This window comes from Phocoena sinus, chromosome 15 (genome assembly GCF_008692025.1).
Source record: "Phocoena sinus isolate mPhoSin1 chromosome 15, mPhoSin1.pri, whole genome shotgun sequence".
NCBI classification, from domain to species: domain Eukaryota; kingdom Metazoa; phylum Chordata; class Mammalia; order Artiodactyla; family Phocoenidae; genus Phocoena; species Phocoena sinus.
Window position 1 is genome coordinate 32428031 of NC_045777.1, and position 135514 is coordinate 32563544.

At 41.5% G+C, this 135514-nt stretch overlaps 1 protein-coding gene, 1 non-coding gene and 1 pseudogene across 11 annotated transcripts; 2 read left to right on the forward strand and 1 right to left on the reverse strand.

The window, feature by feature from the left end:
• The first annotated feature begins 11867 nt into the window (after positions 1-11867).
• SHLD1 (shieldin complex subunit 1) lies at positions 11868-107023 on the forward strand. Of its 10 annotated transcripts, none has more exons than XM_032605843.1 (5): positions 11868-12011; positions 20507-20767; positions 22877-23058; positions 77206-77329; positions 102550-102652. In XM_032605843.1, the coding sequence occupies exons 2-5, from the start codon at positions 20715-20717 to the stop codon at positions 102554-102556; spliced, it is 366 nt and encodes a 121-aa protein (XP_032461734.1). In that variant the 5' UTR covers positions 11868-12011; positions 20507-20714; the 3' UTR covers positions 102557-102652. The 10 variants fall into 10 exon arrangements, 9 of the variants coding, with proteins under 9 accessions (XP_032461734.1, XP_032461733.1, XP_032461735.1 ...); XM_032605842.1 differs by lacking the exons at positions 77206-77329; positions 102550-102652 and adding exons at positions 61275-61406; positions 61540-61589; XR_004345859.1 differs by lacking the exon at positions 77206-77329 and adding an exon at positions 87093-87193 and having other exon boundaries at positions 11871-12011; positions 102550-102670.
• LOC116740322 lies at positions 34491-37961 on the reverse strand (annotated as a pseudogene).
• On the forward strand, positions 34508-34614 carry LOC116741069. Its single transcript, XR_004346043.1, has one exon. It is a non-coding gene; the product is annotated as a U6 spliceosomal RNA (small nuclear RNA).
• Positions 107024-135514: the final 28491 nt, after the last annotated feature.

Sequence of the window (135514 nt, forward strand, 5' to 3'; positions counted from 1 at the left end):
CCTTGTTTATGTAGGCACACGCTGACCTGGAAGGTCTAGAGCCCTTGGGATCCTAGGGTGGCCCAAGGCAAGATGGTCTATGTCTCTCTCCTGGGCAGGCCCCTCACACCTCTGGACTCGAGGACCAGGGGCCTTCTAGGCATTATTCCTAGTGATTCAACTTCGAACTGACTGCCAGTGTGGAGAGTTGATGGGAAAGTACTCTCATTCTAAGGAGGGCTCCACATGTTTCAAAGGAATGCATTTCTAAAGGTGGAACTTCACTTACAAAATGATGAAAGATACTGTGAGGCAGAATGTTCTACCTTGAGCTGTTCAAATGACCTAATAGGTAGCCTCCCATTTCACCCTCCTGAGAGGTTGGCTTTGCCCTTTGGAACTTTAGGAACAACTGACTCATTGTCTTCTTTGGAGGTTAATGGATTTCAGTCTGCTCAAAGGACTTCCTGATAATGGGTATTTATAACTGGACATTATCAGGGAACAGAAGGTAAGAGCTTCTCTTTTTTTCAGAGAGCAGTGAGGGAGCCATAACAATCACTTTGATAGCAAAAGGAGGATATGTTTACCACATTGCCCTAAGGCCTTGGAGAAGATGGGTTTTATTATCTCCTTTTTATACAACAGGAGCATCGGGAACCACAGGAACTGTGAGGCTGCTGATCCTGGAGGGTCACTGCAGATTACAAGCAAACACTGCCTCTCTCACAACAAAGGAGGGAGCCAATTTAAGAAAGTAAACCCAGTGAAAGGATGTCTTTAAATTTTTATTCTCAACATCAACTGATTTGGAGCATTTACGCTTTGTAATTACATACTTCTCATTTATGCTTTGTTAGTGATTTTCCCTCTCTTGTCCTTTAAACGGGCCACATTAGCAACGAGGCACTCTGACGTGGGGTATTTATGGCACACACAGGGATGTTTCTAAAACACACAAAGGATTTGGATCACAGATATCCAGTACAGGACTGCATCTGCTCTATTTTAATAATGTTTCTAAACAATGCTTATGAGTTCAGTGTGCTCCAGTTCAATTTTGTTTAATTAAAACTTTCTTTTAAATTATTCTCTAAAGCTGGGAATAGTAACTCTGGTTCCTTTTAGGATAGTCAGTCACATTCTTCACAGTTTATATATTTTAAACTGCATCTTTTTAGCCAGCTGTAAGGTCGGATCTTAACAAACGGCACCGCGAGACAGAGGAAAGCTTCAAGTGAGCTTTATTAGGGAGTGCTCCCGGGCGAGGTTCACTGGTGCGAGAGAAAGGGGCCAGAGAAGTCGCACCCGGGCGAAGGTTGGGCAAGATTTTATAGGGGAAGAAGGGAAAGGGGTGTGGTGAATCTGGGAGGGCGCAGGGTATTCCTTATTTGGTGGTCTTTTCGGGTATCCTGGGGGACCGTTAGTCCCGCCCCTCGAAAGGCGGGAAGGCTGGGCTGGGTTCAAAGTCCCCAGGTCAGTTCCTGGAACTGGGTGGTCCGGAATGTCTCCAGGGCAGTTTCTGGAACTGGGTGGTCCGGAGAATTTCGTTCTGATGCAAACTGTGAATCTGATTGTGTTCCCCTGCCTCGGGCCAGTTGGCCTTACACCAGCTACTTGTGAGCTCTGTCACAAGTTACCTACATTCTCTGTGCCTCAGTTTCCTCATATGTAAAATGGGCGTAATAATAGTATCTTACAGCATTGTTATAAATGATTAAGTGAGGAAATCCATTTCATTAATGCTCAAACACAGTCTAGAATACTCTACCAAACTTAGTTATTATCAGCACATTATAGTTGTATTGAATTACCAATTGAAGCTTGTAAAAAGAAATCTAAAAAGTATGGATGTTTATAAAGTAAAAACTGATATTATTCACTCTTCACTCAGCCCCACCCTATTCTACTTCCTAGAGATACTTCCCAGAGATAACTGGTATATATTGACTACAATTTTTCTATGCACGTTCATGCAACTGCCTTAGAACTTTGCTTGTCCCATCTAACAACTAACCACGGATATCCTTCCAGAACAGATCCTGTGGAGCCACCTCTTTACATAACATGGCTATTAGCTCCTTGTCTGATTTGTTTGTGGCTCCATTATGTGTTTAGGTGCCTTTCACATTTCTCTGTAGTCAAATTCTTACTCTTTTTCTCACACCTGATGGGGTTTGTAATGGTTAGGAAGACCTTCTCAGTGTTTAGTGTTTAGAAATACACTTCCCAGGACTGGAAAACAAAGAGTTGCACAACTCAAGGAAACTTTTGGAACGTACAAAGTGGACCATACTGAACTCAGGTCCACTTGCCCGACTCGCAGCAGAGCCAATCTACTGACAGGAGGTTGGGTGAAGGAAAGTACATCATTGATTGCAGGGCACCAAGCAAGGGAGTAGGAAACAAGCCTCAGATCCAGTCCATCCTGGTCTTTGATTTAAGGGGTTTTTTAAAGGGAAAAACAAAAAGGCTGGGACTAATCACTGTTTTGTGATGTTTCTGTGACAGTTCCCAGTTTTGGGAGTCAGCATGTTTCCAGTCTATGATTCTCAGGCCAGGTCATCCATGGCTCGGGGGTCTGTGAGTTCATCTTGCCCTGGAGAAAGAACCTGAGTTTGTACATTAATGGTGATGTCTATAATAGCAATTTTAGTACATTAACGATGTTATTGACAACAGCAATTTTAGTCATCTGACTCTGCTTGATTAGTGTTCAGTTAGCACAGGGCTGAGGTCAGAGGGGAAAAGAAAGGGAATAAACTTTTAGAGAGAGCTTAATCATAAACTTGGTAATGGAATTCGGTTTTAGGGGGACTCAGTTTTGAAACCAAGCAGGGCTCTGCAAGGCTCCCCCAGGTGATGCCAAAAGCTCAGCTTCTCTGTATACCGGTGCCGAATCGAATCTCGGAGACCAAGTTTTGAGTAAGGTAGAAAAGGATAGCTTTATTACTTTGCCAGGCAAAGGGGGAAACAGCGGGCTCCTGCCTTGAAAACAATGTGTCCCCACTTGCAGAGGATAGTCAGAAGTTTTACAGTAATGGTTCAAAGAGGGATGATCAGCTCGTGGACATTCTTCTGATCGGTTGATGGTGAGGTAAGTAGGAGTCAGCATCATCAACCTTCAGGTTCCAACTGGTCTGGGGTCTACATGATTGTGGGCAGCATACCATTATTAATCATTAACTTCTCCCACCTGGAGGGAGTTTCAGTATCTGCAAAACAGCTCAAAGATATTGTTGTGTGTATCCTTTGATGGGGACTGAGGACCTTGCCCTAAGGCTGCACTATTGCTTCTCTTGACTGTTTGTTTCTCCCTTGTCTCACATCCTCCCTTCCCTAATTAACAACTGCTTGAATCTGCCCCTTGGAACTTAGGGAAGGTCATGGAGGCTGAATGAAGGCTATTTTCTGTAATCAAAGAAATGGAGGACACAGAAAGTCTTTGTGTCCAGCAGCCCCACAGGGCCCTGCTCTGTATCACAGGTACAAAAGCCTTTCTGCGTTCCCCATTTTTTATTGGTAAAAAAAGGCCTCAGCTTCCTAGATCTTCCCTGAGTTCCAAAGTGCAGATTCAAATAGTTACTAGTTAGGGCACACAATAGTGCATCAATAAAGCAGAGTCCTAGTTCCTCCTCGGTGGATATACAGAACAATCTGATACAATCTCTATGTTCGACAGGAACTAAGGCCCCCGTCCAGGTGGAGGATGGTAACTTCAAGCCCAGCACAAGAGTTCTGGAACACCACCCTGTTACCTCACCACCAACCAATCAGAAGAAAGTCACATACCTATAGCCCTCACCCCAAATTTTGTCTTTAAAAACTTTCCTCCAAACCACTGGGGAGTTCGGGTCTTTTGAGCACAAGCAGCCCATACCCCTTGCTTAGCCCTTGCAGTAAACCTCTCTCTGCTCTGAACTCTGACGTTTCAGTTTGTTTGGCCCCACTGTGCTTTGGGCACATGTACCTGGGTTGACAACAGTTTCAACATTAAATTTTGTGATCCATTAATGTGAGTGTATTTTACTTTTTACTGGAAGAGGGCAAATGACTGAAATGCTTTTTGGTGTCATGGGGAATGCTATCTTCAGCTAAGGATGAGAAAGGCAGGCCTGAGGACACCACAGTCTGCACAGGTCTCTGAATTGCACCCCACGGGCTTCCTCTAAGTCATGGTGTTGGGAGGAAGGAGAAGGTCGGTAATTTGGTGCCTGATGTTTGAACCTGTGATTTAACCATCATGGTGTGTAAGAAAGTGGTTTTACTTTATCTCCTTATTTCAGAAGGTCATTGTCAAAGATAATGACAAGCAAAATAATTGGAGACTCAAAAGTGACTGATAAAGCCAGCCAAAGCCAGTAGTTCTTTGCAAGGTCCACCAAGTCCGCTGCATACTTGCTCACATCTGGGCATTGAGACTTATTGTTGAGACTATCACTCAAAGGTATATGTCAAAAAGACAAGTGGATATTTAATTTTTTTTTTTTGGCCGCCCTGTGCGGCTTGAGGGATATTAGTTCCCTGAAACTGGCCCCCTTGCAGTGGAAGCACGGAGTCTTTATTTTTGTATTTTAAAAATATTTATTTATTTATTGATTTATGGCTGCGTTGGGTCTTCGTTGCTGTGCACATGTTTTCTCTAGATGCAGCGAGCGGGGGCTACTCTTTGTTGTGGTGTGCAGGTTTCTTATTGCAGTGGCTTCTCTTGTTGCAGAGCATGGGCTCTAGGTGCGTGGGCTTCAGTAGTTGTGGCACACAGTCTCTAGAGCACAGGCTCAGTAGTTGTGACCCATGAGCTTAGTTGCTCTGAAGCATGTGGGATCTTCCCGGACCAAGGATCAAATCTGTGTCCCCTGCATTGGCAGGTGGATTCTTAACCACTATGCCACCAGGGAAGTCTCCAGAGTCTTAACCACTGGACCACCAGGGAAGTCCCAACAAGTGGGTATTTAAAAAGAAAAAAAAAAAGAGTGATTGCTGTATCTTTGACAGTGAGGCAGTTCTACTTTTTTTAAAACATGCTTTTTCCTACATTTTTCTTTTTTACTCAGAAAAAAATCATATTGTATCTGTATAAAGTCAGTTCAACTAGCTGAAAAATAGATAAATAATCTTTATATCTGGCTTACAGAGTACCAAATAATTGGGTGGAATTTAAAAAAGAAGGGCTATTTTGTGGAAAGAAATATATATTTTTTAACTCAACAACCATTTATTAACGTCTACTATTTCAAAATAATTTTGTTAGGAGTTGTGGGGTTTTTGAAAACAGAAAATCATAGTCTTGGGACTTCCTTGGCGAGCCAGTGGTTAAGACTCTGCACTTTCACAGCAGGGGGCACGGATTTGATCCCTGGTCAGGGAACTAAGATCTCACATGCCATTCGGCGTGGCCAAAAAGTTTTTTTAAAAGGAAAAAGGAAATCATAGTCTCCACTCACTATCTAGTTATTTATATTCTTTGCTATTTTCTAAACCTTTTCAGGGAATAATTTAGAAGAATACCAAGCAATTAGGAGCAAATTATTTTATATTTTATGGTAAGCACAGTTCTCTGCATGGTCTCTCCTTATTTCAGAAGGTCATTGTCAAAGATAATAAAAACATCATTTGGAGACAATCAAATGTATGCTTCTCAGACATGTTTAAACACACCGTGTGGGTCAGCCTCCAGGGTGGCCTCAGATGATCCTTGCCTTCAGCAGTCTTCAAACCCTCGTGTAGTTCCCCTTTCACAATGAATCAGGCCATAAGTGACAACAGAATACAGTGGGAGGAACAGTGTGTAACTTCACAGGCTAGGCTTTTAAAGACGCGGCAGCTTTATCTTGGTCTCTCGGATTGCGTACTCTAGGGAAGGGACCAGCAAATTAGGGCTTATGGACAAAATCCAGCCTGAAGAATGTCTTTTTTTGTTTTGTTTTGTTTTGTTTTGCTGTACGCGGGCCTCTCACTGTTGCGGCCTCTCCCGTTGCGGAGCACAGGCTCCGGACGCGCAGGCTCAGCGGCCATGGCTCACGGACCCAGCCGCTCCGCGGCATGTGGGATCTTCCCGGACTGGAGCACGAATCCGTGTCCCCTGCATCGGCAGGCGGACTCTCAACCACTGCGCCACCAGGGAAGCCCTGCAGAATGTTTTTGTATAAACTGTGAGCTAAGATTGGTTTTTATATTCTTAAAATATAGTTTAAAAAAGAAGAATTTATGACAGAACCTGGAGGTGGCCCACAAGGTTTAAAATATTTACTGTATAGTCCTTTACAGAAAAAGTTTGCTACCCTTGCTTCAAGGAATCCAGGCACTTTGCTGTGAGCACACTCTTATAGCTCTGTGAAGAAGCCAGTATGGACGCGACTGCATCTAACCATGCCACTGCCAGAAAACTGGCCCACAGAAACGCTAAGGGATAATAAGCCTCTGTAGGGAAGGAAGACATTTTCCTCTACCCTTCTAGGTTTTTCTGGCTGGTCTAGAATTAAACTGACATGAGACAGAATAGCAGGAGAAAATTAAATACGTTTAATAACATGTGTACATGGGAGAGACCCAGGAAAACTGAGTAACTCACCAAAATGGCCCAAACTCTCACCTTAAAGACTACCCTCAGCTAAAGACAAGAGAGGATGTTGAGGGTGGGGCCAGTCAGTTATTGGCACAGGAAAAGCACAGTAAACAAGGGAAAGCTTGTTATGCAGATTTAAGTCAGTGCCTTCTCCATTGATAAGAGTTTCTAGAGATTTAGTCGTTCTCTTCCTGTTACATCAAGGGAGACACTGGCCTTGCTCAAATCATTAATTTGGGAGAAAAGTGAATTTAGTATTGTTGGCCATCAGCCAGTCAATTACTCCATCAAGCAGTTTTTTTTTTTTTTTTTTTTTTAATAGTCCTGGAAAGGATTTAGAGGTGGGAAAATTAAGGCTCACAGCGGTTAAATGGCTACACTCATAGAATTGGTTAGGTTTGAAGCTCAGTCTCCTGACAGCACATTCAGGCACCTGTTGCTCCACGGTTGAGTGTAGACAGTCCATGGTGGCTCTGGGCTGTTGGTCAGACATATCTGTCCCCTTCATCATGAAATCATATTTTATTTGTTAAGTCCTCATAAGGGTCGAGTTGCTAGGAATAGATGTTTTTCTCCAGTATCATGGAATGTCCAATAAGCAGTATTTTTAAAGTCTTTACTATTTGCCTAGTATTGTGCTAGCACTGATTTTTAGATCTTAAGGTCCAAGCTTATGTTCATTATAATGAGTGAGACACTGTCCAGTGCTGGGTATTCATTGTTAAATAAAACCCAGACCTCCACCCTTATGGATCTTCCAGTCTGGTCAGGGAATATCTATCTGATATTCTTTCTTTTGTTATCAACTTATTGCTTAGTTATAGTTTTATAATATTGCATGACTGAAAAACAATAAAATGCCTTGAAATTCATCAGTTACCTAACCCTTGAAGTAAGTTTTCCTTTCTTCTTTCTTAAAGGTAAATCCCCAGATGGAAGAGCAATTAGATCACAGTTCAGAATGACAAAGAGAGATAAGGTCATTGCAAACAATATTATTCTACTTTGAAAGAGCTATTTTGGTCTTTCACCTAAAATGACTTCTTTCTGCTGAAATAGATTTGGCTAAAGTAGCTTGCTTAGCTGATGGTAGAAAAATCAACTCTGAAATATAAAAGTTTCATAAAACTGTGACATAACTCAATTTATACAGTCATTATTCAATCAATGGCAAAACAGCATTCCCTTTTGGCCCTTTTGGACTGCAATAAACTGTTTTGCCATCTCTGCAGATTAAAGGTCCCAATTATTAACTATTTTGTTTTGATGATGACTTCAATTAGTTTTCATTTCTTGTGCACTGACCAAGTGAAAGTGGTATTACCAAAAACGATGGTCTGAGGCATGCTATATGGCAAAGAAAGTCACTCCAGTCTTCAGAAATTGCTCCAGGAAATTGCTCCCATCAGAAAGATAAAACTTATCACAGAAAGGCCACAGGAGAATAAATGAGAATTAGTTTATAAGTAAACAAACTTGTTTTTCAAGGAAAGAATGACGTGGCAAAAGGCTCCAAGGGTTGTTTCACTGATAACAGGTCAGGAAAAAGTCATGTTTTTTACACTTCTTGCAGGTTGTAAGTGTTGAGTGGGGTGGGGAATGGAGGAGACCTGGGAAGAGATTTATTTATTCCTGCATATAACAGAAATTTCTTGAGTACTTCCATGTGAGTCATTAGGCAGGGCTCTAGACTAGTATGAAATAGACATGGTACTTGCCCTCAAGGCACTTACAGTCTAGTAGGGGAAACCAAAAAGGCAAAGGAGTTTAGGATAATCAGGAGGAGTGTGAGCTTTCCTGGGAGGGACAACTAACTCATATTTGACAAGTCAGAGAAGGTTTCCTGGAAGAATTCCCTAAAGCTGAGATCAGAAGCATGGGAGAGACAGAAGAAGAGGAGAGGAGAGTGTTCCTAAGGAGGAAATTGTATGGGTAAGAAGCTCAGAGATGAGAGAGAGCAAGTGTGGAGTATTTAAGGAAAAGAAAATGGTGCATATGTGGAGAGTTGGGGGATAGTAATGGGAGATAAGGAGTAGGGGTCCTCTAAGCCTGGTTAAGAGTTTCAGGGAATTTCCTGGTGGTCCAGTGGTTAGGACTCCACCCTTCCATTGCAGGAGGCCTGCGTTCAACCCCTAGTTAGAAAACTATGACCCCACATGCAACACTGCATGGCCTCCCAAAAAAAAACTTTTTTAAATAATTGAAAAAAGAAAGAAGTTTGAGTTTCAGCCTGAGGGAGGGCAAGAGAGTGGTATGATTACTCCTCATTTAAAAAAGAAAACTCTGGGGAGTTCCCTTGTTGTCCAGTGGTTAGGGCTCAGCACTGAGCGGAGGGACCAAAAAAAAAGAAAAAAAGAAGAGAAAGAGAACTCTGGCTTCAGGGGGAGATGGAAAGCTTTTGTCATCTAGGTAGTGAATAATGGTGAGCTGTACTCAGAAAGTTGCAGTGAGGATGGAGAGAATTAAGATCTATTCAGTAGATCTTTAAGAGAAAGAATCTGTAAGATTACTGATGGATATGGGACATGCTGACAAAGGAGGAGAAAAAGTTTCTGTCTTTGGCAACCAAACGGTCTGACTCACTGAGACAGGAGATTTGGGGTGGGGGTGAGTGTAAGCAGATAGGGTAGGGGTTCCTCAGAGAACCAGGCATGGCTTTCTTGACATAAGAGAAGCCATTTTTGGCCTAAGCCAATTTTGTGATCTAAGCCTGGGCACAATGCTTGCCCTTGAACGAGTCTCAGTAATTAATGATCTTAAGGGAAAAAAAGAATGCAGGAACAAATGACTATTATCAGGCAAGAGAAGTAACAATAACAAAGATAATAAATCTGTTGTAAATACTCCCAGTTCTGTTTCAATGGTAAAAATTAACCTGAAGCAATTTCTTGAGCTGTTTTGCAGAATTTAACCACTGCTCCCACCAGCACTCAACCACCAGATCAACTGGAACTTAAGGGATGAAGATATTGACATTTACTGACCTTCATGACTTCAGTCAATGAAAGCTTGGACTCTGTCAACCTTTGCCCCAATTCTATGCTAATTATCCTCTGCTCAGACCCCTACGTGAATATGCATGTATGCTTAGCTTAAAAATTCCTCAATTATGCTCTTCGGGGAGACACTGCTTTGGGAAGACACTGCTTTGGGAGAGGTCTTGATGTTTTTCTTACTTGCGGCAAATAATAAACACTTCTTTCTTACAATTTTTGTGGTGGAGGTTGAGATAAAGGTATTGGAGGATATGTCAACTTGAATCGCAGGAGGAGACTGGCTTAGAGGTTTGGGAATCATCTGCATGGGAGGGAAAAGAGAAGACGATTTAAGAACACTGAGAGAGGTCCACGTTGAAGAGAAAGAGTTTGTAAAGGTGATTTAGATGATTGAGAGGCGAAAGAGAAACATTGGAAGAAGCTGGTATCAGGGGACCTCAGGGACAAGGGCTTTCCAGAGAGAGGGAGTGATCAGCAATGTTCAATGCCATTGAGAACCAGGTGGTAGCATCAGACAAACACACTGAGAGACATTCTACAACATAACTGACCTGTACTCTTCAAAAATGTCAACGTCAAGAATACAAAGACAGAAACGGAGGTTAAAGGAGACTAAAGAGACATGAAAACCGAGAATGCAATGCATGATCCAGGATTTTCTTTTGATATATATATATATATATATATATATATATATATATATATTTATTTATTTAATATTTATTTATTTGGGTGAGCCACAGGATCTTCATTGAAGCACGGGGGATCCTTTAGTTGCGGCATGCGGGTTCTAGTTCCCTGACCAGGGATCGAACATGGGTCCCCTACATTGGGAGCATGGAGTCTTAACCACTGGACCACCAGGGAAGTCCTGTAGCAAGTTGTAATTTTTTTTTTTTTGGCCTTACCCCACAGAATGTGGGATCTTAGTTCCCCAACAAGTTGTTATTTTTAAAGTCAGTTTTAATGGTTGCATAATGAGATAATTAATTTCATTCAATTATATTTGAGTTTATCATTCCTAACACGGACGGGAAAATAATGTCATTCCAGGCTTTCTCTAATCACAATCTATCATGCTACTTTGGAAGAGTAGCATGTGTATTTTTGTGAGATACACATGGAAAAAAGTGAAAATCAAAATTATACACTGATTGGGACTTCCCTGGTGGTCCAGTGGCTAAGACTGCACTCCCAATGCAGGGGACCTGGGTTTGATCCCTGGTCGGGGAACTAGATCCCACATACTGCAACTAAGACCCTGTGCAGCAAATAAGTAAATAAGTAAATATTAACAAAAAACTTATACACTGATTATCAAAGCATAAAGCTGGAAGCAAAAGTGAAATTTACAGTCGCCTTGTTAGGTTTGTCTAAATATGGGCTTCCCTGGTGGTGCAGTGGTTGAGAGTCCGCCTGCTGATGCAGGGGACACGGGTTCGTGCCCCGGTCCGGGAAGATCCCACATGCTGTGGATGGAGCAGCTGGGCTTGTGAGCCATGGCCGCTGAGCCTGCGCGTCCGGAGCCTGTGCTTCGCAACGGGAGAGGCCACAACAGTGAGAGGCCCGCGTACTGCAATAAAAAAAAAAAAAAAAAAAAGAATCCATCTGCCAATGCAGGGGACACAGGTTCAAGCCCTGGTCCCGGAAGATCCCACATGCCGTGGAGCAACAAAGCTCGTGTGCCACAACTACTGAAGCCCGCACTCCTAAAGCCCATGCTCCACAACAAGAGAAGCCACTGTGGTGAGAAGCCCGCACAACGCAACAAAGAGTAGCCCCTGCTCACTGCAACTTATTAGAGAAAGACCACATACAGCAATGAAGACCCAAAGCAGCTAAAAATAAATAAATAAATAAATTTATTTTTTAAAAAAATTGTCTTCAAAAGGTCACTACATCAGTCAGCTTGCTTGCCATAAGCTCAAAGTATCTGGCAGGTAGTTGGTCAAACCTCAGCTAGTGTAGGACTCCTGATTTATGGGGTTCTATCCCAGTGTAGACATCTATAGGAGGCTGTGAGTGTACAGGACGTTTTCAAGAAGGTGATGAAATGGAACAATAACCCTCAACTCTTTCGCGTGGTCCTGCAGTTCTGGTAGTTGTGTACAGCTACCTGAACGCAACATGTTGAAATATTAACATTCTCTTTGTTAATTTCACTCTACATTTTATGTTTATTTAAATGTAGACGTTCAAATTTTTAAACGTTTAAAATATTTCTCCTGTTCCCTTTAGTATCCACCAAGCACATTTATCAATAAATCTCTAGAAATTGCCCGAACTAGCCATTTGCGGAAAGCAGTGCTGGCGGGGCCAATGCCCTCAGTCAAGATGGCCGTAACTGCCTTCCCTTGTTCTTTTCTGACCTCAGCAAAGATGGTTCCTGCGACTTCCTTTCAAACTCTGCTTTTCCGGTAACAAACGTGGAGTCACCGCTTCCGGTTTGAGGCGGCTGCTGTTGCGGGGCGGTGAGTGTAATCGGGGCCTGGCGACTTTTCTGGGCCAGTTTTCTCTGCGGATTCACTAGTGGATCGGATTGGGGGAAGGGAGGGGGTCTCCGCAAGGCATCAGGCTGTTCTCTCCTAATTGGGAAGTTACGGCTGCTTTCCCTGGCCTGCTCCCAAACCCCTCCCCCACCACGGGCGGCCTCTGCAGCGAACGCCTCGGGGAAGCCCCAGAATTTGCGTGCAGTGTGTCTAAATGAACTTCGGTTCTTCATTTTTTTAAAAACAACTTTCTTGAGACATAATTGACAAATTATAAAAAATTCCCATTTAAAGTGTAAAATTCAGTGGCTTTTCATATATCCCCAGAATTGTGCATCCATCACCACAATCTAATTTTAGAATATTTTCATCATCTCGAAGAAAAACCTTGTACCCATTAAAAGTTACTCTCTATTCACTATGGCTTCCCAGTCCTAGGCAACTGATAGTCTACTTTTTTGTCTCTATAGATTTGTCAATTTGCATATTTGATATAAATAGCAGCATACAGTATGTGGTCTTTTTTGACTAGCTTCTTTCACTAAGTATAATGTTTTAAAAGTTTGTTCTTGTTGTAGCATGTATCGGAACTTAATTCCTTTATTGCAGAAAAATATTCCTTGTATTCATATACCACATTTTGTTCATCCATTCATCAGTTGATGGACATTTGGATTGTTTCCACTTTTTGGTTCTTATGAATAAAGCTGCTATGACCATCTGTGTACAGTTTGTGTGGACACATGTTTTTATTTCTCTTGAGCACATATACCTACGAGTGGGATCGCCTGATCCAACCATTTGAGGAACTGCTAAACTGTTTTCCAAAGTACTTGAGCCATTTTACCTTTCTGTATGTGGATATCCAGCTGTCTTAGCGTTGAAAAGACTGTCCTTGCCCTGCGGAATTGTCTTGGCATCTAGGGAACTTCAGTCGATAACTGTAAGATTTTACTTCTGGACTCTCAATTTTATTCCACTGACTGTTTTTATTCCAATACTACACAGTCTTGATTATTGCAGCTTATAATTGGTTTTGAAATCAGAAAGTATGAGTACTCCAAATTTGTGTTCTTCGTTTTCAAGATTGGTTTGGCTTGGGCTTCCCTGGTGGCGCAGTGGTTGAGAGTCCGCCTGCTGATGCAGGGGACATGGGTTAGTGCCCCAGTCCGGGAAGATCCCACATGCCGCGGAGTGGCTGGGCCCGTGAGCCATGGCTGCTGAGCCTGCGCGTCCGGAGCCTGTGCTCCGCACTGGGAGAGGCCACAACAGTGAGAGGCCCGCGGACCGCAAAAAAAAAAAAAAAAAAAGATTGGTTTGGCTTTATGGGCCCCTTGCATTTCCATATGTACTTTTAAACAGTTTTGTCAAATGTCTGCAAATTAAAAAAAAAACAAAACAGATTTTGTAAGAACCGTATTGATCCATATACCAATTTGGGCAATATTGCCATTTTAAAATAGTAAGTGTTCAATTCCATGAACATAGGATGTCTTTCCATTCATTTGGAGCTTTAGTTTCTTTCAACATTTTAAAATAGTTCTCAGTGTACATGACTTACATATTTTTCATTATGTGTACTTAAGTATTTTATTCTTTTTGATGCTATTGTAAATGAAATTACATTCTTTTTTAAAAATTTTATTTTATTTATTTTTGGCTGTGTTGGGTCTTCATTGCTGCACATGGGCTTTCTCTAGTTGCAGCAAGCGAGGGCTACTCTTCGTTGCAGTGCACGGGCTTCTCACTGCTGTACCTTCTCTTGTTGCGGAGCATGGGCTCTAGGCATGTGGGCTTCAGTAGTTGCGGCACGTGAGCTCTGTAATTGTGGCTTGTGGGCTCTAGAGCGCAAGCTCGGTAGTTGTGGTGCATGGGCTTAGTTACTCCGTGGCATGTGAGATCTTCCAGACCAGGGCTTGAATCCCATGTTCCCTGCATTGACAGGCAGATTCTTAACCACTGTGCCACCAAGGAAGTCCAAAATTATATTTTTAATTTCATTTTTAGGTTGTTTATTGCTAGTGTATATAAATACAAATGATTTTTCTGTATTGTTCTTGTATCCTGCAACCTTGTTTAACTTTAATTATTCTAGTAGTTTTTTTTTAAGTGGATTCATTGGGACTTTCTATATACAAGATCATGTCTTATGCTAATAGAAATAGTTTTACTTCTCTCTTTCCAATCTGGAAGCCTTTTATTTCATTTTCTTGCCTAATTGTGCAGCTAAAGGTTTTAGCTCCAGTACAGTGTTGTATAGAAGTGATGAGAGCAGTTAATATTAAATTGTTCCTGAGCTTAAGGGGAAAGCATTCAGTCTTTCACCATGAAGTACGATGCTAGCTATGGTTTTTCTCAAAAATGCCCTTTATCAGATTGAGGAAGTTCCCTTCTTTTCCGAGTTTGCTGAGTGTTTTGATCATGAATGGGTATTTGACTTTGTCAGTTGATTGTGTGTGTGTGTGTGTCTGTTGTTGTTTCTGTCCCTTATCCTAATATAGTGTATTACATTGATTGATTTTCAGATGTTAAAGCAACTTTGCATTTCTGGGATAAGTTCTGCTTGGTCAGGGAGTGTAATCCTTTTTATATGTTGCTTGGTTCATTTTGCTAGTATTCTGTCAAGGATTTTTGTGTCTGTATTCATGATACTGGTCTATAGTTTTCTTGTTATGTCTCTGTCTAGTTTTGGTGTGAGGATAACAGTGGGCTCATTGCGTAAACTGGGAAGTGTTCCGTCTTCCATTTTTTAGAATAGTTATCCACAAGAGGGAAGGACAGGTGCAGCGGGAAGAAGCAAGGCTTATTGGAAAACCTGATGGAAAGATAGAAGTGGGGTCAGAGGTTGGGGGAACCAGGCTAGAAGTTTCTGGGTGGTAATTAATGTTTCAGAGGAGGAAAGAAGAGGAGAAAGCCTTGGGATATCCTTGAGGAGGTCCAATTGGAGATGGAAGATGAGCCACAGAGGAGGCAGGAAGGAACAGGCCTAGCTGGGATGTCAGCTGGGTGAGTGGCTTCCTGAAAAGTAAAGAAAGAGTGTCAGAAGAAGGAATTTCTAGAAGTTATGGTGGAGTGATTGAGTTGGTGGAGATGAGAAAATGAGCCAATTCTAGACTCTTGAGAAGTCTGTGGAAGTGAGAGGAGATTGGCTGTGAGGAAGGCAGGTGTCAAAGGTTTTCGTTTTGCTTTTCTTTCTTGACAATTTTCATATTGATATAATTTTATACCTTCAAGAAATTGCAAGACTAGTACAAGGAACTCCCAAATAACACTTTCCAGATTCATCAATTGTCTACACTTGCCCCATTTACTTTATCATTTTCTCTCTCTCATATATATATATACATATATATATATATACATATATATATATATATATATATATATATATATATATATACTGCAGACATCATGTCTCCCTAACACTAAATATTTGAGTGGTATTTCCAAAGAATAAGGATATTCTTTTACACAGCAGGTTTTATTGAAAATGGGAGTGATTTGGGCCTGTTGAAAAGTGTAAGTGAAGATCCAGTGGAACAGAAGCCAGAGAAGGGATTATCGTCTCCGAAGGCTTCTGGAAAAGTCCAGAGAGTGGAATCTAAAGCCCAGGTGGAGTGGTTGGCCTTTGCCACACAAGGGACAGCTCCCTGTTTTACAGAGAGGTAAAGCAGTGTGCGGACGTGGGAGCCTTTGTTATGTTGATAGAGCTGAAGAAGTTCCTCTCTGCTGGCTTCTGTTTCCCTTGTCAATTAGGAAGTGAGATGATAGGCTGAAAAGAGGAGGAAGGTATGTGAGTGATGGAGAGGGTCTGAGTTGAAGAAGAGTGAGAAAATATGAAAGAGTCGAGGAGGGGGTTGAGAGGAAGTTATGAGATAAATATCTCAGGATCCATTTAGCCAGATAGCCCATTCCAGGTAGGTGCTCAGACACTTAGAGAGAGCCAGTCTGCCCTGACCTGTTTGATGACTCTCATGTCCAGCACACAGAAAATAGGGAGATAGTTGAGGTCGTCTAGGCTGAATTTTGCCAAAGGAGTGTGATAAAAAGACAGAATGGGCAGGGCAGGGAAGTTCAGGGTATTAACAAGACTGTGAACCATAGAATCTACTGGAAAAGAATGAAAGAAGCAACATGGCTATAGGATGGGAAGTAGAGGGGCAAATGGGCTGGTGGTTGGCTGGGAAGAGAGGAGCCTGTGATTTGTTTTTTAATTATTACTGTTTTACTTATTGGAGCTAACCATCATGAGCACAGAGACTGTACTAAGTATTTTACATGCATTAATTTTATATAATCCTTATGACAACCCTATGAGGTAAGCATAGTAATCAAGCCATTTTTATAGATGAGGAAATTGAGGTTAAGTGACTTGCCCAAGGTGACAGCTAAAAAGTGAGAGCAGTCTCTCCAACTCCAGAGCCCCTGCACATCTCTGGACATTTTTGCAGAGCTTCTTAGCTGTGTTCCTTACTTCACGTTTACCCTCCTCTCATTTGTGTTTCACTCAGCTGACAGAGTGAGCCTTTGAAGATGCAAATTGATTATATCATACACATCTCCTCAGAAGCTTTCATTATATCAATTTTTAAATGGAAATATGTATAAAAATAAGTGAATTGATGGATGAATAGAGAGTTGGATAGCTGGTTATCTGATAAAGAAAATCATAGTAAAATGTTAATTATGAAATCTAGGAAAAGGCCATATGTGACAAGCCCACAGCTAAGATTAGGAACAAGAGAGTGATGCCTACTTTTGTCACTTCTATTTAACATACTACTGGAAGTTCTAGCCAGAGCAGTTAGGCAAGAAAAAGAAGTAAAAGGCATCTCTATTGGAAAGGAAGAAGTAAAACTGTCACTGTTTGAAGATGACATGATATTATATATGGAAAACCGTAAAGACTCCATCAACAAACTGTTAGAATAAACAAATTCAGCAAAGTTGCAAGATACAAAATCAACACACAAAAGTCGGTTGCATAATGAACTATCAGAGAGAGAAATTAAGACTACAGTCCCATTTACAATTGCATCAAAAATAATAAAATAGGGCTTCCCTGGTGGCGCAGTGGTTGAGAGTCCGCCTGCTGATGCAGGGGACGCAGGTTTGTGCCCCGGTCCAGGAGGATCCCACATGCCGCGGAGCGGCTGGGCCCGTGAGCCATGGCTGCTGAGCCTGCGCGTCCGGAGCCTGTGCTCCACAACGGGAGAGGCCACAACAGTGAGGGGCCCGTGTACCGCAAGAAAAATAAAATAAAATAAAATAAAATAAAATAAAATACATAGGAATAAGTGTTTTTCTTTTTCTTTTTAAAAGATTTTTGTTTTTACCTAGGAATAAATTTAACCAAGAAGGTGAAAGACCTGTGCAGTGAAAACTACAAGACATTAATGAAAGAAGTTGAAGAAGACACAAATAAATGGAAAGATATTCTGTGCTCATGGATTGGAATAATTAATATTACAGTGTCCATGCTACCCCAAACAATATACAGACTCAATGCAATACCGATCAAAATCCCAATGACATTTTTCACAGTAATAAAACAAACAAAAAGAAATTTTGAACTATGAATGATTCTGAATAGCCACAGCAATCTTGAGAAAGAACAAAGCTGCAGGTATCATGTGCCCTTATTTCAAACTATATTACAAAGCTATAATAATTAAAACAGTATGGTGGCATAAAAACAGACACATAAATCAGTGGAACAGAATAGAGAGCTCAGAAATAAACCTATGCATATATTGATTACTTTATGAGAAAGGAGACAGGAATGTCCAATGGTGAAAGGACAGTCTCTTCAATAAATAGTGCTAGGAAAATTGACAGCACATGCAAAAGAATGAAATTGGACCACCATACACAAAAATTAACTCAAAATGGATTCAAGACTTGAGCTTGAGACCTAAAACTGTAAAAATCCTAGAAGAAAATAGAGGTGATAAAGTCCTTGACATACATCTTTTTAAAAAATTATTTATTTATTTATTTTTGGCTGCATCGGGTCTTCGTTGCTTCTTGCAGGCTTTCTCTAGTTGTGGTGAGTGGGGGCTACTCTTCGTTGCAGTGCGCTAGCTTCTCATTATGGTGGCTTCTCTTGTTGTGGAGCATGGGTTCTAGGTGCAGGGGCTTCAGGAGTTGGGGCTTGCAGGCTCTAGAGTGCAGGCTCAGCAGTTGTGGTGCACGGGGCTTAGTTGCTCTGCGGCACAAATTGTCCCAGACCAGGGCTCCAACCCATGTCCCCTGTATTGGCAGGCAGATTCTTAACCACTGTGCCACCAGGGAAGTCCCTTTGACATAGGTCTTGATGATGATTTTTTGAATCTGACACCAAAACCAAAAGCAACAAAAGCAAAAATAAACAGGTGGGACTATATTAAACTAAAAATCTTTTGCACAGCAAAGGAAACCATCAACAAATGAAAAGGCAACCTACTGAATGGGAGAAAGTATTTGCAAATCATATATCTGATAAGGGGCTAATATCTAAAATATATAAAGAACCTATACAACTCAATAGCAAAAAAACAACCAATCCAATTAAAAAATGGGTAGAAGATATGAGTAGACATTTTTTCCCAAGAAGAAATATGGATGGCCAACAGGTACATGAAAAGATGCTCTACATCATTAATCATCAGGGAAATGCAAATCAGAACCACAATGAGATATCACCTCACACCTGTCAGAATGGCTAATATCAAAAAGACTGGTGGTCCTGGGCTTCCCTGGTGGTGCAGTGGTTGAGAGTCCGCCTGCCGATGCAGGGGACACGGGTTCATGCCCCAGTCCGGGAAGATCCCACATGCAGTGGAGCGGCTAGGCCCGTGAGCCGTGGCCGCTGAGCCTGCGCGTCCGGAGCCTGTGCTTCGCAACGGGAGAGGCCACAGCAGTGAGAGGCCCGCGTACCGCAAAAAAAAAAAAAAAGACTGGTGGTCCAGTGGTTAAGACTCTGCGCTTCCAATGTAGTGGTGCAGGTTTGATCCCTGGTCAGGGAACTAGGACCCCACAGGCCACAGGGCGTGGCCAATAAATAAATAGAGACTAGAAATAACAAGTGTTGGCATAGATATAGAGAAAATGGAAAACTCATGGCAATGTAAATTGGTGCCACTATAGAAAAGTGTGGAGGTTCCTCAAAAAGTTAAAAATAGAACTACCATATGATCCAGGAATTCCAATTTTGAGTATTTATCCAAAAAAACAAGAACACTAATTAGAAAAGATATATGCACCCCCATGTTCATTGCAGCATTATTTATAATAGTCAAGATAGAAAAACAACCTAAGGGTCCATTGATGGATGAGTAAATAAGGAAGATGTGATATATATGTACAATGTAATATTATTCAGCCATAAAAAAGAATGAAATCTTGCTATTTGCAACAACATGAATGTCCCTGAGACCATTATAAGTGAAATGAGTCAGAGAAATACAAATACTTTATATTAGGCTTATAGATACAGAGAGCAGATTGGCGGTTGTCAGAAGTGGCGGGGGGAGAGTGGTGGAAGAAATGGGTGAACTGTTTTTGGTTTTGTTTTGGTGTTTAAGTAAATTGAGTAAGAATAAAGAAATCTAGGCAGTAGCTATATGGATGGTCATTGTATTAAATTCTTTCCACTATCCTTTGTTTGAAATTTTTCATGTAAAATATTGGGAGGAAAGAGCCTTAATTGGAAAAAAAAAAAAAGTACATAGTTCGTTGGAAGTCCAGTGGTTAGGACTTGGCACTTCACTGCCATGGCCTGGATTCAGTCCCTGGTTGGGGAACTAAGATCCCGCAAGCCACATGGTGCGGCCAAAAAAAAAGAAAAAGAAAAAAGTAAATGACATTAAACTGCTTCTTATACATGGACCCTGACTGAGTTGTTTTTGTAGATTTGTAAGAATCTGTAGAGCAGTGGCTGCTTTCTCTTGGTAAGCAGGTATTTATGTACTGAGAAACTTCTTGTGCCTGCAGTCACAAGGCATAGATTGTGTAATTAAAGCACCTTTAAGAGAAGAAAATAAGCACTTCTAGAGAAGGAAGTTGAACCACATATCAAAAGTTTTGGGGCAAAGGATAATCATTGCATTCTACTTGGCCAGCCTAGGTAGTTTCAGATCATTAGAAGGGTCTCACCTGTCCCTATTATTTGATTTCTCCTGTACAAATTCATTGAATCCAAAATAATGTTTTACATGCACAGGTACTTATTTTGTAATAAACAGGATTCTGCCTTTCAGTAGATTGTTTTTTTCTTTTTTTGTTCAAATAACCAGTTTGTGATGTATTTGACATTTAATATAAGTGATTATAAAAGAAAAGATGGATATCACATCAAGGTGCTATTTGTTTAAAAAAAGGATTCCTTTTGTTCCATGTCATTAATAACGACTTCTGTTGCTGGCTGATTTCAATGCAACTTTGTAGGCAAGCAGGATACGTGGCTGTCATTTATTAACCTGTTTGTTCCCTTCCAGAAACCTCCAGAGCAGTGTTTGGTAAGATGAGGGCAGAAGGAGGAGCCACAGATGCCTGCAGCAGAGGTGTTTGCTGAAACTTCGGGCTTGGTTGGCTAAAATAGCAGTGTGCAAAGACAGGATGTTCTTGCTTCTTTGGGAATCTTGATCACCTCACTCCTTCCAGAAGCAATCAGCTGATGTCTTGGCTCACTGTCTGCCTGAGCGAATGTCCACAACAGCATGTGACTGGGTGTCCTCAAATGAGAGGTGTCTTGCCAGGTCTCTCTGTTGATTTGTTTTTATACCTCCTATCTTTGCTTGATCAGGTGGTAGTTTGGGCTGCAGTCAGGACGCTCTGGAGCTGGGTTCATCCTAGGTTGGTACTTTCTGGATAGGTTTCCTTGGGCTAGTTACTCTACTTCTCCTGTGTTTGGGGCCAACTATCTGACTGTAAATGTGGGTAATAATAAGATTACCTGCTTCATAGGGCTGTTGCAGATGAAGCTCTTAGCACAATGCCTGGCAACCAAAAAGCACTTAATAAATGTTAACTACTCGTATTATTATACTGCTCATGTTATTCTGAAATTGCTTCTGTCATTCAGACATAGATCTTTCAAGTTCTGACTGTCATTTTAACAGCTGGATAATATCCCATAATTTGGAATACTGCCTCCTCCCAAACCTATCCTTCTCTGGTCTGCTCTCACTCAGTTGATAATACAACCCTGTCACTGAAGCTACCACTCTTTGTTGACTTCTGGTTCCTCTTTAGCCCTTTTATCCATTCAGTTATTAAGTTCGACTCTTATTTCTGTTCCTAAATATCTTCTTAGTCTGTCCCCTGCTCTTGGCTGCTAGTGCCCTGCCCTCATTCACATGCTCTTCCTCTCTCACTGGGACCACAACAGTTGTCTGAATTCCTGTCACTCCTGAGATTGCCTGCTGTCCAGCTGCCAAATCTGCAGATCTGACCATGTGTCTCCTCTGCATGGTACATGGTGGCCTGTGGTAGTCACAGGGTGTGGTGTTGACCATAGTAAGATTTACTGATGACAACTTAAGAGGCAGAGAGTAGCAGAGGGTCCAGGATCTCTCCAGGCCCATAATTATTTTACAGAGAGGTGGGCAGGGCTGGATGTACTGCAAAGAGCCCTCCAGCCCACAGGTAGACATCAACCAGGAGGGATAAGGGACACCTAATTTTTAACAAGAAATGTCCAAAACTCTCAACACCTCTTGCCAGTTATGGTTGCCCAAGCTGGTTCCTCTGGGGTTCATACTGTCCCCTGGCCATGGCCTGCCCCACACTTGGGGACAGCCTCCTCCAGAAAGCCTTACTGCCCCTCTCTGGGTGCCTCTTCATCTTATCATGGTGTTAGCACTGTCTGTCTCTGTGTTTGGATCATCCCAACCTGAGCAACTCAAAGGAAGTGTCTGTCACATTCATCTTTGCATCCCTGGGGCCTGGCATGTTAACAGTTGTCTGAAGGCCACAGAAGAAGATGCAAATCACCTGTAATTTCACTACCCAGAAATTAAACCACTGAGTTAATTATCACTGGAATTAATTTGGGATATACCCTTCTAGACTTTTTTTTTCTAGCTATAGGTCTGTATATTTCATACACACACATCCCACACACGATATTTTATAAAATATGGATCAAACCCTACCTATAGTTTTTAAATCTTTTTCCATTTAATATATCATGGACAGTTTCCCATCTCATTAAATATTTGTGTAGTCCTTGGATTATAGTGCTAAACAGTATTTCATCCTTATCAGATATGCAGTTCACTTTCCAGCTGAAATGATTCATGGTTTCTTTCTGTGCTGAGAGTTATTTGTTTCTCATGATGAAGAAACATGGGGGCTTCCCTGGTGGCGCAGTGGTTGAGAGCCTGCCTGCTGATGCAGGGACACGGGTTTGAGCCCTGGTCTGGGAAGATCCCACATGCCGTGGAGCAACTAGGCCCGTGAGCCACAACTACTGAGCCTGTGCGTCTGGAGCCTGTGCCCCGCAAAAAGAGAGGCCGCGATAGTGAGAGGCCCGCGCAATGCGATGAAGAGTAGCCCCCACTTGCCACAACTAGAGAAAGCCCTCGCACAGAAACGAAGACCCAATACAGCAAAATAAATAAATTAATTAAAAAAAAAAAAAAAAGAAACATGGTAAACAAATACTGGGTCTAAAGCAAAGACAAGGAAGACCATTAATAACAGGAAAGTAAAGCAAAGACAAGGAAGACTGTTAGTAACAGGAAAGTAAATTATTTTGGTTCTACTGTTTTTTGGCCTTTAAGGTGCTTTAAGCCATGGCTGTAATGGAGGCTCCTCTTATGCAATACCTTCTGTATTGAATTGTTTTATATTTTCCATGGCAGGACTATGGCAAATCAGGAAGCCACTCCAGGAAGCCAATCAGAGGAGAGCAGTGCTTTGGACCTGCCATCAGCTTATGACATAAGGGATTACGTGTTGCAGAGACCCAGCCAGGAGGCCAACAGTGAGGCTTTTAGTTCTGAGGAAGCCTTTTCTATTCCTTGCTCTTCTGATACGGATCCAGGTAAGAAGCACAGTTTAAAACAAACTAACATTGAACAAACAAAAAAATCCTGACATATACCTATATGTGATAGTTTCTCTGTCTTCCAAAGGCAGATCTCTGAGAAATCACTCATTGTCTCGGGGAGAAAAACATCTTATCTAAGCAAAACTGTTGGGAGAGACTTCAAAGGACAGCCTCCCTGGTGGAACCAGGACAAGGAGCTGTTTCCTGGAGGCCTTTTTGTCTGAGTCCCTTTCTGATCTCCATCCAAATCCATTTAGAGGCAGGGAGCACTTGGTTCACTGGGAGAGGGTAGAATTGTTTTTTTGTTTTGTTCTTTTAAAACTTCAGAAAATAGCCATGTGGGCCTGTTGTGTGTCATAGGGACTTTAGTGTTCCTCTTATGAAGTATACTCTGGATTTAGGTAACAACTTTTCTGTAAGTTTCCCTGACCGAATTGCCGAAAAGTCTGTTTTTTAAGTTCTTTGACATAGTTAGTGACCATCTCTGGTTGTAAAGCCCATCTCCTCCCTGTTTATTGCCTAATCCAGGCCTGTAGGTCCACATATTCAAAGCTTTGCCACTTACTGGTTGTGTGACTCAGGTCATATTTCTTAACCCCTCTGAGTTCCAGAATCAGCTACAAAATGGGGATCAAAATGCTTGCTTCATGGAGTAGGTTTAACTCAGGGAACAGTGCAGGGGCACATCATAGTGTTTGCCATACATTGGTGCTCAGGCAATTGCTATTACAGTATTCTGGTGCTATTATTATTGTTGTTGTTGTTGTTAATATTAAGAAGCCCAAATATATATTTTTAAAGAGCACGCAGGTACTAAGAAAATGTGGGCCTTAATGAAGATGAATTCAACATTGGCAGTAAGTAGGGTGTGTACCTGTCATTATCTTTAAGAATTCTATGGAAAAAAAATACTTTTAAACTCCCTGATGATTCTTTTCTGATTTTCAGGACATAGTAATCAGGATCAGTCAGATTCCTGTTTAATTTAGTTCCAGAGCAAGAATTAGATCATTTCTTATCCTTTTTCTTTCTAGGCTCAGAATCTTAGTTCATTTAACCTTTCCTCTTCCCCTTCCCATCCTGCTGCCTCTATATTACTTTCCATCCCAAAGAAAGCAACTGTTATTAATTTGAATTGAGTTGACCATTGAAATATTTATATTGGAGTATTTGTTTAAAATCTAGACATTTCATGAAAAAAGATTCTTTTGGAAGCCCTTATAAAGGTCTAAACATGGGAAGGAGCACTCATATCCTGAGACAACCATTTTGCACGGCATGGGGAGTGGTGGTGCTGCATTTGACTGTCTAGTTTGAATTCTGGTTCTGCTTTTTTCTGTGGTTTTGCCTTGGGCAAGTCATTTGGCCTCCATGTCTTGGTTCCTTCATTTGTAAAATGGAGATAGTAATGCCTACCTTGTCACGGGGCAGACATAATGAGGGTCAAAGTGTATGAGGTGTAATGCCTGGCATGTGGTGGGCTTTGGAAATCCAGCTCTTCATGAGTTCAGTGCCTGGGCACCTCAGCACACCACCACGCTGACCAGGCTCCATTTTTTTTTAATTGAGCTATAATTTATGTGCAATATTATATGTTACACGTGTACAACATAGTGATTCACAATTTTTAAAGGTTATACTCCATTTATAGTTATTATAGAATATTGGCTATATTCCCTGTGTTGTACAATATATCCTTGTAGCTTATTTATTTTGTACATAATAGTTTGTACCTCTTAATCCCCTATGCCATCTTGCCCCTCCTCCCTTCTTTCTCCCCACTGGTAACCACTAGTTTGTTCTCTATATCTCTGAGTCTGTTTCTTTTTTGTTATACTCACTAGTTTGTTTTATTTATTTATTTTATTTTATTTTATTTTATTTTATTTTATTTATTTATTTAAAAAAATTTTTGGCTGCGTTGGGTCTTAGTTGCAGCACACAGGATCTTCGTTGAGACATGTGGGATCTTTCGTTGCAGCGGTTGGGCTCTTCATTGCAGTGCTTGGGCTTCTCTCTAGTTGCAGCCTGTGGGTTTCTCTCTAGTTGTGGTGTATGAGCTTCTGTCTAGTTGTGGTGCACAGGCTCCAGAGCGCATGGGCTCTGTAGTCTGTGGTACATGGACTCTCTAGTTAAGGCGCGCAAACTCAGTAGTTGTGGCGCGCGGGCTTAGTTGCCCTGTGGCATCTTAGTTCCCCGTCCAGGGATCGAACCTGCATCCCCTGCATTGGAAGGCAGATTCTTAACCACTGGACCACTAGGGAAGTCCCTAGTTTATTTTTTAGATTCTACATGTAAGTGGTCTTACTTCTTTAACTTAGCATAATACCTTCCAAGTCCATCCCTGTTGTTGCAAATGGCAAAATTTCATTCTTGTTTATGGCTGAGCGGTATTCCATTGTGCGTGTGTGTGTGTGTGTGTGTGTGTGTGTGTGTGTGTGTGTATACCACATCTTCTTTATCCATTCATCTGTTGATGGACACTTAGGTTGTTTCCATATCTTAGTAATTGTAAGTAATGCTGCTATGAATATTGGGGTGCATGTATCTTTTTTAATTAGTGATTTTGTTTTTTTCAGATAGGTACCCAGGAGTGGAATTTCTGAGTCATGTGGTAGTTCTCCTTTTAGTTTTCTGAGAAAACTCCATACTGTTTTCCACAGTGGCTGCACCAATTTACATTCCCATCAACAGTGTATGAGGGTTCCCTTTTCTCCCCATCCTCATGACAAGATCCATTAAATTCATGACCTCCTACCTCAAGTTGAGCCTCCTTGCTGCCCATCCATCACACACTATTTTCCTAGCATGTTCATCCTCCTGCCCTCTTGGATGACTTTGTAGTATCTTCTCTCTTTGCAAACCCCCATTACCTCCTTCAACCTCTTTCTCAGCTGATAATCTTAGTTTCCTATTTAATCAAGAAAACAGAAGCACTCAAAAGAGAATGAGCACACATTCACACTTCACATCCATCAGCTTCCTTCCCTCCTGTTTCTGTGGGAAACCCATCCCTGCCTGTCCTTCTCTTTCTGTCTGCTTTCACCTACTCAAGGTTGTCACTTCTAGTAATCTCCTGCATCGTTGATCCCACCTCTACTGGTCATTCTCATGATCATACAAACATGCTTTAATAGTTCCCATCTTAACAAAATGCCCACCCTAGACCCCAAATCCCCATATAGTTACAGACTCATTCCTCTGTTCTCTTCTACAGAAAACCCTCAGAAGAGTAATCTACACCTGTTGTCCCCAGTTCGTCTCCTCCCAGTTCCTCCTAAAACCCTCCAACATGGCTTCTATCTCCATCACTCCATGGAAATAGCTGTTGTCAAGGTCATGACCTCCACATTGTTAAATCCAGTAGTCACTTCTCAAGCGTCCTTCTTGATCTGTCAGCAGCATTGACTTTTTTCCTTCTTGAATTCTTTCTTCAGTGGGCTTTCTGGGAAGCAGCATCTTATGTTTTTTTTCTTACTTTTCTGTCTTATTTGTTCTCAGTCTTCTTTGCCTGATTCCTTCCTCTCCAGCCCCTTAGTGTTGGAGAGCCCAGGGCTGAGTCCTCAGCTCTCCTGTCTGTCATCACACCCTTCCCTGAGTGATCTTATCCAGTCTTGGGGCCTTAAATGCTCTCAGTACCCTGCTCAGTCCCAGATTTCTCTCTCTAGTTTGGATCTCTGGCTTGACATTTATACTATCTATGTATTTCACATCATCACTTAGATTTCTATTAGACTTCCTAAATTTGACATAACCAAATTCCTGATTCCTCTACTGTCTCATATATACATAGACATACCTGTTCTTTGAGGCTTTCTCATCTCAAAAAAGTACTTCCATCCTTCTGTTCACTTAGGCAGAAACCTGGGAGTCATCCTCAACTTCTTTCTTTCTCTTTAATCTCATATCCAGTCTATCAGCAAATCCTGTCAGCTCTCCTTTGTCTCCACTGCCACCACCCTGGTCCCTGCCAGTAGCATCTGTCTTCTGGATTATTGTTAATCTCTTAACTAGCTTTTCTCACATCTGCTCTTTATACTCCTATAGTTTCTTTTTTTTTTAATTTTATTTATTTCTATTATTATCTTTAATGGAATATATAAAAGCAGAGAAACTTCACTCATAAGTTGTGCTTTCACATATTCATATAGAAACTATATGGAAATACATATACATGGGCTTAGAAATATTTTACTTTTTTTTTTTTTTTTTTTTTTTTTTTATGCGTTACGCGGGCCTCTCACTGTTGTGGCCTCTCCCGTTGCGGAGGACAGGCTCTGGACGCGCAGGCTCAGCGGCCATGGCTCACGGGCCCAGCCACTCCGCGGCATGTGGGATCCTCCCAGACCGGGGCACGAACCCGTGTCCCCTGCATCGGCAGGCGGACTCTCAACCACTGCGCCACCAGGGAAGCCCGAAATATTTTACTTTTCATGCAGGAATTCCAGTTCTGTTAACCAAAACTAAAGAAATAATTCATAATAAATATAAGCTTTGTGTATAGTGACATCTATAATTACAGTAAATTGTCACTAAATTAAACATTGAACAGGGACTTCCATGGTGGCGCAGTGGTTAAGAATCTGCCTGCCAATGCAGGGGACACAGGTTCGATCCCTGGTCCAGGAAGATCCGACATGCCACGGAGCAACTAAGCCCGTGAGCCACAACTACTGAGCCTGCACTCTAGAGCCTGCAAGCCACAACTACTGAGCCCATGCGCTGCAATTACTGAAGCCCACACTCTCTAGGGCCTGCGTGCTGCAACGACTGAAGCCCATGCACCTAGAGCCCATGCTCTGCAATAAGAGAAGCCACTGCAATGAGAAGACTGCACACCACAATGAAGAGCAGCCCTCACTCACCGCAACTAGAGAAAGCCTGTGTGCGGCAACAAAGACCCAACACAGCCAAAATAAATAAATAAATAAACAAACAAATAATTAAATAATTGAATAATAATGGTTAACTAGGTACACCCAGTCAACTAAATATGAATATACAAAAAAATTGCATTTCTTCCTTTTTTTAAATTAATTTTTATTGGAGTATAGTTGCTTTACAATGTTGTGTTAGTTTCTGCTGTACAGCAAAGTGAATCAGCTATACGTATACATATATCCCCTCTTTAGGTCACCACAGAGCATTGAGTAGAGTTACCTGTGCTATACACTCGGTTCTTATTAGGTATCTATTTTATACATAATAGTGTATATATGTCAATCCTAATCTCCCAATTCATTCCACTCCCCTCTTTCATCCTTGATAACCATACATCCATTCTCTCTGTCTCTGTCTCTATTTCTGCTTTGCAAATAAGTTCATCTGTATAATTTTTCTAGATTCCACATATAAGCAATATATTACAATACTTGTTTTTCTCTTTCTGACTAACTTCACTCTGTATAACAGTCTCTAGGTCCATCCACGTTTCTGCAGATTGCACAATTTCGTTCCTTTTTACGGCTGAGTAATATTGCATTATATATATGTACCACATCTTCTTTATCCATTCTTCTATTGATGGACATTTAGGTTGCTTCCAAGTTCTGGCTATTGTAAATAGTGCTGCAGTGAACATTGGGGTGCATGTGTATCTTTTTGAATTATAGTTTTCTCCAGATATATGCCCAGGAGTGGGATTGCTGGGTCATATGGTAGTTCTATTTTTAGTTTTTTGAGGAGCCTCCATACTGTTCTCCATAGTGGCTGTACCAATTTACATTCCCACCAACAGTGTAGGAGGATTCCCTTTTCTCCACATCCTCTCCAGCATTTATTGTTTGTAGATTTTTTGATGGTGGCCATTCTGACTGGTGTGAGGTGATACTTTACTGTAGTATTGATTTCCATTTCTCTAATAATTAGTGAGTGATGTTAAGCATCTATTCATGTGTTTGTTGGCCATCTGTATGTCTTCTTTGGGGAAATGTCTATTTAGGTCTTCTGCCCGTTTTTTGATTGGGTTGTTTGTTTTTTTGATATTGAGCTGCATGAGCTGTTTGTATATTTTGCAGATTAATCCTTTGTCAGTTGCTTAGTTTGCAAATAATTTCTCCCATTCTGAGGGTTTTCTTTTCGTCTTATTTGTGGTTTACTTTGCTGTGCAAAAGCTTTTAAGTTTCATTAGATCCCATTTGTTTATTTTTGTTTTTATTTCCATTACTCTAGGAGGTGGATTGAAAAAGATCTTGCTGTGATTTATGTCAAAGAGTGTTCTCCCTATGTTTTCCTCTAAGAGTTTTATAGTGTCTGGTCTTACATTTAGGTCTCTAATCCATTTTGAGTTTATTTTTGTGTGTGGTATTAGGGAGTGTTCTAATTTTATTCTTTTATATGTAGCTGTCCAGTTTTCCCAGCTCCACTTATTGAAGAGACTGTCTTTTCTCCATTGTATATCCTCACCTCCTTTGTCATAGATTAGTTGACCATAGGTGTGTGGGTTTATCTCTGGGCTTTCTATCCTGTTCCATTGACCTATATTTCTGTTTTGGTGCCAGTACCATATTGTCTTGATTACTGTTACTTTGTAGTATAGTCTGAAGTCAGGGAGTCCGATTCCTCCAGCTCCATTTTTTTCCCTCAAGATTGCTTTGGCTGTTCAGGGTCTTTTGTGTCACCATACAGATTTTAAGATTTTTTGTTTTAGTTTTGTAAAAAATGCCATTGGTAATTTGATAGGGATTGAATTGAATCTAGATTGCTTTGGGTAGTATAGTCATTTTCACAATGTTGATTCTTCCAATCCAAGAACATGGTATATCTCCATCTGTTTGTGTCATCTTTGATTGCTTTCATCAGTGTCTTACAGTTTTCTGAGTACAGGTCTTTTACCTCCTTAGGTAGGTTTATTGCTAGATATTTTATTCTTTTTGTTGCAATGGTGAATGGGATTGTTTCCTTCTCTTTCTGATCATTCATTGTTAGTGTATAGGAATTCAAGAGATTTCTGTGCATTAATTTTGTATCCTGTAACTTTACCAAATTCACTGATTAGCTCTAGTAGTTTTATGGTAGAATCTTTATGATTCTCTATGTATAGTATCATGTCATCTGCAAACAGTGACAGTTTTACTTCTTTTCCAATTTGGATTCCTTTTATTTAGTTTTCTTCTCTGATTGCCATGGCTAGGAATTCCAAAGCTATGTTGAATAAAAGTAGCAAGAGTGGACATCCTTGTCTTTTTCCTGATCTTAGAGGAGATGCTTTCAGTTTTTCACCATTGAGATGATGTTTGCTGTGGGTTTGTCATATATGGTCTTTATTATGTTGAGGTAGTTTCCCTCTATGCCCACTTTCTGGAGAGTTTTTAATCATAAATGGGTATTGAATTTTATCAGAAGCTTTTTTTGCATCTATTGAGATGATCATATGGTTTTTATCCTTCAGTTTGTTAATATGGCATATCATATTGATTGATTTGCATATATTGAAGAATCCTTGCATTCCTGGGGTAAACCCCACTTGATCATGGTGTATGATCCTTTTAATGTGTTGTTGGATTCTGTTTGCTAGTATTTTGTTGAGTATTTTTGCATCTATGTTCATCAGTGATATTGGCCTCTAATTTTCTTTTTTTGTGACTTCTTTGTCTGGTTTTGATATCAGGGTGATAGTGGCATCATAGAATGAGCTTAGGAGAATTCCTCCCTCTGCAGGTTTTTGGAAGAGTTTGAGAAGGATAGGTGTTAGCTCTCCTCTAAATGTTTGATGGAATTCACCTGTGAAGCCATCTGGTCCTGGACTTTTGGTTGCTGGAAGATTTGTTTTTAATATTTATTTTATTTTATTTATTTATTGGTTGCTTGGGTCTTAGTTGTGGCTTGCTGGCTCCTTAGTTGTGGCATGTGGGCTCCTTAGTTATGGCACGTTGGTTCCTTATTTGCAGCATGCTGGATCTTTTTTAGTTGAGGGATGCAAACTCTTAGTGCGGCATGCATCTGGGACCTAGTTCCCTGACCAGGGATTGAACCCAGGCCCCCTTCATTGGGAGCACCGATTCTTAACCACTGCACCATCAGGGAAGTCTCGTTTGCAGGAAGATTTTTAATCACAGTTTCAATTTCATTACTTGTCATTGGTCTGTTCATATTTTGTATTTCTTCCTGGTTCAGTTTTAGAAGGTTGTACCTTTCCAACAATTTGTCCATTTCTTCCAGGTTGTCCATTTTTTTGGCATATACTTGCTTGTAGTAGTCTCTTATGATGCTTTTTGTATTTTTGCGGTGTCAGTTGTAACTTCTCCTTTTTCATTTCTAATTTTATTGATTTGAGTCCTCTCCCTTTTTTCTTGATGAGTCTGGCTAAAGGTTTATCAATTTTGTTTATATTCTCAAAGAACCAGCTTTTTGTTTTATTGATCTTTGCTATTGTTTTCTTTGTTTCTGTTTCTGCTCTGATCCTTATGATTTCTTTCCTTCTACTGACTTTGGGTTTTCTTTGTTCTTCTTTCTCTAGTTGCCTTAGGTGTAGGGTTAGATTGTTTATTTGAGATTTTTCTTATTTCTTGAGGTGAGATTGAATTGCTATAAACTTCCCTCTTAGAACTTCTTTTGCTGCATCCCATAGGTTTTGGAACATCGTGTTTTTGTTATCATTTGTCTCTACGTATTTTTTGATTTTCTCTTTGATTTCTTCAGTGATCTCTTGGTTATTTAGTAGTGTATTGTTTAGCTTCCATGTGTTTATGTTTTTTACAGTTTTTTTTCCTGTAATAGATTTCTAATCTCATAGTGTTGTGGTCGGAAAAGATGCTTGATACGATTTCAATTTTCTTAAATTTATGAAGGCTTGATTTGTGACCCAAGATGTGATCTACCCTGGAGAATGTTCCATGTGCACCTGAGAACAATGTATTCTGCTGCTTTTAGTTGGAATGTCCTATAAATATCAGTGAAGTCTATCGGGTCTAATGTGTTATTTAAGTCTTGTGTTTCCTTACTAATTTTCTGTCTGGATGATCTGTCCATTGGTATAAGTGGAATGTTAAAGTCCCCCACTATTATTGTGTTACTGTCAATTTCCCCTTTTATGGCTGTTAGTATTTACCTTATGTATTGAGGTGCTCCTCTGTTGGGTGCATAAATATTTACAATTGTTATATCTTCTTGGATTGATCCCTTGATCATTATGTAGTGTCCTTCCTTGTCTCTTCTAACATTCTTTATTTTAGTCTATTTTGTCTCATATGAATATTGCTACTCCCGCTTTCTTTTGATTTCCATTTGCATGGAATATCTTTTTCTATCCCCTCACTTTCAGTCTGTATGTGTCCCTAGGTTTGAAGTGGGTCTCTTGTAGACAGCATATATATGGGCCTTGTTTTTTATCCATTCAGCCAGTCTGTGTCTTTTGCTTGGAGCATTTAATCCATTTACATTTAAGGTAATTATTGATATGTATTTTCCTATTATCATATTCTTAATTGTTTTGGGTTTGTTTTTGTAGGTGTTTTCCTTCTCTTGTGTTTCCTGCCTAGAGAAGTTCCTTTAGCTTTTGTTGTAAAGCTGGTTTGATGGTGCTTTATTCTTTTATCTTTTGCTTGTCTGTAAAGCTTTTGATTTCTCTGTCAAATCTGAATGAGGTACTTGCTGGGTAGAGTAATATTGGTTGTAGGTTTCTCCCTTTCATCAGTTTAAATATATCTTGCCACTCCCTTCTGGCCTGCAGTGTTTCTGCTGAAAGGTCATCTGTTAACCTTCTGAGGATTCCCTTGTATGTTACTTGTTGCTTTTCCCTTGCTTCTTTTAATACTTTTTCTTTGTATGTAATATTTTTTTGTGTATTTAGCATGTGTCTCAGCATGTTTCTCCTTGGCTTTATCCTGTATGGGACTCTCTGTGCTACCTGGACTTGGGTGGCTATTTCCTTTCTCATGTTAGGGAAGTTTTTGACTATAATCTCTTTAAATATTTTCTCAGACCCTTTCTCTTTCTCTTTGTCTTCTGGGACCTCTATAATTCGAATGTTGGTGCATTTAATGTTGTCCCAGAGGTCTCTGAGACTGTCCTCATTTCTTTTCATTCTTTTTTCTTTATTTTGCTCCTCAGCAGTTATTTCCACCATTTTATCTTCCAGCTCACTTATTCTATCTTCTGTGTATTTTTCATTTCAGTTATTGTATTGTTTATCACTGTTTGTTCTTTGAAAGTTCTTCTAGGTCCTGGTTAAACATTTCTTTTACCTTCTCAATCTGTGCCTCCATTCTATTTCCAAGATTTTGTATCATCTTTATTATCATTACTCCGAATTCTTTTTCAGGTAGACTGCGTATTTCCTCTTCATTCATTTGGTCTTGTGGATTTTTACCTTGCTTCTTCATCTACAACATATTTCTCTGTTGTCTCATTTTGTGAAACTTACTGTGTTTATGGTCTCCTTTCCACAGGCTTCAGGGTCGTAGTTCCTCTTGCTTCTAGTGTCTGCCCCCTGGTGGGTGAGGTTGGTCCAGGCACTTGTGTCAGCTTCATGGTAGGAGGGACTGGTGCTGGCACTCTGTTGATTGGAACTGAGTCTTTTGCCTCTGATGGGCTGGGCTGTGTCAGGTAGTGTGTTTTGGTGTGTCTGTGAGCTTAGTACGACTTTTAGGCAGCCTGTCTGCTAATGGGTGGGGCTGTGTTCCTGTCTTGCTGGTTGTTTGGTGTGAGGCATCCAGCACTGGAATCTGCAGGCAGTTTGGTGAGGCCAGGTCTTAGTGTCAAGATGGAGACCTCTGGGAGAGCTCATGCTGACTAATATTCTCTGGGTCCGGGAGTTTTCTGGTGGTCCGGTATCCTGGGCTTGGCACTCTTATCCCAACCCCTGGCTGGGGAAGTGAGACCCCACAAGCTGCACAGCCAAGAAAAAGAAGAAAAGAAAATAAGCGGACAAGCAAAACCCAAGACAAGTGATAAAAGCAAAACCAAACAGACAAACAGAAAAAAAGAAAATACAAACAAACAAAAAAACCCAAGAGAACAACCAACCAAAGAACCCCAAAACAAACAATAAAAAACTAACAAAAACAACAAAACAAAACAAAAACAGAAAGCAAACTAAAAACAAAGATGGGGCTTCCCTGGTGGCGCAGTGGTTGAAAGTCCGCCTGCCGATGCAGGGGACACAGGTTCGTGCCCTGGTCCGGGAAGATCCCACATGCCGCGGAGCAGCTGGGCCCGTGAGCCATGGCCACTGAGCCTGCACGTCCGGAGCCTGTGCTGCACAACAGGAGAGGCCACAATGGTGAGAGGCCCACATACTGCTGGAAAAAAAAAAAAAAAAAGCAAAGATAACATAAAGCAAATACACAAAGATGATTAAAAAAAAGAACAAAAGGAAAAACAAGAAAAAAAACCACACAACCACAATAAAGTAAAAATAGAAAAGTAAAAAATATATTTAAAAATTAAATAAAATTAAAACAGAAAACAACAGAACAAAGTGAAACAAACAAACCAAAAAAGAGTGCTTGCTTCGGTAGCACATATACTAAAATTGGAATGATACAGAGAATATTAGCGTGGCTCCTGTGCAAGGATGGCATGCAAATTCATGAAGCGTTCCATACTTTTTTGCTGTACAGTAGAAATTAAGACAACATTGTGAAGCAACTATACCCCATAAAAATTAATTTAAAAATAGAAAAACAATAGTAATAATAATATTTTCCTGAGGCCTCCACTCTCAGTGTCCTTGACCCCACAGTGAGCCACAGCCAACCCCTCCCTCCCCAGGAGGCCCTCTAATACCTCTAGGTAGGTCTCTGGACCTGCTGTGGGCCCTGTGGGAGCAGCTCAGACTCTGACCTGGCCCATCTCCCACATGTACTTGCCCTCAGCTGCTAAAGCTAGACTGGTCTCAGTTGTGGGAGCACATGTCCATTCAGATATTCCTCAGATGCAGGGTTTACCAAGCAGATCACAGGGATTTAATCCACAGCTCGTGCAACTGCACAGAGAGAATTCCGTTCCTCTTCCATAGTAGCACAGCTCCTGGGGCTCAGCTTTGGTTTTGGTCCCACCTCTGCATGTGGGCTACTGTTAGGTGTCTTTTTCCCACCCAGGCGAGAGGTGGTGAAAGCAGCAGTGATTGAGGCACCCAGGCTGACTGGGGAACTTACTCAGGCTGTGGAGGGATAAGGCAGCCACAACTGGGTCGTGTAAAGTGTCTGCGGTGACAGAGACTGGCAGGAAGTTGCAACAGACTGGGACATGCTCGCTCTGGTGGGAGTCCCTCCCAGTGCCCGTGGCGGCAGGGGCCAGCGGTGGGGAAGGGGGTTGCAATGGTGGCTCCTCTCCTTGTGTGCCACTCAACAATGTTACCTTGCTTCTATAGCAGCCTGGGTTTCTTCCAAAAACCTCCCCTGTTGTGGAGCTCCTTACTCCTGTCCCTTCAGGCTGTCTCTTCACAGCCAATCGCTGTCCTCCCCGGGTCCACTCTCCAAACCCCAGTTTCCAGCACCCAGCCCCCTCCACACCAGGAGACACGTGACTCAGGCTGGGGTGCGCAGGGCTGTGGCACGGACCATGTATGTAGTTCTTACTTTGTCCTGCCTTCCACAGACCGGTTGCTGTGTTCACCTCCAATTCCCCAAAGGTCCCTTTCTGCCCCAGCTGATTTTCCCGCCATGAATGGGCTTTTCTGAGTGCAGGAACCTCTCCCCACCTTGACTTCCCCGCCAGGGATGCTGGCCCTTCTCATTTCTTTTCTTTTGTTTTTTCTTTCTTTCTCAAGTTCCAAAAAATCAATCCACTCTCTACAATCAGATGTAAAACTATGACCAACAGAAAATACAACATAAATTTTTGTCATGTTAACAGAGTAAATGGTTTTACTAAAAGCTGCTGACATTTCTATCAGTAGTAGCCATAGGGAGGCCGTTGGTTGTGACCATAGTGTCCATATTGATGGGGATAGTAAGGTTCTTGTCTGTGCTGTGAGTAATTGTTACCCCAGGTTTGTCCATGCCATTGATGGATCGATTGTCACTTGGCCACCCCCATCTGCTATCCCTGCCTCTAAACTGTCTGTTATCTTGCAACTGATTGCCTCTATTTCTTTGGTTCCCACCAGCTCTGCTATTCCATCCCTCAACAATTGGAGGGAACTCAGGAGGGCGTTTCAGGTATTCCTGGTACTCTTTGTCATCTTCTATGAATCTACTGGCAAACATCTCTTCAAAATTTGTAACAGCTTCAGAAGTGTCAGTCATTCTGAAATTCCCTGAGACTTGAGGCACCTGTACTGTTTAATGTTTATATTGTTTAGATCTCCATCCCAGAACACCGTCACAGGACCTCCAGACCCCTTCAGCTCTCCAAGGTAACAGGGCCACACCTGTAGATGTATTCTTGATGTACTTGTAAGGAAGGGTGAATTCCGCATCCTCCTAGTCTGCCATCTTGATTCCTCACTCCTACAGTTTCTTCTTAACACAGAGACCAGAGGATCCTTTTAAAGTGTAAATCATATTATATTAGTCTTTGGTGGCTTCTTATCTGACTCAGAGCCTAAGCCAAACTTAAGAGGACTTAACCTGGCCCCATGCCCCTGGGGCCCTGGGCCTGGCCTCTCTGACCTCACCTTGTACCATCACCCATCCTTCCCACACCAGGCTGGGCTGCTGCCTAGCATGCTCACCCTTCAGAGACGCCCAGCCTTGCCTCTCTCCTGCTGATGCTCCCTCATCATGTCCTTCCCTGGCTTTATTCTTTTCCACAGCACTAGTGTCATTGGGCACCCTATGTGTTTTATTGTTAATTTATTTGTTTGTCTCCCCCAACTAGAACATAAATTCCAGGATAGCAGGTACTGTATGAAGAATGGATGAGTAAAAATAAAAACAACAACAACAAAACAAAAATTAAAAAGAAAGAATGGATGAGTAAATGCTGTTATTATTTCATTACGAGAGAGGCCCACATTTATTTAGGGCTGAAGTTGATCACAACATAAAGTGTCTCCATTCCCCTCCCCACTCCCCATGCACATACATAGCTTAAGGATGCTTATGGATAACTTTGGAAGGTTCCAGTATAAGGGTTGGGAGTCATAGGCAGCACTGAATTAGGTGAAGCTGATGCTGAAAGTTCAGCCTCTCTGTACACCAGTGCCAAATCAAATCTTGGAGACAGAGTTTTGGGTGAAGTAGAAAAGGATAGCTTTATTGCTTTGCTGAGCAAAGGGGGACACAGTGGGCTCCTGTCTTGAAAAACCATGTGTCCCCACCTGGGAGGATTTGATGAGGAGTTTATAGCAATAGTTCAAGGGTGGGGTTGCTGACAAGATGAGGGTGTGTGCAGGGTCTCAGGTGATCTTCTAATCTTGATGAGCTTCTCTGGTCTTTAATCTGGCCTCAGGTGGTTTCTTGGCTGCTCCTTCCTTGATTAGCAACAGTTCAAATCTGCCCTTTGGAACTCAGGGAAGGTTATGGAGGCCGGAGTCTTGCTCACAAGAAACGGGGGACAGAAAAGTCTCCATGCCCGGGAGCCCCACAGGGTCCTCCTCAGTTTCAAAGCCTGAATTTAGCCCCATAGCATGTTCAGTGTTGGAGGAGGAGATTGTCAGATTTCCTCTGCCTCCCAAAAGAAAAGTCAAAATGTGTAACTGATGGAGACACGGCAGAACTGTCAGCCATTTAACATGTGCAAAGTGGGACTTCCCTGGTGGTCCAGTGTCTGACTCCGCGCTCCCAATGTAGGGGGCCCGGGTTTGATCCCTGGTCAGGGAACTAGATCACACATGCCACAGATAAGAGTTCTCATGCCGCAACTAAAGATCATGTGTGTTGTAACTAAAGAAAAGATCCCCCATGCTGCAACAAAGATCCTGGACGCGGTGACAAAAATCCCGCACGCCGCAGCTAAGACCCAGCGCAGCCAAATAAATAAATAAATATTAAAAAAAATATATCGTGGGGCTTCCCTGGTGGCGCAGTGGTTGAGAGTCCGCCTGCCAATGCAGGGGCCACGGGTTCGTGCCCCGGTCCGGGAAGGTCCCACATGCCACGGAGCGGCTGGGCCCGTGAACCATGGCCGCTGAGCCTGTGCGCCCGGAGCCTGTGCTCTGCAACGGGAGAGGCCACAACAGTGAGAGGCCCGCGTACGGCAAAAAAAATAAAATAAAATAAAATAATAAAATATATATATATATATGTCGTGGGTAAAGTAAGTTATAGACTCTTGTGCAGCGGCTTAAACTCTGTCGCTTCTGTCAAGGCAAACACATACACACACAGATGAGTCACCCGCCTCTGTGCTTTTGGAGTCCCAGTTCTTAAAGAGTACTGAGCCTTAACCTAAAAGAGAGGTTCAATTTCTGGAATCAGGGCAGGTAGGAGAGAGATTTGGGGATTTGCCTGTCTGCTGTCCTTGAAAGGCATCCTGTTTGGGTTTCCCACCCCCACACCTTCTCACACTCCCCTTCCCTCCCCACCCCGGAGCTTGACCTTTCCCAGTGGAACTGTCCTTAGCGTCCATCTCCCGCCTTTCGCCCGTGGCTGTGCCTGACCCTCTGCAGCACTCCCAGCACTGCCGCTGGGCTGCACACAGTCCCCCAAGGAAGGTTCTGTGCCTGGGCGTTTCTCTCTGCGCAACAGCGTTCTGGAATGTCTTAGAATGGGTGAGCAATGATTGCTTCTGTTTGTGGAGGGCTTGCTGCCCATCAGGTTCTGTGCTGCTGGGCTCCACGCTTAGTGTTTCACAAACCTTTGCCACATTCCATTTTTACCACAAACCTGAAAAATGGAAATTAGCCCTATTTTATACCTGAGGACATGAGGCTTAGAGAGGTTAGGAAACTTGCCCAGTGTCACTAATTAAATGGCAGAGCTGGGGCGAATCCAAAGGCAGCATTTTAAGTCATACTTTGAGACAAGTTTGCTTTTTTCTAACCTGGAAAGTAACCAAGGGGCTGATGATACCCTTGGGACAAGGAGCTGCTGGAAATAAATGTAGGCAAGTTCGTTAGCTTGATAGAGCAAACAACTCATTTTGGGAGGGGGTAATTTTAGGGAGGAATATTAGGTTTTGATACTATTTTATTCAGACTTAAATATTTTCAAAAATTTTCTTCGGCTGTACACCCGGCCACTCTAGTACTTTTGTAGGTTATGCCATTTATTACTGACAATACTCGTGACTGTTTTAAAAATGGACCAGATCACCCAGAGGTTCCTGTGAACTAAGTGGAAATGGTATGTTTGAGCCATGATGGGAGCAAGGATTATGCTGGGGTCAAATGGGAGGCAGCCATCCATTTATTTAACAGCCCACATCTGAGAGTTTACGCTAAATGGAAATAACTGGGCTCAGGTTTATCCACCACAAAAGGACTTCATTCTGACATCAGTAGGAGATGCTTACATGGAAAGCTGTTTATTTTGTTGTAAACATTCTAGATCTGCCTTTGGTGAGAAGATTTTCTACAAAGTAAACTTAGGTTGTCACTGGTAGTCTGGCCGTTACCAAGCCATGAACTTGAGATGGACAGCCTTAACCTCTGGGGGAGTCACTGCCCTGAGTGCCCAGCCAATGGGCTCTGCGCTGACCATCTTCCACCACGTGTTTCTCAGACTGTCCAGGAGCCTGAGGGTTCACTTTCTACTTGTAAATTGAGTCGCTTTCCTCCCCTCGCTGCATGTTCTAAGGTGCCTGTGGTTACAGGCTCTCTCCCTCACCAGCCGTCTGGAGACTTTGGCCCATGTTTTAATCTAGTCCAATAGCTCTGGATCCCTAGTTTGTCAGAGACCCGGCCTATCTGCACGTTGGTTTCTGCAGGTGTCCTGATGGTGGCCATCCTGTCTCAGCTTCTCAACACATCCACTTCCCAAGCCAACTTCATTCTTGGTTTGCTTTTTGCTGCTGTGTGTTGTTAGGAAATTGCTCTTCTAGGGGTTGGTGAATGGTCAAAAATTTCCAGTTGCAGTCACCAGGGTCGCCCAGCATTGGGCGCATCCAACCTGAGACTCACTGCACTTGGCTCCTTTTGTATGGATTCCCCATGTCACCATGCATCTGCCTCTTTTGTGGGCCTGTCACTGACCCAGCTTCTGGAAGAAGGCCCTGCTCTCCCTCCTCCCTCGTCACCTCACGCAAGACTCTTCCTCATTCTCCGGCCGTGACCTCCACCCCAACTGCTCCTGCTCAGGTGCCGGGAGCGTAACAGATACTCCTCTGCCCTTATCTGCTGTGCCCAGCTGCCACCTCACTGCCCGTGCCCCGGGGGAGGGGATTCGTGGCAAAGGACGTGAGGCTTGAGAGTGCTTTCCAAGAAGTGCGCGGGTTGATAAGAATCTGAGAGCATTAGAAAAACCTCAAAGCCTTGGTCGTTTCTGTCTGGGTACCAAAGGCAGGTGAGGCCAGGCTCTGTCTAAATAAACAGAGCTCATCTGTCCTGAGGTGACCGATTAGCCACTTCCTATGAATTGCTGGGAGCAAACAACAACTTATCACCTTGGCCAAGCACAGGATTGTGAAACCCCCGCCTTTGCGCTTCCTGGGGAGATCAGGCAGAAGAGCCACACGCCAAGAAGGTCCTCCCGAAACACAGTTGGCTTCACGTCCTCTATTTAAATCCCCTTGAGATGTCCTGGTCCACTTCACTTTCCTGCCAACTCCTCGCAAGGCTCCTGTGCCTCATTTTCAGGACTGTGTAATATGATGTCTGGGGTATTTGTTCAAAATATTTAACAACCAATTCAACAGTATTGCAATATTTTAACAACTGGCAAGGCTGTGCAGGGGCACACCAGCTGAATACAAGCCCCTGCTGGTGTCTAAGTACTCATTAACACAGGCCTGCTGTTCCAGTCGGGCCTGTTTCTATGCTGAGTCAGGCCCTGGTGCCTCAGCTGCATTGTTTCCCTCATTGAAGTGTGCTCTCCCCGCCCTGATTAGCTCCAGTCTACTCCAGAGACTGATGAATTCAACCTGTCAGTTAGTCCCAAGTACATTTTTGTTGATGGACTTGAACTCCCTGCCTCTTAGATACACATTTCCTTTCTCTTTCATTACTGGGCTTGAAGAAAGCATATAGTAAACAGAATGAAAGTGCAGAGTGAAATGGCAAATAGTCTTGGAGAAACCTCTCAAACTCAAAGTCACAAAGGCTTCCTGGAGGTGCAGTCCTGTGTGTACCATTCTAGCTTGATAAACCCTGGGTAGCTCATGTGGCCTGTCTCATCAGAGCCCTTGCAAACCTTTATCCTGGAGAGCACCCAAGATATATTCTAATGCAGGACACAGTGTTCCTCTGCAGTTGCTTTGACATTGCAGGTGGAGGTGGGAAACCTCAGCCCTTTCCTCCAACTTGAACTTCTAAGAGCAGTTGTTGGGGAAATTAGTTGAGTGTATACAGCAAGTTGAATATTAAACACAGTGTCTTAGATGATTAAAGGCCCTGCTGACAAGTGGCTATAAGTTTAAAGTAAATGGTGGTTTGATGCTCCTTATTCTTTTGGAATCTGTCAACATCCCAATCTTCAAAGGCCATTTTATAACCTGTGTGTTTAGGCATTTCATCTAAGGAATTTATTTTTTAAGAGTAGATAAGTATGTCTTTTTCCTTTCTGCTATTCATGTGGTATCCATTTGTAGTTCTTGAATATTTTATTTCCATAAGAAATTATAAGCTCTTAAATTCAAAATCTTAAAATAGAATTTACATAATAACTGTAGAATTTTGGATGTGGTGTTGTCATTTTAAACAGGAGTCAGGGTATATTTCAGACGTGGAAATAATGTTAAAGACATGTTCTTTATAGCTGCATTAAATAGTACCCAACCTAGTGGCTAATGACAGAGCCTCCTCTAAACTGGACCTAAGATACACTCAGGAAGGGAAAGAAGGAGACTGATGAGCCAATTCTCTGAGAAATCATAGAACAATATCTGAAACTTCCTATCACATATCAAGTTGATGGATTTTATTTGGGAAGTTTGAGTATTCTTCATGGCAATGCATCTCTGCATTTTGTTACCACTTCCTGGATTGAGTTATGCAGATTCAGCCAACTAGGCTTAATTTTCAGGTTCTAAACGGGTTTTGAACTCTTTTCTTGCCACTGTTGGAAGGTAGCAATGTGTCCTAATTGTGTGACCCAAGGAGTGAAGGGTAAACCCTAAGTGTACATGATTAAGGCCCACAGAGTTAGAGAATGGTACAGCTTCTGGGCCAGTGTGCCCAAACTGTGCTCCAGGCAGCTTTTTGAGAGCTACAGGTCAGGACTGGGAGACAGTAGTGAGCCCTGGACTCTCTACTCTTGCTCATCCTCCAGATAATTATTCATTGGAAGAAAGGATGTCAGGGCCAAAAAAAAAGGTTTGAAAACTACCAAGGTCTCCTAGTTGTCTCATTTTCTTCAAGGGGAAGTTGAACTCCAGGATATTGAAGAAAGTCACTGAAAGTCACATAGTGACCTGGCAACTCCTATTTCCTTGGAGACCCTCTTTACAGACTACTTCTAACTGTGACTTTTCTATCCCTTAAAAAAATATAAATATACATACATACATATAGTTCTGTATTTTAGCCTGCTAAATTGTAGACAATGTTAAATAGTCAGTAGAGGTGATAACAGTTTGAGTAGAATTCTTTTTTTAATAAATTTATTTATTCATTTCTTTATTTTTGGCTGCATTGGATCTTTGTTGCTGTACGCGGACTTCTCATTGTGGTGGCTTCTCTTGTTGCGGAGCACGGGCTCTAGGCACGCTGACTTCAGTAGTTGTGGCTCATGGGTTCTAGAGTACAGGCTCAGTAGCTGTGGCACACAGGCTTAGTTGCTCTGCGGCATGTGGGATCTTCCCGGACCAGGGATCAAACCCTTGTCCCCTGCATTAGCAGGCAGATTCTTAACCACTGTGCCACCTGGGAAGCCCGAGTAGAATTATTTTTAAGGCTCAGGAATGCTATTTGTGATCTGTACCATCTCTCATCATCCTTTGAGTGTCAAGGACACTTGCTGTGGGAGAAGAGACTTGTTTACTTCTGTGCACTCTGCCTGCAGTTACAGGTTTGTTTGTTTTTTTTGTTTGTTTGTTTGTTTGTTTTGTGCGGTAAGTGGCCCTCTCACTGTTGTGGCCGCTCCCATTGCGGAGCACAGGCTCCGGACGTGCAGGCTCAGCGGCAATGGCTCACGGGCCCAGCCGCTCCGCGGCATGTGGGATCTTCCTGGACCAGGGCACAAACCCGTGTCCCCTGCATCGGCAGGCGGACTCTCAACCACTGCGCCACCAGGGAAGCCCGAGATTACAGTTTTAAGGATACCCCTAAAGACAGTCTTTTAAAGCTATTAAGAAAACTGTATTCTTATATTTTATAGTATTGTGAGTTTTTTCCTGCTTACAAAATAATACAAACGAGTGGAAAATTAAAATAAATTCTAAAAACAAACAAGGAAAGCGGTTTAACTTCATTTCTTTACAATGTATTCAGTAATTGTTATGTCCAGAATTTTCTTTTACAAAGAACTTTTTGGAAAATATTGGGGCATGTTAAGCACAGTATAGATAAAAAGATGAGGACGTTATCCATGGACCAATGCCATTTTAGACGTAAAGTGTAAGGGGAGAATGGGTTAAAATAATATCCTGTGTTTTTAGCCAGTAATACTTAAGCAGCTACTCTGGGTCTGGAGCCTGGACACGTGCTTGGCAGGCTCTTGCTATGGGGCAGAGTTTGAGTCTGCTGCCCTCTTGTGGCCACTTTTTTCATGTTCCTTAGCCTTACAGAGAAAAAGAATTTAAATGTACCATGTGTTAAGCCTTTGTAATTCATTCTTTGCAGAGTTTTTTCATCTTAAAACAAAGATGAACAAAGTTGTTAGAGATTATTTTACTCATTTGAAGTCTGAGAAAATGACTTATTAATTAGGCCTATTTACTGCACATGTTATATAATTTGAGGACACCTTTTCACATATCTTGCTTGATTGATTACAGGGTAGAATACAGATATAAAAAATGCTATCTGACTTTTTTTTTTGCACATTTGCCAAATGTTATATTTTCTTCTGAAAAGATAAGATCAAAGGATTTAAATATGCCTTATTTGATGAAATTATAGGAGCATTAAAAGGTAAGATATTTTAAAAATCTTTTGTAATCTGATAAAATAGTGTAGACCTATTTCTCCCTGCTTTTCTCTGCTAAGTACAACTATACACCCTGGAAACGCAAGTGGCATCCAAAGTAGAACATTTGCAGTGGTAAGAATAAGATGAATTGTTTTGGGGGCCCCAGGACTGAAGGAACAGCATAGATAAGGTGACCAGGACCAGTGCACCCTGACCTACCTCTAGAAACAAGAAGGGGTCACATAGGCTCCTCTCACCCCATGATTGACAGGTTGTCTATCCAACATCATCAGGAGAACCCAGCACCCAGCAAGGGGGAGCCTATAGGAGACCCGTAGCAATAAGTGACCAGGGGAAGTGCTCTCCTCCACTGAGTCCAAGATGCCCCTCCCCTACTAAGCCAGACCTAGGCATCCAGGAAGCACAAACGGGGATTCTGCCAACACTGCAAGTGACCCAGCCTGGGAAGTCCCTTTATCTTCATGGGGCTGAGACTCCCCTCCTTTACCCACATTCACTCTGGCAGCTGGGGAGCAGCAAAGAGGGGGGCACTGTAAAGGGGAACCCCACGTCAACAAGCAGCCCTGCCTGGGAAGTCTGCCCAGGGGCCTGAGATCTCCCCCTGCCAAGGAACACCTATAGGCCAGGCCAGGCCCTCAGACAATACCAGCAGGGACCTGTGGGGGCCTCAGCAGCACCAGACAAACCACAATGAACAGCAGAGTTTCTGAAAATTAGACCGCAGCGCATGAAAGCAGACCAGAACCTGAGTGCTGAACCTAAAGAGAATGGCTGCCTGCTAAAAAGAAGGATTTAAATAGGACCAAGATTCTCTAAATGAATAGTCTCTAAACATAGTGGACAAATGTTCAGTATACAACCCCAAATCACCTGTCAAACCAAGAGCTGAAAAGTCACAACTTGAACGAAGAAGCAGTCACAGACACCAACAGTGAGATGAATCACACTGATTTGGAATTAAATGACAAGGGTTTTAAAGCAACCAACATAAAAATGCTTGACAATCAATTACAAATTCTCTGGAAATAAATGAAAAATAGAAAATCTCAGCAAAGAATTAGAAAAAGAAGCAAATGTAAATGGTAGAACGAAAAATACAACAGCCAAAAAACTGATGAATTGAACCTCATCAAAATTAAAAACTTTTGCTCTCTGAAAACCCACATGATGAGGATGAAAAGATAAGATGCACACTGGGAGAAGTATTTGCAAATCTGATATCAGACAAAGGACCAGTATCTCTAGAGTATGTAGAAACCTCAAAACTCAACAGAAAAAAATAAACAATCCAATTAGAAAATGGGCAAAAGACACAAAGAGACATTTCTCTGAAGGGTATATCCAAATGGCAAATAAGCACGTGAAAATGTGTTCAACATCATTAGCCACAGGGAAATACAAACTAAAACCATAATGATACCTATCAGAATGCTAAGATTAAAAAATATGACAGCACCAAATGCTGGTGAGGAGGTAGAGAAACTGGATCATTCATACATTGCTGGTGAGAATGTAAAATGGTTCAGCCACTCTGGAAAATGGTTTGGCAGTTTCTTATATAAAACTAAACATGCAGTTACCACATGATCCAGTAATTGCACTCTTGGACATTTAATCTGAGAGAACTGAAAACTTAGATTTGTGCAAAAACCTGTACATGAATGTTCATAGCATGTTTATTCATAATAGCTAAAAACTTGAACTGCCCAGTTATCCTTCAATAGGAGAATTGTTAAATTGTGGTTCATTCAGACCATGGAACACTGCTCTGCAGTAGAGGAATGAATAGCCATGCACACAATAGCTTGAGTGAATCTCCAGGGAATTAGGCTGCATGGGAAAAAACAGCGAAGTCCCAGAGGCTACATACTATATTCCATTTATATAATTTTTTTTTTTTGTGGTACGCGTGCCTCTCACTGTTGTGGCCTCTCCCGTTGCGGAGCACAGGCTCTGGACTCGCAGGCTCAGCGGCCATGGCTCACGGGCCTAGCTGCTCCGCAGCATGTGGGATCTTCCTGACCAGGGCACGAACCCATGTCCCCTGCATCGGCAGGCGGACTCTCAACCACGGCGCCACCAGGGAAGCCCTATATAATATCTTTGAAATGACAGTATTTTTAGAAATTTCAGAACAGATTAGTGGACACCAGGGATTGGGGTGGGCAGAAGGATGTGGGCCTGGTTATAAAGGGCAACATGAGGGATCCTTGTGGTGAGGGAAAGATTCTGTATCTTGATGGTGATTATGGATGTGTGAATCTACACATGTGATAAAATCGTATAGATACACATAAATGATTTTAAGTAAAACTGAGAAATATGAATAAGATGGTTGGATTTATCAATGTCAATATACTACAGTTTGAAGTACAATACATTAGGAGAAAGTGGGTAGAAGTTCACAGGATCTATCTGCATTATTTCTCAGGCTTATTTCAATAAAACTTCCTGTGAAAAAATCTGTTGGACATCTCAAGAAATACTGGTCCTTTTTTTTTCTAAAATGCCTGTCAGATCACCTTTTCCTTGTTATGCCTTATATTTCTCTGAAACAACTTTTAAAATCATTATACAAATAAACAGTTGCCTATCTTTGATCATTTTCACTGTTTCTAATATTCTGCTATTATAAAGGGCTGTGTTCAACATTCTTATGGTTAAACCCTTATATATACCTTAAATTGTTCTTCAAGCTATGTTTCTATAAGAAAAATTGCTGTATCACAATAAATTTTTTTTTTTCTTTTTTTGCGATACGCGGGCCTCTCACTGTTGTGGCCTCTCCCGTTTTGGAGCACAGGGTCCGGATGCGCAGGCTCAGTGGCCATGACTCATGGGCCCAGCCACTCCGCGGCATGTGGGATTTTCCCGGACCAGGGCACGAACCCGTGTCCCCTGCATCGGCAGGCAGACCCTCAACCACTGCGCCACCAGGGAAGCCCATGATATTTCTAGCTTTTAACCCACACAGCTTCAAAAGTCATTTAGTGGTTCTGTGCCCTGCTTTCCTTCTCTGTGAAATAGGAACAAGGCCTTTTTCTCCCCAATTCCCAGGGATTTCGGTGTTCTTTCTTCTTTGTTTTTCTTCCTTGGCTCTGTCTTTATTTTATGCTATCTTGTGATTTTGTGTGTCCTTAAAGCCACCTTCAGTCCTTGATGGGAAAAGGTAAGGGTATAAGTAAGTAAAGAACCACATAAATAAAATAAAGAGAGTTATGAAAGCACTGAAAGAAGTTCAAAGCATCACAAAAATGAGAAATTTTTAGCCAGTGAGTGTTATCAGTGGCAGAGGTTGGAAAATCCACTTTGTCATTTTGTCTGTTAGGTTAGAAATGTTCAAATCATTGTAGACTTCATGTGATATCTGCAGAAGATAAAATATTAGAAAAACATGGATGAAATAAACTTTCTTTGGTCCTTTGAAGATAGAAGTTCTGAAATAGTTAAGTAGCAGAGGTAAGAATATACTTTTTTTTTTTAGAATGTACTTTTAAGACATGTGGCTGGAAGTTCTTATAAAGGAGAATTAACATAGAGATTGTGATACATCTCTCACCCTCAGGAAGTGCTCACTGCAAAGGTCACACAAAAGAATGATTACAAAGGGAGTATAAAGTCACTTATAAATAGTCATCACAATAGCTGACATTTATTGTTTCCTTGGCCCTATCCCAGGTAATCCTTCAATAAGCAAGGGGAGAGATACTGTTTTCATCCCCATTTTAGAGATTTCTTTTTTTTTTTGGCTGTGTGGCGTGTGAGATCTTAGTTCCCCAACCAGGGATCAAACCCATGCCCCTTGCAGTAGAAGCACAGAGTCCTAACCACTGGACCACCAGGGAACTCCCTCATCCCCATTTTAGAGTTGAGAAAACTGAGGCCCAGCTAAGTTATTTAACCAAGGCTATGGTAGAACTAGGCAGTCTCACTCCAGAGCTTTGTCAGTGACCACCATACACAATATTGCCCAAGTGGTTCCCTCAAGCAGCCGTGCTTCTCGAGGTTTCCTCCAAGGCTGACACCATCAAGTTCTCGGTCACACACACTCCTGGGCCAGGGCCAGGATAAAGGGAAATGGGTGACTTTTTGCTCTGGCTCCCATCTGGCTTGATCACCAGCCCTGGGCTTCCCTTTTCACTGTCCTGGGCTTATTCTCACCCTAAGCATATGCTCAAAAAGCCCACAGCACTTGTAATTCAAGAGGGGCTGAATTTCAACACAACATTCTTGAAAACCAGAGAGGCATGAGGACATTTGTTCTTCATCTTGTTTGACTGAAGATTCCTTCAAAAATCTGATAGATGGATAAAGAAGATGTGGTACATATACACAAAGGAATATTAGCCATAAAAAAGAATGAAATAATGCCATTTACAGAAACATGGATGGACCTAGAGATTATCATATTAAGTGAAGTAAGACAAAAAAAGACAAATATTATATGATATCACTTCTATGTGGAATCTAAAAAATGATACAAATGAACTTATTTACAAAACAAATAGACTGACAGTCATTGAAAACAAACTTATGGTTACCAAAGGGGATAGCAGAGACAAAGGGGGAGATAAATTAGGAGTTTGGGATTAACATATACACATTGCTATGTATAAAATAGGTAAACAACAAGGACCTACTGTATAGCACAGGGACTATATTCAATGTCTGATAATAACCTATCATGGAAAAGAATCTGAAAAAGAATATATAGATATAGATGTATATAGATAGATAGATAGATGTGTGTATATATATATATGAATTATCTTGCTCTACACCTGAAGCTAACACAACATTATACATCAACTATACTTCAATTTTTTTAAAATGGTTTTTAAAAAGAAAGAAACGGGGGAATTCTCAGGCAGTTCAGTGGTTAGGACTCGGCGCTTTCACTGCTGGGGCCAGGTTCAATCTCTTGTCGGGGAACTAAGATCCTGCAAGCCGTTCAGTGCAGCCGAAAAAAAAAGAATCTGATAGAAAAAATGAAAACTTTCCCCACGGGGGGAAAAAGGGGGCCTCAAATGTAGCATGCGGTTTTGGGGGAACCCCCGCCAGAAGCCTAGGCCTTGATTTAACATTTAAAGGAATAAAACAACAATGACAAGAGGAGGTGTTGATGGGCTTGCTAACTAGGATTTGGGAGGCTGTCTCCTTCCTCCTCAATCAAAAGAGGAAGTTGCCTATTCCTATGACTTGATCATTAAAATTAATGCAAAACATTAGTATAGTTCCCGAAAAGAATAATCTATCCTCCACTCAGTCTCTTGTGTGTTTTCTACGTGACTTTAAGGTCCCTGCAGGCTAGTTTTGTTTTTTCAGGGTCTGCCACATCCTGTAAAATCTTTCACTGTCTTGGAACCAATCTGGGACTGTACAAGAACATTTCCGTGATGGCGTAACAGGAATTCCATCGCAGACATTGCCCTAGATGAAGGTGTCTGTCACCTACCTAACCCTGTAGACCAGTGCATTTGACATTTTTCCACTGGCATGGATATGTGGATACATGTGCTGGTGCATCTAACAGGGATTTATGTTTAGAAGCCGGATCTTGTTCAGCTTTTTTTTTTTTTTTAATAATAATTCTTTTTTATAAATTTATTTTTGGCTGTGTTGGGTCTTCGTTTCTGTGTGAGGGCTTTCTCTAGTGCCACGAGCAGGAGCCACTCTTCATCGCGGCGCGTGGGCCTCACTATCGTGGCGTCTCTTGTTGCGGAGCACAGGCTCCAGACGTGCAGGCTCAGTAGCTGTGGCTCACGGGCCTAGTTGCTCCGCGGCATGTGGGATCTTCCCAGACCAAGGCTCGAACCCTTGTCCCCTGCATTGGCAGGCAGATTCTCAACCACTGCACCACCAGGGAAGCCCTCTTGTTCAGCTTTGCATGAGATGTTTCCTATTGACTTGATAAACTTGAAGTGTTTGAAGGCAAGGAGAAAAACAACAAACAACCCAAGAGATGCCACATGTTCAGATTCTTTGGCAGTTTATTTACTGAAGAGAGAGTTATGTGCTGGTGGTGAATAAGGCCTTTGCCCAGCCCAGGAAATCTTGTGGAGTCCGGGCAGCAGGAGCCCTGGCAGCATCCCATGGTGATCAGCTGAGGGAAAAACAAAAATCTTACAACACTGTCCCCAAATGCCCCCTTTCCCTCCCAGAAGATAATCTTGTTTTGCCAGACATAGGAAAGCTGTACCTGATGCTCAACTCTTGGTCTAACAGTCATGAAGGTACTGTAACATGACTGTGTTTCCCCTGCTCACTGTCCTTTATCAATCAGTTCCCCATCACCCTTTTAGTTTCTTGAAATAAAGAAATTAGACCTTTCTACAAGTGGTACATTTTTCGGTTTCTTTAGACAGGAAAAAGGTACTTCGGGGCAGGCAACAAAGTAAGAATGTAAATATTTGAACTGTCTGCTAAATTTGTGATCAGACAGAGGTGAGCCTAATGTTGTAGGACACATGGCTGGGCCTGGCGACCTCCTTTTCTTTGTTGAATGGGGAGAAAGTACAGCTTTTGGGGCTTAAAGGGTTTTATCATTTTTTACTGGGTGTCCTTAGGCATGTTAAGAACTTGTCTGAGCCTCAGTTTTTTCATCTGTTTTATGGGGCTAATAACACCTAACCAATGGGGTTGGACACACGACAGGTGTCACAAATGACAGTCCTCACCTCTATACTTTTAACTCTTGTTTAAGCATCAGGCTCAATGGTCCATAATGTATAGATTTCTGGATTATACCTTCTTCCTCCCTGTTGAAAATTAAGACACTTGTCTCTTTTTCTTCTATCATATATCCATCTCTTGTGACGGTTAAGAGCACTGATCATTTTCCTATATTACTGTGAGAAAGCGTATCATCTGCAATAAATGCCTTGTGCCCATTTCTACTCTTACCAGTCAGGCCTGAGTTTTGATAAACTACTTCCCAATTCTGAAGGAATTGGGTTTAGGGCTAAAAGAAATCAAACAATAATCTTGATAGAAGTGGAACAGAGGCCCACAGTGTTGTCCCTGGATCTGTTGAGGTCGCTGGCATCTGCTTCTGGCTATGGACAGAGAGATTCAGCATCACTATATCTCTTCAGAGTGATGGGAGAATTGACTTTCCTAGCCATCTTGCCTGCCTATGCTGTGCTGATCAGTTAAGGTACCAACATTCCTTATTTGTATCCCCTGTTTTTGTTTCTGTATACCCAGGGGATGTAAACTGAGTGACTTGGGGTGAGAGAGGGTGTAGAGTGGCATTGATGGTTGCCAGCCCTGTCACCATCTTCTCCACTAATATGCCACATATTGTGTCTTTCACTGCAAGACTTGCTTTTAGTACCTGAGAGCAAGTGAGTTGTCCTGTAACCATCACCTGTAATTTTCTGCCTTGAATCCTCATTGTGTTCATGAGCACACTAGCTTAGAAGTCAGCTGGCTAGCAGCCACATGCTGGGACAGTGCCCACTGCTTTCAGCTGCAGCCCCGTAGGGCTGTGCTCTATGTCTTGGGTCCCTTTCCTATGCTGGGCCAAGGGCAGCTCTTGGCCACATTTGATTCTGCTTGAATTGTGATTCAAAATTGGGACAATGATATCATTTTGGTATTAAAAAAATTAAAATCCAGAAATACAGTGTAAACTCCTGACTTCTCAAAATATTTCTGAAAATAATATATAGGATACTACATTATTCAAAGCAGTTTCATAAGTTAGAGTCCTATTTCTGTGGAATGTTCCCAATTTGGCGAGCCAGGTAACCCTAGAATTATTTGAACACTACTGGAAAAGCAGTGCCCTGGAGACTTCCTTTTTAAAGATATAGCCTTTCTTTGTCAGGCTTCAGGATTCGTGCCCTGGAAGCCATTAGTGATTTCAGGCAATGAGCTGTAGAGAAAATCCAAAGCATATCTTTCTTGTTGCAGACTTGCTGCTACATTTTTGGAGGGAGGTCCCCACTTTGGGGATAGTTATGATATTAGTGATGAAGACATTAGTCATCCTTTTAAAAAATTTATTTAAATAAATAACACAGAAGGGTATGAAATGAGATATAAAAGTCTCATGTCTCTTCAGTACTTCTCCCTAGAGATCATCATAAATAACTTCTGTGCATCTTTCCAGATATTTTCTATGCAATTATAAGCATATACATACATATAGTTATAGTTACCCATACATACATATACACACATACACATACACCACATAAATTACACATAACACAAACAGCTCATGTATCTGTTTTTTAGAAATGCAAATGGGATTTTACTATACATACCGTTTTGTATCTTACTCTTTTCACTTAATGCTATATTAAGGCATCTTGCCATTTTAGTACATGTAAATCTCATATTTTGGGTGGCTGCAGAGTATTCCACTGTATGGTTGGACCATACTTTATCTGATGTGATGTCTGTTGGTGGATGTTTAGGTCATCCCCACTTTTTAACTCTCACAGACAATCTGGTAGTGGGTTTCCTCATAACATATCTTACCCAATGCATTTGGTGAATGAATACTCTCATTAATAGAATCATATCTTGAGAACTATATTGCTTTATTTTAAATATTAGTGATTTAGTAGATTTTAGTGGAGAATATTTATAATAAAGCCTATTGACTAACAAAAGATCCCTTTAAGAATGTATAAGAAACATTTACAAATGGCGGAAGGGCTATAGAAGTCAGGTTAGTTGGGTTGATCTTACTATTTGCTAGGAGTTAATTCACGGTAAAATATTTGTTTTAGAATGTCAAATTAATATGCCATGAAGGAATTTAAGGGGGGTGGCATTTTTAAATGAGTTTCCATAGTGGCAGATACAGAGCTGTGGCACATGCATCATTAGAATGTTCTTCCAGAGGTGGAACTATAAAAGAATTTTTCATAAGAGGAGGTGAGAAGTGTTGGGGTGGATTCTTCTTTCTAAAACTGTGTTCATAAGTGATAAAAGTGACAGCTTTATAAAAAGTCACTAAAGAACTAGATGTACAACAAAATAGTAGAAAGGAGCTGAATGTACATGTTTGCACAAAAATGGGCAACCCATTTTAATTCCATGAAATGAATACTAACTACTGTTTAGAGTAAATCTTGATAGCATTAACAGATATGCTCTCCTTGAAGTAAAAACTGACACTGCAGAAATACAAAGGATCATGAGAGACTCCTATAAGCAACTATATACCAATAAAATGGACAAACTAGAAGAAATGGACAAATTCTTAGAAAAGTACAACCTTCCAACATTGAACCAGGAAGAAATAGAAAACATGAACAGACCAATTACAAGCACTGAAATTGAAACTGTGATTAAAAATCTTCCAACAAACAAAAGCCCAGGGCCAGATGGCTTCACAGGTGAATTCTATCAAACATTTAGAGAAGAGCTAACACCTATCCTTCTGAAACTCTTCCAAAATGTAGCAGAGGGAGGCACACTCCCAAACTCATTCTATGAGGCCACCATCACCCTGACACCAAAACCAAGCAAAGATGTCACAAAAAAAGAAAATTGCAGGCCAATATCACTGATGAACATAGATGCAAAAATCCTCAACAAAACACTAGCAAACAAAATACTAGCAAACAGAATCACATGAAAAGGATCATACACCATGATCAAGTGAGGTTTATCCCAGGAATGCAAGGATTCTTCAATATATGTGAGTCAATCAATGTGATACACCATATTAAGAAATTGTAGGATAAAAACCATATGATCATCTCAATAGATGCAGAAAAATCTTTTGACAAAATTCAACACCCATTTATGATAAAAAGTCTCCAGAAACTGGGCATAGAGGGAACCTACCTCAACATAATAAAGGCCATATATGACAAACCCACAGCCAATATCATTCTCAGTGGTGATAAACTGAAACCATTTCCTCTAAGATCAGGAACAAGACAAGGTTGTCCACTCTCACCACTATTATTCAACATAGTTTTGGAATTTTTAGCCACAGCAGTCAGAGAAGAAAAAGAAATAAAAGGAATCCAAATTGGAAAAGAAGAAGTAAAACTGTCACTCTTTGCAGATGACATAATACTATACAAAGAAAATCCTAAAGATGCCACCAGAGGACTACCAGAGCTAATCAATGAATTTGGTAAAGTAGCAGGATACAAAATTAATGCACAGAAATCTCTGGCATTCCTATACACTAACAATGAAAAATCAGAAAGAGAAATTAAGGAAACACTCCCATTTACTATTGCAACAACAACAAAAAAATACCTAGGAATAAACCCCACCTAAGGAGTCAAAAGATTTGTATGCAGAAAACTATGAGACACTGATGAAAGAAGTCAAAGACAATACAAACAGGTGGAAAGATATACCCTGTTCTTGGACTTGAAAAATCAACATTGTGAAAATGACTATACTCCAAAGCAATCTACAGATTCAGTGCAATCCCTATCAAATTACTAATGGCATTTTTCACAGAGCTAAAACAAAAAAGTTCACAGTTTGTATGGAAACACAAAAGACCCCGAATAGCCAAAACATTCTTGAGAAAGAAAAACAGAGCTGGAGGAATCAGGCTCCCTGACTTCAGACTATACTACAAAGGTACATTAATCAAGACAGTATGGTACTGGCACAAAAAGAGAAATATAGATCAGTGGAACAGGATAGAAAGCCCAGAGATAAACCCATGCACATATGGTCACCTTATCTTTGACAAAGGAGGCAAGAATACACAATGGAGAAAATACAGCCTCTTCAATAAATGGTGCTGGGAAAACTGGACAGCTACATGTAAAAGAATGAAATTAGAAGACTTCCTAACACCATACACAAAAATAAACTCAAAATGGATTAAAGACCTAAATGTAAGACCAAACACTATAAAACTGTTAGAGGAAAACATAACAGAACACTCTATGACATAAATCACAGCAAGATCCTTTTTTTTTTAAGTTAATTAATTAATTAATTAATTTTTGGCTGTGTTGGGTCTTCGTTGCTGCATGCGGGCTTTCTCTAGTTGCAAAGAGCGGAGGCTACTCTTCATTGCAGTGTGCGGGCCTCTTATTGTGGTGGCTTCTCTTGTTGCAGAGCACAGGCTCTAGGCACATGGGCTTCAGTAGTTGTGGCACGCGGGCTCAGTAGTTGTGGCTCATGAGCTCTGGAGCACAGGCTTAGTAGTTGTGGCACACAGGCTTAGTTGCTCTGCAGCATGTGGGATCTTCCCGGACCAGGGCTGGATCACATGTCCCCTGCATTAGCAGGTGGATTCTTAACTACTGTGCAACCAGGGAAGTCCCAGCAAGATCATTTTTGACCCACTTCCTATAGTAATGGAAATAAAATAAACAAATGGGACCTAATGAAACTTAAAATCTTTTGCACAGCAAAGTAAACCATAAATAAGACAAAAAGACAACCCTCAGATTGGGAGAAAATATTTGAAAATGAAGCAACTGATAAAGGATTAATCATCAAAATGTACAAGCAGCTTATGTAGCTCAATATCAAAAAAACAAACAACTCAATCCAAAAATGGGCAGATGACCTAAATAGACACCTCTCCAAAGTAGACATACAGATTGCCAACGAACACATGAAAAGATGCTCAACATCACTAATCATTAGAGAAATAGAAATCAAAACCACAATGAGGTATCACCTCACACCAGTCAGAATGGCCATCATCAAAAATCTAGAAACAATAAATACTGGAGAGGGTGTGGAGAAAAGGAAACCATCCTGGACTGTTGATGGAAATGTAAATTGATACAGCCATTATGGAGAACAGTATGGAGTTTCCTTAAAAAACTAAAAATAAGGACTTCCCTGGTGGCACAGTGGTTAACAATCCTGCCAAAGCAGGGGACACAGGTTCCATCCCTGGTCTGGGAAGATCCCACGTGCTGTGGAGCAACTAAGCCCGTGCACCACAACTACTGAGCCTGCGCACCGCAACAAAGAGAAGCCACCACAATGAGAAGCACACGTACCACAGTGAAGAGTAACCCCAGCTTGCCACAACTAGAGAAAGACCGTGTGCAGCAACAAAGACCCAACGCAGCCAAAAATAAATTTACCATATGACCAAGCAATCCCACTACTGGGCATATACCCTGAGAAAACCATAATTCAAAAAGATACATGTACCACAAAGTTCATTGCAGCACTATTTACAATAGCCAGGACATGGAAGCAACCTAAACGTCCATCAACAGAAGAATGGATAAAGAAGATGTGGTACATATATAAATAATGCAATTATTACTCAGCCATAAAAAGGAACGAAATTATGCAATTTGCAGAGACGTGAATGGACCTAGAGACTGTCATACAGAATGAAGTTAGTCAGAAAGAGAAAAACAAATACTGTATGCTAATGCACATACATGGAATATAACAAAAAAAAAAAGTACTGATGAACCTAGGGGCAGGGCAGGAATAAAGACGCAGACATAGAGAATGGACTTGAGGACACGGGGGGAAGGGTAACATGGGACGAAGTGAGAGAGTAGCATTGACATATATACACTACCAAATGTAAAATGGATGGCTAGTGGGAAGCTGCTGCATAGCACAGGGAGATCAGCTCGATGCTTTGTGATGACCTAGAGGGGTGGGATAGGGAGGGAGGGAGGGAGGCTCAAGACGGAGGGGATATGGGGATATATGTATTCATATAGCTGATTCACTTTGTTGTACAGCAGAAACTAACACAACATTGTAAAGCAATTATACTCCAATAAGATATTAAAAAAAAATAGATAAATAATTTATGGGGGTGGGGAACAGATATGCTCTCCTTAAACAGATCCTTAGAATTAGATTTATTTGTTCTGTGTTCACACTTAAATCCCCTTTTCCCTTTGTGGGCACATCCTTTCGGTCAGGTGTCTGATTAGTGGCGTCCATGTTGGGAAAGCTGTGTGTCTCATGTGAGGTGGGTCCCCAGTGCCACACTCCAGCTTGCTCCTGAAGGGACTGCCACTCTGCCACCAAGAATGGCCCTCGGCAGCTCCAGCTACAGGCCAGGACAAATTTTCTTCTAATTACTGTTATTCTATGTCTTACAACAATGCATCCATCCTCCCTCACTTCTGTAGATAACTCAAGTTTTCACTCCATACCAATGATTCTCAACCAGGGGTGATTTTGCCCCCTGGAGACATTTCGCAGTGTTTGGATACAGTTTGGGTTCTCCTCCTCTCTCACCTCCTCCTCCTCCTTTTTTTGAGGCCCAATAGAGATTGGCCCAACTTTTTATTTTGCCAACGAAAGATCTTAAAAACAGCCTAGGGCTTCCCTGGTGGCGCAGTGGTTGAGAGTCCGCCTGCTGATGCATGGGACACGGGTTTGTGCCCCGGTCCGGGAGGATCCTACATGCCGCGGAGCGGCTGGGTCCGTGAGCCATGGCCGCTGAGCCTGCGCGTCCGGAGCCTGTGCTCCGCAACGGGAGAGGCCACAACAGTGAGAGGCCCGCGTATGGCAAAAAAAACCCAAAAACAAACAAACAAAAAAACAGCCTATACCAGTCATTCCACAAATCCCCCATCATTTTGTGAAAGACACGATATTTTAATATCCAAAATGGAAGAAGAACCTAATCCCAAAATCACGATCAGTCTTCTCTAGTCACTAGTTTTCTCACTTGGCCGTGGACTGGTGAGAATTTCATCATGGCCCAGCATGAGTTTATAGGCCAGCACTCAGGACGCTTTGATGTACAGAGCATATAAGGCACTGCTTACTGTGCCCTGGTACTTAGTAGGCAACTGGGAAATGGTAATAAATACTATTAATAACTATTTCTTAGAGATTATGATGCATGAAATTTGATTCCTTCAGTTTTTAAAAATTCTGATATCTTTGAACAAGTGAATGGGTGGCTAGCTATTCGTTTCTGTTGATTAAATTTTCTGTGGTGGAGAGATTTCTGTAAAGTTTGTGGATCATATTTTTAGTAGATTATACCAAGATTCAAGCTCAGTTAAAATGTCTCTCTGCTTTCTAGAGCAAATCATTAGGTTAATGAGAAGTAATTTTTCCATGTGTATCTCTCTCACCAGGTGTTAATGCCTCACCAACATGCTGAGTTCTTTTCTGTTTTCTCCATATTTTAATCAGTTGTTTACCTGAACCCCTGATGACTGGATTTTTTAAAATGCAGTGGATGTTGTTCATTTATCCATTCAATAAATGTTTATTGTGCATCTACTATGTGCCAGGCCCTGTGCTTGGCACTGGGCATACATAGTGAACAAAATAGATGAAGACCCTGCCTTCAAGGAGCTTTTATTCTAGTTACCAGGGTCCTGTTTGGAGGTGGTACAGAAGGGGTAAATATACAACAAAACAAATAAATACTGTATCAGCTGGTGCTATGAAGAAAAGGCATGCAGCATAAGAGATGGGGTGCAATTTAAGCACCATGGCCAGGAAAGTCCTCTGACAGATGACATGCGAATAGAGGCTGGAAGAATTTTAGTTTTAGTGGAGTAAATTAGTACAGTTTTCCTTTGCTTGTATAGTTAGTTCTGTGATAAAGAGCCTCTTCTATACTTTTATATGGAAGAGGAGAAAATGCAAATATCAGAAAACAACTATTAGAGAAATAGTCATATATTTACAGCACTATTTCTCAAAGTACAAAGCAAAAAGAAACAAACAAAAAGGACTGGTGGTTGTTTTGGACTTATCTAGAAATGAGCCAGGTTTTTTCAAAATACCTATTACTGCTTCTTCTCCATCAAGTTTTACTTGATGGTTGGACTTCATGATATTACATTTGTTAAGTGTCTGGATTTTGCTGTCTTTAAAAAGTACTGAAGTTTGTTTTGGCAGGCAGTTAAGTTACTTGCTTATCAACTTGATGGTTTCAGGCTTGTTTTTAAGTTCATTAGAGAGATTTTGGAGTATCCTTTACTCTGTACTTAGTTTAGCTTACTACCAAGGTGTGCCCGTTCTGGGTCTCTACTGAATACGCTGGATGTTCAACAGGGTCTCTCCACTGTGGCTGTCAGAACATGGAGGTCTCCCAGCCCTGTGCAAGTTCTTGGAGTTGTTCAGCTCAGCTTCCCTCCCTGGCTTTGCCTGGCTTTATGGAGTTTCACCATAAATATGCACAGCTTAGTGTTCAGTGGAAGACTCAAAAAGAATCCTTGTTCCAGTCTCTGGAGCTTTCTCTGTGTAGCTCCCTTCTCTCTAGAACTTAGCCTCGCAAGTTCCAGGTACCTTAAGCTCGAATCTCTGTCTCCTCACTGTGGAGACTGCTGTGCTCTGCTTGGATCCCACTCCCTGCACTGTGGTCCAAAAAGTGCCTCCAGGCAGGAAGCTGGGGCAGTCATAGGCATATCTTGTTTTGTTTCCCTTTTCTCAGGGGTCAAAGTCCTATACTACCCGTGTCCAATATTTGAAAACAGTCGTTCCATACATTTTGTCCTGTTTTCTAGTTGTTTACAGCAGAAGTGCAAGTCTGGTACCAGTTAGTCTGTCATTGCTGGAGGTTATTAGATTTCTTTTTCTACTATTCTTCTGTAGTAAGTAAAGGCAGAGATCTTGTCTCCATTTTATAAGTTAGATGACAGAGTTGCCAAGAGTGACTAAGAGGTTTGAGATCACACACTGAGTTGGCAGGATGGCAGGAACTGTGGACCACATTATCTGGCCCTGCCTCACTAAACTACAGCCTGCCTGCAGACCTAAGCACCCCAGTGAGTGTTACTGGTTCCAACTGGCAGAGACAAAAGCAGCGGAGAAAAGAGAAGAGAAAACAGTAAAAAAGAAAAGTGGTAGAAGAATGGGGTAGGAGAGAGCTCTACAGCTGTGTATCAGGAGAGAAATCTGGGGTTGCTATAGTAACACCAAGAGCTGTATCAGATATCACTCACTGTCACCCATAATAATATAGAAATAATAGCCACCATTTACTGAGCTGAGATCCTTCAGTGTATTATCTCATTTACTCTTCATTCTCTACCTAAAGAAGACACTATTATCCCTATTTTATAGATCAGGAAACTGAGGCTTAGAAAGGCAAAATTACCTCCCCACAGACACAGCTAATATTGCAGCAATGCTGAGATTTGAACCCAGACCTGCAGACTCCAAAGCTCGTGCTCGTCATCGTAATGGTTCACCAGCAGAGGTCGCCTTTCCCTGACTCATTTTTGCTGACTTGCCTAATGTTTTTCCCCCTTTCACCTGATTCCACCCCTTCAGGAATACCATTCATTTTCTTCTGATTTTTAAAACCAATACATGCTAATTTTAGGACACTGAAAATACAGAACATTAGAAGGAAAAAAATAATCTATTCTCTTACCTTTATCCATTATTTTCAATCTCAAACTTTGCTTGTTAACTGTAATGCTCACCTTTGTAACTGCTTTGCCTTCATTACATATAATAAGCACTCAATGAATGTTTATTGATTTCAGGCACCATAGCAACTCTATAAACTATTTAAACAGCAGGTAATTTGCTAAGAAAGTCACACGTTTGTGTTTATGCCTAAAGAACTACTGGATTCCAGTGGACACACATGGGGACCTGATAGTATTTTTCAGTGCCTCAGGTCTATGCCGTGTTAAGTTTCATGGCCCTTACAGCTCCTTCCACCATGCTGTACCCATAGGTACTCAGCAGATACCCTTTGACTGATAGGCCTTCAAAGATGGAAAGTAAATTCATAGTTGGTGAATAAATGCACTGTGCTAGCTCCTGGGGAGAAAGTGTGAACTAGATACAGTCTCTGCTGTCTTAGAATTTAAATTTACCCTTTAGTGATAGAAAACCCAAGCAACCCATTTCTGAAATGTCCAGATTAGAAGACATTTTCCCCCAGTGATATATTTATCAGCAAACTCAGAGTTGTTTGTCACGGGTAGGTTTAAAAAAGAATGGCTGTGGAAGTCCAAGTAAAGTTGATAAAATAAAGAGAGGAAAATGTTACTGCAGGCTGATATTAAATGATCGCTTAGGCTGCTGTCATGCTGTCTCACAGGGGAAAGGTTTTATTTATGTCTCCTTTCGTCTTGTCTTCTTTTCATCTCCGGGTTTGATGGGTAAGCTTTAGCCTGGGCCTTTGATTTACCGTGTCCTGGAGAAAGGGACCAGGGATGACAAAGCCAGCCAGGCCATACCTAAGAGCCTGATGTATTGTCCCAGATCCAGAGCCATCTGAGAGGCACATGGAGGATTTCAGCATCCTGCTGAGGGGGAGCCTGCTGGGAGGCAGCATCCTGAAAACCTTTATGAGAGAGTTTCCCAGTCCTACTTTGAAAGGCACAGTTTGCTCAGGTATTGGGTTATAGCAACAATCTGTAGTCCTTTGAAACATCTTTTACTATCAGAGTTTAATCAACTGAGAAAGTAAGAAATTATGGGGACTTCCTGGGTGGCTCAGTGGTTAAGAATCTGCCTGCCAATTCAGGGCACACGGTTCGAGCCCTGGTCTGGGAATGATCCTACATTCTACTGAGCAACTAAGCCTGTGCGCCACAGCTACTGAAGCCCGCATGCCTAGAGCCCGTGCTCCGCAGCAAGAGAAGCCACTGCAATGAGAAGCCCGCACACTGCAACGAAGAGTAGCCCCTGCTCGCCACAATTAGAGAAAGCCCGCACACAGCAACGGAGACCCAGTGCAGACAAAAATAAACAAATAAAAATAAATAAATAAATTTATATAAAATAGACAACTAATAAGAACCTGCTGTATAAAAAACAAATAAAATAAAATTCAAAAAAAATCTTGTGGAAGTCTGACCAACATTTCTTAACCTCTAAAATATAATTTGGTAAAAACTTTGTTGTAGCATACTGGGTATTGAGGGACAGTGAGCTCAGTTATCTATTGGGAGTGATAACAAATTACCCCAAAATTCAGCAGCTTAAAACAACAAACATTCATTACCTCACAGTTTCTGGGGGTCAAAAATCTGGGAGTGGCTTAGCTGGGGGCTTCTGACTCTAAGTCTCTCATGAGGTTTCGGTCAAGCCAAAGCCTTGACTGGAGCTGGAGGATCTGGTTCCAACAAGATTCACTCATGTCACTCCTGGCTGGAGTTTTCAGTTCTCCAGGCCCCTCCACAGGGCTGCTGAGTGTCCTCAAGACAAAGCAGGTGACTTCTGCCCAAGTGAGTTAAGAGAAAGAGAGAGAGAGGTGGAGGGTGCTCAAAACAGAAGCCACAGTGCCTTTTATAATCTAATATTGGAAGCAACAGACCATCACTTCTACCATGTTCTATGCGTCACACAGGCCTACCCCACTACAGCATGGTAGGAGGCTACTCAAGATGGGGATCATTAGGGGTCATCTTGGAGTCTTGGCAACCATGTGGGCTATTGGTCAGGTGGTCATTTCATTTAAAAGTCCATCATGTTGGGTCAGGTGAATTGATATTTACTGCTTCTGTTGTTCATCTTCTTGAGACATAGAAAGTGAAAATCCAGAGCTGTGGGGCTGTGAATGTGTGTGTTCATGTGTGTGTCCTTAAATCCCAACAATGAGGCCAATTATATAGTTTCTTATCATACAGTAGGGCCAAAGAGCTGATACTTGAGAGGCACAGATTGATCACCAAGCAGACTTTTGGATTTGGATGAACAGTCTCAACCTGAACAAGACCAGGGACCCAGTACAAGGGAAAAGCCCCTTCTCTTGTGTCCACTGAAGGGGGCACTGACCAGGCTCAAGGTGTGGGAAATCTGGAGGGAACCTATTTTCAGTGGAACATCCTGGGAACACCTTCTCAAAGCTATGGTGCCTTTTAGCCCTCATTTTCCAAAAAGGGAAAGAGAGATCCAGTACCAGGCTGCTGGTAGAGCCCTTCCTTTATTCTCCCCTATATGAGTTCCTGGTCTGGTCTTGAGCAAGTCACATGCTTGCTCTAGAACTTAAATTCTTCAACAGTAACAAAGTGGTTGTACTAGAAAGAAAGGTAATCAGCACAGGCCTTCCTTCCGGCTCAGTCATGTTGCAACTGCTGTTTCACCAGGTACTGATCCACTGAAGAGTTACCTGGGCATTCTGATGTGAAATCTACTGGTTTCTAAATGGCATTTTGTTTCCACTCAGAGACCTGTAACTAGCCAATCTTATGGCATGCAAGTGGAGGTACCTGACAGTACCCCAGTTTCTCCAATAACAAATAGAGGGAATTACAGAGGTCTCCCAGGCATTCTGAGCAGTGTGCAAATGATTTGCTTGTTTCCATTCAACGCTGCTTTTCTAAAGGTTCGTATTTGTTATAATGGTAATAGGTTAACATTGTAAAATACAAACAAACTCAAAGAAGAAAGCTTAGAAAGAAGAAACTCTAGGATGAAAAGGATGGAAAGAAGTTGGGATGGTCTTCAAATATATCTGATGACTTATTTTCTCATAACTGTTAACATCACTTAACTATGGTTGCTGGGTGCATGGAGGTTTGCTGTTTTCAGTTTTGTATGTTTCCTGCTTGTCTGAGTATTTCATACATTTTTAAAAGCAATGCTGAGAAGAAAACCATCTCCTTTTAAAACCTGGTGATAATCCTTAATCATTGTCACCATTTTTGTGATTTACTTGTAGCTCTTTTTTGTTTTTTAACCAAATAAGGGTCATTCTCTATGTATAATTTTGCATGCTGCTTTTTTTCATTCTGTAGAATAGGTGCGTAGAAGGTGGAATTACTGCATCAAAGGGCATGCACATTTCCAAATTTGTTACATAAGTACTGCTAACACTGCAAAAGCCTGTACCAAAAATGTCTGAGAGTGACTGTTTTCCCACATCCTTACTGATATGGGTGAAAAACAAGAACTCATTGTTCTAATTGGCATTTCTCTGATTACTAGTAAGGTTTGAGCATCATCCTATATAATTTTCTTAGATATTTTAATTTATTCTGTGAATTATCTGTCCATATCACTGGCTCTTTATTTTAAATTGGGTTATTTGCTTTTCTAAAAAATTATACCCTGCGCTCATATTCTCCCATTGAGAATATTCTACCACATTTGCTTCATCATTCTCTTATTCATTTGAGAATTATATTATTTTTTCTCTTAATCATTTGAGAGTAAGTGTAGACATAATGCTCCTTCACTCATAAATACTTTAGTACAGTGTGTATTTCCTAAAATGGGACATTCTCTTATACAACTACAGTACAATTATCAAAATCAGAAAAATCAACATTTATACAGAGCTCCACTGTGGATTATTCCACAGACCTGATTCAGTTTTTGCCAATTGTCTGTTTTCTTTAGACATTATACTGTGAGCCTTTTCTGATATCATCTAAATTCAAAAATATCATTTTTAATTGCTTAAAAATATTGCATCATATAGACATGCCATAATTTATTAACCATTTTTGCCAGCTATTATTAATATTTTTACTCTTACAAATAATGTCACTGTGCACATCAGTGTCCCATTGCATCCTGCTGACACACACCAGAGCTGGCAGCTCTGAGAAGGAACATGTTTATGGTGTGTGACAGGGGAGACCTGGCTCAACTCTACTGATCCCTTTAAATAATATCCAGACAGACCTCCTCCTCTTCCTTTCCCCACACTTTCTCCTTCCAGCTCCTCCTGCTTCTTACTGCAGGATCATTTCAGATTCTGCTAGAAAACTCACTTTTTGCATTCCATTTTCTTTCAGCTGGGTGGGGTGTGGGTGTCCAGCACCTTTGAGTTTTATGGTCTATCTTGCCCATTGTGCTTTTTGTCTTCCAGACACTCCTCCAAGTTGTCATCCATTGGTGGTGCCCTCGTGGCCTTCCAGCATACAGTGGATGCATACATATGCACTTAGATATTCTGAGCCTGGCTACTGATGCTTTCTTTAGAATAGACTCTTGACAGCCAAATTACAGTGTCAAAGCATTTGAGTCCCATAGCCCTCTGGGAAAGTGACACTGCTTATCCTCCACCCAGCAAGCTGGGAGGGGGCTGGTCTACCTGCATCCTGGGTAACATCCACCTCTTCCACAGGGGTCTTACCCACCCGGTGACCTCACTGAGGATAGAGTATGTGTGCAAACTATCATCTCATTGTTTTTTGTTTTTTTTTTTTTTGGCCGCATTGGGTCTTCGTTGCTGCACAGGCTTTCTCTAGTTGCAACGAGCAGGGGCTACTCTTCATTATGGTGCGCGGGCTTCTCATTGTGGTAGCTTCTCTTGTTGCGGAGCATGGAGCTCTAGGCACTCGGGCTTCAGTAGTTGAGGCACATGGGCTCCGTAGTTGTGGCTCGTGGGCTCTAGAGTGCAGGCTCAGTAGTTGTGGCACATGGGCTTAGTTGCTCCGTGGCATGTGGGATCTTCCCGAACCAGGGCTCAAACCCATGTCCCCTGCATTAGCAGGTGGATTCTTAACCACTGCGCCACCAAGGGAGTCCCCATCTCGTTGTTTTAATTTGCATTTCTTTACCAATTAAATGCAAAAATTTTTTTATTTGTGGTATATAATATATAACATAAAATTTATCATATTAACCATTTTTTAAAATGTATGGTTTACTGGCAATAAGTACATTGTACCATCCAGGACTTTTTTTGCAGTACACGAGCCTCTCACTGTTGTGGCCTCTCCCGTTGCGGAGCACAGGCTCCAGACGCGTAGGCTCAGCGGCCATGACTCACGGGCCTAGCCGCTCCGCGGCATGAGGGATCTTCCCGGGCTGGGGCACGAACCTATGCCCCCTGCATCGGCAGGCAGACTCTCAACCACTGCGCCACTAGGGAAGTCCATCCAGGACTTTTTATACCACCCAAATCCAGAATTTTTTTTATGTACCGTCCAAATCCAGAGCTTTTTCTTCTTCCCAATCTGAAACTCTGTACCTTTTAAACACTAACTCTCTATTTCCCTCACTCCCACCCCTGGCAACCACCATTCTACTTTCTGCCTCTATGGATGAAATGCAGTAATTTTTTCATATGGATTGGCCATTCACATTTTTTACCTATGAATTCTTTGTAAATGTCCTTAGCCTATTTTCCCTATTGGAACATTAGTATTTTTCTCACTAAGTAGGCAAGGTTCACTAGGGAAATTGAAAGCAAATGGATCAAATATTTTTAATTTTTTAAGTGTTGCTGAAGGATTAGTAGTTTTTCCCTGCCTGGTTTTGATTCCTCAGAGATTTGCCTTCTTTTGCCTTCTCCTGGCTGCTAAGTCAGGTTCTCACAACTGTTTCCTCTTCTTAGAAATGGGCTCATCATTTTTTTTTACAGCTTTATTGAGGAATAAGTGACAATAATATAATTGTATATATTTAAAGTTTACAGTGTGATGGTTTGATATACTAATACACTGAAATGATTACCAAGATCAAAATAATTAACACATTCACTACATCACAGCATTAATTCAAATGTTATACACTGTATTATTTTGCTAAAACTGAATTGTAGCTCAGTTTACAACATGAGTAAACTCCGCAATGGGAATCAATCACAAAAAAAAAAAAAAAAGAGAGAGCGAGACAGAGAGAAAGAAAAAGAAACAAAGAAAAAGAATTGGGTTTGGCAGTTGGCAGTTCTCACGTGGGGAGCTGGGCTGCCCAGTGGGCTTTGGTGTCCCCATCGGACCATCGGCTGCTTGTTGCCCGGGTCTAGAGGAAGCAGGGTCATTTCGGCCTCTATTAAGGATCACCCTATGAGCAATAAACCTTGCTTCTTGCTTCTCATTTTACTGAGAAAATTCAAACAGCAGAAAAAGAACTCTCTCATCTCCTACCATCTGCCTCTGTCCCCAGAGGCCCATGTCTGTTACAGTGACTAAGTTTGTGCTCCTGTTTAAGGCCATTCTCTCCACTTGTACGCAATTCCCACTCCTCTCTCCTGGTCACGGACATCACACCTCCAATTATCTCCTCTCTCCTGCATTATTGATTTTCCCCTCTTGACTGGGTCATTCTTTCCAGCATAAAACCTCTCATCTTGAGAAAAAGAAATCCTCCCTTCACCCCGTATTGCTCTTCGGCTACTGCCCCATTTCTCTGTTCCTTTTTATAGCAAAGGGCTGTGAAAGAGGAGTCTAGCTTGTCTGACACACTCTTCATTCTTCCTAATTTCTCTCCAAGCCACTCAGTCGAGCTTTTGCCTCCCCTCCCCTACCTCCACACACTGCACCCCTGCTATTATTGTGTACTTGTGGTGCCTTTTGTCTCCCAACTCCCGTGGTCAGTTCTCAGTCCTCATCGTGTTTAACCAAACAGCACAGTTGATGCAGCTGGTCACCCCCTTCCTGGACACCTGTTCTTCACTTGGCTTCTGGGACACCCCTTCCTCTTGCTTCTCCCTCCTCCTCATTGGCTGCTCTTTCTCAGCTTCTTTTGTTGGGTTCTGGCTCTTCTAACTGATTTCCAACCCCTGGAGCATCTCAGGCTCAGACCTCAGGCCTCTTTCCTTCACCCTCTGCGTCAGTCCCTCGGTGATCTCTTTTAATTTCTTTGATGTCAGCTCTCCCTGAGCACCAGACATGTACATTCAGCTACCTACTCAGTTGCTCTAGATGGCCATCTGATAAGCACCTCAAACTTAAGTTCAAATAGAACACTTGATCCCCCTCAAACAAACAAACAACTCAGCCTCTCTCCTAATTTTCTTCTCTTCACCCAGTTCTTCAGGCCCCAAACCTACCCTCTGTGTCCAGTGCAAATAAATCCCACAGGCTCTATCTCCAAGTTGTGTTCCAGGTATGGCAGTGTCTCACCACCTTCATCACTCCACTCAAGCCCAAGCTGCCATTTTGCACTAACTCTGTAGTAGCCTCCTAACTGGTCTCCAGTCACATTCTTGCCCTCTTTGATCCACTCTCCAGCAGCAGCCAGAGCAATCTCTTTGTAAACTTTCAGTTCTGCCACTTCACTCTCCTGCTTAAACCCCTCCAGTGTACTTAGGACACAATCCAAATCTCTTCCATTGGTCTCTGGGCTCCACGTGATCTGGCCCCTCCCTGCCTGGCTATGCCCCCTCCTCCTCACCCACTTCTCACCAGCCACACACAAGCTCATTCCCACCTCTGGGGTTTTGCACTTGCAGGTCCTTTAGCCTGGAATGTTCTTCCACTGGAACATTGTTTGTTCCCTCTCTTCCTTCAGATCTCTACTCAAATGTGACTCCCCAGAAGCCTTGTTGGCCTACCCCATCCAACCTGTCTTCCCCATCCGCATCATTCTCTATCCCCTTCCTCTACTTTATCTTCATCATGGGATTTATCACTGTCTCTAGTTAAAGTCTCTATTTGCTTGTTTATTGTCTGTTTTACCAGTGGGAACATAAGCTCCATGAGAGCAAGCTGTTTGTTTCCCTTATTCACTGCTTTATCCTCAACATTTAGAATAATGCCTGACACATAACAGCTGCTCAAGAAATTTGTGTTAAACAGTGAATGAATTAATTAAAATTCCTCTTCCACCATAATTGAAGAACTATCGTTTAAACACTGCAGTAGAGATCTGGGATGAAATATTAACCTGTGTATCTACTTTTTGCCTTGATCTAAAGTGTTATTTCCCAAATGAAGCAGTAGCAATGTAGAATCTATAAGATTCAGCTCAAGTTACCATCTTGCACAAGGATCTAAAGCCTACAGCTATCTACTGTCTACTTTTACCCTTTAGTCAAGAGGACTAGAAGTGCTACTCTTTATGGTAGCTATCAAACGTAGTTTAAAGTGGACTAGAATTTTGACTATGAATTTTACCCATGATCATGGTTTGAGTGAAGTGAACCTCTCCTTCTTGGAAAAAGGAGGGGGCTTAGGGAATTGAGTGAGCTGAAAGCAAATGGTAACAGGGAGAGAAATATTACCAGTCATTGGATAAATCATATTAAAAGAAATCTGGATTCAATGTTTTAAAATAGATCAGAAACATAAGAAATAGAACTAGTTAAAATTATATACATTTGTATATAAATTGACCATATCCAGGCTAAAAAAATTTCTCTTTCCCAAACTGGCATTTTTAAGGGAAATATGTTCCCATGGAAGAATTTAATGATGAAATCTTCAGTTTTCTGCAATGTGGATTGAAGTCTGTGTCTTCCTAACTGCCACAGTCATCAGAGGCGTTAGCTTCCTTTTCAGAACCACCAGATTGCTTAGTGTGTTGAAAATGGGGAGCTAGTGCCCCTTGTGGGGTCCTTAAGGATGCTGTCAGCACAGCCGCACTTGGAGAAGCATACGAAGTGAGAGGGTTTATTATACTCACAGGTCCTAGAGGAGGGAGGCATGCAGGCTAGGCAGGGGGCCTCGTGGGAGGAGCACTGGAGGAGCAGACTCAGCAAGAGGGTCAGGAGCTGAGAGAGAGTGAGCACCCAGGTTCAGGCACGATCCCCACACAAGCAAAAGGTGTGAAGGGATTTTTACTGGTGTGTTTGAATGTCACTCAGTCACAGTCAGGGAAGGGCAAGAAGGGACCAGCCTCATCACACTGCGCATCTGGTCGCCTGGCGGGTGCTCACAGCCTCTGCTCAGGGGTGTTGAGATATCAAGAAAATAGGAGGTTTTAAAAACTGGCAATACACTCAGCTAAACCATATCCCTTTCAAAGTCCTTTATTGACTGTCTCCTGTTATACGGCAAAGAGAGGGTGTCCTCCTATAAAACAAATTAGCAGTTTGAACCTGAAAGGATAAATATTCACGGTAGCATAGGTTTCTTGGCTCCTTTTAATATGAGTGTATGGAACAGTACTGATTAACAAATGTCATCTGCCAGCTGCCCCCTCTTGCAAAAAGAATTTAAGTGTACACACAGTCATGGCAACTTGCCCTGATGTCGAGGGAACAACCGCAGAAACGGACCATTCTCTGCAGCCCCTGTCTTTCCTGTGCCTGGGACCCCACCTGAGGATGTTCAGGAAGAACAGAATAAGGCAGAGACCCTTCAGCACAGTCAGCAGCTAAGGTCAGCTATCGTCAGACACCCACCGCGCAGCTGCAACCCACCCCACCCCCGCGCGACATTTCTAAGAGCTCGTTGTTGCATTCCTCATTACAACCTCGCAGTGCACCGGGCAAATGAAAAATATACGAGCCTGGCTAGGGAGCATTTTCCCTTCCTCTCTTTCTCCTTAAGGAAAGGAATGTTGTTGCTATGGAAGTTATTTGAGTTAAGGTAGTGAGTTGAGATGGTGAGATGCCGTTTAAAAGAAGTCAGGGGACATGCCCTGCTGTAATTACACGTCCCGGAGCCCTGTTGATTTCATGACTTTACCTGCTGCAGGAGACCCCACACAAACATTATTGACCAATATTTTCCTTACGGTGTAAGTTCATTCTGCGAACTGGTTATTATGCATCTGAGTGTGTTGGAAGCATGTTTTGCATTTTCTGGACCAGTAGGGGTTGTGATGTGAGTGCCCTCACAGGCTCCCCTGGGCTGGAGAAAGGAAGCGGCTGCCCGTGGAGCACAGGGCACATGGCCGCACTATGTGAGTGGCCCTAGGCCCCTTTTCTTTGTCTTTGTTGGTTGTGAACTTGGATGCAGGTTGTTTTTCTGTGCTGTTCAGGTTTTGCTTGTGGTTCTCTGTTGGTCTGTGATCAAGTCATTTATTCTTTTTAGATGGTAACAAAATATAATTAAACTTTATTGTTGAAGCTACTACAGGAAAAATTATCTAGTCTTGCCATCTCTCACCACCATCCTCCTTTTTTTCCCATATTGAAATAACTATTTATGTGATATGTGTTTTGATAGTGTGAGGTTTCTTAGGAACATAATTATGGTTTTATAGTAAATCTGTGGGTTTTTTTGTTTCTGTTATTGGCCACACCTCGCAGCTTACAGGATCTCAGTTCCCCAGCCAGGGGTTGAACCTGGGACCTCAGCAGTGAAAGCCCAGGATCCTAACCAGGGAATTCCCAACTGACTGTAATTTATTTGGACATAGTTTTTTTTTTTTTTTTTTTAGATTTCTGCACAAGATTCTACATTGTCACTAAGGCAGAGTTTGTACAGGGTAGCAAGGGTTTCTTCAAGTAGCCTTACTTCAGCAATCTACACAGATGGCTTTCCCCAGAGTTGTTGTCACCATTGCCTTGCCTCTTCCAAGATCTTGAATTCTGAAGGGCCCTTCTCTGCCCAGCCAGAGCGGTCAGGCTAGCACAGAGGTTTCAGGACATGACTCTGGTACTAGACTTCCCTGGGTTTAAATCTGAGCTTCACCACTTACTAGCTTGGGACCTTAATCAAGTCACTCACCCTCTCTGTGCCTCAGTTTCCTCATCTGTTCAATGGGATGCCTCATTAGGAAGCTGTAAGAGTTAAGTGAGTTTTGTTAGAGCCTGTGGCATAGTGCCTGGCACACGGCAGTTTTCACATAAGTGCTGTAGTCTGTGGCTAGTCTGGCATTCCACCTCCCCGATGACCCACTCTTCTCTGTCATCATGACCTTCCATCCCCCAGTCCCCTCCTTCTCCCACAGGCATCTCCCTCTCTAATGCCTCTAATGCCTTCCTCAGCCACCTCCCGATTTCCTTGCTGCATGACTGCATCAGTTCAGGTCTTGGTGGGTAACAGAGAACACAGTCCAACCAGGTAATTTGAGGGAAGCTTAATAAAGAGATTATGTACAAAGTTGTGAGCAGGAGTGAGAAAAGCACAAGGGGAAGCATGGCCAGGGCCTGAGAGAGTGTGCTTCCAGGAGCTGTGGTGAGTGGGCTGCCTGATGGGAGTCGTGAGCTTGGAGGAGGGATGCAGTTATCCCATGGCAACCACCCAGGAAGGGAGCCAGGGGAGTAGTCCCACCTTACCTTTCTCCCTCCTTGCATCTCCTGCAAGGCCTCTCTTTGGTTCTCAACCCTAAGAGAGAGGGCAGGGGTGCCCATCTGTGCAGTCCATGAGGTCAGCCTCCCAGGGCAGAGCAAGGTGGAGCCAGGTAAAGAGTGGATCTAGGTAAGAGGGTGGGTGGAAAATGTCTGCATAGTGCCCTGTGGTACCCCTGCTTTGCAGCCCTCACTCGGCCTTGAGTCATGGCCAGTTGTAGTCTGGCCCACACCCATCTCTCCACCCATAAGCCCTCCTGTCTCTGCCCTGGAATCTACCACTCTGGTCCCCTCCCCTGCCGCTCAGACAGTCTGCAGGCTGCCCATCAAACATGCCATGACCTGTGTACCACTTTAAGGTTTTTCATGCCCATTCCCTTTCCCAAGAGTGCCCTTCTCTCCTTCTAGGCCTGGAGAAGTGCTACATTTTCACAGGGTCCAGCCTGGATACACTTGTTCTCTGCAGTCTTCCCCTGCCTTCAGTTAGATTCCCTCACAGCTTCATTACAGTGCCTTTCATGTTGTGGTCTGGAGGGTTATTTGTGGGGCTGCTTCCTCTGTAGACTTGATCATCCACTCTTTGAAGAGAGACCTCACCATACTCAACGCTGCATTTATTTGTGGTTGAAATAAAAATAAGTGCCCCCCAAAAATAGTTATATTGAAATGACTAATGGAAAGATGCAGTAAATATTGATATCACTTACCTGGCTACAGATGGTGTTAGTTATGAATAATGGATTCAGCATATTTAACACTTGGTTGACACTTGGTATCACATGTCGTATGTAACTAAGTCACCCCCAACTGCCTCTCCCTAAAATATCCAGTATTTAGTTGCTGTCTGGGGCACCCTATATGTCACTTACTAGAATTTATCTGTGGAGTTATCTATTTCTTGTCTTACCTCCTCTTCTAGATCTTTAGCTCCATAAGGCCAGGGACCATAGCTGTGTTTTTCATCACAGAATCTCCAGACTGTAGAACAGTGTATGGTACATAATTGATCCTTCATAAATATTTGTTGAATGAATAAACATATTGGTCTGTGTCATGTCATAACCTCAGGAAGCCAGCAGAGTAGGGATTCTAGGTGCCATGGAAGGGCCCATGAAGTTCCTTTTCATGCCTTTCAAGTTATTCCTTACTGCTTTAAGCGGTCATTTCTTTATGACCCCACTCTCCCATCAGTAGAATAACCACCCTTTCTACTTGAATGGGAGTAGATCTTGTACCAAGGGCAAATTCTTCTTTCCTTCCATCTCCATAGGGGATATACTATTGGGGGAATTTTTTTCCCTGAAATTATTCTATTTCTCATTTCTCTTTCCTTATTGTGTTTATTTGTAGTTTCTTCATCTGATGGTGCCAAGCAAAATATATTTGATTGCTATTTGGATCATTTCAAACCTATTCAATAATATTGAAGATGTGTAATAAGCATTATCAGGTCTTATAATTGAAAATTGGCATCATTTTACATTATTCACTATTGTAATAGTCTAACCAGATTTTATTATGAATGAATGACTTCAGGGAGTTCTTTTTAAAGGTCACAAGTGATGTTTGATAACCTGAAAAAGATTACTTTTTGCAAACAGCAGCAACAACACAGCCTGAAAGCCTTAATTTGTTTCAGCCCTACCATTGCTCAATAATCTTGTCATCTGCTGTTTTTCTGAGGTTTAATATTATGAAAAAAATGTTCTGGAAAAGAAATTAAACTTGGAGTTTGAGATAACAGGGCTCATATGAAGCTTATATACTGGAAATATTAAAAAAAAAGACCCTGATCAAAAGCAAAACAAAACAAAAAGCAATTAGTTTGGAGGGACTATCTAAGTAGGATTGTCTAAAGTGAAAACCTGAAAAAATTGGACAGATGGACTTCATAAATTTGGAAACTATTAACTCTGGAGCCACATTGTAACAGGTTTTTACTGACACATCTGTTACAAACTAATTGCCTCTTTTCTGCCTGATAACCGAAGTTTGGGTTTGGGGGTTTTGCAATAGAAGCAATTAAAAGCTCAACACTGTCATATTTTTCATTAATTTACCAGTGAGTCATTGGGTTTATACAGATAATTTGATTTATTTTGAAGATAATTGTAATTATAAGTTGTGTTTTACTAGACAGCTTGTCCTTTATAATTTGCCTTTAATAGCAATGTAATTTCTTCTGCCCTTCTTAGTTAACAGCCTTTTCTTTGGGAAAAAAATAAGCATAGGCAATGTCTATGAAGACAATATTTTTAAGGTAGATGAAAATAGAATGGTTTGGGGGCTCCCCATCTTCGGTGATAGATCAGATTTGGACCGGGCCTGATATAGGACTCCATCATTAGAGCCAGGAACAGGAAAAAGCAGAGATGGGCCCTTAATTCTCAGATAAGCTATGACACCTACTTGCAGGATTTCTAAAAACTGAACATTTGTGTACCCTGTATCCCATCAGTTAATGCACCCATATGTTCATGGAAAGGCATGCACTGAAATAGTCATAGCAGCACCAACTATAACATCCCTAAGTGGAAACCACCCACGTGCCCATCTTCAGTAGAATGGATAACTAAATGGTCATGTATTCATACAATGGTACACATACATCATTGAAGATGAACTAACTGCTACTCTCTACAACAACATGGATGGGTCTCACAAACAGAAGGTTATGTGAAAGAAGGCAAATATCAAATGTATCTACTGGGTAATTCCATTTATATACACTATAAAAAAGACAAAGCAACCTAGGTGTTAGAAGTCAGAATGAGAGTAACACTTGGAAGGGTAGTAACTGGGAGGGGGCACAAGAAGGGCTCCTGGGTTCTGGTGCTGTTCTGTTTCTTGATCTGGGTGCTGGTTATACAGGGTATGTTCAGTTTGTGAAGATTAATAGAGCTATGATTTAGGCACTTTCATATATGTATAATTTATAAAAAGTTAAAAATATATCAATTTGAAAATATAACATTGCTATAATTTTCATGCCAACTCATTAGAAATGGTAGAAGTTTACAGTGACACTTTGACAAAAGGTCCAGGCACACAAGCCCTGCATTGTCTTTAAACAGGACCATATTAATTAACTACCAAGAGAAAGCAGAGACACTTCAACCTAACCTTGATCATTTTGTGGAGAACCATGGGAGTTTATCCAAATCCCCATTTCCTTTAGGAGCCAGGTCTGGGGTCCCAGTTTGGTGAACTCTTTATGGCATCTCTGACTCTGTTCTCTATAAGCTCTGAGTATAACTGTCATCAAAAGAACATGGTTTAGCATTTTATAGTGCTCTTGGTGTTTTATTTCTTTTGAGTCTTTCTTGACTGCAAGTTTGTTGAGGACAACAGCCCCACCTTTCATTTCTCCATGCAGGGTCAGGCGTTTGGTGCACATTTAATAAATATTTGACAAATGACTGTTGTCCTTGAAGAAACAGGAAGATGAACAGAGACACTGCCTGAGACAGAGCAAGCATTTGCTTTTTTTTTTTTTTTTACGGTCCGCGGGCCTCTCACTGTTGTGGCCTCTCCCATTGCAGAGCGCAGGCTCAGCAGCCATGGCTCACAGGCCCAGCCACTCCGCGGCATGTGGGACATTCCCAGACCAGGGCACGAACCCGTGTCTCCTGCATCGGCAGGTGGACTCTCAACCACTGCACCACCAGGGAAGCCCAGCATTTGCTTTTAAGTGGCAATAGTTGTGTCACTTCCTTTGAGTTGTCTCAATTTGATTTCTCTAGTCCCTTTGATCTCTCTCTTTAAACATTTTCTTGTTTACATGTTTACTGTAGAAGATTGGAAAATATAAAAAAGCACAAGAAGAAAAAGATAAACACCCATAATCCTTCCACTCAGAGAGAAACTCTTACAATTTTGTTATATTTTCTTTTTCTTTTCTTACAATGCATTACTTTCATGCTCCCTGTCCTCCTCTCCCCCTATTGTTTTCTTTTTTTCATTTCATAAGAGTAGTGGAAGTGAGCCTAGGAGAGACTTCTCCACATTTTTGAAGGATTCTTGGGTAGAATGGAAACTGCATGTGTTCCTGCCTTGGTTTCCTTTACTCTCCCTGTGTGAAGGGGGAGCTTAGATGGAGCTCTAGGCTGTAGAATAGTATTTCATGATATTTAACTGAAGCTTCTCTTATCCACTGCTTACATTTTTGAGATTAGCATGGCTGGTGGGTATATTATACTCCAAATCACTGAAAAGACTTAGAATTCTTCCAGCATAGAGCCATTCTGTTTACTAATAGTATTGTTCTCAGTCTCATCCTGAAAGCAGGATGAGATCTTTTAGATCTCTTAGACTTTAACATCTTTTAGACCTTAACATCCCATTAATCCTAGGTCTCTGCTCAAGAATCTTACAGAAGATCTGCTTCTCCAGGAGGAGGTTTCTGGGCAGCTGTCCAAGGCTGTGCTGTTCTTTACATTTCTGGAACAAGGTGGTCATTGCCTTCCTGCAGCAGTGCTATGTGGCTGATGAGTCTGTCCTCCTGTCACACCCGGAGCTCCCCATCTGTAGTGCCCTTGGGTACACACACCTTACAGTGTTGTACTTTTGCTTTTTCCTCTTAAAATAGTCCTAAAATAGGCTCCTCTGCTTCTCCTCTTCCTTTCTTCAGTTTTTTGCTCCAGATTCCTCTGAGTTTTGTCCCTAGTTTCTCTTTAGACTCTTAAAGGATTTAAATGATACTCGTTTAAATGAGATTATTCATTGGTAAGAAGAAAAATCACCCCTGTAACCCTGAAAAACTGTTTCTCTTGATCTTTAAAATACCTTAATGGGAACATTGTTTGTTCAGCTCAGCTCTGGTTGGGGACCTTGTGACATCTGCATTATCTCTAGGCCTCTGCTTCACCATGTTATTATAAATGATTGTCCTGAACAGAGTCCATCTAATGCAGATCCTGTGGTGTGTGTGTGTGTGTGTGTGTGTGTGTGTGTGTGTGTGTGTGTGTGTGTGAGATATGAGAGAGAGACAGAGAGAGAGAGAAATACACACACACATACACACACAGAATAGTTATATAAAAGCTAGCTGTAGAAATAGTTATAGAAAAGAGAAAGAGGCTAAAGTTTGGATTTGCATCTTTATCATTTCCATTTTGTCTAAACCTTGGCCTATGTTCAGTTACCTGAGTGGTCCTATAATTCTCTTGCCTAGAACCCATTCATCTAAGAAGTGCCTGCTGTCCTTGGTATTGAGGAGACAAAACTTCACGTGTGTTAACATTTGATTCCCTTCATCTTTGTGACCCTTGGAATGCAGATATCTGCTTAAGTTTGTGTTCATAGATGTGGTATTTATGCCCTTATTGTCAGGAACGCAGTGCCAGTTTTGGGGAAAGCAGATCGGGAGCTACCCTCTAAGCCCAAGCCTTCTGAAGGCCGGAACAGAGCTGCCTGCCAGGAGGAAGGTTTATGGTGGAGGCTTCCCGTACCCAGGGTGAGAGTTTCTCCTATCCTGTGAGTGCTTTTCTTCAAATATAACTTTCCAAAGTTAAAAAAAATTATTTTGATAGCGAAACTAATAGAGTGTAACTTTAGAAAAAGGATCATTTCTATAATAATACAGGAAAAATAAATACAAGCTCATCCAACTAGGTTACATTCTAATTTGACTAATTATTTTAGTAAAATAGCTTTTTTTTTAATGAAAAATAATCTACCGTCATTATGGAAAAAAAAAATCTACAGAGTGTAGATGGATGAGAAGAGCAACAGTAATGAAAATGAGAATCAGTGTTTTCAGGGGCTTGGCCTGCTCCGCTTCCTTCCATCCTCCTCCAGGTGAGACACTATTGCACAAAGGCCTATGGTAAAAAGACCTGACTTATGCTTTTGACCCCACCATCTGGAACTTATTGGAAAACTGAGCCCCTTTTTCATGGAACACCTGCTACCATCTCTCAGGACACAGGAGGCGTTCTGCAGACTCAGTTTGGAAAATGAGAGAGGTTCAGCAGTCACACGGCTGGCCAGGGCCTGAGCTGGGGCCAGACACAGTTGCCTCCCTCTACCCTCCACCCGCTTTCCAGATCCTTCCCGCTACTTGTTGATGGTGTTCTGAGATTGTTCTTTAGCATTAAAATCTAGAGCAGTATATTAATTAATTCTGTCTCATTCGCTAAAACTACTTTCCCCAAGCTCGTGTTGGGCCCAGTGTCTCACTGTAGCTGGGACAGGGTCCCTGTCTCGAGGAAGCCACAATCAGATCTAAGAAAATAGCTGTGCACCGGCCTTCAGCAGGATGTGGAAGAGACACTGGGTGCTATACAGTGGACCCTGCGGGGCGTGGGGCAGGCCGGTCAGCTCTGCCTGGGGACCTGCGGGGGCTTCATAGATGAGGGGCCACAGGGACCCCAAGAAGCACTGGAGCCTCCAGGTGGAGAAAGCTGCAAGGGGAGAGTCGGGACCGTGTTTGGCAGCCTGCGGGCGGCAGGGCTTTTAGCGGGGTGGCTGGTTGAGGAGCACAGATGGTGTTTAATGTCAGCTCTGAGTCACCCTTTGAAATTGTACAGGTTCAAGGGGAAGGATCTGGAAATCCTCCAGCACATTATTTGACCTTCCACTCTCTCAATAACCATTTGGTGTCTAGCTCATAAGTGGAAGTTCTCTGCAAAATTGTGTCATACAGGAAAAGTCGCAGAATAATTTCAAGTAAAGAAGGTAGTTCTTATGCCTTAGCCTGTGAACCAGAGGGTTTATTCCCCTCCCCTTACAGTGCTTTTTACTAGTGTGTTGCCCACCCCCCAGCTTTGGCAGAGGCCTGGGTTCTGTGGATTCTCAATTCTTCCACCGTCTCTGGAAATGACTGAATAAAGGTTAAATAAAACTTTGAAAGCAGGGCCAGAAGATACTCAGCTTTCGAATGTGATAGTGTTTGAGATGGAAAATTTATTTTCTGTCTAATTTTTTTTCTTGTTGCCTTGGCAACTGGTTGGGTTTTTTTTTGAAGCTTTCGATTTTTCTCAACATGAGCTGCTTCCTTTGATTTAGTTAAGATGTGTGGACAGATTTATATCTTATTCAGAGTCTCTAGTGTAAGTGTTTATGAGGTATAGATTTTTCATTTTTCACAATCTTCACAAGGTTGAACAAGGATAAACAATTTCACATAACTGTAAGCTTGCCTGATACACCAAACAAAGGCAAGTTACTGTGATCTTTTTTGTCTGATGTCAAGTACCATAAAAATGATTCAGATTCGTTTTTATAAACTGTCACTAAATATTTTGATATTAGGCTTTTTAATGTCTCTGACAAGGTCTCTGTGAAAATTGTTTCCATAAATTATAAATGCACGTCGTTCCTTCTGTCTCCCCGTTGCTTCCTCTGCGCTAGCCACAGGGCCTCCTGGCTGGTCCTCATCCTTGCTAAACCTGTTTCTATCTCAGGGACTCTGCATTTGCCATTTCCTCTGCTGAAACCCATCTGCCCCAGATATTCACATTGCTTCTTCCCTCATTGCATTTAGGGCTTCCCAGTTAAATGCCATCTCCTCAAAGAGGACTGTCTGGACCTTTCTGTCTAAAACAGGATCCTCATGCATCACTCCCTGGCCATTGTGGAGATGAGAGGATCCATCTCTGGAAAACCTGAATGAAAATCAGTCACCCTATATAAAGTCCACCAGCCACCAGTCTATAAGCCCTACCCATGGCAAGAGCTTCCAATTAGCGTTTTAATACCCCACCCTTACATTATGGACTCATAGCCAAAGATCACCAGGTATTTGTGGAAATCCTCCATTGTAAAATGTAGAAACCAAGACTAATATGAAATAAAGAACTCAAAAGAAACAGAGACAATGATGGAGCAGAATAAATCTACAAAAAACAAAACAAAATGTGGGGCAGAGGAAGTCATCATAGAAATAATATAAAAAATTTAGGAGAGCAAAAAAGGGGAGACCCGGGTCAACAGCCGTGGAGCAGGCCTGGAGCTGGAGGGTGGAGAGCTGCAGAGGCAAGTGCTCAGCAGGCTGGGGAACTGAAAGCTTGTTCTGCCAGGTGGACATGTGGACGTTACACTGAGAGGCTCTTGAGGGGTGTGGGTAGAGTTAGGGATAGTTACAAAGCAAAGCAAGCAAATGCAAAAGAGAAACAACTATTAAGCACAGAAACAATAATATCGTACAATAAAGCAGTGATCAACTTTATATAGTTATAATAACTTAAAAAACTGAATGTTGATTTAATTTAAAAATGTGACATAATTGTATTTAGAGAACAGGGGAAGGTAAGTCTCTATGCACAGGGGCATGTGTAAGTGTATGTGATGAGGCCTAATGATATCAACATATAGTGTCTAAGACTGATAAGTTATCATACAGGATCATGGTCATTAGACATAAAAAGATTTTAAAAACCAGGAGGAACAGCAAGTTGGAATGTAGACTCTGAGAAATGGGGAGGAGGATGGAGGAGGCAAGGAAGTATTGTGGGGGTTTTTTTAGTTTATTTATTTATTTATTTTTAGCTGCGTTGGGTCTTTGTTGCTGCGTGCGGGCTTTCTCTAGTTGCGGTGAGCGGGGCTACTCTTTGTTGCAGTGCACGGGCTTCTCATCGCAGTGGCTTCTCTTGTTGTGGAGCAAGGGCTCTAGGCACACGGGCTTCAGTAGTTGCAGCACATGGGCTCAGTAGTTTTGGCTTGCGGGCTCTAGAGCGCAGGCTCAGTAGTTGTGACACACAGGCTTAGCTGCTCTGTGGCATGTGGGATCTTCCCGAAGCAGGGATCAAACCTGTGTCCCCTGCATTGACAGGCGGATTCTTAACCACTGCGCCACCAGGGATGTTCCAAAGTATTATGGCTCATTGTCAGACTTTTATCCTCATCTGACTTTTAAAAGCTCTGAGCACATATTACTTTTATAAACATAAAAATTAGTTAGGAATTATCAATAAAATATAAGTGTTGAGCAGTCCTACTTCTGTGCACATCACTGATTCAGTCTGATGTACGTTTGATTAATATATGAATTCAGTCCAGTATCTGGCTGATGTCTTTGGTGGGTAGGCTCATTTGTTTAACCAAATCCATTTGCACTTGCACATGGAATAATTAATTCAGACTCACTTTGTTGGAAGTCAGGCTGAAAACGTTTATCATTTCCTTCTGCACCATGGAGATAGATTAGACTACAGCTCATGGTTATTGAGGCTGTGTGCTCATTAAAGATGGAGTAGAGGTATGTTGTAACAAACTGAGCTTTTTAATCACTTTAGATTTAATGACGTACCTTTGCCATGTACTTAATCTTCAGCAAATATTTACCCTTCCCAAACTGACAGTTTTGTGATTTATAACTTGTCATGTCAGATGAAGCATTTCCTCTTTCCCCCACCCCAGAAGGGTCTCTGTTCCAAATTATAGTCTTTAAAAAGTAGCTGACACATTCTCCTCTGTGGGGAACTTTCAACATTTCCATCCTATGACTTGGAAGTGACCCTTCTCACTCCTCTCAGCCTTAGTCCATACTTATTGATATATTTATTTTGGATACAGTTTAATGTTTTTATTCTGCTATCTGGGTCATTCTCATAGAGAGATGGATGGGTGGGTGAATAGATGGAGAGAGAGAGAGAGATAGGCAGACTGACAGATGGAACTGTGCTAAGGATGTGTGGAAATACAGTTCCAGATAACAGAGAATACACCGCAGGTTTTAGTCTCAAGGTTTCCAGTCCATAAGAGCTGTATAATGGTTAGCTTTCCAAGCAGAAGCTAAACAACCATCATTCTACTGCATGCAATATAGTTTCTCAAAATTTTTGATGAAGCTAGAATCAGTAAGATGTTCCATTAGAAAGTCCTAAATAACTTCAAGATACTTTTAAATGTTCTTTTAATTTGTACCATGGAAGTAATATGAGGAGCTGGAGTTGGAGGTGGTCATTGAAGCCTGAGTATGGATGTCTTCCATCACTAGTTGGTGCCATAACCTTTTTTGGCTTTCTCCCCTGCCCCCTCCCCACCCTGAAACACTTAAGAACACTTTTTAGACCAAAATTAAAATGGTCAAATAAATTAATGATATATTTTTGAATTTTGAAGATGAGAAACTACCAGACTTAAAATTCTAGAGGTGATGTCAGGATTAATAAGTATAGTAAATTAGAAGTTGCTTTTTATAAGCAAAAAAGTTTGTATGTCAGGACTGGAAACCTCACACCCATGAGCCTGCCTGTGCACTGAATAATTATCATTTTCTCCAATGCCTTATTAGTCTTTGGGGCCACTTCCTGAGTTTGAATCCTGGCCCTGCCACTTACTAGCTATGTGTCTTTGACCAAGTTTCTTAATCTCTGTGCCTCAGTTTCATTATCTGTGAGTCTATTAATTAGCCCACTTAATGCCCATTCCTACCTCCTCCTAGCATCATTTCTTGTCTTACAGAGAGTGGCAGTTTTCATTTCTAAAACTTGTTGCAGCTAGTGTTCTGGATGTGAGTTAGATCTGCTAATCAAATGCATTCCCGTAAACCTCTGAATTCAGGCTTAGATTATGTGGGAAGAGAGATGGGGCTGGGACCTTCATTTCTAGCTGGTGTGGATAATGGCAGAGGCAGCATGGTTCTGAAATTGGCAACTGTAGTAATAGCTTCCTGACTTGACAGGCAGCTTCCTGACTGAGAAGCTTGGAGCAGCATCTGTAGCAGCAGCTTCCTGGTTCTTTAGGTTACAGCAGCCCCTTTGGCTGTTCAGTTCTGCTTATTGATTTGAGGAGTAATTCCTAAAAGTTTAGCTTAGAGTCTGTCTCTGCAGTTCTCCTAACAGTGATGTGAATTATGTTATACTTCTTAATACCTCTCTTTCTGCTTAAGGTAGCCAAAGTGATTTATGTTGGCTGCAACTAAAGATCAGGAGCAGTAAACTTTGCTCACGGAGTTGTTGTGAAGAAAGATAAGGCATTTAAAGTGCTTAAAATATGTGGCATGCCTTTTTTTTTTTTTTTTGGACATTCTTAGGGTTTTTTCTGGCCTCAATCAATGGTATACCTACAACCGTGAATAGCATAGGTATTTATTAGTTTGTTGGTTCATCATTCACTCATTCATACATTTATTGAAACAAATATTTGCGAATGGCTATTCTAATCAAGACATATTCCAGCTATCTTAGGGCAGCTAATCCTAACTGAACATTAGATGAACATTAGAATCATCTGGGAATCTTTAAAAAAAAAAGACGTCTATGCCACATTCAAGACTTATTGAAGACAGGGAGCGTGTGTGTGTGTGTGTGTGTGTGTGTGTGTGTGTGTGTGTGTGTGTAGATTTTTTTTTTTTTTTTTCGGTACGCGGGCCTCTCACTGCTGTGGCCTCCCCATTGCGGAACACAGGCTCCGGACGCGCAGGCTCAGCGGCCATGGCTCACGGGCCCAGCCGCAACGCGGCATGTGGGATCTTCCCGGACTGGGGCAGGAACCCGTGTCCCCTGCATCGGCAGGCGGACTCTCAACCACTGCGCCACCAGGGAAGCCCGTGTGCAGATATTTTTAACATTGAGATTCAATTCTTATAAAGTGCACAAGTCTTATGTGTTACAGCTTGGTGGATTTTTACATATGTGTATACCCAATTATCTATGACCGAGGTCAGGGTATAGGAAAACAGAAATACGCATGGGGCTTCCCTGGTGGCACAGTGGTTGAGAGTCCGCCTGCGGATGCAGGAGACACAAGTTCGTGCCCCGGTCCGGGAAGATCCCACATGCCGCGGAGCGGCTAGGCCCGTGAGCCATGGCCGCTGAGCCTGTGCGTCCAGAGCCTGTTCTCCGCAACGGGAGAGGCCACAACAGTGAGAGGCCCGCGTACCGGAAAAAAAAAAAAAAAAGAAATATGCATGAAAGATTTATTGTGTGCATGGGGTTTGGGGGGCTCCTTTTAAAAGAGCTGAAGTTTCAAATGCATTTGAGGTTTTGCCACTCAGAGGTCAAAAAAATTTAGTTATCTGGAATGACCAGTATAACTAGGTCATTTTCCTCTTTTTCCTTCTTCATAGTCCCCTACAAATTTGTACCCCTTTCTAGGTTTATGCAAGAAAACAGTTTCATTTATATGTGAAATGAAATGAATTTAAGAAGGATCTTAGGTAACAAAAAATCAATAAGGCAGTAAATGTTACCGCTAATAAGTTTGTGAGTCATAACCTCTGTTCTGTTTATCTTCTTATGATTGGCATAGTTCATTGGCTAAAAGAAAGTTTGCTTTCTTAAAATTACGCTATATTTCTTCTTTCATGTGATCTCTTCAAAGAGAGTGAATATCATGAGAGTAATAATTATTTTCCTTTTTTTCCCAAAGAGTGCTTGGCCTGTAGGCCAATGGCTGCACAGTTAATATTGCAATACTGAGGGCACTAGAGTAGCAGCATGAGCTGACTTAGGAAGATCAAGTTAGTAATTTTTGAAAAACGTATGGAAACAGTTGATTACAGAGAGAAAATGACATCTGCAAAACATTAAAAGCATCTACATTTTTAATAAAACCAACTAGAACAACTTTGAAGTTGAATGATTTTGCATAATTAATTCATTACAGAATGAAACTTTCGGGAAACAAAATGTAGAATAAGCTACACTTTTAAGGTGATCACCTGTGATTTGGGATCAAAGTCTAGCATTGGAATACCATTTCAAGGATAGCTGAACTATATTAGTGAATCACCAAAAGGAATAGAAAACATGAAAATTCTATGTAGCTCATTCCTCTGCCTTAAGATAAAACCTCCATAAATTGACTTAGGTGGTATGAATATTGTCCATTTTAAGCACTCTTAGAGAATGAGCTTTGGATATGAGGGAAGTCTGACTATGACATTTATGATTTTGTTAAATGGCCAGTTAAATGTCTTAATTTCCTCATTATTTCCTGAGTGGTCCTGGGTTGGCAGTTATTTTCTCTTAGAACTTTGAAGATATTATTCCACTGCCTTCTTGCTTGCATTGCTGCTATTGAGACATCAACAGTCAACTTAATTATCATTCATTTATAGGTAATCTGTCTTTTCTTTATGGCTGGTTTTAGGATTTTTATTTTTGCCTTTGATAATCTACAGTTTTATCTGGTACCTAGCCACAGAATTCTTTTTATTTATCCTGCCTGCAAAACACTATGATTACTAAATTTGAGAATTCATGCTTTTATCAGTTCTAAGAAATTCTCACTCATTAACTTATTGTCATTGCCTTTCCTACATTCTCTCTATTATCTTTTTCTGAAATTCCCATTAGATGCACGTTAGAACATCTCACTTTGACTTACACATCTCAGTTTTGTTTTCTCCATCTCTGTTTCTGTGGTAAATTATGAGTAAATCTTCAAATCTGATTTCCATTTTCTAATTTTCTGTCCAGCAGTGTCTAATCTTCTGTTTTACCTATATACTGAGGTATAAATACCTATTATTATAATTTGACATTTTTCTAAGCTTTTTTTCTCTTTTTCTAATTTACCTATTTATTTTTTGTAGTCTCTTGTTCTTTAGTCAAACTGCTGAATCCCTATTTTATTTCGTTAACAAAAACACATTTATTTTATATTCTATTAACTCCAATAATCTGTTTCTGTGAGTCTCATTCTAGTGCTGGTGCTTTTTCTTTACTCCCTCTCAACAAAGGTGCCTTGTTTAAATAGGTATTTTGTGAGTATTGTTTTTATTGTAAACTCATATTCCATGGAACTTTGTGAGTAGGGTTTCTTTTGAGATTTGGAGTGAGAGTACAATCTTCTAAAAAGGGTTTGCATTTGCTTTCTCTAAACATATGAGAGCACATTAATCTGGAACCATATTAAAATAAATACCTGGCATAGAGGATTTTAGATCACAGAATAGTCTCAACTCAGGCCACAAATATATGTGAGGTCTGGCTCATGGTTATATTTCTGGAGAGATGGTTCTTTTTTTCTCTCCACTCAGAGCAAAGCCAAGACAGGCAAGTTTTTTTAGTGCAACCCTTTTCTTTATTTTTTTATTTTTTAAAAATATTTTTAGCCTCGCCACATGTCATGTGGGATCCTAGTTCCCTGACCAAGGATTGAACACATGCCCCCTGCAGTGGAAGCTTGGAGTCTTAACCACTGGACCACCAGGGAAGTTCCTACAACCCTTTCCAAGGCACATTTCTTTCTAGTCCATCTTTTCTCTGAGGGTGGAGCTACAGGGCTCTCGGCCTTGTGCAGTGAGTTTCCTTTCAAGCACCCCATCTAGCCATGACCTAGACTTTGTGTCCTGAATGCTGTGTGGCCATTAAAGCTGATATGCTAGGTTTAGGCACCAGCTCAGGATTCACTTACCTCTTGGAACACCCACTCTTGTTTTCCTTTTGGTCTCTGAGGACTTTCTTTACTTTATTCCAGCTTAGTCATGCACTGTAAGAGATTTTTTAAAAATATCTTAGCCAGCATTTTTAGATATTTGGTCACAGGGAGGATTTGTCATATCCTTATAAAGATGGAAATTTTAAATTCCATATTTGCACCCACTTCTAGCCCTTCTAGCTCATGTTTCCATGTTAGAAACATTTTCAACACAAATACATCCTAAACCCCTCACAGCCCATATTTTCTGTCATTCAGTCAGCCTTAGCTTTCACTTCTCTGCTGTTTATAGGCCTTTTCTGCATAGGTTGTATACTATGCTATTTAAAAATTTTGTTTATGGCTTTTTTCCCACTTCCACTGAGTTTTCTGTGTTCTCTGAAGTTATTTGTTACAGAAGAGAAGGTGCAAAGCTTTGCCTTTCTTCAGATTCAGCTGTTAGTGAGAGAAGGGAGAAGAGAGAAAGAAATTAAGAATTATCTACTATAATTGTTCTCATTGTATTTCCCAGTCTCATCTTGCCTTTTAAAATTTAACTCAGCACTACAATTCTGACTCAGCCAGCAGTCATTCTGTAAACCCAGATCTTTTCTTCCTAGTTTCTCAATATTTTTTTTATTTTTAATGTAACTTGTTTCTCCTTCATATGTATTTATTAACCTAAACTTTCCCTGAAGCTCTTCACTTGATCTCCATCTACTTCCAAAACAACCACCCCCACAGACTCCCTGGAGGTTGAGTCATTTCAGTCCCACCCACACTCTGGTGCTGGTGCTCCTTGGGGGGACAGATGAGGGTTCCACCAGCCTGGGCTTCTGTGTTTGACATGCCCACACGCTGAGGAATCTGCTGTTTCCACCCACAGTGGGATTGTGTTTGCTTTGCAGAGCATGCACCTGGGACCTCTCTGTAATCATAGTCCTACTGCTGTGAGATGGGCAATGTTCACTATGATTCATCCCACTAACTCTGACACCAGGATAGAGCAGTAAGTAAAAGTGATGTTCCTTTCAGTCAGGAATGAATGCTTGTTCATCTAGACTTTGCTTATAATGTTAATTTATCACTGCAGAGAAGACCTACAGGAGCATTTGCAATTCACTTTTTTAAATCCTGGATGCTGGGACTTCCCTGGCAGTCCAGTGGTTAAGACTTCGTGCTTCCAATGTAGGACACTCAGGTTCAATCCCTAGTCAGGGAACTAAGATCCCATGTGCTGCATGGCATGGCCAAAAAACAAAAAAATAGTCCTAGATGCTAAATGGCAAATAGTTTAATACCTACATGTAACAACTCTGCTTCTGGTACTACTCTTGTCACTGTGATAATTATAAAGTAGCTTATATTTGTTGAGCAATTACTAAATGCTAGGTTTTATACTAATAAATCATTTAATTCTTACACAGTCCTATGAGGCAGAGCTATTATTCCCATTTTACAGATGAAGACATGGAGATTCAGAGATGTAAAGTAACTTGCCCATGGTCACATAGGCAGTAAGTGGCCATGGTAGGACTAAACTCAAGTCTTCTAAATACAAAGTCCACGCTCACCAACATCTTATCTGTCAGGACAAAAATATTCAGATTTCTAATCTATGACTATGAGCTTTTTTACAATAGTCGGAACTTAAATCCACATTAGCCTGTCCTTTAAGGTAGCAAATTTGAACATATATGTACATTGAAACCATGCTGCTTGCTATTGCTTAGAACTGACTTTGGAATTCCTTTGTGAGAACTACTTTCAGAACCAGCATGCAAAACAAAAGAAGAGCAATTTCCTTTTGGAGATAAGCCTTGCTTTTTAACCCGTGCCCAGTTACCCTGCAGGATCACCTACATTATTTATCAGATTTCACTCCTAATGCCTCTTTTTTCCAAAAGGGTAATTCTGTCTTCTGTGGATGGAGATTTGCCACCAATGAGGACATCCAAAAGAAGTTTCCTTCAATTTGTTAATATGGTTGATTGTATAACATTGTATACATTGTATAACAATGTATAACATTGATTGATTTACGTATACTGAAGAATCCTTGCATTTCTGGGATAAACCCCACTTGATCATGGTGTATGATCCTTTTAATGTGCTGTTGGATTAGCTAATTTCATCTCAATAGATGCAGAAAAAGCTTTCAACAAAATTCAACACTGATTTATAATAAAAACCCTCCAGAAAGTAGGCATAGAGGGAACTTACTTACCTCAACATAATAAGGAACATGTATGACAAACCCACAGCCAACATCATTCTCAATAGTACAAAAATGAAACCATTTCCACTAAGATCAGGAACAAGACAAGGTTGAGCACTCTCACCATTATTATTCAACATAGTTCTGGAAGTTTTAGCCACAGCAATCAGAGAAGAAAAAGAAATTAAAAGAATCCAAATCAGAAAAGAAGAAGTAAAGCTGTCACTGTTTGCAGATGACGTGATACTATACATAGAGAATCCTAAAGATGCTACCAGAAAACTACTAGAGCTACTCAATGAATTTGGTAAAGTAGCAGGATACCAAAGTAATGCACAGAAATCTCTTGTATTCCTATACACTAATGATGAAAAATCTGAAAGAGAAATTAAGGAAACACTCCCATTTACCATTACAACAAAAAGAATAAAAAACCTAGGAATAAACCTACCTAAGGAGACAAGAGACCTGTATCCAGAAAACTGTAAAACACTGATGAAAGAAATTAAAGATGATACCAACAGATGGAGAGATATACCATGTTCACAGATTGGAAGAATCAACATTGTGAAAATGATTATACTACCCAAAGCAATCTACAGATTTAATGCAATCCCTATCAAATTACCAATGACATTTTTCACAGAACTAGAAAAAAAATTTTCACAATTTGTATGGAAACACAAAAGACCCCAAAACGCCAAAGCAATCTTGAGAAAGAAAAACGGAGCTGGAGGAATCAGGCTCCCTGACTTCAGACTATACTACAGAACTACAGTAATCAAGACAGTATGGTACTGGCACAAAAACAGAAATATAGATCAATGGAACAGGATAGAAAGCCCAGAGATAAACCCACACACATATGGTCACCTTATTTTTCATAAAGGAGGCAAGAATATACAATGGATAAAAGACAGCTTCTTCAATAAGTGGTGCTGGGAAAACTAGACAGCTACATGTAAAAGGATGAAATTAGAACACTCCCTAACACCATACACAAAAATAATCTCAAAATGGATTAAAGACCGAAATATAAGGCCAGACACTATAAAACTCTTAGAGGAAAACATAGGCAGAACACTCTATGGCATACATCACAGTAAGATCCTTTTTGACCCACCTCCTAGAGAAATGGAAATAAAAACAAAAATAAACAAGTGGGTCCTAATGAAACTTAAAAACTTTTGCACAGCCAAGGAAACCATAAACAAGATGAAAAGACAACCCTCAGAATGGGAGAAAATATTTGCTGATGAAGCAACTGACAAAGGATTAATTGCCAAAATTTACAAACAGCTCTTGCAGCTCAATATCAAAAAAACAAACCACCCAATCCAAAAATAGGCAGAACACCTAAATAGACATTTCTCCAAAGAAGATATACAGATTGCCAACAAACACATGGAAGGATGCTCAACATCACTAATCATTAGAGAAATGCAAATCAAAACTACAATGAGGTATCACCTCACACCAGTCAGAATGGCCATCATCAAAAAATCTACAAACAGTAAATGCTGGAGAGGATGTGGAGTAAAGGGAACTCTCCTGCACTGCTGGTGGGAATGTAAATTGATACAGCCACTGTGGAGAACAGTATGGAGGTTCCTTAAAAAACTAAAAATAAAACTACTGGACGACCCAGCAATCCCACTACTGGGCATATACCCTGAGAAAACCATAATTCAAAAAGAGTCATGTACCACAATGTTCACTGCAGCTCTATTTACAATAGCCAGGACATGGAAGCAACCTAAGTGTCCATCAACAGATGAATGGATAAGGAAGATGTGGCACATATATACAGTTGAATATTACTCAGCCATAAAAAGAAACGAAATTGAGTTATTTGTAGTGAGGTGGCTGGACCTAGAGTCTGTCATACAGAGTGAAGTAAGTCAGAAAGAGAAAAACACATATATGTATGCTAACACATATATATGGAATCTAAAAAAAAAAAGGTTCTGAAGAACCTAGGGGCAGGACAGGAATAAAGACGCAGACGTAGAGAATGGACTTGAGGACACGGGGAGGGGGAAGGGTAAGCTGGGATGAAGTGAGAGAGTGGCATTGACTTATATACACTACCAAATATAAAATAGATAGCTGGTGGGAAGCAGCCACATAGCACAGGGAGATCAACTTGGTGCTTTGTGACCACGTAGAGGTGTGGGATAGGGAGGGTTGGAAGGAGACGCAAGAAGGAGATATGTGGATATATGTATATGTATAGCTGATTCACTTTGTTATAAAGCAGAAACTAACACACCATTGTAAAGCAATTATACTCCAATAAAGATGTTAAAAAAAAAAAGTTTCCAGAGCAAGCGAAGACACTTTCTAAGAGGCTCCAAAATGTTCTCAGCAACATCAACATTTTTAAAATAAGAGCTTGCCCCCCACTCCCCAGGGTGATTACTTTGAAGGGGGAACACTCAGCTATATATTTACATTCTGGTGTATTTGTTTCCAGTTCAGTCTGTCACTTCATAGATGTACTTAACTTTGATTTGATGTGGAGTGAAATCTGTTTACACAAATATGTGTCTAACAAAAATACTGCTATGTGTAGAGAAATATCAGACTTTCCTTGTCTGTCACTCTCAGAAAGTCTTACTGCTGGTGTCAACACTGGAACTGGCTCAGTTTTGACAGGAATTCTGTTCTGTTCCTCTTTAAATCTTAAAACTAGGAAATACTGGGGCTTCCCTGGTGGCGCAGTGTTTGAGAGTCCGCCTGCCAATGCAGGGTACACGGGTTCGTGCCTCGGTCCGGGAAGATCCCACATGCTGCGGAGCCGCTAGGCCCGTGAGCCATGGCTGCTGAGCCTGCGCGTCCGGAGCCTGTGCTCCGGAATGGGAGAGGCCACAACAGTGAGAGGCCCGCGTACCACACACACACAAAAAAACCTAGGAAATACTGACTTGTGGATTTGGACAGATTGTGAGTAGGCCCTCATTCTTCTTCAAGGAAAATGGATTGGGTTTCTGCTTCTCCAGCAAAGGGGAATGATCTTCTTGCTAAATATGTCTCCAGCAACACTTCAAGCATCATTTTTAAAGTGCTTACTTTTTTCTTACAGTGAAGGTTAAAGTTTCAAGCATCATCTTAATTAGCGGCTCACATTTAAATCAAGGCTGCTGAAGTAAACAGCCGTATTCAAAAAATGGTAATGTTACCATAGCAACCCAAATCCAAATCATTTGCTTTTTCTGCTCATAATTGTTCCTTACTATCTAGGCCAGGATTTGAAACAAATCTGCTGAAACATCCCATGTAAATGCGATTTTAAAAACCACCTGGGGGAAAAACACTTTAAAACACAGGCTTTAAATATTACTGTGAAGCTCCTAATTTGCAATGGCTCCTGAAGGAGCTTAGGTCCCTTGTCTGATGGCCTCTCCTGGTCATCCCTTCTCAGGGCTCCTCGTACCCAGACATGGACGGGGTCAATGGATCACAGTTCTTTTTTTTAACAATCAGTGGATCACAGTTCTTTTTTTCTAACAATTTTTTAATTGAAAAAATTGATTTACAATGTTAATTTCTGTTGTACAGCAAAGTGATTCAGTTATACATATATATATACATTTTAAAAATATTTTTTCCATTATGGCTTATCTCAGGATATTAAATATAGTTCTCTGTGCTATACAGTAAGACCTTGTCGTTATCCATTCTATATGTAATAGTTTGCATCTGCTAACCCCAAACTCCCAGTTTATCCCTCCCCACCCACCATTCCCTTTGGCAATAAGTCTATTCTCTATGTCTGTGGGGACCACAGTTCTTGTTCCAACTGGAGCTAAACAGTTCTGGTCCAGAAAGTGAGAGAGTTGAACAAGGTAACTCCCCATGGCTTTTCCAGCTGTGAAAGGGTCAGGTTCTCTGTCCCATTAACTTGGGCTAATTCTCAGTCTCATAGTAAAAAAGAGAATTGTTATGCATTTCTAGGATCCAAGCCTGTGGTCTCTAAATGTCAATTATGAATCATCTCGGGAGGCTCTTGAACCCCTTGCCTGGCCCATCATCACCAACGTGTAAAACCAACAGCGATCCTCATTATGGCAAATGATAGTTACATGAAAATGATTTTAATTAAGAAAATTAATGAGCAGATTAACCTTTTTTTGTGTTCTAGTTGCCAATCCCTGCATTAAATGACTCTGGAGACTTGGTCCTATCTTAATTTTCTTGCCTGGAAAATGAGACTCAGTAAGCTGGATGTGATCCCTGCCCCTGGATCAGGCTTGGTGTATGACTTTTTTATTAAATCAAGTAGAAACATAATATCACTTTTTGGTTAGTGATAAGCTGACACCAAGAGAGTTGTTTTGCTTTAGAAGGTTTGCCATTAAAACAAAAACAGAACTTGAGGCTTCTCATGAAGTCTTTATTTCATCCTCACATTTTTTTTGTTTAATCCCCTTCAGACTGGAAAAAAACTAGTCATGAGATTAAGTGGAGAAAAGTCAGGGAAAGATATTGTTTTCTTTATAATTCATTTTCTATGCCATTAAAAAGAAAAGAGACAAAAAACCAGAAAGAAAAATGGTAAAGAATATGAACAGGCAGTTCACAGTAAGGAAACTCAAGTGACCAATAAGTATATGAAGAGCAGCTCAGCCATGCAAGTAATCAGGGAAATGTGAACCCAATAATGAGATACCGCTTGAAATGTCTGACAATATCAGGGTTTGGCAAAGCTGTGGAGAAACAGGAAAATCTAGACAGTGCTGGTGGGACTGTAAAGGCTGCAACCACTTTGGAGAGTGATCTGGCAGGATCTAGTGAAATTGAAAACACGTTTCCTTCAACTCAGCAATTCCACTCCTGTATGTATTTCCAGAGAAAGTCTCACAAGTGCTCAAGGGCTCACTAAGGCCTTGTTTGTGATAGTGAAAAATTAGGCACAACCTACATGTCCTTCAGCAAGAGAATGGATGAAAACTAATGCAGCCTGTCCCTACATTCATATATATATCTCTATATATATATATAATCAATAATGGCTAGAAGTAAAACATCATAAGGTTGGGTGAAAAAAAGCAAAACTTTGTATATTGAAAATAAGATTAAAAAGATCATCACACATAAAGCAGCACTCTGTCTTGCTTATGGATACATATATATGTAAGGTATAAAGATGGGCTGGAAGGAATCAATTTCTATGTAGGAATTTCTATTTCTATGTCAACTTTAATTGAATTGTTTAATTCTTCTTTAATAGGAAAAAAGACTTGAAGCAAATATGACATATGTTAATTGTTAATCTGGAGTGGTGTGAACTTGGATATTATAGTTCCCTGTGATTTTCAGAACATTTTAATTTCTTTAGATAAAAACATAAAATGCCAAGGTAAAAGTAAGATAGCTTATGAATCAGACAGTAAAGATTGGCCTTATTAATTGCCCCGGGCACCTACTTTTAGGGCTGTTCACCTATCACACATATTTTTGTATTTTTCCAGCATTCATTTTATTTCTCAGCAGTTGCCTTTTAGAGGTCTCTGTTCTCTGCCCATTGCATCTGTTCGTCATTAGGATGAAAGGTGACAGCATGGGTGATTCATCCAGTTTTTACTTTCAGATGTAAGTAAGTACAGACCTAGACTGTGGTTTCAAAAGCACCTGACCAGACCATCCATCCTTTGAGGTGTTAACTGGGATTAAATATCTTGATGTCCACACCTCCTTGGGCTCCCTTGTATGTGGTTTTTGTCCTTTAAAGGAACAGCTGCAAATTCTAAAATGTATAAACCATCAGGCAAAAGGAGGCTTAAGCTGATTGATTTTTCTTGTCATTAATTTTACATTATTAATAAGATAGGAAGTAAGTAACAGGGCTGGTGTTACACCTTAAGGGGAGGGGGACAGTCAGATGAAACCAGAAAGAGGAATCTAAGCAAGCTGCTGATGGGGTAGAGTGAACTGAGGCCCTTCACTGGCAGGGCAGTAATAAAAAGATAGCAAGAGGGTAGGAGAAATACCAGGTATGAAAAAGAGGAGAAAGGAAAAGAGGATGGTCTTGGAGTACAGTAGAACAAATCCACAGAACGTTTAGCAAAAAAAAAAAGTCTGTAGGTACATTATTTATACCACAGACTAGGATTATTTCTGGCATCAAACTCAACCCCCCTGCCCCACCCCAGGTACGTGTGGTGGAACGTCTCACTGTTGACCAAGATATATCTGCCCCCTCCTCCAGCATCAGCTTATATATGTAATTTATCATGATTCATGTATTCACATAGTGGATTGTGTAACCCAAGGCCCTTTTGAGAGTGAAAAAGGGTGCTATTAATAATTAATTGAGACAATAGGCACAAATTGGGGATTTCCTGGACAAGCACCCCAGTCACGCTAGTGAATAGTGGTCACCCTAATAATACACACATTTACATGTGCATTTGAAAGTAAAACTCATCAAATAAAACAAAACATCAAAATTTTTAAAATGTATCTACCACGTGCTGGCCCTGGGGATACACCAGGTAACAAGAGAGACAAAAAGCCTTGAGTAGGAGAAGATTGACAATAAACAAACAAATCATATATTATTAGGTACTAATAGGTTTATATGGAAAGTATAAGGCAGACAAGGGAGATAAGGACAGCCAGGGTCTAGGGAGTGAAGGAAATGTAATTTTAAATAGTGTGCTCAAGGAAAGTATGGCAGACTGAATTATTGTTCACCAGTAATCTCTGCCTCTCCCTACAGGAGAATTTTTCTTCCTCATTCTTTTGAAATCAGGTTTGGCCATACAACTTAACATTGGCAATGATATGTGAACAGAAGTGACAGAGCTCTCCTGGTGACTGTCTGCTCCACTGTGCTCTTTTCCCTCTGCTATAGTCACTAAGCAATATTGAGGTAGTGGCTGCCCCAGTGGCCTGGCTTCCAGGGAAAGGGCAAGGATGATACAGATCCACTTGTAGTATGACACAGAGTGCAAGTAGTAAGAAACAATCCTTTGCTGTTTTATGAGATTTGGGGCTTGCTTGTTAAGTAGTATACCCTAGCCCATCCTGACTAATATAGAAGGCCTCACTGAGAAGGTAACATCTGAGCAGAGAACTGAAGGTTGTGAGGAAACCAACTGTGCAGATATGTGGAAAAGGCATGTTCCACAGGGAGGAACAGCAAGTGCAAAGGTTTTGAAGAGGGAACATTCTTGATACGTTCCAGGATCAGGAAAGAAGCCAGGATGCAGAGGTATCAGCACCCTGCAGCCTGTGGGGCTGGAGGTAGGACATATTCTTGTCCATCCAGTGATCCTGTTCAATCCTCTATTCCTCCACAAAGTATGGAGTGGGGAGGCAGGAATGAGAGGCATAGGAGAGGATATGAAGGAAAGGTAGGTGAGATCTGGAGCAGGAAGATGCAGCCTAGCAGAGTGGTGCCCCACATCCTTGGACCACAAACCCTAATATACTAAAATTGGTAGCTCACCCATGTAGAGACCTTGGGAGGCCTCTGACTGCTGTCATGAAGAAGATGAGTCAGTGCATCCAAAATGTGCCCTCCTCCCATTCACCTTGTTCTCATGCCCGTGACTTCTTCTTAGAGCCTCCAACAGACAAACCAAGGCAGCAGGGTCACCCTTAGGAGTGTGCCATGCAGTGCCCTGAGAAAGGGGCAGCTTCCCCTCCAAGCAACATAGAAGACCATACAAACCACATGTTCTTTCTTTCCTTGAATCCTGATAATTCGCCATATTTTTATTGTCTTAGAGTAGATTTCTTTCAGCTCTGTACAGCCTTGAAGCCACAGATCACCCCAATTAGCAGTTGCTGGTAAAAGAAACTCTGGACAAATAGGCAGAGTGGGCGGCTATTGATGCTGCTGCCTGGAGGAGGCAGAGTTAAACGTCAAGCCCATTTAAAGGGAACCTGTTAAGGATGGAAGCTAAAATGTGCCGCAGAGGTCAAACCCCGCTGTGCACTTATCAGCCGCAGGAGTAGGCACAGAAGAGTCGCTGGAAGAAACCCCCATTAAATATCCGGGTTTCTGACGGCCAATGGCAATAATCTCAGAACGCAGCCATTAATCTCAAATGCTCCATGCTAATTGACTGTCTCAGATTACTAAACTCAAATAACCTCTATAACTCCTCAAGATATAAAAAATAGTTTTAGGTTTATAAGAATCTCAAATATCTATACGTTATCTCTTCTCTCCTTGGTCAAAAAAAAATTTAACAAATGGATGTTCTGGTGAATAGATGACCTGGAAGCAATGCATGCAAGAGCATTGTGGCGTCAAGCCCCACCCTTCTCTCTTCTTGCAAATCCTGAAGAAATCTATTCATGATGGAAAGCATATTGAAATAAAAAGGGAAATTCCACCCAATTTATATAATGCCAAAATCATTAGGACTGGGGCCCTTACTGAGAAAAAAAAAAAAAAGCCATCTCAAGGTCTGAGAAGGAAGGAAAGCATGGTGCAAGTAGGTGCCAGCAAGAAGGGCATTCACTATGCAGGGATCAGTAGCAAAGATGCCTCGGGGAGCTCAAGGCAAATCAATCTATTACAATTCAGTAGGATTCAGCATTCACTTCCCACTCCTTCCAGAATCCTTTGAGCCAGTGTTGCTCTCTGTGGGTGGAGGGCACCACTGGCATTTGGGGGAAGGATGATTCTTTGATATATGGGACTGTTCTGTGCACTGTAGGATGTTTACATCCTTGATCCCACTCACTAAATGCAAGTAGCACTTTCCAATCACTGACAAAAAAACGTCCCCAGTCTGTCCCTAGAGTAGAGTCCCAGTTGAGAGCCCTACAGGTCTGAGCTCTAACAACAGGTAGAATAAAGTGGGGTTTGAATATAGCTGTGAGGATGCTCCACTGAGCAGGAACTGACCAAGTTATCAGAGATCCATCTTCTGTCCATGTGTAGGTGCATCAGGAAAAGAAGTGATTGGCTTTGTATACTGGTGAAGAAACATTTAATATGTTTGGGTAAATTTAAATTTAAATAATTTTTTTCATGATATAATGTTTTTTATTTGTACTATAAATGTTAATTAGAAATTCTTTAATGAAACGTTTACCTTTTTTGGAGATGGGTCAAGGGAATGGTGGGTACAAATAGCTAAGAAATAGTATGAGCCAATGTAAAAATAAGGAGTTGTTTGAAAGCCAAAACTGATCCTTGAACTATCTGAGAAATGAAATGTCAGGATCCCAATGTCAAGTGTGAGCCTCACTACTAACTAGCTGTGCAACTCTTTAAACCCCTGTATCTCTCTGCCTGTTTCTCATCTGTGAAATCATTACAGCAGGTTTCTTTACACGTAAATAAAAATCAAAGCAAAACAAAACCCTTCAACTGCAACAGCAACAGGATAGAGCTGACGGAAAAGTTCATGTCTTAGAGAACAAATGGATTACTTTATGTTAGAATAAAAATATTTTAAAATGATTTGGATGCCTTCCTCCCAGGATGGAGTGAGGAAGACAGCCTAGATGCCTCAGAGCCTCATTCTTGGTTGGATTTGCTCCACCAGGACCGTGCTTCACACCCAGTGGGAGCACAGTAAATGCTGAGTGAGTGCTGACACCTGCTTTGTGCAGCATGCATGAATGGCAGTGTATTCCCTAGTAACTTAACAACGTACAATAACTCTTAAGAATTTTTAGATTAAATTTACCCAAACATATTAAATGTTTAAATTTAACTTAAATGTTTTAAATTTAAATAATTTACCCAAACATTTAATATGCCCAAAAGGCCACAACAGCCACATGATTAGAGAGATGGCTTTGTAGTTGGAAGTAAAGCAAATTTTAAAAGGAAATCAACGTCTGAAATGAACTGGAGGCAGTGTTCAAAAGAACTGATGTAGTAAATAACTCAATGCATATTGTCATTACTCTTCTGGAAAGGGGAAGGAGGGTTTCTTTGAAGATGAGCTGCTGTCTGCTTGACATTTGCATGTAAAATAGAGGAGACAGGCTAGTTTTAAATGAAATATAACAGTGAGACACAGATGAAAAATTTTTAATCTGCATATCAAAGTTATTGACCAGTTACTGAATAAGTACATGCCCTGCTACTTGGAGTGTCACTGCTGAGCTCTCCTTCTCTCTCCCACTCTTCCCATTGACATTTCTCAGCCTCTGGCTTCCTGCCTTATCCCCCAGGACCAGATCATCTGTGGGGAAGAAGGTGGGAAGGAATACCTCATCCTGCCATGGTGGGACCCTTCCCCTTCCCCTTTCCCCTCGCCTCTCTAATGGCAGTACATTCGTTAGGTGAGTACATTTGCCAAGCCCTGGACTAAGGCTGTTTGGTTTGTTTTAATGTTCAAATAGGCCACCCAAAGAAATTTTAACAATTATTCCTCCAGAGGTTTGTTTTAATTTTTTTTTCTTGAAACAATCTCGAACTCAGAAAACTTGCAAGTACAAGTAACATTTTTTTTCATGAATTATTCGAGAGTAAGCCATCAACCTGTTGCCCACCATCCTTGATTTTCCTACAAACAAGGACATTCTCCTACAAAGCTCAATGAAACCATCAAAATCAGGAAATTAACAGTGACACATTACTACCATCTCATCGCCAGACCCCATTCATGGGGCCCAAGAACGTTCTGTAGAGCAAAAGGAGCCAGAGGAAATCATGTGCTGCATTTAGTTGTCCTGTCTCTGTAGTCTCCTTCAGTCTGGAACAACTGCTTAGCCTTTCCTTGGTTTTCATGAACTTGGCACTTCTGAAGAGTACAGGCCATTTATTTCATAGAATGTCTCTTGATTTGGTTTTGTCTGCCGCTTCCCCATATTGGTTCAGGTGATGCACCTTTGGCAGGACTATCCGAGAAGTGATGCTGGGTCTTCCCATTACACCTGGTCAGGTGGCACATGATTTTGATTTGTCCCGTTACTGATGGTGCTCATTTAGATCACTTGTGGATGGTGATATTTGCCACGCTTCTCCACTATATTTAAAGTTATTCTTTTTCCCTTTGTAACTAATAAGTATCTTATGGGGAGGTACTCTGAGGCTGTAAGTATCCCATTCCTCTTCAAACTTTCAATTATTTTATGGATTCATGGTTTTCTGTTTTAATAAATGGGTTATAATCTGTTAACTCTCATTATTTCCATGCTCAAGTTGTTCTAGATTTGGCCAAGGGATCCCTTTTGAGCCAGCCTCAGCTCCCCCTTGCTGTGCCCCCATCATTCTTTGAGCATTAGAGAATGGTGAGATGTCCAGGCTCATCTTGTACTTTCCCATCACCAGCCTGGAATCAGCCATTCTTCAAGGTGGGCTAAGTGCTTTGCATATATTATCTTAGCTAATTCTCACAACATGAGAATCATGAGCTGATAACTGGTAGTGTCTCCATTTTGCACACCAGGTGACTGAGTCTCAGAGATGTTAAGTAACTTAGTGTTGCACAACTTGAATTTGGCAGAGCAGGGATTTGAACTTGGGTCTGCTTGACTTTGGAGACTGTGTTACAGATCACTCTGCTTTCGATGATCCCCAGCTTTCCACTCTGTCTATCCACATCACCTTCCACGTTGTAGAACCTATTGACCTATATGGATAAGAAAGTTGCTATTGGAAAGTGTGCTCAGCATTCCAAGTGAGGTGGCCAGGAAGTCCTCTCCTGCAGTTTCTCTGACACAAGAACTGGAAAGAGGCCAGTCTCTGCCTCCCTCACCCTCTGCCCATCCAGGAGGCTGCAGTTCAGCAATGGGCTTGTTGGGAGGAACTTAGGCAGAACTAGGCAGAAGCTCTGGGCATAGCAGCAGCAAAGGAAATTTATTTTCCTTTTTTAAAAATTTTATTTTATTTTTTAGGCTTGAGGGGCCTGGGACATAAACTAGGCTTACTGAAATCCAGTGTAATGGAAGCCATCCCTGCCACTGAATTGTTTAAAAAGTGTGGTCACTGTTGTCTGTCCCAGGAGCCTGTCTGGCCACTCTGTGAATTCTCTCTCCTTCTGCCTCCAGGCTGGGTCTTAGGCTGCTGAAGGTACAGCCAGCTGGTAGAGGGGGATAATGACAACCAGCCATGGAGTAGTTTAGTTTCTGCTTCTTCTTGCCCCATGGCCTTGTTCATTAACCCTCCTGTTTCAACAGTTTCTGATTCTGGTCCCTTCCTGATAAGACTGCACGTAGCCTTCTCCAAAGAGGCACTCCTCACTAATTCTGCTACATGCTGATCCTTCCCTTACTCTGCATTTGCCTTTGCATCCACACTGTCCCCAGTCAATATCATCACATCTTTGTGTATTTATGTATATCCTGTGAGTATTTTCCAGTTGTCTGATGTCTAGAAGTATGTCTCCTCTTCCTAGTTAAGGTCTAACTATCTCAGGTGAAGAACACGGTCTTCAGCATCCTCTGTTTACCTTGTAGCAACTTGTAATGAATTACATTTATATCATCACTTTTCTGTAAATGTGTGTTGAGTCAATGAATGCTTGTCCACGTGTGGCCCTGTGTGTGTCTCACAGAACGTGTGTCCACATTTTTTTGGATACTCTAATGCTTTGGATTATACTTCTCCATTCCCTGTATTACCATAGAAGTTCTAGGCAAGAGATCATTTAGTAAAACTCTTGTTTTGTAGATGAGAAATCCAAAGCTCAGAAAGGTGTCATATCTACCTGGTAGTAAAACTAGAGTCAAAACCCCAAATTCTGCCTCCTTTTCTAAAACTTCACCCACTGCATCATTCAACATTCTTCATCATTAGCAAGTACAAATATTTTTTATTATAACTACTTGTTGAATTAGCAAGGGTGGGGTGTGTGTGGAGTTAAAGTTAGTAATTTAATAAAGCTTATATCGGAGTGAAAAAAGGAAAATATACTTTGATTTAAAGTATGAAATTTTAAAGAATAAACCTGGTAGTTTTATAAGGAATTCTACAACTTGCAAATTAAAAAAATATACATATATATATATATTTAAAGAACAAAGATATGATATTGTAAAGAATATGTACTGCTTTTTTTAATTTTTTTTTTATTTTTGTGGTGCACGGGCCTCTCACTGTTGTGGCCTCTCCCGTTGTGGAGCACAGGCTCCGCACGCGCAGGCCCAGCGGCCAGGGCTCACAGGCCCAGCCGCTCCGCGGCACGTGGGATCTTCCCGGACCGGGGCACGAACCCGCGTCCCCCGCATCGCCAGGCGGACTTTCAACCACCGCGCCACCGGGGAAGCCCAGTAATACTTTTTTATTAAGACTCACATAATAAGATCTAGTGTCAGAACTAATAACTATGGTGATTTCAGAGTAGTGTGTCTTAGGCTGCTTGGGCTGCCCTAACAAAGTACTGTAACCTGGGTGGCTCACACAACAGAAATGTATTTTCTCACAGTTCCAGAGGCTGAAAGTCTGAGATCAGGGTGCCACCATGGTCATGTTGTGGTTAGGACTGTCTTTCTGACTTACAGAAGATCACTTTTTCATTGTGTCCTCACATGTTCACATGGCCTTTCCTTGGTTTTTTGCACATCTGGTGGGTGGTAGGAGGCAATAAGGAGAGAGAGGGGTCTCTTCCTCTTCTTATAAGGCCTTCAGTCCTATCTGATTAGGGCCGCACCCTTATGACCTCATTTAACCTTAATAACCTCCTAAAAGCCCCATCTCCAATTATAGTCACATTAAGGATTAGGCCTTCAACATATGAATTTTGGAGGGACACAGTTTGTTCTATAGCATAATGATAAGCATAAATGGTATTTTAAAACATCTTCAACAAGCTCTAATATGAAATGAAACTAACTGTGATCTGTTGGCAACAGGATCACAGGTACTGCTGCTAATAAGTTTGTTGCGTACATTCATCATGGACGGAAATTCCTAATTTCAGGTAGAGGTTAATGAAAATAAGATAAGATTTTTCCCCCATACTAGTTCACAGCCACCCTGAATTTCTATATAAGGACTCCCAGGTTAAGAACCCCTGATACATGCAAGTATCTTACTTTGAGCAAACAAGTGGCATAATCCCAGGATAGTGGGAACAGATTCTGAAATCAGCTGATTCTGTCCATTGCCAGTTACCCAGGAATAGTGAGTGTGTTAAATTGAAAAGAAACATCATCTGCTCCTGCCTTGCTTTCTGATATTTTAAAATATGTGTTTGAGTATTGGAATGTGTTTTGTCTTGCAGACACTAGTAACTTAAATACTGAACAAAATGATTCCTGGACCTCTGAGTACTCCTGGCTTGACCCTTCTGTGAAGGGCCCACCAGAGACAAACGCAGAGGATGCTGGACTTCGGAAATCTCTGGACACATTCTATGAAGTGTTTGGCCATCCACAGCCAGCCTCTGGAAATTCACTCTCCACATCTGTCTACCAGTGCCTTTCTCAGAAAATCAATGAACTGAAGGGCAAGGAGAACCAAAAGTACACCCTCCGCAGTTTTCAAATGGCGCGGGTCATCTTCAACCGGGACGGCTGCTCCATCTTACAGAAGCATTCCAGGGACGCCCACTTTTACCCAACCAGAGAAGGAAATGCGTCTCTGGAGGATGAAAAGCTGACCCCAGGACTTTCAAAAGAAATTATTCATTTCCTCTTGCAGCAGAACTTGATGAAAGACCCATAACTGTTGCCTGGTGGTGAGAGCAAGCATATGGGGGGTATCCCTGTGGCTGATACTGTTGGTGCATCACCCAGACCCTCTCAGGTCTCTTGCCAGCTCTGTGTGCCCAACCCCCAGCTAAGTGCTTTGCAGGCAAAGGCTGGCATATGTGATCTGGTCCTGGAGCCAGTTCAGCCCAAATGGAGAGCCAGCAGTGTCTGGGGGTTTTATTGCCTCCATGGCCACCCCATCTCCTACCCCACCCTTTGACCTAAGGCTGGTGACCAACTGGTTTGCGAGTCTGAAAGTCCAGCTTCCTTGTCCCCAGGAAGGACATGCTCTGAGGCATGATTCAAGTTCCAGAGCTCTCCTCCTGATCAGGCCAAGGCTGGGGCTTCGCATGAAATCTCACTCTTGCCTGGCTCCTTCCTTCCCCTGTCCTTCTCTCACTCACTGGTGTTTCCTGGGAGCGTTTCCTTAATAAATCTCTTGCACCTGAACCCTTGACTCAGATTCTACTTCTGGAAGAAGCCGACCTAAGAGAATAGGCTTCCGTTCAATGAATTTTTTTTCTTGTTTTTAATTTATTTATTTTATTTTTATTTATTTTTGGCTGTGTTGGGTCTTTCGTTGCTGCATGGGGTTTTTTCTCTAATTGCGGCGAGCGGGGGCTACTCTTTGTTGTGGTTCGCAGGCTTCTCATTGCGTTGTATTCTCTTGTTGTGGAGCATGGGCTCTAGGCACGCGGGCCTCAGTAGTTGTGGCACGCAGGCTCAGTAGTTGTGGCTCGTGGGGTCTAGAGCGCAGGCTCAGTAGTTGTGGCGCATGGGCTTAGGTGCTCTGCGGCATGTGGGATCTTCCCGGACCAGGGCTCAAACCTGTGTCCCCTGCATTGGCGGGCGGATTCTTAACCACTGCACCACCAGGGAAGCCCTCAGTGAGTTTTTTTGAAGGGAACAAAGCCTTATGCTGAATCAAGTATAAGAATTTTACCAAATTGTAAAACTGTGACCATGTGATTGGGAACGTATGTCCCCCAATAATACAAAGATTTAAATATGGTTCCAAAAAGTGCATCACATCTTAATCATACCTTTGCCTCTCCAAAACCAGAGTTTCCTGTTTTATAACATTAACTGGGTATGGAAGGAACATTTGAGCCATCTAAAATAACAGCTAAGATTCGCACATTTTTTTTAAAAAGGCTTTTCATCTCCACCAGATTGTAAACATGAAAGGTGAGAAAAAAAAATGTGTACCACCCACCAAAGTATGTGTAAGATCACTTATGATAAGCTAGGCTGATGGATGCAAGCTTGTCAATTTGTGGTGGAAGAGAAAAAGGAATCCTTTGCCCAAGTGGACTCCTTCCTCTCATTATTTTTGTCTTCTGCCTGCCTGCTGTCAGCACCCTCTGTCACCCTCTGAATGGCTGGCCCCTCACCCCTGTCCTTCCCTTGCTTCGCCAGGGAGCAGCTTTATTTATTTATTTATTTTTAATTAAAAAAATTTTATTGGAGTATAGTTGATTTACAACGTTGTGTTAGTTTCAGGTGTACAACAAAGTGAATCAGTTATACATATACATATATTCCCTCTTTTTTAGATTCTTTTCCCATACAGGCCATTACAGAGTATTGAGTAGAGTTCCCTGTGCTGTATAGTAGTTCCTTTTTAGTTATCTATTTTATATATAGTAGTGTGTATATGTCAATCCCAATTTTCTAATTTATTCCTCCCCACCCTTACCCCCTGGTAACCATAAGTTTGTTTTCTACATCTGTAACTCTATTTCTGTTTTGTAGATAAGTTCATTTGTACCCTTTTTTTATATTTTTAATTTATTTTTAATTTTTTTATGTTTGGCTGCGTTGGCTCTTCATTGCTGCACTTGGGCTTTCTCTAGTTGAGGCGAGCTGGGGCTACTCTTCATTGCGGTGCACAGGCTTCTCATTGGGGTGGCTTCTCTTGTTGTGGAGCATGGGCTCTAGGTGCATGGGCTTCAGTAGTTGTGGCACACGGACTTAGGTGCTCTGCGGCATGTGGGATCTTCCCGGACCAGGGATCAAACCTGTGTCCCCTGCATTGGCAGGCAGATTCTTAACCACCGCGCCACCAGGGAAGTCCCCTTACCCTTTTTTTAGATTCCACACATAAGTGATATCATATGATATTTGTCCTTCTCTGTCTAACTTCACTCAGTATGACAATCTCTAGGTCCATCCGCGTTGCTGCAAATGGCATTATTTCATTCTTTTTTATGGAGCGCAGCTTTAAATAGCCTGAGCAGGCCTGTGCTGGCAGGTCCTCTGCTTCTCAGCTGTGTCCTGAATGTTCGTTTGAGATTTGGTTGGTAGAAAGACATCTCCCTGCACTGAGCTCCCTGAAATTGTAATCAGAAGCCTCGCGCTAAACGCTGCGCTAATCCCTCTCTCGAAGGTCCTTCGAACAAATTGTACTGACAGAAAGGGCTCTATCACTTGACTGGGGAACAGTGAGAGAAGCTGGAAATACTGAAAAATTAGATTTTGAGAAACTCTGGATGAAAGTTAATTGGCATAAGACTCTGTAAGGTTTCCAGAAAGCAGATTATGCAAATAGATCAGCCTACATGTGTTTGTTAAGAATGAGGGCACCCTCTCAGGCCAGGTCTCTTAGGGACTCTTGACTGGAGAGAGAAGCCCTTTTAAAAGTCAGGAATTACATAGTAAGGCTTCCAGCTTTGGGATGATTAGAGGTAGGAAGAATATCCACCTCGAAGGGCAGGCACCACTGGAAGGAGACCTAACAGAAAGGAAATAGGAAATGAACATGTCCTTGAGAAAACAAGACTCCAGATCTTCCTCTGACAAGCAATCATCTGCATTTTCTCCAATTCAATTGCCCCCCACCAATAATTATGAAACCAGGGAGACTTATAATTGAAAATCTACAGGTTGAATTTTGAAGTTGCTAGTTTTATTGTTTATTGATGTGTAGCAAATCCATAGATGCCCTTGAATGCTGTAGTCTTTAGCATTATTCTGTCACCGAAATATTGGACTTTAGTTTCCATGGCTACCAACAGAAGGAAACTAGATTATTTTATACTGTTTTTGAAGGACAAAAGATACAAGTATTTGAATTTCCATGCTGGGAAGCAGCAGCTTCTGTTTGGCAGTGAGATTTTAATATCAGCGAATTTGTAAACTTTATTAATATCAGTGCTGTGGCTGTTCAGAAAAAAGGTAAACTCTGAAAGCAGAGTATTTAGAAGTCTAAAAACCAGAATCACCTTAAGGTAAAAAAAGACTGTGGTGTGTGTTTACTTGTTTCTGAGTAAGTGCTTGTGACAGGTCAGTACAAAATATTTGATTCCCTGCAATCTCACTCCTTAATTTGATCTTCATGCAGTTAGGATGGCATTTTCCATTTATCACTGTTTACCTTTAATGAAGACTAAGAGATAAGGATATTAAGGCTCTGGCCTCTGGCATCATTGTCTAATTCTGCCCTACAGATCACTTCACTGACATCTTATCCTCCTCTGAACGTTCTATCTAAGATACCATCTGTGACCCATTTCAGAGATGTATGGGAGGATGGATTTGCTTGCAGGAACCTCAGAATTCTAAGGAAGAGAACAGCTACCAGTGTTTTAAGTTTGTGTAACTGTTATTCACTTCACTAATCTGTTTCTTTGCATGACCTATATATGTAATAGATTTTATTACCGGTAATTAGCACAAAACAATACAGTGATACTTTTAAAACTTTTAAAAACTTACTTTTTAAACTTTTTATTGGTTACAATCACACAGAAAAGTGTTTATAAGTGAACATCTTGAAGATTTTTGCAAACTGAACCCACCTGTTAACCAGCGTCCTGCTCAGGCAGCAGACACTATCAGCTAGCCCAGGCTGAGTGGAGATTTTCAAAGAACTGATCAGAATGGTTTGCTCAGATCAACGTTTCTCAAACCACTGGTTGTACACAAAAGAACTTTAGGTGCTAGATGGACAATGTTTATTTTCACTGTTATCTATTCATTTATAACTATAAAATATTATAACTACTATGTCTGATCTATGCTTTTACAGATATTACATAGGATGCACCTAATGTAAGTATTTAAAATTTTAAAATGAATTGAAGTAGTGAAAAATTAATAATAGTGTAGGTAACATTTAGATATATCAGTAATTATGAAAGGGGGTATACTGGAAAATGACTAAAATTTGGAATACAATGGGGTAATCTATGGTAACTTCTGTGTTCTATTCTCTATTCTACCATCTCTCTCCTGGAATACTACAAGGAAGTTCCATCAGGTCAAGACACATCCACCTTTTCCATTCTCTTTACCCTGCAGCCATAGTGCAAATCATTTTATTTTATTTTATTTTTTAGCCATACCACGTGGCTTGTGGGATCTTATTTCCCTGACCAGGGATGGAACCTGGGCACCCCCACCCCAGCAATGGAAGGGTGGAGTCCTAACCACTAGACCACCAGGGAATTCCCAGTGCAAATCTTTTTAAAAAGCAAAATATGCATCAATAGCTAGCAAATTAAAGAGAAGGAGCTAGCCTTGTCAAATGTGAAAATGTTTCTAACTCTACAGTGATTAAAGCAACTAGAAAAGAAAGATAGACGAAGAAAAATAGTTCAGCCCATAAATAGATATAAATGTAGATGGAAACTGAATATATGATGAAGGTAGCATTTCAAATCCATGAGGAAAAGTGGATTTTTTAGCAAATGGTCTTAGCACATTTGGCTCCCCACCCTGGGGGAGGAAAAGAAAAAAGGTTAGATTCTTCACCTCACTCCTGACATCAAAATGAATTCCAGATGGATTAAAGATTTCAAAATTTAAAAATAAAATCATAAAAATGTTAGAATAAAAAATGAGTGTATACATATACATATATGGAAAGAGCTATCCAGATATCTTGGAATAGAGAAGATCTTTCTAAGAATGGCACAAAACCTGAAAATCTTAAAGGAAAAATATGATAAATTTGACTTTTTAGAAATATTAAAATTCTGCAGGCAAAAAATATTTAAGGTCATAAACAAGATCAAAATGAGGAAAAATACTGGGAAGACATGTAATAAAGAGACTTTTTTAATAAACAGAATTCTTACAAATTATTAGAAATAAACCAAATGAAAAACCTGACAAAGGATATGAACTGATAGTTAAGAAAAAAGTATATATAAATGGCTAATAAGCATAACAACCATACTCAAACACGAAGAACTGCAATTTATGAGGTTAAATTTTAATTTATTTAAATAAGATACCCTTAGTTGTTTTGGGTTTGTCTGTTTTTGTTTCTTGATTTTTGTATTTCGGAGGTGGTAAAAAGTTGGAAGGACTCTAGTTCTGGCAAGAGTACAGAGAGACAAGTGCTCTGATTGACTATCAAGGGGAAAGTAAAGTGGCAAAGCTTTTCTCAGGGCAATTTGGCAACTTCTATCAAAATGATGAAAGTCTACTTTTTTTGACCCAACAGCAGGGAACCAGACCTGGAAGGTCTCCTGCTGTCATGGAGTTTACCCTCTAGTGGGTGAAGGAACAGGCAAGGTAACTTCAAATAGTGAGAGGTGCTTTGGGACAATAAAAGGGATGTAGTAGTGCCTGGGGTAGGTGCTTAGACTGGGTGGTCTGAGAAGGACTCTGAAGAAGTGCCATTTGAACTAAGAGCTGCAAGGTTCCCCAGAGCCAGCCACACAGAGGCTGGAGCATCCAGGCAGAGGGAATGGCATGTGCGAAATCAGTGTGAAACAGCCTGGTATGAGCTCTGAGTGCCCAGATGGAAGGAGGTCCCTGGGGCTAGAGCACAGTCTGCAGAGGGCAGAGTGGTAGATGAGTTTCGTAAGCAGGGGGAGGCCTTTTAAGCCCAGATGAGGAATTAGAATTTTATTCTAAAGACAGTGGGACTTGAAGATTTTAAGCAAAATTAATATAAGTTGCCATATTCATGGAAGTTTTTAAAATTAATTTATTTATTTGGCTGCATTGGGTCTTGGTTGCAGCATGTGGCATCCTTCCGTTGTGGCGCACGGGCTCTTCGTTGCGGTGCACAAGCTTCTCTAGTTGCAGCTCACGGGCTTCTCTCTAGTTGTGGCATGCAGGCACCAGAGCACACGGTCTCAGTAGTTGTGGCACGTGGGCTTAGTTGTCCCTCGGCATGTGGGATCTTAGTTCCCTAACCAGGGATTGCACCTGCATCCCCTGCACTGGAAGGCAGATTCTTAACCACTGGACCACCAGGGAAGTCCCCATGGGAATTTAGTCTGTGTTAAGGGCAACATTTCAAAACGCTGGTAAATGTTGAATCACCTAAATATTCTATAAATGGTGAGATCTCCACCTCACAATATACACAAAAATAAAGTCCAGATGATTAAAGATCTAAGTGCAAAAAAAAAAAAACCTCTATAGAATTGCAGATGACAATAAAGATAAGTTTTTTAATAATCTTTGCATGAGAAAGCACTTCCTAAAACAGATAGCAATGCAAAACAATGAAAGACTGACAGTTACGACTACATAAAAGTAAAAAACTTTGAAAGATATCATAAATATGTGATAAGGGTATTATGGTTTTGTAAAAAAAAATAGAGATGTATACTGGAGAATTTAGGGTAAATGTCTTAATGTCTATAATTTTTTATTAAATTAAAAAAATTATAATACTTAAAATACTTTATCAGAAACAAGATAATGAAACAAATATGACAAAATGTTATCAGTTACCACATCTAGGTAATGAGTATATGGAGATTCACTAGTCTTTCTACTTTTCTATGTATGAAATCTTAATAATAGAAAAAAAGTTTATTTAAAAAGGAAAGAAAGGTTGAAAGACAAGAGACAGACTTGAGAAAAAATTTGCTCAGATATTAACAAACAAGAGTTTAATGTTGTAATAATATATGAAGAGTTTCTGTAAATAAATGCTAAAATGGCAAATGGATAGAAAGATGAACTAAGAGTATGAACAGGTACTTCACAGAAGAAATGCAAATTGTTAGTAAATATTGTGGGCAAAAAGCATTGCCTGGCATTTCAATAAACAATGACTGTTGTAGCCATCACGCCCTCAGCCAAGGCAGCTGCCCTGATGGTGCACCCTGAGGGGAACTCAGTACAGAGAAAAGCTAGATGCTGGCCCTTCATAGTTAAGGTTCATATCAAAGGAATAATTTCAATGAGCCCAGACTCTTGCATCTTCCCATACTAAAGCACTAAAATCATTAACTTGAAATGTCTGGTTTTGGGGATTAGCAGTAATCTTTTGATGTTCAACTACATGTTCTGTTTTGTGTTTTTCAGCAAAAACTCCTATATATCCTGGCTCCTCCCTTAGCTCTTTGGAACAGTTCCCCAGAGCTATCTGGGAGGCTGCCTTCCCAGGCTATAGTCCTCAGTAAGTTCCCTGAATACTCGCAACTGTTAGGTTGTGCATTTTTTTCTCAGGGGACAGTATGAATAGCCGCTTGATGTAAGTTATCACAGAAGTGCAGTTTTTAGGGACTTCCCTGGTGGCACAGTGGTTAAAAATCCACCTGTCAATGCAGGGGACACAGGTTCCATCCCTGGTCTGGGAAGATCCCACATTCCACAGAGCAACTAAGACTGTGAGCCACAACTACTGAGCCTGAGCTCTAGAGCCTGTGCGCCAGAACTACTGAAGCCCATGCAGGGCAACTACTGAAGCCCACGCGCATAGAGCTCACGCTCCACAACAAGAGAAGCCACTGCAATGAGAAGCCCACACCCACAACAAAGAGTAGTCCCTGCTCGCTGCAACTAGAGAAAGCCTGTGCACAGCAATGAAGACGCAATGCAGCCAAGAAAAAAGAAATGCAGTTTTTAAAAAGTGTTGCCATTTTAGAATATATATGATTGGTAAGAAATTGAAAAGATCAATCCCGTGAAGTGTTAACAAAGGTGTGGGGACATGGCAATCCAAAATGAAAGCATGTATTACCTTTGCAATGAAATAAGTGACTGAAAAATTAAAAATATAGACCCAACCTTGCCACTTGCCTTCTATGCTTCTTGCTGCCCTTGGTCTAGCAGTTGGTCCTGCCCATCCCAGGGCTTCACCCTTACTCTCTTTGCTGCAGCCACAGTGGCTTCTCAGTTGCTCAACATGCCATCTCCTTAACCAACAGGTTTTGGGTAGGACTGTGGATTCCTTAATAAGTGTCAACCATCATTCCAAACACCCCTATTACTGGCCCAATTTTACAGATGGGGAAACAGAGGCACAGAGAACTAATAGGTAGTGGAGGTGGTGTCAGAGCCCATACCTAACCCCAAGCTATCCTTCTCTGCTCCCTGCTCCAGAATGCTGACCTTCCTCCCACCCCAGAGCCACCCACAGTGTGCCTTCCTCAGAGAAGCCTTCTGGGACCGCTCCCTCCCACCTTCCCTTATGGGAGGGGCTACCTTCCATAGGTGATGGATACAGCACAGAGCATCACCTTCATAACTTGATTACACCAAACAAATGTAACGATGTGGTACCTGGTTTAAGTCTCTTCCCACCTCTCCATCTCCCACCCCCACCAAAGGAACATGACCTCTATCTTGTTCACCCATGCCTAGCACGTCCAGGCTGGCAAACAGCGATACTTATTTATATTTATAAAATAAAATGTAGGAAATGTCTGTATTGTTTAGAGATGTGTACTGAAGGATTCAGCGGTAAAACATTTTGATGGTTGTAATTTACTTTAAAATACTTCAGTGGAAGCAAGATGAAGCAGATACGATCAATTTCATTCGCATGTTGGTTTGTGTACATCCAAGTAAATGACAAGCCAGTTTGCTTTTGTCTGCATTTTTACGCAAAACATTTTTTTATTCCTTTCCTCTCTCTATTCCCATTCTCCCAGGTTACTTTGCAGTGGCTGACTCTCTCAGACTCTACTTTCTTTTCCAGGGGAAAACCACTTTCCCTATCTGTCAGAGAGCACAATCTCTATGAGCAAGTTTACATTCAGAGAAAGCCCATGTTTTTTGTTTTTAATTTTTACTTTATACTGGAGTATAGTTGACTTACCATCCACAATATATTTTTTAAAATGTATACAACTTAATAGAAAATTAAACAAACAACCCAATTAAAAAATGGAGAGAGGATCTGAATAGACATTTTTCCAAAGAAGACATACAAATGGCCAACAGGTACAGGAAAAGGTGCTCCACATCACTAATCATCAGGGAAATGCAAATCAAAACTACAATAAAATATCACCTCACACCTGTAAGAATGGCTATTATCAAAAAGACAAGAAATAACAAGTGTTGGCAAGGACGTGGAAAAAAGGGAACCCTTATGTACTGCCAGAGGGAATGCAAATTAGTGCAGCCACCATGGAAAACAGTGAGGAGGTTCCTCAAAAAATTAAAACTAGAACTACTATATAACCCAGCAGTTCCACGTCTTGGTATCCATCCAAAGGAAACAAAATCCCTATCTTGAAAATATATCTATAACCCAGTGTTCAATGCAGCACCACCCACAAAGCCAAGACATGGAAACAACCTGAGTTCATCAAGAGATGAATGGGTTTTTTAAAATGTGGCATATATACAGTCAAATATTAGTCATAAAAAGAAGGAAATCCTGCCATTTGTGACAACATGGATGGATCTTGAGGGCATCACACTAAGTGAAGTCAGACAGAGAAAGACAAATACCAATACTGTATGATCTCACTTATATGTGAAATCCAAAAAAAAAAAACCCAAAAGTGATACCAGAGCCATAGATAGAGAACATATTGATGATTGCCAGAGGCAGTGGGTGAAATGGGTGAAGGTAGTCAAAAGCTACAAATTTCCAATTATAAAATAAGTCATGGGGATGTAACATACAACATGGTGAGCAGAGTTAATACTACTGTATTACATACTTGAAAGTTGCTGAGAGATCCTTTTTTTTTTTTTTTTAACCAGTCATCTTTTATTGTTAATTTTCCATTAGGACATGAGAGGATTCAGGGCTGCCAGGCAAAGGTCATCGTCAGGAATGTAGAGTGTGCCCTCTTCAGTGGTACTCATTTGGCTACTCATGTTTATGGAAGATTTCTTTTTACCTTATTCCTTCATCTGCAGCATATTTCTCTGTCATCTCATTTTGTCTAATTTACTGTGTTTGTGGTCTCCTTTCTGCAGGCTGCAGGGTCATATTTCCTCTTGCTTCTGGTCTCTGCCCCCAGTGGGTGAGATTGGTCCAGGGGCTTATGTAGGCTTCCTGGTGGGAGGGATTGGTACCTGTGCTCTGGTGGGTGGAACTGGGTCTTGTCCCTCTGGTGCACAGGGCCGTGTCAAGGGGTGTGTTTTGAGGTGTCCGTGAGCTTAGTACAACTTTAGGCTGATGGGTGATGGGTGGGGCTGTGTTCTTGTCTTGCTGGTTGTTTGGCATGAGGCGTCCTGCACTGGAGCTTGCAAGCTGTTGGGTGGAGCTGGGTCTTGGTGCCGAGATGGGGACCTCCGGGAGAGCTCATGCCAATTAATATTCCCTGGGGCCAGGAATTCTCTGGTGGTCCAGTGGTCAGGACTAGCACTCCCACCACAAGGGCTCAGATTTGACCCCCAGCTGGGGAACCAAGACCCCAAAATCCGGGATCGTAGTTCCATGAGCAGAGATCGAACTCAGGCCCTAGGCAGTGAAAGTGTGGAGTCCTAACCATGGGACCGCCAGGGAACTCACATGTTTAATTTCCTTGTAAGAATGGCAGTCGTTGAAAAGCACGTAAGCTGCCAGCACCATAGAAAGCCCAGCAACACTCCCCTTCTTCACGTTAAAATAGTGTGGTAATACTGGTAATAACCTCTTTGAAATGCTCCAGCAATGTATTTAGGGATGAAATCCTGCATTAGTATCCAGTGTGGCAGCTCCCCTAATTTGACATCCAGGAACTTCTCCTTCAGTGGTACGACTGATGCCATCTTGGAGTCCTGGCTGTCTGCTCCAATATGAACTCTTCCGTGTTGAGCAAGGTTTGAGGCATAACTAAAGGCCTTCCCACATTCTTTATCTTTATAGAGTTTCTCACCACTATGAATTCTCTGATGCAGAAAGAGATGAACATTTTCCAGATATAAAAGTTTTTCTATCGCTGATTATTTTATAACTTGAATACAAATCTGTATTCCAGCTTCTTGTTTCTTCCGTCACAACCATCCAGGGTTCTTTCCCTGGCTCCAATAAAACAATTGTGTCTGGCTTATAAATGGAATGGCCCACTGAGACCAAGTTACTATAGTTCTCCATCATCACATCCCAGTACAACTTCTTCTGAACAGGGTCGAGAAATTCCCACTCATGCTGACAGAACTCTATGGCCACATCCCTGAATGTTATTGGTCCATGGGCCATGATTTTAGACCCTCCAGAGCTGATCAGTTCTCATGGTTCGTTTACCAGAAAAACACAGTGTTCAGAAAACCCAAACTGTCCCTTGAGGGCTTGGGCTACCTCTGCACAGTCATTTCTGTGGCGACCTATGCCAGTTTCTTGCTTGGATGGAGAAAGTCCATGTTAAGGAGACCCAAATGACAGCCCCTTTGGGATAAATGATTCTCTCAGGAAATAGGCTTGTGGACCAGACTCAAGCCTGCTTACCTGCTTGCAACCCACTGGCCTTATTCTCTCATTGCTTTTTTCTTAAATACCTGAAAGCTGTGCATTGGAGAAAGTGGTTTTACCAGCAGCTGAAGCAAGAATTCTACAAATCCACCCAAGTGAATCCTTTCCAACTGCTGTCTTTCTGGGTAGTGCATTCACAGAAGACACAAGACTCAGGACCCCTCTGTCACTGTTATTTTTTCCTCGGCCTCCTTCAGCATTTGCAGCTTAATGTCAGATGCCTTAAGCACACTTTATTATTTTATGAGAATGTAGTTCATGTGTATTCGAGCTGTGAAAGCGTTCTGGTTACCTTTGCCAGATACCCCTGGGATCCTGATTAATGCTTGCCCCACTGACTCTCTAAAAGGTGTGTGGCCCATTTGGATATAAGGTGTGGAATTCTCAGATGCTCTCGTTCAAGAACTCCTGGCAGCAAGGATGCAGTGCCTAACCCTCCCATGATTTTTCACATTCTCTCCCCACTGTCTTGTATCCTCAGCCTTCTCCCATTTCCTCTCACTTTTCCATCATGTATTTCCAGGTTTCCTTTATCTTAAAAAAAAAGAATTACACACACACACACACACACACACACCCATACACACACACACACACACACACAGAGCAAAAAAAAAACCCTTCATTTAATGATGTTAGCTCTGTTCCAGCTCCTTTTCTTCCCTTTGCTTCCATCTTCTGGACCAAGGAAATAGCTAAGACACAAGTTGCTGGAATTTGGAAACAGAGAAGACCCTGAGATGGCTCTGCTGCTGTTCACCCCCAAGCATGTCACTTAACCTCTGTGGGCCTGAATTTACTTATCTGCAAATTGTAGATAATAGGTGATTGTTATGTCTCAAAGTCTTTATGAGGCTCTCATAAGTTAATGAATATTCAACATATCTTAATATAAAACATGCCTGAAAGCCCTTTGTAAATTATAGAGCACAGTGAAATTGTGAATTTGTAAGAATGGCAGTAATGTTCTGTGCTCACTAGTTCATCATCCCTTTCTAATCTGGCCTCTACCCTACTGCTGCTCAGTTGAAGCCCCTTTCAGCCATGACTGTGACTAGTACCCTCTCCCCTTGAAAGTAAGGCCATCACTAGTCACCCCCTCAAATCCCAGCGGAGCCTTTAATGTCCCATAGTAAGGAGTGGTTAGATAGATTATGGCATATCCACATTATGGACCACTATGCATCTGTAAAAGAATGAGGAAGTTCTTTTTATTCTGATGTAGAAAGATCTCCAAACTCTATTATTAACTGGAAAACAAAAGCAAGGAGAAAAAGAGTCTGTGCAGTAAGTTACCATTTGTGTGGGGGAAATGGAGGCAAAAGAGAAATGTTTGTGGATGCGTAAAATATCTTTGGAGACATGCAGAAGAAACATAACTCTTGCTGCCTCTGTGAAGAAGAGCTGGGGAGCTGGGGAATCTATATCCAAAAGTACATCTATTAGCTTTGTAACAAACAGAAGACTGGTCCCCAAAGATGTCCATGACCTAATCCCTAAAACCTGGGAATATGTTACCTTATGTGGCAAAAAGGACTTTGCATATATGACTGGTATGATTCAGATATGATTGGTATGACCTTGAAATGAAAAGGTCATCCTGGATTGTCCAGGTAGACCTGATATCATCACAAGTGTCCTTATATAGGGGAGGCAAGAGTTTGAGAGTCAGAGAAGGAGATGTGATGATGGAAGCAGAGGTCAAAGTGATGCCATTGCTGGAAGGGGACCACAGATAGCATTCTTTGGAAAGGCAAAGACTGGATTCTCCCCAGAGCCTCTGGAAAGAATGCAGCCCCAAGATAATATATTTGTGTTGTTTTAAGCCACTAAGGTTGTGGTAATTTATTACAGCAGCAGTCAGCAGCTAATACAGTGGCTTAAACAAACACATTTGCTCAAAATCCTGAGGGAGCTACCAGTTCCAGGAGAAGATGATATAGACTCATTTTTCCTGGCTCCTCCCCTCTAAAAACAGCCAAATGCCATGGAAAGAATTCGACAGACAATCCTACTCTGAAGGACTCTTAAAGATGGAAAGAAGAAAAAGGACTGGCTGGGGACCTCATGTCTTGAAGAACACCACCACAGTGAATTCTCTGCGTGTTCTTTTATCTTCCATAGATCCTGGGTAGCAGCCAACCTGAAACCAACAACAGACAACAGATTAAAAAAAAAAAACAAAAACAATGGACAAAAAGAGAGAGAGAGAGAAAGAAAAAGAGAAAGCAAGCAAGCAAGAAAGAGATGGAAGGAAGGAAGGAAAGAAAGAAGGAGAGGAGGAAGGGAGAAAAGCCTGTTCTCTCTGGCTGAAGGACCAGGAAAAGAGAATGATACCAAAGCCTTAGTGGGGAGACTCATACCTTGTGGTAGCAGCAGGACCAACCCACTCACAGCAGCAGCAAGAAGCAGAAATGAATTTCCAACCCATCCCTCACCCCACAGTCACAGTCAGCAGCAGACTGATCTGCCCATAGTGGTGGTAACAGCAAAATGCAGGTCGGCCAACCCATCCCATGCCCTACCCTCCCACCCCAAACAACAGTCGACCCAATCTGCCCACATCGGTGGAAACAGAGAAACCCAGGAACCAAGCTCATCCACTGCCCAACACCAGATGACAACAGGCAAGCCCCTCCAAATTCACTAGTAGTGCCAGCAGGCTCAGTGTCTCCAGCCTTCTATGCAGTGACAGAAGGTAACCCAGGGCATCCCCCTTCATCTGCCTAATGACACCAAGCAGCCCAGGGAAGCACCTTTAACCATGTAGGCATCATATGTAGGGATCCAGTTGGAGCTTAAGCAGAGCCAGAAGAACAAAGTGGATCAGAACAACATTGCAAGGGCTCAGAAAACTAAACTGTCATTGAAATGATAGCCTACAAAAGTAAGCCTTAAAAAAACTAAACAGAGTGGCTGCCCAGTAAAATAGAAGATTTATATAAGATCAAGAGTCTCCTAACATTATATGCAAAATGTCCAAATACTATAAAAAAAATCACTTGTCATACCAAGAAGCAGGAAAATCACAACTTGAATGACAAAAGATAATCAACTGACACCACTAGTGAGATGAATCAGTTGTTGGAATTATCTGGCAAAGATTTTAAAGCAGCCACTCTAAAATGGTTTCAGCCAGCAATTATGAAATCCCCAGAAACATGAAAAAATAGAAAACCTCAGCAAAGAAATAGAAGTTACAAAAAAGAACCAAGTGAAAATTATAGAACTGAAAAGTACAACCACTAAAATAAAAAACTCACAGGATAGGCTTAATGGTGGATTGAAGATTACAAAAGATGGAATCACTGGACTTGAGGACTATCCAATCAAATTCACTCAATCTGAAAAACAGCTAAGAGAGATTAGGGAAAAGGAGGGACCTGTGGGACAGTAACAAAAGCTCTAACATATATATCATCAGAATCCCAGCAGGGACAAGAGAGACTGTGGGACTAAACAAACATTCAAAGAAATAATGGCTGAAGTAATGGTGAAAGACAGAAACCTACAGATTCAAGAGCTAAGTGAACCTGAAATAGGATAAATCTAAAAAACTCCTCGTCAAAACATATCATAATTAAACTTCTGAAAACTAAAGAAAAAAATCTTCAGAGCAACAAGAGAGAAATGATGCATTACTTACAGGCAAATATCAATTCAAATGACAGCAGATTTCTCATCTGAAATCATGGAGGCCAGAATGAAGTGGCACAACATTTTTCAAGTGCTGACAGAAAGGAACTAACAACCACATCTCTCCCAAGTTCCTGTCCTATAGTTCTAATTTCCCACAGGACATTCTACTCAGATGCAGCCTTGTCAAGTTAAACAAAACATACAAAAAACCAAGTATATGTATCTGCTTTCCCCCAGGCTAATATTCTCATTTAATGTATCTAACTTGTCAATGGCATTAACAGTTTCTAAGTCACTTAGTCATGATGGAGTCATCATGACTTTAACCTCTAACACCTTTACTTCACTAGAGCATGCAGTGGTGAAGAGCTGAGACGCAGCAGCCAAACTGCCTGGGTGTGATCTTGACTTTACCATTTATCAGTGTGTGTCCTTGGGCATGTGACTTAACCTTCCTGTGTCTCAGTTTCAGGAATAACAATAATACTAGTTCAGGGTGTTCAAATAAGTTCAGATTTGTATGGTATTAGAACAGCACCTGGCACATCACATAGTCTTGGGGGGATTTTTGGTTTTTTTTTTTTTTTTTTTTTTTTTACTTAAAAGTCAAAGTTCTCACATCTGCCTTTTCTCTCTCTTCCCACTGCCATCACCTGCTCTACGCTTTCATCTCCTTAGGCCCTCCTCATGGTTCTCCCTGCTGCCAGACACTCCCACACACTGTTGCTACCATATTGGTCTTTCTAAATCCAGTCAGTGTTGCATCCCATCCTGTTCCCCACAGAAACCTCCCAAGCTCTTTAATACCAACAGGTTGAAGCACAAACCCAGGTCTGTGTGATTCTAACCCTAGGATTCTTCCCTCTCCTTGGTTCTCTGACCTCATGCCCAAGCTCTATGGCCTCCAAGATATTCCTCCCTTCTCCAGCCCCACCCCCCACCCCCGGCTGTACCCAGCTACTCATTTATGCTTTAATCCTACACATCAGGACCATCCTCTATTAACATGTGTACATCTGCTTTCCCCAAATAGACAGAAAGTTCCTGAAGGCCAGAGGCGCAGAGCAGTGCTGGGCAAATATTGGCCATTACATGAACCTATTCTATAGTTGCACCTCTTGTTCAGCCGCCTGGTGGAGTCAGCTTGACAACTTCTTTCTCTTTCCTACAACTGAAACCATATAATTTTAAACGAGGAGCAAGGGGCAGGGGGTGGGAGGTGAACTTGTACGTTCTGAGAAACGTCATGGCAGAAGGAACAGTCCAATTGTAGGCATCAGAGGCAACAGCACTGGCACTAACAAGCAGAATATCCAGTGAAGCTCATATAACTTCTCTGGCCCTCATTTCCATTTGCAAAATGAGGACATTAGCAAAGCTTGAAGTCCTCCTCAGTCTCAAATGTTCCGTGACAAATCTCTGTGAGGGTGGATTCAGGAAACTGATTTTCAAATTGATTGATTGAGTGGTGTGTTGTTAGTGCATGGAGAGTTAAACCACTCTTCATAACAATTCAGTTCCTGAGTTTAGCCTATCAGCCAGGGTTTATTAGGGACCATTAACTCTGCAGTACTGTGGGTTGAGTGCTGTGGAGGAACAGAAGTGATATCTCACAGGATCCTTGGCCTCAAGGTGTTTATTATATAATCTGTTTATTATAATTATATAATAAAAGCTCACCAAGCTTATGATCCAGGAAATTACTTTGTTTACCTAAGATTTCTGTAAAATAACATTACATATGTTATGTAAGCTGTGTGAGCTATGAATTCTGTGTCATTTTTATATTATTTTATTTGAAATACACACATACATATATACTATATGTTTAGATATAAATATATGCATTGAAAATGTATGTATTTAAAATATCTCCATTAACAGGCTGGGTGTTTAAAAACTATTTAATAAACCAAATGATGTAGATTTTCAAACCTTCACAAAAATAGAGAGAATTGTACTATGTGCCCATCACCTAGCTTCAACAGTCATCAACTTTCTGCCATTCTTTTTCATCTATCTCTACCCACCCCTGCCCCTCTTTGTGTGTGTGCTAAAGCAATTCTTCTTAAGCTATCAGTGGTGAAGAATCCTTCTGTTTAATTTCCAATCTGTCATGGACCACAGGCAGTTGGGCATGCAAGTTCAACAATACCCAACTGGGCTCTGCGCTGGTCAATGAGACAAGTCCACTCATAGCTGCTTGGATGCCATGACAATGCAAAGTGCTGTCACTGTTTCTAAACACTCATTGTCAATGTCTGCACTTACCACAGACTAATAGCACACAATTGGCAAACTGGCACTGATCCACAGACCACACTTTCAGTAATACTGTGCTACAATATTTTAAGGCAAATCCAAGACATTCTTTTATTTCACCCATAGATTCAGCATGTATGTCTAATAGATAAGGACTTGGGGAAAAAAACACACCACAATACCACTAATACCTCCAAGATAATCATCAATAACTCCTTAACATCATCTAATAGTCTGTGTTCTTACAGTTTTAGTTGAATCAGGATTTAAACAAGGATCTACCATTGCTTTTGGCTGACATATCTCTTAAGCCTCTTTTAATCTATAATAGTCTCCCTTTCCTTCAAAAACTGTTTTGAACCACTCTCCAGATTGGTTTATCATTAACTACAAAAGTTTCCCTGATTCATAATGTTTCAAGTGGGTTTTCCCTGAAATTCTTATAGTGTCACCATGGGAAGGGCTTAAAAACAAATGATCTCTACTGTCCCAACCAAACTCCATGATCTATGCATGTTATGACCACACTGCCCACTCTCCAGACTGTTTTCATGGCTACAAAGTCATTCATATTACTGAGTACGTAAAAGTGCCAGTCACTCTCCCTGTCTTAACATCTCTGATTCTTTGTCTCCAATGGGACCATTCATATAACAGACACCTGTGAACATTGTTAATTGAACTATGGGTTTCCTTTGCCTTGATATGCCCCAATGTTTACCAGATACAATCATATGCACGATATAGAACTGAGATATTTGGGGACATATACATAGTATAGACTTGAGATGCTCTTTGATTGTTTGATATGGACCAGATCCATCTGTGGGCTTCACACAATGGCATTTATTTTTCTAGAAACCCTCTTCTTACCACTAAGGATACAGAAGCTCAAGTAGTTTTGTGTCTTCACTGTCCAACACTCCATGTAGAGTCATAGACTTTTAGAACAGGAAAGGAAACTTAACAATTATGCAATCAAGCCCCTTGCAGCGAAGGAGGTAAGGCTCCTTTGACTAGTTATCTAGACATCTAGATGTCCCCTAGACAAGAGCTAGGTCTCTGACCTACAGGAGAGACTCTGTACACTTGGGGATATCACTCTCTGTGCCCCTCGGGGTTCTGGATGGCACATAACAGGAGTAGACTCCAGCTAACTTTAGTAGAAGGATAATGGGGGCTAACAGAATTGACCAGAAGCCTGGATAATTAGGTTTTAAAGACAGGCAGGATCTGAGAGAGGCTGGGCCGCAGGAACACAGCTGAGGTCATGCTGCAGGGACAGCCTGATTTGAATGTCCCTAACCCTGGCCCTGATGCCTCTCTGGCTGATGGACACCACCACAGCTGAGGCCAAAAGCCCAAGTGCCTCTGCTGCCATGGAATTCTGAACTGTTCCTGAGTCTAAATTAAAAATCCAGGGTGGGAACACCTGAGTTGCTGAGGCTGGATAATGTGATTGTCCTCTTCAGCCAGGGGTCAGGGAAAGGGCCATCTGGCTTGGCTTGCTTCTACAGTAGGAAGTGAATCCTGCTTCCCACCATGACCCACATCATAGAGGAAAGAGCCTTAGGATGCTAATTATCCTCCCATGATAGCAGATGATACTTTATCTCCATGATTGAACTTCTGTTAGTGTAAGGACATAGACAAGAGTAGTTATTTTAGTTCTACGAAATATAGAGATATTTCCTACCACCTCCAGAAAATGGATTACATCCCCAGACAAACATCACTATTCTAAGTGCTGATTTTGCAAAGGATTTAACCTCATTGAAGGAGAAACAGTTTCTTTTGTGTCCTAGTAGTTCAGTGACTGTCTCCTGGCCTAATTTCTGGGGGAAAACTGAAGATCGATCTGTCCACCTGACTTTCACTCAGATGCTCAGTGTGAGCACAGTGACTTCCAAGGGCATTAAAACTTCTTCTACAAGGATTCCATTAGTGATTAGATTTGCATCTGAAAATATTTCATGTTGCTACATATCAGATTGGGGCAGAGATGAGCTGGAACACAGGAGATTTGTTGAGGCAACAACTAGGATTCTGTCACTGTTCTCTCAGTGTATTTCTGATGGCTCTCAAATTCTATAATGGGAGGTAGTATTGTGTGGGTAAGTAATATGAAGCCAGAGCTGCCACTGTGGCAGCTGTTCCCAAAGGCAAAGAATTTTTTTGTTACCAGGAAAAGATGTCCTTGCATTTCCTGGGCTGAGGTAAGAGTGCTTGGCAGTCCCTGTCTTCTCTGTTTTCTGATCGTCTTAACACATTACAAGAGAGAAAATAATGAGCCAGAGGGATCTTCAAAGCATTTGTCCACTGCCTGTGTGTCTTAGTTTAGATTCCCTTAGAAGCAGACTCTGAGGCACAAGTTCAAGTGCAAGTAGTTTATTTGAGTAGGGGAGTGGGGAACAGAGACAGGAGGGACGGAAGCCAATAGGAGGTGCTTGCTTAAGGAAGATGCCACTGTGGACAGTTGGAACTTAACCCTATTGGGGAACTCTGGGGGTCCAGTGCAGAATGAAAGCCTCAGTTATCCTGAACAAGGAGTTATGGAGCTGGGGTATAAAAACACCAATTCCACAGTGTTTGGTCGAAGGCTGCAGCTGGGAAGGCACTAACTCTCCAGCACTTCTGGCCTGCTGTGTGTCTAGGCAAAGCAAACCCAAACCACCAAACAAAGCCCTCCGGCAGTTGGAAGTCAGGCTGCTGTGCACAAAATGTCAAGGCCCAGGGTGATACGGGCAGGGTATCCTCAGCATCTGCTACACTGTGTTCTCTCATCCTCCAGACTAGTGGACAAACTTTCTGCTCCCCATCCATTCAGAGCCCAGAGTAAATCTTCCCAGAATCAACTGGTAGATGCACATCCTCTGCCTCCCCCAAACCAAATTTCCAATTGATACAGATTGCTTACTTCACTACTCATTGTTCAGTAGCTCTCCACCCATGTTACAGGGTCACTCTGTGGTTTAGTCCTCTTTCCTCCCTGTCTGGTAACACGCTAACAGCTCAGACCCTGACCACAGCCCTGGAATAACTGAATAAATCTCACTGACTGACTGACTCCAACCTCCATCCATTCAGTAACATCCTAGATGTTTGGAAATGCCACAGTCTACAGCCAATGCACTTTAGACAGGTCCCTGTCAGCTTTGATGTTTTGGAGAGATTAACTATTTGCTAAACATGATAAGTTTGGGGTATGTGATCTTGAGGGGATATAGTATTTCTCATCTCCAAAGGAAAAGGTCAGATTCTTTTAGGACTATGGATAGCATCAGTGTAAACTGTGGGCCAGCCAGCTGTGAGTTGGCAACTTAGCGATGTCTGGGAGGAAAGGCTGGGACCTCGGTGAGAGCAGAAACATTTACTTAATTGTTGTCTGGTGTATGAACATCCTACCAGGATTCACTGAGTGAGTTGAAAGGCCATCTGAGGCTTGATGTATAATCTTATTTAATGAAGGGATAGCTTGAATCTGATGTCTTTCTGGTTTTCATCATTTTTTTTTCTTCTTCCACCCTGATTATCTACCTTTAGTAAAGACTGGGAGATCTCAGTCAGTTGGCTCTAATGAAAAGGACCTTAATAGATCACCTGGGAAGTTTCTCTGCCTTCAGGCAACACTACACTAAACCATTCCTGACAGAAAGCTGCTTACCCTTGGTCTGAAAACTCTCCCAAAAGAGAGGTGGGAGAAATGCCACAGCCTCCCTGTTCTCGGTGTCTCTCCTTAATAAGCTCTTATCCTTGCTTGAATTTCAACTTCAAATTTTTAATAAATGTCATGGTGACCTTCTCAACACTACAAAGATTTATTCTGCAGAATATCCCAAGTGACCTATGACCATCACAAGTAAAATGATAGTATTTAAATACATGAAGTAAGTAGTTTTTCAGGAATTTAGTCTTCTAAGAAATCAATTAAAAACATAAGTAGGACTTGCTTTGAAATGCATCAAGAAGTAAGATGAGGTGATGGATGGATGGACAGATGGTGTCTAGATGGATAGACATGAGATAAGTAAGGATAGTAAATGTTAATGGTAAAAGCTGGTAGGTATACAGCTCTTATTTGTAAATTTTTATCAAGAGACTTCCCTGGTGGTGCAGTGGTTAAGAATCCGCCTGCCAATGCAGGGGACACAGGTTCGATCCCTGGTCCAGGAAGGTCCCACATGCTGTGGAGCAACTAAGCCTGTGCGCCACAACTACTGAGCCTGAGCACCGCAACTACTGAAGCCCATGTACTCTAGGATCCACGTGCCGCAACTACTGAGCCCGCATGCCGCAACCACTGAAGCCTGCACGCCTAGAGCCCGTGCTCCACAACAAGAGAGGTCACCGCAAATGAGAAGCCCACGCACCGCAACGAAGTGTAGCCCTCACTCGCTGCAACTAGAGAAAGCCCGCGCGCAGCAATGAAGACCCAGTGCAACCAAAAATAAATAAATAAATAAAAACTTTTATCAAGTTTTCTGCATGTTTGAAATTTTTTCATAATAAAATGTTGGGAAAATATATGAAGGATATTTTTTAAGTGTATTAAATGTCTACCCACATACATTTGTTTATAAATTGGGGTTTTAAATTACCACAAACTTTCCTAAAGATAATCTTTTCTTAATAGAAAGCATACTTGAAATACTAAAGAGAACTCTATTGGCTCCTAAGTGGTAGAACTAGTTAAACAATCAACAGATCATTAATGAACACCTCCAAATTACTCTTGGAGATATGAATATATACCACCTTCGAAGAACTTAAATTCAAGTTGGGAAACTTACTTCTATATTGATCTGTCTAGATATCTATCTCATCACCTATACTTAGTCTATGTCATCTGCATCGTTAACACCTACATTTTCCTGCCCAGATCATAAAATTTATATTTATGCCATCTATCTATATCAAACACATCATCTACATCTATGTTTAGAGCTATATCATTCATATCTACTCTTACATCATCATCTACATCCATATTTACATACACTTTACCTACATCTGTGTTTACATCTATATCATCTATAGCTACATTTTCATGTTCATCATATGCATCATCTACACTGATGCTTAAATCTACATCAGTATCTACGTTGGCTACATCACTGGTTCTCAACCGGGGCAACTTGGCACCCAAGAGGCATTTAGCAATATCCAGAAACATTTTTGATTGTCACAACTTGTGGATGAGGGAGAGAGTGCCCCTGGTAACTAGGACAATACCCAGAACAGCCCCTGACAGCAAAGAAATATCCAGCCCAAAATATCAATAGTGCTGAGATTGAAAAAATTTAATCTACATCCATGTTTACAGCTATGCCATGCACATCTGCACCTATATTGAAATCTACTCTGTCTACATCTGTCTTTATATCTACAGCATTTACATGTGCATTTACATCTATGTGATTGACAACATTACAATACCTACACAAACCACATCATCTATATCAGCACCTGCATCTACGTAACCTACATCTTTTACATCTACATCTACCTGTGTATCTAATTAGCAGCTCAGAGCATGTTTGTTACATTGGAATGAGTGATCCATTTAATCTAAAATTAAAATTTAATCTTAATTCTCCCCTCCTCTGACCATAAAGATTCTGATGAACCAATTCAAATGTGTGGAGTGGGGTGCAGTTTGGGGTTTCCCTAAACCACCAAGCAACTGTAAGACAGCAACTGGAAGTCTTACAAGTCAACTCAATTCTGACACTGTCAACCCAGAGATAGCATCAGATGCCATTGGTTGAGGGCTCAGTTCCACAAGACTGCCCTCCACTTCAGTTGCCAATCACAAGTCCAAGACTGACTGACTATAAATGAAGGGTTCCCTTGACCCCCTCCTTGGATTTAATTAGTTTGCTAGAGTGGCTAACAAAACTCAGGAAACCAGTTTAGTCACTAGATCTCTGTTTTTTTACAAAGGATATTAAAAGACATGCATCAACTGCCAGACGAAAACATGCACAAGGCAAAGTCTCAGACAAAGGGGCTTCTGTTCTCATGGAGTTTGGGGCCCAGCATGATGGCACATGCAAGCACCTTGGTTCACCAACCAGGAAGCTCTCCAAACCCCATCCTTTGGGATTTTTATGGAGGCTTCATTACACAGTCATGATTGATTAATGAATTCAACTTCCAGCCCCTCTCCCTTCCCCGAAGGTCAGGGGATGAGACTGAAAGTTCCAACTCTCCAATCATGTGGTTGGTTCCTCCAGCAACCAGCTCCCATCCTTAGGTGCTTTCAAAAGTCACCTTCTTAACATAAACTCAGTCAAAAGAGGCTTGTTCTGAATATCAAGGCAACTTTATCACTCTTAGGAAATTCCAAGGGTTTTAAGAGCTCTTTGCCAGAAACAGGGACAGAGACTAAATGTATATTTCTTGTTATGAATCACAATATCACAGGCCACATACAAAAATGTTACATCAGAATGAGTGGTCCATTTAATCTAAAATTAAAATTTAATTTTAATTCTTCCCTCCTCTAGCCACATACTAAAATATGAGTGGAACAGAGCATGACCATTGTCGATGACACTTGCTAAAGTGTAAGAGTTGTGAACTCTTTGCTGGCTTTGTCTTGGCTTCAAAGGACAACTTTGGCTCCTGATAGAGGAAGCCAAAGAGACTTCTATTTTGACTTGGATTGAGGTGAGAAGTTAAGCATGTACTTGATGATTTTCATTCACGCCCTCTCTTTGCTTACCAGCCTCCAGGACCAGAGGGCATCTTCTGCAGACACAGTTGTCTCTACTATTGTGATAAAGAATAATTTACTCTCAAGAGAGCAGTCGCTGCCCTTTGAGAACTTGATATGGTTGGATCACATCTTGTTCCACCTAAACTCATTTGGGCTGGAAAACATACAGTTGGCACGTGGGAAGCCACAGATCTTGCAATTCCACTCTGGGTGCTTGGGCCTCAGAGTAGTTAAGAAACTGCTTATCCTACAACCAAACGGCAACTCAGGTTGCCACATTCTTTTAAGCCCCCATGGGCATATGAGCTGACTTGTCAGCCAAGGCAAAAGAAAAATGATGTTTTAAATGAAATTGAGAACATGGGAGAGAAGACAAACAAAAGCAACTTTCTGTGGCTTCTTTAGCCTATGACATTTACTAAATATCTATGCTTCCTGTAGAAACCCATGCCTCTTGGAAACTGTTATTTGTCCTCCAGGAACAAGACTAACCCTGGGTAAAGTTTCAAAACAGATTCTCAGTAAACTTTTTGTATCCTCACTCATTGTAGTGTTTCTAAATTTTCAAAAAATATTAATTTCTAGAAACGGAAAGTGAAAAATTAGCAATTCTTTACTCATTATTATGGATTTCTTAAAATATTTCAATATATAAGAAACATACAGCTTAGCAGTATTTACAAAAAACTGTAGCCTATAGCAAATATCCAAACATTGTAAATGCCAGTGATAATTGAATAGTTTTTAAAAATAATCTAACATTTGAATTTAACCCAGTAAATGCTACACAATGTCATAGTTTTAATGTTCTCAGAAGTAGACCACCCACCTTCCTATTGGTTGAATGTCCTCCCTAATAACGATTCCCACATTTGGTTGTTCATCAGTCATTCACTCAGCAGCATGCACTGAGCAGCCACAATGTACCAGGCCCTGTTCTAGGTGCCAGGAATAGAGTACAGAATGAAAAGGGCAAAAACCCCTACCCTCATGGAGCTTGCAATCTAGTGGGAGATGTAGGCAGCAAACAAATAAGTAAAATAAATGTGCTGTTTTACTAGTGGTAATAAGTACTTTGGAGAACAATAAATCTGGAGAAAGGATAAGGAAAGCTGGCAAAGTGGGAGAGGGGAGGTCTGGGAAGGCCTCACTGAAAAGATGGCAATGAAGCCACAGAAAGTGCCAAGGATCTGAGGCAGAAGAATGCTTGGCATGTTTTAGGAAGAGCACAGAGGCCTGTGTGGCTGGAGCAGGGTGCATGAGAGGAGAAGTGAGAGGGGTAAAGGAAACCAAATCATGAAAGGCTGGTTGTGAGTGAAATGGAAGCCACTGGAGCATTTTGAACAGAGCAGCGACATGACTAAACATTTCAGTATGTGTCTGGCTGCTATATGGAGGGTGGACTATAAAGAGACCAGAGTGGAGGCAGGGAGAGCAGTGAGGAGGCCATTCATTTAGCTAGCTGAGGGATGGTGGTGACTTGTAGTAGTGGTAGTGGTAGTTAGTGGTGGAAACCAGCAGTTAAATTCTGTACTTATTTTCAATTAAGAGTCTTCAGGATTTTCTAAAAGATCAGCTATTGGTGTGAGAGAATAGAGGAGTTGAGGATGACCCCAAGGCTTGTGGCAGAGCACCTGAAAATATGGAGACACCATTTACAGGAGTGAGGTCCCAAACTCTTAATCATACATTATATAATTTTGGGCTACAGTAGAGCTGGCTGAGGACAGGTTAAAGATGAATCAGAAATAAGACTAGTCACAAAAAGTCAGACCCCAGATTGAACCCAACCACATAGAAACATGGCCTGATGCTAAACTCTGTGAATCTCTCCTAACAGAGGCTAAGAGGCGTCCTAAGTTTCGGGCAAGGCTGAGCCCATAGGCACAGGGTAAAGTGTATTCGCTGTGGACAGTTGAAATCAGCAGAGGCAGTCAAGTGACACCCTGAGACAAAAACCTCCTTAACCCACTGAAGTTGGATCAAATGCCGTCAGGGGACAGAGATTTTAAAAGGCCTGCACCCTCCTCCCAGGAGTTCTGGAAAGACTTCCCACCACCCACTTTGCAGTGTTCACAGAAATGTCCACTTCAGCAGCCCCACCCTCACCCCAAGAATATAATTATGGGAGTTATTGTTTCTGTGTGGAGCAAAAGCAGAGCTGGCCCACCAAGTGGGCCATAACTCACAGGTATGAGCTGAGAGATCCTGAGAAGGTCCCTAACTGAAGTGGATCCCTGGGGAGCCTCTTGCTGTGTGTGACATTGTACTCATGGATTCTCTCCCCTTGGAGGTCTCTAGGGACAGGTTGCTCTGAAATGCCTCCAGGAGTAATGTTGGCTTGGTTTGGAGCCTCCCAGCATTCATTAGCGCTTTGTAATAGCACATTTTGTACAGATTACCACTTCACTTTTAGAACTGGTATGGTGGGATGTTATCAGGTAGAGACAGGAAGATGATGGAAGCTGGGTCATCTGGATGCTTACTCTAGAGCAGAATGACAAGGAGACAGAGCGTGGTCCCCAAGTTACTTCTTCCTCACCTCTAAAGTTCTCTTGGTGTCTCCCTTTTGTCTAGAGGGCCCAGGAGAAATGGAAAAGAGAGTATGGAAATGAGAGGCTTGGGGGCCATTGACTGACTTGGCATTTCAATGCCTTCTCTGAGGCTTTCATTGCCTCTTTGTGCCCTTTTAAAATTTATTTATTTACTTATTTGGCTGAGCTGGGTCTTAGTTGTGGCATGTGGGATCTTCATTGCCACATGCAGGATCTTTAGCTGTGGCATGCGGGCTCTTAGTTGCAGCATGCGGGATCTAGTTCCCTGACCAGGGATTGAACCCAGGCCCCCTGCATTAGGAGCACAGAGTCTTAACCACTAGACCACCAGGGAAGTCCCTCTCTGTGCCCTTTTACCTCAAATCAAGAGGTAGCAGCATCCAAGAACACCCATGTGTGGGTTTACTTAGAGCAGGGGGTAGGAACTTGTGTGTATGACACTCTGTCTCTTATATACTCTTCTTGTTTTCTTTCCTGCTCTACATTCCCTCTGTCAAAACAGTGTCCAGAGTATCACAATAAAACACTTACTTATTATGCAAACAAATCATTGCTCTAGCTTTGAAGAAATATTGTCTATCCATTTCATGGTGTTTTGGGTGAATTCAGGAGTGAGGGTAATTCAAGTTCACTTTTCAGTGACTCAACCATTTCCCTTGAAGCAACTGCTTTCCTTTGTGCTGCTCTGGCCTTTCTTCAACCTCTCCTTGGGCTATAGATTCAGTGGGGCCTTTTGGATGCCCCTTTACTTCCTCTTCCATCTCTAGGCTAGAAACTGGCCCAAGATTCAGGTCCGATGAACCCTGAGACTTTTGCTTTAGTCTGCAGGAGCCGGGTACCTCTTTGCCCCTTGGGTCATATGCCTGCAAATGTTCTTTCTCCTTTCCTTAGTTAGCTATGAAGTCTGCCTTCACTTTACTTCTGGGGGGAAAAGACCAAATCCAGTAAGTCTTCCAATATTTATTTTCATACGTAATAGGATAATATGCCTTCTAAAAGACAAAAAAGTTGAGACTGGCCCATCCATTGGTAAGTTAGTTTTAGGCAGTACTGAGTTTGTACGGCAGGATAATATTATTCGGTGCTGTTTTCTGAGCTTTGTGAGTGAATGTAAAAGAAAGGAAAGCAGGTAGGAAAGTGGGAGAAAGAGATGGAGAACAATCCTTTAATAAAACTGATAAGTGGCCCACTGTATATATACATGTTACCCAGAACAAAAATATGGGCAATTACAATCTTGGGAGGTTTCTGATTATGCAAATTTACTTAATGGTAATGGCTCCTTGAGGACCATTATGAATTATTGAGAAATAAAATATTCATAGGTATAAAACTATAATTAGCCTACATGGAGTTTTTCCGGAGTTTACTTCTACAGAATACATTTTTGTAAAGGAGAGGCCTGCCTGGGAGTTGGTATGCTCTAATCTTCGCCATAAATAATTTAAAATTCAGCACCACCAAAAGAATGCCTCCTCTCAGAGCAAAGAGTGCTTATTAAGTCCACCAGATCTCTCGGAATCACGAGATGGAACCAACTTACATTTCATGACTCCTGAGGATGAGCACAGAGAAAAAGGCCAGACAGAGTACACAAGGGAGACTTCAAAACAATCAGCACAGGACTGCTTCTGCTTTCCAGTAACAGACATGTTGGCCTGAAGTTACTGTGATTTCAAGGTCATGACCAGTATTTCTGGCTTGTTGCTAGAAATTCCACAAATTGAGATACATATTTTGGAATGAAACCAAACTTCAAAAATCCCTATGAAGAGTGTCATATAGAGAAGGATTTTTCAGGAAAAGAGGAGAAATAGGCCCCTGGACATCAAGGCATCAGAGATTGAAAGAGGTTGCTCCTAAGAGGTGGAAAGAACCCAACAGAACAGGATGCAGGTCTTGACACCTCTGCTACTCACTGCTTGGCACAAGTGCTGGAAGAGGGGAGGACCACACCATCTGTGTGTGCTTCCACTAGGGACCCCACTCAAACTCCTCAACATTCACACCCACATTCCTCCCCTGCTTCTGGACTTGACAGAACTCCAAACTTCCTCTGATTTTTTGCATTAGTCCTATCTTAGGAGCTGTGATTTTTCTCCTTCACTCTCTACCTATCTGCTTTTATCTCTCAAGGATTCTTCATGATTTCTGGTCCTATCGGAGCATTCCCCCTTATACTACAGTACTCATATTTGTAAACAATGTGCAAGCATTTTTCTATCCTATGTTACACATAACCCATTTGAACATGATGAACTTGGCAGGTACACTCAGGAAGCAGCTTCAATCTTCTCTTACAACTGTCTGCAAGCATTTCTGTCAAAGCTCCTTTTCTGACCCTTGAACAATATCTCAGGCAAAACAATAGCTTTTCATTAACTCTGGACTATTACAGTAGTCCAAACTTCTATTTTTCACCCAATTCAAAGCCCCTCTAACTCCCAGCTGCTGCCTGACCTGGAACAAGTCAAGTCATGGGGAAGAGGGAAGGGTTGGCCTCTCCTTTTGTTCCCTTGTTTCTTTCTTTCCTATCCTACCCCTCCCTTCAGTTCCTTCAGGTCTGGGCCAAAGAGGAGGATGACAGAGATGGAGGAGGGTTCAGAGATGGCCAGTAATCTGTGGTCCTCTGTTGGTTTTCAGTGCCCTCTATTGTGGCACACCTCCAGATGCTGGCTGGCCCTTTCACAAGGGACCTTTGTGGATTCTTTAGAGTCCTCCATGGGAACCTCTTCACTCCCCCAGTCTCTGACAAGAGTGATGCTCTCTGACCTCTCACAACACCTCTCAGCTACCATTATCAGCACATCTTGGGGATCCCCTTGCTCCTTCAAGCAGGGGCTTTTGGGGGTGACTTGAGACCAGTAGCATTCTGTGGAGACCACTTAGCCCAGGGAAAACTCTGCACATGCAGATGTTCCAGCCACTGTCCTCTCCCCTCAACTTGCCATTGAGGCTGCTCCGGCTGACCTCCTTCCCACTTCTACCTTGCTCATTTCACTCTCAAACTCTTGGGGACACAAATTAAATTGCCTTGTGATCTCCTTCCCACTCTCCTCTATTGGCGTTGGAACGAGTCTATGGGTTTCTGCAGCTTAGCAAGCATCTGGCAAGGAAATGAGATATCAGTCTCCCTTCCTGCAGACAACTCCACTTTATGTTAGCTTCTTGCGGCCCCCAACTTGGCAGAGATAGGAAGAAGCATCATGAAACAGTACAGGGCTCCCTACAAACTCTCTTCAAAAAAGTTCTTTCTCCAACCAGTCCTTTTATAGTTCTGCATTTCTAGGTTTGTATCTGTAGTGTTCCCTTACACAGACTTGTGAGTAATACCCACTGTGCCAGTTTGGCCCCCTGTTAACAAGTCTTGTAGAAATGTGACTGGCTTCTCTCTTTGAAGCATGTGAGTACTTAAAACCCATGTTGCCTAGCTTTGAGGCTTCAGTCAAAAGTCAGACATAATAAGAAAAATTCTATTTAACATCCTGCTATATGTTTGTGAATGTATGTGTCATCGTTCAACTTTCCCAAAAAGCAGACCTTGAGACAAAGATTTGACTGCAAGTAATTTATCTGGAGATAATTCCAAGAAACAGCAGTGGGGAGTAGAGAAGAAAAACAGGAAAGAAAAGTCAGCCATAAAGAGCTTGCTATCAAGAAAATTTCCACTGTGTGTAACTAAGCTCAGTCTTGCTGGGAAACTCTCAGAGTCTTTGTAGAATACATACCTCTGAGGGGGCTGTGAATCTGGGGTGTTTGTACACCTCATGTTTGGGTGAGGGCTGCTCCTGAGGGTCCTGATTCCTCAGCATTTCCAACTTGCCATTTGCACAGCTCTGTTTGCTCTGGTGACCAGAGAGAGCTATCAGGCAAAGAAATGCAGATCTTGGCCATTGGAAATCAAGCCAGTGTGCTCCAAAATGGTAAGAATGAGGGAAATTAAGGAAATGGGCAGAAAGCCAGCAGCATCTGCTGCAGTGTGTGTGTGTGTGTGTGTGTGTGTGTGTGTGTTTGTGTGTGTGTGTGTGTGTGTGTATGTTGGGAGGAGGAACATATGAGAGACCAGCAAGCAGCCTTCATTCTAGATCCTTACCATGTGATGTGTTGCTAACTATAATAGATTTTTCAAGCACCTAATGGTCTTATCAACCCATCAGACCCAAATCATAGTTATCTCCCCTAGTTCTCAATATCTATTTCTTGCTTTCTCTCCAGTATATAAACAAATAAGTGCACCTGTTCATCTAATTTTCTGCAAAACCCCAAACTGAAGAGGAGGATTCCCTGTTTTGTCACACCTGAATGGTTGTAGCTCTATCTCTTGACCTCTTTTTAATTTGGCTGTGTCGTGCAACATTCAGGATCTTAGTTCCCCAACCAGGGATCAAACCTGTGCCCTCTGCATTGGGAGCGAGGAGTCTTAACCACTGGACCACCAGGGAAGTCCCATCTCTTGACCTCTTTTTAGAAATGTTAATATATATCTTCTTGCAAGGTATATGGAGTTATATTACCCATAATTTAGTAGGTTAAAAAATAGTTTCTATCTTTTCTTAAGATGAAGATTTGTTTTGTGATTTCTTAATTATGTCAAAGTGTATTAGGAATCTAACCTAAGAAACCAGGTACTAAATGTATTGTAGGATCAAATTATCTAAGGAAAACTACTTATTGACATGGTCTTTATTAGGAAAAAACCTTAAAGTCACAGAGATAAATGTTTATCTTATTGGCCACAAACACAGAGAACTCTGTAGATTTACATCTGCAGGGCATCAGTTTCCATGGTAATGCCATTTTCCTGGCATGCCATGCTCTCTCACCCTCCTCTGTAGACCTGGAGTCTACCCTACACCTCTCCCATCTTTACTCTCTGACTAGTGAACTCTGCTAGAGCAGAGGGAGGAGTGTATTTCCTTTAGCCATTAATGTTGGGATTAACCCTGTAATCTGCTACAGCCAGTGGAATATGTATCTACTACAGTGCTTGATAAGCATTTATATATGCAAATGAAATGAATTCATAAATTTTGAGAGAAAAATCTAAATTCAGAACCTGTACTGCTAACCTGTGGTTTTGAACTATATGCCATTTTTTCGTCTGTTTGCTTCCTGATTCCTTCCTCTGTTCTGTATTGCTGGAGACACTGGCCCTTGCAAACTAAATTTTACAATCTTCCCTGTCAGTCTTTCCCAGGTATGTTCAGACACTAAGACGTACTTGTACTGAAAGAAAGAAGAAGTCGGGTTTTTATCCCCCTTTCTCTTCTTGGGAGGAAGGGGATGCATCACTAGCAGTGGCTTCTCTTCTGTGGTTCTAGCTCCCTTCTCCATGGCCCCATGGCCTTTGTAGCTTGTAAAGCTTCCCACTCCTACCAGGTGGTCCATGTTTCTGGGGTCCAGCAAAGATACATCCTTTCTTTACCCTACCATTCCCTCGGGGTGTAGCAGCTGCCTGCAGTTAACAATCTCTGGGTCTCCTCATTTTCTCCTATTTGCTTTTCAGTTTTTCTAATCCTTGAGTATTATTTCCTGTATTAAATTCCCTCTGGTAGTTTCACTTTCCTGACTGGGTCCTGATGGATTACCTATTTCAGGAGCCATGTGCAAAGCTATGTTTTTTTCTGAACCCTGGTTCCTAAGGGAGATATGCTTTCCTCCTTAATTCCTCTTTGAGAGCATTCCTGAGAAATGTTCTTCCCTATGGC

What these genes read in the sequence shown, in the direction of transcription:
- SHLD1 (XM_032605837.1), top strand. Translation starts at nt 20,715, where the DNA reads ATGTCCACAACAGCATGTGACTGGGTGTCCTCAAATGAGAGGTGTCTT. An exon ending in AATGAGAGGTGTCTTGCCAG is followed by an intron (nt 20,768 to 22,876) that starts GTCTCTCTGTTG and finishes TTTCCATGGCAG; the next exon opens with GACTATGGCAAATCAGGAAG. An exon ending in CTCTTCTGATACGGATCCAG is followed by an intron (nt 23,059 to 102,549) that starts GTAAGAAGCACA and finishes TTTGTCTTGCAG; the next exon opens with ACACTAGTAACTTAAATACT.